This window comes from Brachycentrus maculatus, unplaced genomic scaffold (assembly GCF_059751285.1).
Source record: "Brachycentrus maculatus isolate JH-2025_06_01 unplaced genomic scaffold, ASM5975128v1 h1tg001381l, whole genome shotgun sequence".
Taxonomy (NCBI): domain Eukaryota; kingdom Metazoa; phylum Arthropoda; class Insecta; order Trichoptera; family Brachycentridae; genus Brachycentrus; species Brachycentrus maculatus.
In genome coordinates, this window is record NW_028282033.1 from 1,422 (window position 1) to 145,600 (window position 144,179).

General features: G+C 30.3%; 1 protein-coding gene across 1 annotated transcript; it reads right to left on the reverse strand.

The window, feature by feature from the left end:
- Positions 1 to 15,536: 15,536 nt before the first annotated feature.
- LOC148299052 (zwei Ig domain protein zig-8-like) lies at positions 15,537 to 81,504 on the reverse strand. The gene is made up of 7 exons (XM_088276417.1): positions 81,341 to 81,504; positions 58,293 to 58,688; positions 23,633 to 23,829; positions 22,248 to 22,458; positions 19,383 to 19,510; positions 16,560 to 16,728; positions 15,537 to 15,789 (listed from the first exon to the last, which is right to left on the reverse strand). Exons 2-7 carry the CDS (start codon positions 58,453 to 58,455, stop codon positions 15,671 to 15,673), a joined length of 987 nt encoding a protein of 328 aa, XP_088132543.1. The 5' UTR covers positions 58,456 to 58,688; positions 81,341 to 81,504; the 3' UTR covers positions 15,537 to 15,670.
- Between the last annotated feature and the right edge of the window lie 62,675 nt (positions 81,505 to 144,179).

Sequence of the window (144,179 nt, forward strand, 5' to 3'; positions counted from 1 at the left end):
ATAAGGGTATTAGATTTAAACTTAGAATTTTTCCACACATTCGAAGATTGAAAAAGGGTGTTTCAATAATTTTTATTTTATTATATCTAATTTGTGTACTATAAAAATGTCACTTTGTGAAAATTCGACACTTAATAACATGTAAAAAAAGTTTTAACGAATGTGCCGTGGTAGTTTTTTTCATCATCTTTGTAATAGCTTTTCGTGAATATCTTTTTACAGTTTTTTTCATCATCTACATGATGTTTTTTTTATGAATATATAAAAACAGTTTTTCTCCTCATCCACGTTTTAATTTTTGGTAAATTTATCATTTAAGTTTTTCTTCTCATCAATACTATGCATATTTTGTGAGGATATCTTTTTTTCATCTACATGATACTTTTAAGAATATCTAAGAAAAATATGTTTATTCAGTAAGCTATTTTTTTTTTTTATTAAATAACTGAATAAACATATTTATCTAAGATATATTTAAATATGTAACCTTTTATTTATTATCCTATTATTTAAGACGATCTTCTTTTTATATTTAAACTAAGTAAAAAAAATAACTATGAAAAGGGATTTACTACGCAAAAAAATATATTTTACGCCACCCATAACATATTTCTCCATGGTCTCTTAACTCTGTAATCTTTTTTCGTTTTTATGTTACATTTTTGTTTGCGAAGCGAAACAGTATCAAAACATATCGACGGATTCTAAGAATACTCAGCCATCTACAAGATGTTTTTTTCCAGGATAGCTAAGACGTTGAAAATACGAGTTGGTAATAGCACATGTAAAAACTTTTAGAATTTGATGTTTGGATATAATGTGAAGGATATCAAGAATCGATAAAAAAAATGATTTTAAATTTAGACTAACTGATCTGATGATGGAATATTTAATACCAAACCGGTTCATGAAGTAGGGTTTTTACGTGGTATTTCACAATTTTTATCTCACCAATAGATGTCTCTAGTGAAGTTATAGTGATTCAAGAACAAGGTTTCTAAATTGGTTCATGTACAAAGAATTTCCCAGAATTTGAGTAGAGTGGTTGTCAATAATGTTTGGAATTGGTGAATGTTACATTGTGTAAAGTGATCACTAAAACCAGCTTATGACGGTCGTCAGCCCAGCAAATGCCCAGAATTCCATATTTTTCTTTATCCTTGATGAAACGTTAAGTAATAATATTAAAAATAACTCCTATAATTGGAGATAATCCAGATATTGTGAACTAGTATTTGGATACACTCAAAATGTTGTATTACACAAAGTGAACGATGAATGAAAAAGAGAGTGCTATACCACCATACCACAAAGTTAATAATGCTTTTAACACACAAAAAAATGTGTAGATAGCCAAATATTTTCGTAACCCGTAGATATAATCTCATGGATAAATTTAATTAATCACGTAAGACTGCTTTTATTTCCACAGAAAAAACCCATTCATTTATTCGGCAGCTTGTCTTGTATAAATTCAAGAGAAATCCAATTTATATTTCTCATTGGGAGTCTAAGCTCACAATTTCTGAAACAAAGAAATAGAGGCATCACGCATTCGTCACCCTATATGATTCTCGAAAGAATTTTATGGACCATTTTCTATTTTTCTATTTTCAGTTTTTCGCTTGTTCGGGCATAATTCAAGCGTTTTGTCTTACGCCATAATTCAGCAATTTTTTTTAAACTATACGAAAGTATGTAGGTATAAATGTATGTCGAGACTGTTTTATATAACTGTCTATATAATAAATATCTTAACTAACTAATAAACTCTCTAACCATTACGCCGCTTACCCGTAGGGGTACGCAGAGAAAATAGAATCTGTCTTTGGAAACATTATTCGCCTCTTCCACTTTCATGGACTTCCTCATATTCATATACTTGACGATTATTTTAACTCTTGACATGATCGCTTTCAAGTATTTAAACTTTATAATTCCAAGTTTTCTACCGTCTTCTTTTGCTCCTATTTTCAACTACATTAGTGATTGTCCTGATGAAGAGTCGGGTATGTCTCAAAACCGGTAGACTGATTTTCGGTGAGTGGTTATACGAGTGTATAATACTTTCATTACTGTAATTTTTTGTTCAAAAATTTATTTATTCCTTAGGTTTGTAAAACACATTTATTTGAGGAGTAACATAATACTTTTTGGCATTCTCCCAAACATATGAAATTAAAAATACAATGCATGAAAATAATATTTAAAACGACACACAGCAACACCAATCATATACATGTGGGGCCGATAAACTCAACATAGTTTGAAGTGAGGTCCTTATAATATATTGCATATACACAAATTACCCAGCTGTATATATGTATGTAAAATATGTGTATAAAATGTAACCCAGTCAGAATTATTGAAATAAAAAAAACTTTATGATTGTGACAGTGATTAGTTATTTCATTTCTTTTTTTTTCCAAACCGAGGAACTAACGCGTCACTAACCACGGGATCACAACCCGACACGGGAATATTACTCATCGGGAAAACTATGTGATATATGACTTATGTATGTTATATGTTTAAATAAATATGTACTTTAAACCAGAACGCTTAGTTCGTGAGATGCACTGCACTAGAAAAGACATCGCTCGTACGCGTCAAATATCTCGTAAATATGAAACTAGTACACAAAGGTTTTCAGAGATACAATCGGAAGGAAATTACTGTCCCAAAGAACTCCAGAGGCGGTGGAAGACCTTAAATACTTTAACACAACCTGTGACGTCACTCCGCCAATGCGACAGAATAAAGAATGAAACAAGTGGTAGTTTTGAAACCATTGTTGTTGTATTTTGTATCGTACGTCCGTTCGAATGAGTCTTTTGTTTAAAAAATGTACACTGAATACGTTGGTTTTTATCGCCACTGTGACACGGTATTGTCTCACTGAGGTAACATGGGTAAATATTGATTCACACACTTGAGGGTATATATGATAAAATGTATGGATGTGAAGTTAACTAGGAGCGTATATCAGGATAAACGAGTGTGGCGTCCCTTCATCTCTGCTTACCCCTGCTGTAAGATGGCGTGATGGTAGTAGTTGCACCTAGTAGTAGTAGAAAAGCGACGATATAGCAAAGTAACACAAAGTAACTTCATATCGCTCACTCCTTTCAAGAACGTCATAAATAAAAAAAATGTAAATTTTCAGTTGTGCGTGTTTTCGGAATGCTCAGAAAATTTACTATATCCCAGCAAAAGCGGCATATTTCTTCCTTAATATTTACCCGCTATAGGGCAGAGGGTGTTGTTTTTGTATTTTAAAGAAAAGGTAATGTTTAATTTTTTTTTTTAAATATCCTAAATATTTTTCAAATGGAGAACAAACCTAAAGGTTTTACCTAAAAAGATCTGTTGTACAGTAAAAAAATCAATAACTGGCTTGATATTTATTTTTAATACATTGTATTATATTTTTAAACTTAAAAAACGTTCTCCTGAAAAATCAAGTTTTTTGATTTATGGCGTTCTTGAAAGGAGCGAGCGATATGTCAAATATTAATATAATTCTATGTCTGAAAAAAATAACACATGGCGAGAATGACAAACCATGTAATTTTTTGTTTAATTAAAAAAATATAAAAAGAGAATGACTAAGAAAATATATGTGGCAAATGTGAGTTGAAGAACAGAACGAGGACGACCGACAAAAACTTGGCATTAGATCAATCAGAACCTAAAATCTGGTGGTGTTAAAACTCTGCGTAATAGGAGGGCATGTATGACTAGATGTATGGATGTGAAGGAAGTGAGGAGTTTATGACAAGACATAACAGTGTAGCGTTTCATCCTTTCTGCCTACTCATGTGGGGAAACGGCATGACGGCAGTAGTAGTAGTAGTAGTAGTAATAGTAAAAAAATAAATTGTTTTTTGACATTTCAACAAGAAGAAAAATATGAAAATCTAACCTTGTTAATTTTTAAGGATAGTTTATATTTTCAACAACTCCTAAATAAATTTGATAAATTTTGATAGTATTAAAAAGATTTGTACCAAATTTCAAGTAAATCGGTATATTAGAACTTGAAATTCAACAAATGTCAACCGTATCGAAAAACGTGTTTTGTAACGTGGCACGTGGCTTAGTTAGCGCTTAGTTGGCGCGTCACAAAAATAACTATAACTCCAAAAACAATCTGAATTTTTTAAAATCCTCTTAGAGGCTTATTTTAAGGGTCAAAACATTGAAAATATGAAGAAAAACATAGGTTTTTTTCCAATTTCTAGACTGAATGTACGATGAAAAGAGTTTTTATCTCAATATTTTTAATTGCATATGGATCGTTTTACATTTATACACATTTCTGATTTTCACTCTTATATTATTAAATATCACCCTGGACAGGCACCTGAAGCGTAGCGTGAATACAATCAGTGGCGTGTACATATAATTAATTTGGATAGGCAGTAGAGATAGGTAGTGAGGTAACATGGTATTACTTACTAGGATAGGCAGTAGAGGTAGGTAGTAAGGTAACTTGGTACTACTTACTAGGGTAGGCAGTAGAGGTAGGTAGTTAGGTAAGCTGGATACCACTCAGTAAGGTAGGGTAGATACTGGTTACAATTTTTTATGTCACGTGGGTTAGTTAGGATAGGCACTGCTTTTCTGCCCATATGGAATGCACGCCCTACATACCATACAGTGTCGATGAAATGCTTTAACCTATGTAGATAGAAGAAGCAATTACATCATATGATTGTAGCACAAAATGAATTATTGTGTAAATACTCATTTAGGATATATTTTTTCGTGGCTTAGGTAGCTTTTTTAGATTTATAAACTAGAAATAAGTTTTGTTCCGATATTTCTCGGGACAAAACGGTGAAACTCCGTTTTATAAAAACAACAACTTTAAAATAAAGACTTTTGAAAACTGATTTTCACCAGTGATTGGTTTTCGTCGTTAAGAATTTTTATGCTCTACAAAGCATTAAAATGAGTTCAGTAAAGATGTATGTGCAACGATTAATGAAAATGATATTGAAATATGATAAAAACTTAACTTACTTTTTGAAACAATATTATTTATTTTAATCAAAATACAATTTATGATTTATGGCATGATATGCCACGTCGAGAAAGGCCATAAACTCTTAAAGATTGTAATAAACCTTTTTATTTCAGACTATATAAACCAGGGATAGCGCTCATATATTCCACAAAATAAGAGAATCCAACTTTATCGACTGCTTTAAACAAATTTTGTACTTAAATGCGAGTAAGCATTATTTAAGAGACATTGATTATGCTCTTCCAAGGAGATCCGAATGTCATGAAATAAATTCAAATAAAGCGCAAAAACCAATAATATATTGTCGAATTCAATAATCTGTTATCATTACCAATATAATTTTCGAATAAATTCCAGGATGTGGAAAATTGACGGATATGTATGAGGTGATGTTTGAATGTGTAATAGGCGAAGATTGCTTGCAAAGACAGATTATAGTGGCATTCTATTTTCTCTGCCTACCCCTGCGGAGAAGCGGAGTGATAATATTTTAGTATTTATTTTATTATATGAGTGTGTTGCAACACGTGTCAAACAGTTTAATATTTGGTGTTTCTTTTTTCAAAAAAAAAATCTTCAAGGGCTGGGTGCTGATTGGTTTGCTTCTTTGATTGTCAGTTTCCACCCATCTCTATCCTCTTCCCGTTTCTTTAACTCGGCGTACCCGCTAAAGTGTATGTCGGAGGTAATTTGGTCCATGTATGTACATAGTTTAAGCGGGGTCGTCCTCTGTAGTATGTGCCTTTGAACATGCCCTTCTCAATCTAAAATAAAACAGGCCTTGGTATCTTATATTATGGCCTATCTATTTGGCTTACTGTTGTGCTACTTTATTTAGTAAACATCTAGACCCCCAGCCCTGTTTAAAACCTCTTTGTTCCATATATATTCTGATCAATGAATCCCCAATATACGCCTGTAGTTGCTTCAAAATTGAAATCAAATTCATGTTGAATAAAATAAAAGATATACTTCAATGTGACCGATATATCTATTGATTTGATTTATTATTTTATTTGTACCTAGTTCAATGATATATGGTATTATGGATATAAATGTTTACAAATAAAAATTAATTAACGAGTCGTTATCTTAACTTTGTTCGAAAATAATAAATCATTAAAGGAGAGGAAGAAAAGCTTTCGTTTTTATCAATTGTATCAAATTGTTTACTTAGAATCTTCACAAGATATCCTATTTAGAAAGCTCATATAAACTACCTATTTAAATTTCTAAACAGCGTAATCCCAACCAATTTCAAGGAAATCTCGAAAACAAGTAGTTTTTCAATCGTGGCTTATTTTTTTATAACAACGTCTCCCTTATCCTATATAAATCTGTACATTATTCCTCAATAATTGAAACGCCTGCCTAAGTTAAGTCTGGGTATTTTTCTTCAAGACAATAAGGTGGGCGGCTCTATTCTTTGGATTTTTCTACTAAGATCTGTTTTCCTTCTTCTAAGCTAGTCCAACTTTATAAATTGGCTTTGAAGTACAAAAAATAACATTGTTTCTTGTTTACCGGTTTTGCCGGTTTTGAAAACTCTTAAGAGTTTGGCAAGAGAACACTATTCAATTGAGAGAGGGCTAATCAAGTACGTACGGTTCTGGGAGTACTCTCGCTAAGTTCAAAAGAAGAAATAAACAAGTGGATGAATGTGAATTCGATACAGAAAATAGGTAAAAGTTTAAAAATAGAAGCTTTAGTGCTTCGGTGGTTCGGTTTTCGTTTATTTCATGTCATGATTTCATAAACAAAATTTACTTGGAAATTGTTACCAAAGAGTTGGAAACGACACAAGCTTTTTACATTTGACTTCGTTGATCTTTTTGTACTTATTTGATATAATAGAATAATTGTGATGATATATTTAAAATGACTAGGGTGCCCATATTTTCTCGAAATTCAAAAAATGATGCACAAAAATGTCGTCGGCTAGCAATAAAATACTTACTTATATGTTTATTTTTTTCGGGGTGTTAACAAAAATAGAGATTTCTAGATATATATATAACTATATATATGTATATATATATATATATATATATATATATATATATATATATATATATATATATATATATATATATATTTATATATAAATATATATATATATATATATATATATATATATATATATATATATATATATATATATATATATATATATATATATATATATATATATATATATATATATATATATATATATATATATATATATATATATATATATATATATATATATATATATATATATATATATATATATATATATATATATATATATATATATATATATATATATATATATATATATATATATATATATATATATATATATATATATATATATATATATATATATATATATATATATATATATATATATATATATATATATATATATATATGTAAGTGCACTCTACTCTAGGCGTAGTTGCCCTTCGATGTTGAAACTTTGCTTCCCTTTCTAACAACACAGTGATATCTCAATTTTCTGCCTTTGCTCACGGTAGGACGATTGTACAAATATATACACTTTCTATCCAAATATATGGCGAAAACTATTTGAAACTATGACTAGTTTTCAAAAGGACTTTTGTTAACTCTTCACTGCTTCCATTATCAAATTATTTACATAGCCAAAAGTTAGTGTTAAAACATACTCGTATATCAATATCTCATAAGGATAACCATTGCATGTTGTTGCAAATTTGAAAAATAAGTAATTTCTTGATAGTTCCTTGTTAAAGAGATTTAATTATTCTTTTTTCCCTCTTTTTGTCCGCCTCCGTAGTGTAATGGTCAGCACGCTCGGCTACCGTTGTGGAGGTCCCAGGTTCGATTCCCAGGGGGGGGGTTAAATATATATGAGTGATTTTTTCACTGTAATATTTATTCAATATTACCCTTGACTGGTACCTGAAGCGGAGGGCTGAACACCTTTTCTTCATGTGTAAACGATCAAGATAACACTGCGTTTATATGAAGCAGTGCCCTATGCACCATTGGGGTGCGGATAAGGGTTTTATTATTAATATTATATTTTTTTCCTCTAATGGTAAGAGTTATTTTTAATACAATTATTTTATTATTTTATTTTTTTAACGTAATGCAATGAAGGGTTAAGACATCAATAAAAATCTTGATATTTAAAGGATTTCAGAGCTCAAATTTGCCGAATCTATCCAATTAGCGTTATTTCCACGGGTGTTATAAGGCCAACACAAAAATGCCAAATATTATCCCGAGCGTAATACCGTAGAGGCAAAGTATTACGTGTGACCAGAATAAAATATTTTTTTGGATACAACTAGAAAATTGTGAAAATAAAATTACTTCATTCTGGAACGAGAGTGAACGTTGCCATGGGATTTTACCAATTGGGCCTCACATTTTTTACAAAGCTTTATCATTGCAAGTAAAATGTAAAATTGGAAATTTGGATTTGTTTTGTGAATTTTTTAGGTAGAAAAAGGACAAAACTTAATGCTTTTTATAAAATTCTTTAAAAAAAATATTTTATGAATAAAATTAGATTTATATTTTCAAAATTAGAGCAGCCTGTATATTTATTTTCATTTAACATCTAATGATAGGATTATCTTATAAAATAAGCTGACGTTAATAAAGTACTGGTCTGTTCAATACATAAATTATTTTGTCTACTGTACTGATTAAATTAAAAATGAAGAAATTAATAAAGTAATTTTTTAACAATTTAACTGCAATCGTTTGAATCAATGATTGTAAATTTGGATAGTTAATTTAATGTTGTAGTTAAATAAACTTACTATGCAAACATTATTTTTTTTATTTAAAAGATACCTTAAAAATGTCAAATATACCTTGAAATATTTCATTGAGATATCTTCATACAGTAGTACATTACTGTTATTATGATTAATGTTTTTTATATACGTTAATATATATATAACAGTCTGGAACTTAAACTATTGGTTTTTTGAGTATCAAAGTGGAAAAATGAAATTTGAATGAGGTAATTCCTTGTAAATTAAAAAATTGGTTTTTACTGCTTGTGTTTTTGTTGATAATAAATGAAAAAACAAGTGTTTTCATTTTCAATTTCATCATGTTTTACCACAAAGTAAATGCCGAAACAATAACGGTTATTCCCTAGTACCTAAAAACATAAAAGCTACACATTTGTGCTTAAATTTGTAATATAAATTAATTTCAAGATACTTTATTACGAAAACTTAAACAACCAAACACTTAAAACATTGATTCTTAATAATTTCTTGATTCACTGTTTCTGATATAGCTTCTGCGCAATTCTTATAAATTATTACTGAGTTATAGAAAATGCATAAAACATCAAATGTGATATTATGCTTGGCAATGTTTCCAGCGAAGTCTCCGTGCTCAGCGTCCCAAGTTTTGTGTGTCAGGAATAATGCATGAAATTGACATGAATATAAATTGCAATCTACGTGCATGCTTCTCTTGGGATTAGACGATAGAGAGCACAGACCGAGTAATTCATTAAGAATCTGGATTTACATATTCATGGAGTTATGAATACATACATAGATACTACTCGGAATGTTTTAGTGACTTGTGAGTAAAACTAGACGACATCTCGCGGGAGGGTAAATTCTTAAAGGCACTAAACCAATCCATTCATTGTTTAGGAAGCTGTCATATTCTTAGAGACTGTTTTGATACTATAATATATTAATACTTGATATGAATATAGTTTGTCACCATTCACAAATTGTTATTTTTTGTATCCGCTAGTGTCTGACTTATCCAATCAGATCAACACTGATAATGGTATTTCTCGTTTCGGTCAAAGTTATTTTAATCGTTCGACTTCAATATTGCTGTTTCCATTTTTTTTAAATAAAAGACTTTGAAGAAATATTTATTTTCAGGTTAGATTTAACATTTTTAAAATAATTAAAATAAACGTTTTAAAATATTGGACTCAAAATACTCGTGTTGCTTTGTAAAACAACAAAAAGACACATTCAGTTTTTTTGTGTCATTCTTAAAAATTGTTTTTATCTTTTGCACTCTGTTTTATCGCTAATGCACTTTTTAAATAAAAAGAATAGTGGAAGTAGATTTTACAACTTTCTTTCATAATAATCAATGTTCTTTGGATCAAAAGAGGTATGTGTTAGGTGTGCTTCTGTATTTCGAATCTTACTGTTCTATGTATATTTCCATTAAGAATGTTAATTGCGATTTGTGTGCTCTGCTGGAATATGATTTCTTGCGATATCTGATAGTAACTCTTAAATGCATATTTATGGATTATTTAAGCGTATAGTTCGAATGTCACTTCGTTAAATATTTCCTCCATCGAGTCAATCTCAGATGATTTTAGAATATTATTTTCTTTCTTGATTTTTGGAAAATATAAATTTGAAAATGCTTTACTCCTACTACCCCAACCAATTATCCCATACTCTAGAAAAGACCGACATTTTTTACCTATTATTTTAAAAATATAATGAAATAACAACTATTTTGTTTTTTTCCACATAAATTTTATTTGACCAGGTGAAGATTGGTCTGTTCAGACCAGTCTGATGATGTCGGTTACAATGAAACCCGGTTGCTAGTCAAATAAAATTAATGTGGAAAAACCTATAAAGTTGTTATTTTATTTTAAAAATTCAGTTCCACCGAGATATATCAGTACAAAACGTAAATTTTAATGACATATAAGTATGTAGGCATAAATCATTGTTAATATAATTGAATTATTCGTATCGGTTGAATCCAAAAAAATGCGCATTAATAAACTCGTATAATCCTTTAACTAAAAAAAGTACACCATTTTATGTATTCCAGTTATAAAACAATGGCGTTATTAAATATTCTATCCATAGGTATTTTATTCCATGAAAACGGTAATGCGTACTTTATGGGTAGTAAAATTTTCTTCAATAAAACAGGCGTTGTAATATCTAAATGCACGGGCATAGTCATAACTGAAATCAATATTTGTTGATCCGTTTGGATCGGGTACCTCAATATAACTTGTTTACGGTCTCCTCATAGTTCCGAAGAAGTCGGATAACTCATAAATTTCGGAGAAATCAATTCCAGCAACATGACATCGAGTTCAGAGGCTTATATTGAACGTTTGCCCTCACATAAATAATAAATTGATCCAAAATGAGCCGCTGTATGAATTTGTATTGTTTTTTATACAAATAAATGATATCAAAGATAATTTAAATACATTTATTTTAAAATTGAGATTTCAATCATGGGTAGAAAGGTGAATATTACACTGTGTAAAATGATCACTTAAATCAGCCATGATTTAATAAAAATATTTTCAAATAACACACTTATATTGGTCGAAAAGACTTATTATTCAATAAAATAAACTAATTTCACCATCTATAACGTCATATATATTTTTTTAAACTAAGTAAAAAATAGCTATTTATATAGGAAGATGGAAGTAGGTAGATTTTAAATAAATCGCATGTTGCGTTTGATTGCACGTCACAAATAGATTTCTTTGATATATTTGACAAATTGTAAAATATGCCGTCGACACAAGAAAACTTAGTGTAAAAGCTCAAAACATTATTGCAATTTGTTCAATTGTATTTGATTTCAAATAAAATTGTTAAATATTTGAATTTAAAGTCTTTACGTAGTAAATATCAAAATAAATTTAGAAGGCATCTTGCGACAGGTACAACTTACCTCTTTACAGCCAAAACACTTACTTACTTAATCTCGGTGAATTCCGCAACAAAATTAAAAGTTCTTCTCAAAATGTATTTCTATTAACAATTCTCTTTTAATAAAACAACATTTTACAAGACTGATTAAAAGCAAACGGGTGAAATAATCTCCCGTGTTTTAAAACAATTTCGAAAACAATTTTCGTCTTCTCCAAAAGCTTAGTTCGCCGGCCAGAATAATAATCTAATGAAAAACTAAGTAAAATCACGGTGTTTTCTTTAATATTTCAAGGTTTTGTTGTTACATTTTTTCACTTAAAATTAAGTGCTGTTTGTTTTGTTTTTTAACATCACTCTGATGCCAAAGGGCTTAGCTTTGTTTTGTTGCCAATTATTGTGCTGGGAAATTATATGACGTGTTTTATAAAAAAAAGATTTTTCACTACGTACACCGTATCGTACGGTATTTAAAAATGATGCGTAATACTGCAGCTGTCTAGTTCATATATGTCAAATACGATTGACGTACAACGCCATTTGCAAAAATCATAACATCTTCCGATACGGTGATTAATTGTGCCACCCTACAATATACTTTGTGTATAATATACGAGTAAACTTAACAGCTTATTATTTCAGAAGAAAAAATAATTTAAAAAACGATATCATATGTTTGCAAAAACATATTGGTGTGGCGTTCTATTCTCTCTACCTACTTCTGCGGGGAAGCGGTTAGTTCAGAAGTTTCGGCTATTTTAGGATTGTTCTAGTAAATTAATATCACATTAAAAAGTAATTAATTTACAAAGAAATAAAACCGTTTTGCAATAAAATACGACATGACCGAATGATGCAATCTGCCTTATTCCAACTCCATTTATGAATAACACTTTCATGTACAGTTTCTATTTTATATGACTTTACGGATAATGGTTGTACTGCACTACTTTATTTCATAATAATTAAAGTTCTTTCGACCAAAAGAGGTTTGTGTTTGTTACAGAAATTTAATATTATACTGACTAATAAATAAGTTCTATGAATGCGAGAAGGATAAACCACATTCTGAATGACTTTTATCCCCCACTTACTTTGAATACATATGCGTCTGAATAAAAATGAAATGAACAAAATCTCCATATTTCTCTCAGTACCTACCTGTGAACGTGGTCCGTATTTTACTAGGGGTGTTATTCTATAGCAACCTAAGTGCAGCTTAAGACGTTGAAAGTCAGTACGAAGTTTATGCGGTGATTCATGAAAGTTTGCTATGACAAACAGTGAAGGATTACGTGATGTAAGCTCGGAACAGGGAAAATGGAAAGGTTACTACTGTAAGCACTGCTTATTCTTCTTGTAAATTCACTCCCGATTGTGTACCCTTAAGTGGAACAGGGGATTGCACTCTTCAAACTTAATATTATGCTTTGTACTAATCCAGGATTTTACGTAAACGTGTTTCTCATTTTTGTGAAGCCGCGCATGAGATGTTTTGCGTTGTATAATATATTTTTTTTAAGTAAAAAAAGTTTCTAAAAAATGTTAAATCATTTAAACATCTTTTCAGTTGTAAAATATATTTTTTTAATGGTATTTTTTGCGACTTTTGATGAGTTTACATCAACTTAATTTGGGAATACCTCGGATATTTGATAAAGAAAAAGCTAATTTAAGACAAAGAGTTAAAAGTGGCCAAAACTAGTCGAAAAAATATATCTTATAAAAATAATAATGTTATATATGAAAAATTGCTCGATAAAAAGCTTCTTTTCATCTCACCAATAGATGTCTCTAGTGAAGTTCTAGTGAATCAAGAATAATGTTTCAAAATTGGTTCATATGTACAGAGATTCCAAGAATTTGAGTGGTGTGGTTGTCAATAATGGGTAGAATTGGTGAATGTTAAACGCGTGTAAAGTGATCACTTAAACCAGCCTATGACGGTCGTCAGCCCCGTAAATGCCCAGACTTCCATATTCTTCTTCATCTTTGATGACATGTCTAAAAAAATATGAAAATATATTTTTGTTTTTTTATATTTTTTAAGATTTACTAGGTTCTATCAAGATAAAGTTTTAATTGTTGACAACTTTGTTAAAAATGTGTTTAAATTACAAAAATACACAATTATTTTGTTAATAAAACGAGGTTTGGATAAATGTCTGTCGGGTGACAAAAAAATAAAACACAATATATGAAACAAGTATTAATATCTACATATTTACAAGTTGTACATAAATTAAGTTAAAGGTATTTTTAATCCTGAGATAAATGAGAAATGATGAAAACATTAATGTTTGCTTTATTCTTAATATTATACTTGAGTACAATATCTGATTAGACGCAATATCTTATTGTTGACAGTGAAATAATTGTCCGTTTAGACCCTGGCATTTGGCTAGCTTAGGTGATCACTTTATACACTTATGTATCGTTCATCATTCTGCCAATTATTGAATATCTATAGTGCATGAATTTTTCAAAGATATATCATTTATAGGCAATAATATTGGATTATTTTAAAATGTTTCGCCTGTAAGTTTGACGGTGATTGAATTGAATTTAGGTGAGATTTATGACTCTCACTTTCGTTCTACATACTCCTTTAACAAAATGAATACATAAAATAAAAACAATTATTAATATTCATACGTTTTTATTTTATTCATAAAAATACTTAACATAAATACAATTTTATACAAATAATTTTTTTACATAAATTTTAATTTTTATATTTCAATAACATTCTGGTGTTGACAAGATTAAAATTTCCTATGTAATTATATAACCTAATAAATATCTGACTTGAACTCAGCATATGTATTTACATATTTCTCGTAATACACCTTCGTTATTTGTATACAATTAATAACATGTTGTGAGTGTGAATTTGGTATTCATGGAGATATTATTTAACTTTATAAATATAAACGAGTATGTATTGCACATACTCTATATTAAATTAATAAAAAAATCTTAGATAGCTTTTATATAAAACAACAACAGCAAAACAAAATAGATTAAGATAAATACTCACTTAATTAAGAAAAATATGGAATTTTTCTAGATGTCGCTTAATTTAAAATTGTAAATAATTAATTTCACATTCTTTTAGAAAAAATGATATGAATAACAAAGTTTGATGGTATTAGAACATCCATTTACAGTTGTTTTCAATGTGTTCAATATAACATTACTGTACATATGAAAGGTGTTTATATTATACAAGCTAATACCCTAGATATTACTGCTATTTTTCCATTTCTTACCTAGTATTTCCCCTATGTTTCCATTCCCACAAAGAAGCAATATTTTTTTATCTTGAGCTACTTCACTAACGTCATTTTTATCCCATAAAATAAATTTATGAAATCTATGAATCAGGAGCACAGGATCGATGGCTGATTAAGTCAACTCAGCTGATTGATTAAGTCAACTCTGCTTCAAACCGATGCAATGCCCTATACACCATCTAGTTGTTGATAGAGGACAATGATACAAAAAACTTGAAAATAAATTTTGTTGCGAACGAAGCAAAATACACAATTTACATTACATTTCATAAAGTTCATACAAGTAAGAATAATAAAAATGTACGATATTTACATTATATTTTCATACAAATCACTAGTCTTAAATAATGAACGAGTCCATTATTTTATTAAAATTGAACACTTGAATATACCACTTTAATGAGTTTAAATTTGTACCAGTAGATGAAAACATCTGTCGTTTTCGAAACTAGTCGTTAATATAAATAAAACTCATTAAAGTGTTATATTCAAGTGCTTAATTTTAATAAAATAATCATGTCATTCCACAAAGTTAATGCCGAATCAATAAATAACAAGTCCATTGTTATGTCATGATTATACTTAAGGTTAAGTTTAATGTTTATTTTAAAATACTCCACATTTTTATTTTATTTTGTTCAGAATGACCAGTCGTTGTGTCACCTTTCCAGATCCCTTAATTTTTGTTGAAGAAACGGAATAAAGAGAAGAGGGAGGATATGTTGAGCACTGCTTGAAAGTCCTGCGGATCCTGTCTGCATAGCTGCTGGTCTTTCTCCTGGTAAATAAAAAAGAAAATTAGAGCTGTGTCATATGGTAAAAAATACAAAAGTCTTAAATTGAATCATCTTTGCATTTTATCAATACTCTTTTATTTTATTGGAGGTCCTGAATTTGATTCCCAGGAGGGGGGGGGGTAATAAAATGGGTATTTGTTCATTCTTATATTTACTAATTATTTCCCTGGACTAGTACTTCAATCGTACGATTGACCACCTTGCTACTACTACCTGTAGGTACTATTACTTCTACCATCACGCCATTTCCCCGAAGGGGTAGGAAAAGAGGAAGGAATGCCTCACTCTTCTGTCCTGACACACACTCCTAGCTTCTTTCACATAAATACATCTAGTCGTACATGCCCTCCGATTACGCAGAATTTTGACACCACCAGATTTTAGGTTGTGATTGATTTGGTGCCAAGTATATTTCGGCTGTCCTTGTTCCGTTCAGATTCGCCACATATATTTTCTTAGTCATTCTCTCGTTATCCATTCGTTCCGCATGTCCATACTTGCTTTAAAATAATAAACGATGAAATTAACATCAATTTGATTTAGTGCCCTATTCACTATTGGGTGCAGATAAGGGTCAGTTGTGGCAGATTTAATGGTGTTATCAGTAATTTTATTCTACAAATTTATACTAAAAATTCTCCACAATATCCCAACTATTCAACTGTCAGTACCAGGACAGCAGATAGATACGGTAGTTTCCTTTGGGCGGGTGGATAATATTACACAATGCATAATATCGCTAATGCTTTACCATTGAGAACATGCACTCTCACGCTGGCCACATCTGCGTTGGATGGACTGCAGGAGTACTTGCCGGAGTCGGCGAGGTCAGCGTGCTGAACCAAGAGTCGGGAGGTTGTAACTTCGCCCTTTTCCGTTACGACGGAAACCCCGCCTCGGGTTGAATCGTAGCTTATGACCTGTGAAAAAAATATTACTTATTTTAACTCGTGTTTTCATTTTAATACAAAATTTCAGTTATAAAGATAACTTAATCATTAAAAAATTAAATATGCTTATTTAAATAAGCATAAATTTAATAATATTGAATTAAATGATCCATCCACATTTTATTGCATGTGCACTGGGATTTCAAAGGGAAGTTATTACGTTAATACTAAGAGTACAAGGAAAAAAACGGTAGTCTTGAGTGTGAAAAACCCACAAATTTATTTTCTTGATAATTAGTATATATCAAAAACCTAATTAAAAATTATTTAAAAAAATTACAGAAATAAAGTAATGGATATCTATGAAACGAATTTAAAATGTTGATTCCCGTTTGTTGACGATACCAGGAATTTTTTTTTTTTTTAATTATTTTTTTTACGTACTTTTATAAATCATTTAAATTTTCTTATTGCAATTGAAAATTGTATTACTCATAGGCGTGAAATGCTATGCTTGTATCAATAAATGCACCTTAAAAATACATTATTCATATTTTTTATTGCTTTATCACGGACATATTTACTGTAAAAGATAAGTAGAATCAGAGTAAAATATAAAAGAAAGTTCAAAATTATTTCATGAATTTTAATACGTTTTTCCATAATAAAAATCATTTAGGGGTGTAAAAAATCGCGTTAGAAAAACCTTTATCGGCTTAATGATGAGAAAGTTTGAGGGATCTTCTTTCGAGTAATCGCCTAAGGGATATTTAACATTATAATAGGCCCCCTTAAAGCAATTATAAACTTGGCTGGAGTTCTTGTCGTTTAGGGAAGTGAAAACCTTTTCACTAAATCTGGATTTGTTAGATAAATCATGTTTCTTAGAAATTAACGTTATGTAAGCAAACAAATACAACAACCCCGTCCATTTTATCAGCAGAAATACTGTTTTTTGTTCAATATCAAGGTTTTTTTGCACATTTTTCATCCACATTTATATTCATTAATATTCATTAATAATGTAACATATTTAAAATGTGATAAATACTAAAGGTATTTAAAAAAAAAAACATTTTAAAAATAAAAATAAAATTTATTTCAAAATCTAATTTTTACAGAACTCTAGGTACTAACCTGGTTAAGTTAATTGTTTTAAAATAAGGTTTTTTTAACAATCATAAATGTTTTTGTAATAAATGTGTAAATTATTGAATATTTAACTAAATTCACGTATTAATTGTTAAATGTTTTAGTTATTTAAGGAACAAATTTTTAAAGGTAATAGTTTTTAAATATATTTTTAAACAAGGAAATAAATGTTAAATATATTAGTAAATCAATAAGAAAAAAAAATGTTTTGATACTTATACAGTGGTAAGGCATGATGGTATTATTAAAGAAAAGACTTGTTTTTTCCCCCTTGAGTTTATTTTTGTGACGACTAGTTTCATGACTTAACATTTAGACTTGAAGATGGAAGCATAGCTTCCGAAATAAGTCGTCACAAAAATAAACTCAAGTGGTAAAAAACAACTGTTTTCTTTAATAATAGTTAATTATTTATTGTTTCAGTCATTCAATGTATCATTAAATGTATATTTCAATTTATTTATTAATTATATAATGTATCAGTTAATAAATGTGTTAATGTGTTAATATTTTACCTAATCATTAAATTATTTCATTGACATAGTAATTGATAAAGACATAATCTACAATGAAAAAAACATATCAACTTCAAAAACAACAAATCTAAGGCCTCGTTGTATAAATATGATTTTGCCTGATTGCGTTCAAATATAACTCTTGCTTACCACATGTTTGGCCACTAATTAAAAGTTCGTGAACGTTCTTACAACTCAATCAAAGTTTAAAGATGATTTATATTGTACCCATCTCAGACGGTATTTAGTACCACATTATAATTGTAATTACACATATGTAAATGTTGCGGCTTGAAGCGCGGAGGAATTAGTTTTTGTTAGTTTGCTGACACGTTGGTCCAAATTGAATTTATGTTTACACACAAACAAATTAATAACGTAAAGTTAAGCGACGTAATGTCAAGGTTAACCATGTTTCATGATTAATTGATGAATAGTGTTTTTTTATATAATTTGTTTATTGTATAAATGTATGTATATGTATAAGTATTTATGCTTACATATTTATGCTTGATTCATATCGACAGAAAAAACTCCAACGATAAGGCAATTTCACACGACCTCAACACATTCTTAAGAGTTAAACTTTCTGTTTTTTTTTCTCAAATTAATTTTTAAATAACTAAATGCTTCGAATTAAATTTTTAATACACATAAACTTACTAACTAACCATAACGCAGCTTATCCACAGGGTAGGCAGAGAGAATAGAACGACACACCAATCTGTTTTTGTAAACAATCGTCGCCTCTTCCACATTCATACATCTCATAAGAGGTATATGTTTATTGATACAAAAGTGAGTTAGCAACAAAATAATTTTTACTTCAGTAGTTTGATGTTTTTCACCAATACTAGAAAAAAATACCTAAATCGGTCATGATTTGAAACAAATATAGTCATAAATATACCAATTATACATTCTTGAACAAAATACTACTTTTGCATTAAAAAATCTTCACCAATAATAAAAAGATTATTTTTAGCAATAGAAAGGTTAAAATTTTGAAATGTTTACCTCGTCTTGATGGTACCAAAAAATGTACGCAGGTGGTTCCGGACTAAATCTGATGCTGCAAGTCAGGTTGATAGTACTACCAAGATCTACGTGAAGGTCTGGTGCGCCAAGAATGGTTGCCGTAGGAACTAAAAAATATATATCAAATTAATCTACACATCAAACAAAACATAACACATACCTCTTTTCATATTATTTTTTTGACATCTCATCAAAGATGAAGAAGAATATGGAAGTCTGGGCATTTACGAGGCTGACGACCGTCATAGGCTGGTTTAAGTGATCACTTTACACACGTGTAACATTCACCAATTTTACCCATTATTGACAACCACACTATTCAAATTCTTGGGAGTTCTATATACATGAACCAATTTAGAAACCTTGTTGAATCACTAGAACTTGACTGAAACATCTATTGGTGAGATATAAAGAACCTTTTTATTAAGCAAAAACTCTTATATTAGTATGTGAGGCCCGAATCCTGGATTATAATCACACACATGAGAAACACCAGAAAATACCATTTTCATTTTTATTATTTAAGCTTATAATTTGACCAGGTAATTTATTTACAACATTTTGAGTGTGTCCAAATACATTTTGAGTGTGTCCAGACTTCCATATTCTTCTTCATCTTCGATGAAATGTCAAAAAATAATATGGAAATAACTCCTGTAATTGGAGATAATCCAGATTTTGTGAACAAGTATTTGGACACACTGAAAATGTTGTACATACCTCTCTTGTTCAAAAGAGCTTTGATTATTATGTGATAAAGTTGCACTACCTGCTTCCATTATCCATAAAGTCATTGAAAAAGGAAGCTTAGTATAAAGAAGCTATTCATAAATGGATAATCAGATCGCATCATTCGGGCATGTCGTATTTGATTGCTTGTCATAAACAAATTTATTTCATATAGTTTTGTAATTAATTACTGTAAAATGTGCTGTCGACACGAAAAAACTTACTTAAGGAACAGGTTTGTTAATTATCATTTAAAATAATATGAAAAAAAAAACGAAAAAAATCATAACTATACAAGAAACATAAATAATGCATTAATACCAAGATTTTTTGGATTCTTGATTTCAGTCATAACGGGTCGTAAGTCCATCATGACGGGTCATAAGCCCTGTAAATAGCCCCACACATCCATTTTCTTATTCATCTATGTTGAGTTGTCAATATAAATAACTCCTTAAGCGGAGAAGTCCAGATTTGTGAACAAAGACTTAAACACACTCGAGCGTTATTACTTAAGTTCGTTCATCAACACTACGTCTAATAAACCAATTACATTTTCTGCTTCCGGAATAAGAAATCAAATATTTTTCATCAAAAAAATATTTCAATTTGATATTGATGTAATCAAACAGCCATTGAAAATAATTACTCTCTGTAATAACAGGGTTATCTTTTATTTGATTGAGGTTTTCAATCGAGTCTAATTGGTTTATTTTCATTCAAGGTTCAATGTTTTTTTTCATAATATTTCTTCGAAAAGGGTATAATTTTAAACGATTTTAAATTCATTTATACAATACAGTGAATTCTTAAAATACGTAAATTATGAATCTGAATTGTGTATTAGACTAAGCTTTAGTAACAAATAAAACTTTTGATTTGATAAAACTAAGGATAAAATTTAATTGATGAGTAATATATCCAAAATTAAACAAGGTTTATTTGGTTGAATTCAACATTTATTTATGTAAATGTTATTACGTGACGCGTTTCGTCTTCTTAGGACATTATCAAACACATGAAGACGAAAAAACTAAAAAGTATTAACATATACATAAATAAATGTAGAATTCAACCAAATAAACCTTTTTTAATTTTGGATATATAACCCAACAATTCAATATGGAATTTTACCAACTGTTGGCAGTTACAAAAAATAAGGTTAAAATTTATCAGTACTACAACTGCTACCATTATACCATTTCTCTGGTGGTAGGCAGAGGGAATGAAATACCCGTCTGTCCTAACATAGCACAGTTTAGCTCAGTGATAAATTAACGAGTATATAGATCCATATCAATAAAAAATAAAGTTGTAAATTATTATCAAAAAATTATGTGTATTTAGGTGGGGTGACAAACTTTAAGCACTTTTTGTGTCCCATATCAAGAAGCCACTTTTTTACTTGTGAGTGATAAAGAGAGTCTTTAATTTCATTGAATCACGTAATTGTAATATTTCATGGTTCATTACCCTTTCCCGTACTGATCATCCAAAATTTACGCGTGATCCGAAGCGGGATACCAAAAGATCACTGTTCATATTTGTATGGAAATCGTGATACGCGACTCATAATTCTCAGAGTCATAGAGTCACAATCCTTCCCGGCACGCAGCCAAGCGCCAACTAAACGAGAGGCCGGAAATCGGATCAAATGAAATATAAATAATCTTTCTATCTCGCTGTCTCCTTAAAAAAGGGAAAATTTTCTTTTAAATTGTTTTTAAAATTACAAAAAAAAAATAAGAGTAAGTAGCTCTTATAATCACCCTCACCCTCAAACACACACACACACACACACACACACACGCACGCACGCACGCACACACACGCAGACACACACACACCACACACATACACTCACACACACCCACCCTCTCTTCTCTTTTTTATATCTTAATGTTCAACAGTACCTATTCATAACACAAATGTAGAAAAATTTCATTGGCTTTTATCCATTGTTAATGTAACTATTTTTTAATATTTTTTAATGTAATAGCTGTATAACTCCCAAACAAATCAAATAAAAAAATACTAATATAATTTATTGAATTAAAATTCATATGCGTATGTGGCATTTCGATCCTCTGTTCGAGCCGGCCAGGTTAAACTCACCGACGACATTCAGATTGACGAAGTAGCTCTTGACGGGCTGCGTGGAGATCTGGCACTCGTACATGCCGGCGTCCCGCAGCTGCGCCCACTTGATCTGCAGGGTCCACTCGGCCGTCTCCTTGTGGTGCGTGGCCTGGAAGCGCTGGTCTGACGTGTACGTGTAGCTTCCCACGGTCAGGATATGTAGGTCCCTGTGACGTATCCAAGACACCTGGAAACGAACGACCAGCGGCTTGCAAACAAAATTCGTATTTTATTTTTTTAGTATAATTACAAAAAATATTACAGTTCCATTCGTTTTCTGGACGTTTCTAATTTATAATACTAGTAACGCCGTTCCTCTCCAAAATCTTTTATTGATTTGAGCTTTTATTTAGCAGATGGCTTTTTATTTGCATGAATAAATGATCATAATCGCTCACCGAGATTTTTATGTCTACCGATTTCGAGACGTACCCGTCTCTTCGTCAGGACAAACACTAACACAGCATGCAAACAATACCACCCTTCACCACCATAGCACCATTTACACACGTAAAACTACGCAAAATGTTTACACATGCGAGTTTTGGTCGACCCGAATACCAACATGCACTAAAAGTTTCAACAGAAACATGCGTTACGAGCCTAGATTAAAACGGGTAGTGCATTTATTTTACATACCGGGAATGCCTAAAAACATGATATTCATTTTTTTAAAGAAATAACCAGCAATGCGTTTATTTTAGATGCTTGTCTGCAGGTAGGATAGTAAGGATAGGGTAGGAAAATCTGAAAAATACATCACAAACACCCAGACCAATTGATTTTTTTTTCTTGAATTCATTTCGCAATTGGTGGGAATCGAACTCGTGACGCCAGTTTCGCATGTGAACATGTATTTGGACTCACCCAAAATGTTGTGAATCATATATTCGATTATATTCGGATAAAAAATCAACAAAACATACAGTACATATAGGTGTCTCAACTTCGTCTCTGAGACGACGGATCTATCGTTTTTGAACGAAAGATGATGGAAGTTAAATACTGAGGCTAGATACCCTCGATAAAATTTATAATTGAGATAGTTTGGGCATGTGAATCAAGAAAACTGAGTGAAGAAAAAACAGTTAAACAAATTTATGTGGGGAATGTAGCTGTAAATATAAGCAGAGTAAGACCAAGAAAACAAACTTAGAATGATCAAATATTTCAAATACTTGAAAGTAGTCAGGTCAGGAATTCGAAAAATCGCTGGGTATAAAAAGAAATGCATAAATCTGGAAATGGCGAATAATATGGCATTCTATTTTCTCTGCCAACCCCTGGGGTGAAGCGGAATGATGATTAGTTAGCAAGATGGAAGTCTGATCAAAATACTTTAAATAAAATTGAAATCTTACGCTTTTATTTCCCAGATTCTTGACTTTACACGTAAGGTAAGCCGATTTTCCAACAAGTGCTGTGACATTCCTTGGAACTACGTGAAAATGAGGCTGGTTCAGATTCAACGGGGATGCTGTAGCAGTTTTACCACCGGATAAGGAATTGAGGTTGCCTGATCCCTTGCTATGAACACCAGCTTGCACGAACAATCCACCTGAAGACAAAATTAAAATATTTCATTATTAACAAAATGTTATATTTATATATCTCCTAAGAATTTGAGTAGTGTGGTAGTCAATACATGTTTAACTCTGATGATGATAAGGTTAAAAACAAACCAGTTTTTTTAAAATAAAGATTAATAAATAATGTCCCAAATGAATGGTTAAATCAAAGTTTTCTATACAAAATAATCGATATAATAACAAAGAACAGCAATTAAAATAGTGTTTGCAGTATCGACTTGTTTGTCTTCAGTCGAGACAAACTTCCGCTAAACGGTTGCCTCAAGTTGCCACGAGCTTCTTGGTACTTTAAACTTAGTGTTGACTAAGGGTTTCCCTGTATACTAACGTAATTCGGCAGACAGAATCAACACAAGTCAAACTTGTGACTATATAATACCTGCAGCTTAAGAAAAGCTGCGTTAATATTCTTTGGAATGCGTATTAAAGCTTATTTAACTATTTTTAAGGGTTTCTTGATAAATCTTGATATTTACTTATTGTATATGGTATTATTAATATGGTATTAATATGGTATAAGCGCAATGTTTATGAATATATATTGGTGGCTTCAATGCTATGAAGCAATATACAACGTTCTAAAAACATTACAATGAAAGTGATCAATGCTTTAACTACTACTATTACTAAATAAAGAGGATAGAACGCCACACTCGTCCGTCCTGACATATTCTCTTAGCTATCTTCATATTCATACATCTAGTATATGCCCTCCGAGTACTTAGAGATTTTACACTACCAGATTTTCGGTTCGGATTGATCTTGTCGTGACAATTCTATTTTGGCTGTCTTTATCTCATCGTCTTTGTCTCCTGTTCACATTTACTAACAAAACATTCTTGGTTATTCTCTCCTTATCTATTGGATCCACGTGTCAATATTACCTCAGACAACTCATCTTAATCTTTTCAATTATCCCTCGTTCAGCCTTACATTACTTTTTGAGTAAGTTTTTTTTTTATATTATGCGTAAAATAACTAGTCACAATATTAGTTTGATGAAAATTGAAAATCATGTTTTCGAAGGATGTTACATACATTTTAAGAGTCATTGTAAAATAAAAAAAACCCTCAACTCAGCCATAGATGGTACCGAGTGCTCGCATGTGAAAGAACGTGTCAAGTTAAGGATAAATACAACTTCGGAAATTTGTGTAGTGTAATTTTCAATCATGTGTAGAATGGGAAATGTTGCGTGAAAATAAAGTAATCACTCAAACCTGTCTATGACAGGTCGCAGACCTTGTGAATACCTAGACTTCCATATTCTTTCTTTTTGGTCTATACAAGTCATGTTAGATCTGCATATCGATATCAATATTTCGTAAGACATGATAATGTCTAGTCTAAAGAAAGTTTTTAGTTTCATTAGGAGCTGTTGAAAATAATAATAAAATAACATTTCTATTATCGGGTTTTGAACAAGTTATTAAAATTGTTTTCAAGCAAAGCTTTTGTTTCCTATTACGAGAATCACGCAGGCTTCTCACGTATCTACCCCGTGAGTTGAAACTGGGTACCAAACATCCCTCGCGTTCGCAATTAATCATATTAACAAGTTTTCACTTATCAGGCTAGTCGCTAGGGTAGAATACTCGAGATGAGATACTATGTATTAGGTACATATATACCGAGAGAAATATTGACTGTCCAATTCTACATACACTTATGTACTCAACCTTCTGAATAGGACCTCCCTGCTGAATCGTTGATGTGTATATAGAGGTCCCCACAAAAAAGTTACATTTCTAATGTTGTACAAATAAACTTTAAATGCAAATCTGTTATGCTTGCTGTATTGTATTGAAAATTTTATTAAAGTTGCACAAAACGTGATAAATCCTGTGTTAAACTAATATAAAATCATTAAATCGTACCTAAACGAAAAAATTTTACAAGTTAGAATTCCTGAAACTCAAAATCATTTATAATGGAAATGTAACGTTTTGGTGAGGACCTCCACATATGGTCTTAATATTTACAAAAATAGTTTTATACGAGTATGAATTGGCACGATTTAATTTTTAAAGCCATTTTTTTTTGTATTTGTGTTTATTGTGCATATTTCGTTACACAAGAGAGAAGAGAGCTAAAACGTAAATAGAAAGAAAAAAGAAGAGCTATACATTCTGATGCTTCCGGAGTAGAGCAAAAGTGAGCGAGACACGATGAAACAAAGCTATAGAATAAGATGCAAGTGTCGTAAGTTCACGCATTATAGATATGTACATCATATGTATGTGTACGTCATACGCTATTTATGAACAAATGAGGTACCCACGCGTTGATTACTATTTATCATTATGTCATTATGTTTACAAACCCAACAAATCAAGAACGAAATCCGGAACATCAATAAAAAGTATCAAACCACGGTCATATATATATATATATTATTTAAGTCAACACTAACCATTTATGTCAGTATAACTAACTAAAAATCACGCCACTTTTCGCAGGGGAGGGTAGAAAGAAAACGCCACACCAATCTTTCTTTGCAAACAATCTTCGTTTTACCGCAAATTCATCCAGTATCATCATGCTTTCACCCTCCTTTTCCTCACTCCATGCATCGCTTCCATACACTAACTTCTTATATTCCAAAATAACGAAAGTAAAATAATATATTTAAAAAAATATATAACTTCTAAAATAATAAATAAACACTCTTAAAACATCATATCTGACTTTTCAAAAAAGCTTCTATTTAACAACCTTTCCATAAAGGATGTTGTGTATCTCGACAGTCTACTGTTTGTACAGAAAAGTTATATTAGGTTTAAGAAGGCTTCAGTGGCTGTATACTCGCCCGCGGCAGATCCAAAAATGTACATATTTCTAAATTCACGTCCACATTTTATTCCTCAGAGCATATTCGTAAAAAGGAACTCTACTAAGACAATAAGAATGTTCTATTTAATAAAATAAAAACAACTTTGTGAAATAGATTTTTCTTTCTTTTCCAATAAAGTATTTTTAAAAACCACTGGGACAATTCTTTGTGAATATATTTGTTGAATAATTATAGGCTAATAATATTTTGACGGATACTCGCTGCAAGCGAAATAACGACGTTACGTTACAACGAAATGCTTTAGTCAGCCCCCATCTTAAGGGCGTTTGTGCACTACACGGAATTTTACAGTCCGGCACTTCAGTTGATTGACAGCGATGATTGGCTTGGATTGGCTTATGCTTTTGTCCATCTTTCTTCGGATCAAAAAAAAGTTACGTAAGATCGTAAAACAATATATTTGACCGACAAAATTACTTTAAGAATTGTGTAACGTTCACAATTGTAACCATTAAAGCGCTTGTGCACTACACAAAATTTTACTGACCGGCAGTCCGGTTTTTTTTCTTAAATAAAAGCCTAGCTTAATTAAGTTCACGCGCACCGTGATCAGGCATCGATCCACAGATCCGAAGAAAAACGCACAAAAGATCTTGAAAGAAACACTTGACAAGAAAATTCTTGATCGGTGCATGAACACGTTGCGCGTAAATTCGATCACGCTAAACTGTCGTAGTCGCTTTTATTTTTCAAAACCGGTCTGCCGCATGCCGGACGGTAAACTTCCGTGTAGTGCACAAGCGGCTTAAGGGCGCTTGTGCATTTTATTTTATTGACCGGCAGTCCGGTTAGCACGATAAGATTGATGATTGGCTTGAATTGGCTTGTGCTTTTGTGCGTTTACTTCTGTGCGCTTGATCGATGCCTGATCACGGTGCGCGTGAACTCAATTACGCTAAGCTTTTATTTAAAAATAAAAAAAACCGGACTGCCGGTCAGTAAAATTTCCTGTAGTGCACAAGCGCTTTAGTGGTTAGAATTGTGAACGTTACACAATGTATAAAGTAATTTTGTTTGTCAAATATATTTTTTTACGATCGTACGTAAGTTTTTTTTATCAATTTATCATTCATTTTGACAAATTTTGATAAAAAAATTTAAAAAGGAAGAAACATTATTAATGTATGTTGGCTATATTAAGAAATTAACTAACGAGTCTATGTTACTTTTCAATTTAATCATGATTTTTCATCCTTAAAATTAACAAACATAATATTTTTTAAGGTAAAACCTTTTATGTTATTGGATATACCTCAAAATTTGTGTACATTCTGCTTGGTAAATATACGAAATTTCATGTCTTCAGTATGCTTTACGTCAACTGTAGCTTTGACGGGGAAAATAATTTAATCTTTATACTGAAAATATGGTTAACCAGAGTTTCTTTTATATGAAAGCAAATTTCGTTTGTGCTTCTCTCTGAAGTCAAACTTTTAACAAGTTATTTCATTATAAAAGATTTTTCTTGAAGTTATATTTTCAAGATAATTATAATTCTCCGTTGTATTACCAAACGTATTAAAAATTATATTGCATCTTTTTCATATAAAATGCAGTATTAATTTAATACTTAATAGTTGTTACGATTCTGGGTTAGTGTTATTATTTCACATCAGGAACATTTCCATACTTTTTAGTAACTAACTGACCAATAAACCATTTCTCCGCAGTGGTAAGCAAAGAGTGTTTGAAATTTTTGATCATGCCTAGTTTTCTTCGATCTTCCTCTTCTTCAATTTTCAACCACATGCGCTTTATAAATGTATCTTCTTCTCCTTTTTCTAGATCCTAAGGATCTGCTTGTGCCTCCGCTCGTAGCTCTTGGGATGTTGGATCCCAGCTGTCTTTCCACCTTTTTGGAGGTCTGCCAGGGGGTTTCCGTCCTTCAGGGATTCCTTGAAAGGCGATACGTGGAAGTCTGTCATCTGACATTCTATATATTTATCACATCCCCAAACCATCTCAGCACACCGTTTTAAATTTAATCGATATGGTATGGTTTATGATAATGTATGGTTTTTCCGAAAGTTGTTATTTCATTTTATAAAATGCAGTTCCACCAATAAATGTCTGTACGAAACCTATATTTGCTAAAACAGATTATTTTATTTGATGAAAACCGTTTTTTTTTTTAAATATTCGATTCATATTTTTGTATTTTCAGTTCCACCAAGAAATGTCAACAAAAAACTTAATTCTTATAAAATAGGTTATCTTATGAGTATTTCAATGTTTTAGAATTAGTACATAAACCCTGATAATAACAAGGTTCTTGTCGAAAGCGGTTGCAAAAAGTGTACCAATAAAAAGTGGTTAAAACAATGTTGTTTTATTTTATAAAGTCTATTTTATAAAAAAAAGTATTAATTTTTTTTGGCATCTCATCAAAGATGAAGAAGAATATGGAAGTCTGGGCAATTACGGGGCTGAAGACCGTCATGGGCTAGTTTAAGTGAGCAGAATGTTACACACGTGTAACATTCATCAATTCTACCCATTATTGACAACCACGTTCTATATATATATGAACCAATTTAGAAACTTTGTTCTTGAATCACCAGAACTTCACTAGAGACATCTATTGGTGAGATGAAAATAACTCCTGTAATTGGATACTATCCAGATTTTGTGAACAAGTATTTGGACACACTCAAAATGTTGTAAAAAAAGGTTTTATTTTTTTTAAAAATTTAAACTTTTTTTTCATATGCGATTCATATTTTTGCACAAACTGTATTCGGGAAGTGGTTTGAGTTGGATTAGGGATGAGAATGAGTTAGCGATACCGCATTACGCATGCGCCGCTAACTCCATCCTCAATGTCCCGCGAAATGGCGAGGAGTCCCGACTTTACAATTTAAATGAGCCGGGAGATCTGGTGTTACAAAAGATAATCCACAGCCACTCTTCAACGAGTCATAACGACACGGCAGCAACGGAAATAATAATGTCAACTTAAAACATTTCGAGTCGAGAGGCATTAAAGTTTTTGCCCGACCTTGTTCGATGAAGCAGTGCCATCTGTGCTCCGCTTGCCGGTACTAGGCCCGCATAATCGCAACTCGTTAGCAGAATGGAATTCATTTATAATTTTTGACACGTTTTGTCAAAAAACGTGAAGTTCGGAGTCCTCTTTCTTAGGATCAGAATAAATTTAATTATCTTCGGTCTTGTTTATGTTAATTTGTCGAAAATATTTTGACATTTGAATTCATTATGGCATATCATCAAACTTTACTGCTTTACAATATTATCGATAAAATGAGGAAAGGTGTGTTGAGATGGTTTGGATATGTGGAACGTATGAGCGAGGAAAGAACGGTAAAACAAATTTATTAATGTAGTTGGATAAAGAAGCAGAGGAAGACTGAGGAAAAATTGGCACAATTGGGTATGTAAAATATATGAAATTGGCCGGGTGGTCAGGAGTCGTTGTAATCGTCGGGTATGTATGAGGAGATGCATGAATGTGGAAGAGGCGAATAATGTTTGCAAAGACAGAGTGGTGTGGCGTTCGATTCTCTCTGCCTACCCCTGCGGTGAAGCGGCGTGATGGTTAGTTAATCTTTATTAAAAAATCTTTCTTTGCCCATTTAGGTATTATTTATTATAAATTGACATCTCAACATTCATGATCTATATTGATTCACGTGGAAAGAAAATAAAGACTTTTATGTATTGATATCTCAACAAGACGATTGTTTTCTATATTTCAGTTAAATTCAACCCACACACACATTAATGAAGTTTTATTTTACATGTTCATATTGTGTTCACGACATTAAAAAAAAATGCTTTGTAAGATTATGTGATTTTTATTATATTTCTCTTTTTAGACATAAATCGATTCTGTTTGTCAGTAGATATGAAAAAAACAGGCCATTTGTATTTATTTAAATACAGAATTGGTTTCCATTTTTTTTTAAATTAATAAATATTGAATATAATTTATTTCTACGTTGGGGGTAAAAAGTTTAATCGAGTTAGTTAAAATCCAATTATTGCGAGGGTGACATTTGCTGCGGTTTAAATGAATATCGAACGGTAGTCAAAATTTAATTTCTCACGAACTATTTAGTCAATTTGAAAATTCCCGAACAAAATAATAATTATCGTTATTAAATATCAACTCAATTATCAGAACGATCTCGAGGTTATGGAAATAATTAAAAAATATACCCGTATATCGGAACAAAAAAGGATATTAATAACTGTATAAAATTTGATGTATACTTAGACCTTTCTGGAAAATTTAAACCCGATATTTGTTATGCTTAGAAATTCAATAATGTTATAAACCAGGGGTTCCCAAAGTGTGCGCCGTAGAAAGTAAAGAGGGGCGCCGTGAGTCGATCGTCTATCATTATCCGAAACCACAGAAATTCTATTTTTTGTTGTTCTCTGTTTCAATTCGGAACTCTTATAAATATAATAAAACTTAATTTCACATAGTAGATGTTTTAATTTTTGTACCTATGCTTCCAACTACTATTATTGTAGGTAACTATTTCTTTCCACTATAATATATATACAGGGTCTTTCATTATGTGCTTTCAATCTTTAAATTTTAACAAAACAAGGTTTTTGTAAGAGATCATTTTATTTTTAATTTGAAAAGCCCATTAATGGCAATATGTATGAAATATAACATCGTTCAAGTGTCCGCCGCAGCTTCTATGTGTGGCGCGTATCCGATATGTCCAATTTTCCATGGCTCTGGCTGAATTTGATCGATGGTATGGATTTTGTTGGCTTTGAAGTTTACTGTGGGTTGTGGCTTATTCGCATAGACTTACAAATAATGGAAACCCCACAAGAAAAAGTCTAACGGAGTCAAATTGTAAGATCTCGGTGGCCAGTTCACAGCACCTCCACGTGAGTTAGCAGTGCTCTTGAATCGCTAGTGCAGAGTGTCCAATGTGGCATGAGCTGTGTGGCACGCAGAGTCATCCTGTTGAAACCACATGCCGTTGGTGATAATATGTATAAACGATTCGTTTTTATTCATTTTACCATTTCTCATATTCTCACGGTCGTTCAGATACTAATAGTATTTACCGGTATTATCGATGGTTGTATAATTTACAAAACTATTGGACTTGCCTTTTTTCATTTAGTTGTTAATATTTATACACACACACATATGTACCTACGATGTTTTTATACCTTTTATAATTGAATGACAGTTCCGCCAAAAAAAGGCATACAACTTAAATTTTAACAAATTAATATTTTTAGTCGTATACGATACTATAATGAGCAGTGTTTGAAGTTGAAATTTATCCAATTTGAATGCAACCCTTTTTACCGAAAATGAATTGACAATTTTTTCAATAATCGGTTATTGGTATATGAACAACAAAAAATTGTTTAAATATTTGTTAGTTCTAATGGGAATACTCTGATTGCCTTGATATAAGCAAAGTATAACCCATAGATAACCCTTTTCTACACATTACCAATCCATCCCTAACGACTCAACCCTTGTACAAACTAGTCCCCAAAGTCACATATAAAACAGCTAAACTGAATAAAATACCGATGTTTCGCTCAGCTAAAAATGTAACTTACCTGACGACGATCATTGGGGTATTATTTGATTAAGTAGGCATCTACATGAAATATTCTATCGAAAAAACGAAATAATGAATGCCATTTATATGACTGCTCCTGTAGTGTGGTGGTTAAAGCGTTTGTTTGCAGTATTGAGTATGTTGGGTGTGATTTCGTGGAAGGTAAAAATATATGTAAGAAAATTATTATTTGCCCATTTAATATCTACTTGGACTTATACCTAAATAACGTGATGAATTTTATTCACTTCTTTTCCGGGTGTGTCCAAATTCTCGTTTACAAATCTGTTATTCTCCACTATGGTTTTTTTTTTTTCGTTTTGATCATTTTAGATATTTAAAAAAATCATTCCATTAATTCATTCAGCAATCATTTCCTGGTAATATCCATTAATTTTTAATGAAAGTTTTACTTATAAATACCACTTTTTCTTAAAATCTATTCTGACACGTGTTTCCACGTATTCAGTATCATTTTCAAACACCTTTACCCTCTACAAAATATACGACAAATTTCTAAAATAAAGCTTTTAGGGATTTATTCCTTTATTTATAATAACTTGAACCATATGCTCTTTTTTTTCAATTGTTGGTCTCATGGAAACTTACTTAAGGGTAATTTATGGAAAGATATATATGTTTATGTTTTTTTTATATTTTCTCATTTGTTTATATAAAATATGTTTCTTACCTTGTGTTTTCTTTTTATTTATTTTGAATATGCTTCGTGTGCCTATTTATTATACCTATTTATTGTTTTATATTTTGCTATGTATCAGTATTAGTTTTGGTCATTTAAAAAAAATATTTTTTGTTACTTAATTATTTGTGTTCCAGCCTTGTTAACCTTAAACCCATGTCCCAAAATGAGAAATAGAAATTACTCATCGGGAATATTATATGTATATATGATTTAAGTATGTTATATGTTTTGCAATAAATTTTTAAAAAAAATTGTTTAGAAGATGAACTTATTATTTGTTGAGAATTAAATTTATCCGATAAATTACTTTATTTACACTTTTAAACTGAACTTCCAAACCAGATTTCTCAACTAAAACTTTCCTGCTCACTGACAACAAGCATGGGATGATGCGAGGGTGAGAATAAGTTGAGACGAAAATTAATTTATCTCATATTTCTCTAACACGTCACCCGAGAGCGGTAATAAAAAAACGATTTGCCTTTGTAAGAATTTCGTTAGTAGACGGATTCCCTAATTCACCGATCCAGCGCTTTTCGCATTAGGGATGCACGATCCGAATTCCAAATATTCCTGAAAGTTTTATAATATTACATGATTGCCAAGCGATATTTAAAATATATGACTATGAATATGAATACATTACATATATATATATATATATATATATATATATATATATATATATGTACATACATACATACCAATGTGTACAAGTTCTGTATAAAATGAATTCTTCTTCTTCTTCTTGGTTTAGGCTTTGTGGCCTGATTTAAAGAGGGCCGGTTTAAGATTAGCCTCCGGACTGATTTAAGGTTAGCCTCCTGCGATGTCGATTCCCAGCCGTCGATCCATGTCTTTAATAGTCTGCCCTGGAGTCGTCTACCTTGCGGTTGGCTGTATAGTACAAAGTGGGGGAGTCTGGATATTACCATTCTCCTCACATGCGCATATCATTGTCTCCTTCATTGCCTACCCCACCTAACGACATCTTCGATCTCGCATATTTCCCTAAAACGCGCTTAGAGTGACAGAAATGAAGACTCTAAGAAGCATGTCTTGCAAGAGTCTATGAGACAGAATACGAAGAGTTGAATAAAAGTTTTCGGCCATGATAAAATATACCCATTTCGTAATCGTAATATTTCTGCATATTATACGTATAATGCGAAAAAACTTTAGTTCGATAATTAGCTTAGCCCAACGCGAGTCTTCGGACTAAAGTAATTGAATGGGAGTAAAAGAAGCTTTAAATTAGATACTCGCCGCCTTGTTTTCGCCGTTTGTCTTTCTATCCGACAGAAAATATATTTCCTACTTGGAATCGCTGTTCAGACACATTTTTGGGATTTTCTCGCGTCAATTAGCCGACCTGACACGGGATCGGGGACAAAAATACCAGGAATTATTTTGGCTTTCTCGTTCTACGATTAAATAAATGGATTTTTTATTAAAGTACGTAACAATTTTGTTGTTTTTTTGACCAACGTGCCGTGCTTTCAACTTATGGATATATATTGTATTTTTATACTTCAATACCTTTACTTGAACATTGAAATCCTTTCGTTTCCTTCAAACTACCTGCATAAAATATATTTCATTTAAACATAAAAATAAATCACTTTTATTAGACCATTTTTAAGATTGTTAATATAAATACCACTATAGTTTCAAGGATAACAGATATTCTTTATTGTCAAAGTAGTCTTACAGAAGAGTTTTATTTCAGTATTTAAATCATCATATTATTCCATAAAGTAAATGGTTAAACAATAACATAAAATAAAATGTTGCATATATCATTTTCGTGGTAGCCAAATAGTTATTTAAAAGTGCGTTACTCGTACCACCTCATCCAAAAATACCATGCTGTATAGAAATTTATTCGATTCTTTTCAGTACAAAACAAATATTAAATAGTTATGTTAAATTTAATTTTTCTTAATTAAAATAATTTAATAAATTAATTTTATTAAGTTAAATCGGATGGTACGCAATGTAATTTCAAATCATCTTTTGTTTGTTTCTTTTTCATTTATCATAGGTACTTTAAACATACCCTTTAACTTTTTTTTCAAATGGCCAGATATTTTCTATGTACACTTCTCTGTGTTAATTATTTTTCAAAATATATTTTTACTCTTTAAGTAACATATTTAAGGTATCTCAACTTGAAATGAGGCATCTATTGTTAATTTTCGTTTTAAAGAAGATGGAAGCCTGAGAAAATAAAAAAAATGGTTTACTCTTGTTTTTTTTCTAAATTATTTATGGAAATGAACCACAACTTTTAGAGACGAAGTTAAGAATTTATTTTAGCAGTTTACATATGAACACGGTGGGTATCTACATACAATTTATATTGTAAAGTCTCTGGCGTATTAACCAAAGACCACGTTTAAATCATGCGCAAACTTTTCGCAACATGGCAACACATGCGTATCAACCGAAATGTTACCATATCCTGAGGGAGAAGTGTGCCCGCTCACATTTTCCTCTGGCATTTCTGGGCTGCTAAGTGCGATAGGAACTCTGCTTTTTTAAAGGTTTATCAAAAGTAGTATATGCGCGTGAGGGAGATAAAAGTGCGGTTTTATACAAACTGACGGGGGAATTTTCTCCGACCACTGATTCACAAAATATTCAAACATTTATTCGCCCCAAATTTTAGTATCGTTATTTATGATTCATCCAATTCATGAAACTTTTAAGTACTCCAGAGAACGTTTTTTGTGCACAGAATTATTAAATATTAACAATTGTATAATTTTGAATGTTTTTACATTAGTAGGCATATATCTGTTTGAAAAAAGCAAGACGGACTGAGACCGATTTAATACCTGCTTAATATATGACAACCAATGTCTCGATAAATTAATGATATTTTGTTTTTCTTTCATAGTAGATAATATTCGTATAATCTTTGCGGTGAAATCTCTGACATCTGCATTGTTAGATAATCATTAGTACTATCCAAAATTCCTTATTGCTGGCTTAAAAAAATTAAATCCAGCAATATTGAAGCAATTTATTTTATTGTAACAATTTTTTTATTATTTGGGGAAAAAAAACTGAATACCAATTCTCCAAAACCTTAAAACATATTCTAACCTCAAATGGATTTCTACATCAATGTCAAAAAGTGTTTAGTTCTTCACTAAATGAGTTTTAAATAAAATCAATCAATAATATTTTATTAATGGTTTATCGTTAAATCTTTTGAAAAAAACAGACGCCTGTCAAATTTTAGAAAATCCAAAATAGCAAACAGATTGAGTGAATTTTTTTATATTATATTTATTATAAAAACCAACTTTTATTTATTCATCATTTATTAATTGGACATTTGCTTTGTGAAATAACATGACGGTAAATTAAATTTATAAAAAACTTCTATAATACCACTTTTTAATAAAATGTTAACACTACTTACTAGTTTCTAGAAAAACATATTATTTCATCAAAAGTCGAAGATACAAACTGATTTTGTATTTAATTATTTTTGTATTTTTACTTGTTGGTGAGAACATACATATTTTAAACAGGTTGTAATTTCATTTATAAACTTTAACAGTGGTCTTCAAGTATTTATTTTTAAAACTAAATAATTTAATAAAAATCTGGTTGGTAAAGCTTAAATAAGGTGAACAAAATAAAAACAATTATTGTTTCATTTTGTGTACCTTATTTAGGCTAAGCCAACAAAATTTTCATTAAATTATCTCATTATTCCATTTCCACTCCCTTTGTATAGCATATAGAGTCTATGACCTGCCTCTCAGCTCTTCTGCCTCCAATCTCTTCGATCGTTTTCCTCTCCTGATCCCCACCTTGTCGCAGTGAGAGCCTTGTGCTTGCTCAAACGATTCACCAGGTTATGTTTGGAGGTAGTGTCACTGCCAAAAGGGCATCTCCCATGCCAAACAGGTTGATGATGAAAACCCAGACGGAGCGGGAAACAAGCTTAAACCAACGTAAGTAGGGATTTTCATACCTCAAGCCTCAGGAATTTTGGACCAATCACCCTACCTCCTTAAATTATTTGATTACACAAAGTCCACGAAAAGCATAAGACACCAACTTCTTTGATACCTCTTTCAGATTTTCAAGCATAAAAAATATTTGACCGACAAAAAATATAACATACTCAATTAATACTAGTTTATTATAAAATTCTAACGCAAACGGGCTATTTACAAAAATCCAAGCGGTATTTTCTTTATTTATTGTGCAGATTGTGACGCGATAAACTGTTCGAACATTATTTTAATGAGCGTGTTAATGATCGTATTTTTTATAATAAATCTTACTTTAAGAAGTTGGTCTTTGTTACAAATTTGATCATAAATTTTAAATGAAAAATATTTTTTTTGCGTGCAATTAGTAAAGGGAAGTAATTTGATTTTTAATTTATTATAAACACGTGTGTTAAAAATATTTGTATGAAAGGTAGTCATGAAACAGTCTTCTAACCTTCATATTTAATCATTTTAAGCATTAAAAAAAGTACTTTTAACTCCATAAAAGTGATGAGCTACCTATTTTTTTTAATAAATGGCTTATTACTTTGATAATGATGATACTGAATGCATAAAAACACGTGTCAAATTAGATTTCAATAAATAGTCATATTTTTTATTTTTTAATTAAACGTTGATAAATATTGTCATAAAGTGACTGCCGAATAAATAATTAAGTAAATTTGTGTAGTATGTTAACACTCATGATTTAGCGAACATTTGAGTAAAATTTTTAAAGTTTATGACATTTAGCGATACATTAAAAAAAATAAAAATAAAAATCTCAATACCAAAAATTGAAAAAATAGATAACAAGATTAAACATTAAAAATACATAGAACACAAATAAAAAAAAATAAACCAGACGATTATCGATTAGTGTTAGACTGTAAAAAAAATATGGTGATCCGAGGAATCCACATTTTCTATGCTAAAATGCCAACAAATACTAAAATTGTTTTAACTGTCCGTAATTTAAAATAAACTCTTTATTTGTCAATTTAAATTAATCTACCATATTTTTTGTCAGTTGAGCGAAATAAAGCAAATTAAAAAATGGAAAATGAAAATGTGATCTGCCCAAATATTGATTAAAGGACATTTTGTATTTATGTATATTATGGTACCATATCTGCTTATGCGAATAAACGTGGCGTTGATTTATGTAACGTAACAAATGATCGCTTTTTGGTTTCGTTTTTTAGTTGAGCGATTGAACGAACTATAATACGAGTAGAAGCCTTGATTTTACTTCCACACTTGATTATTTCAGCGCTCGACTCCTGATACGGCCCATGATGAATGGGTTTATTTAAAGCCTGAAAAGTCATGAAAGAGTTCTAGATTTTGTATTGATAAGGTACTAAAATTTCCGCATGGCTGTTGTATTTTCATGTTACGCATAAACATTGACTTAAATACCAACATAAATTTTACCTTGTTTCAATGAACTTTGTTTATGTTTAAGGTTTTAAATCGTGGTCAGCATTTTATGTACCTACATGTCAAATTCATACTTTTTTGTAGGTCTAAAAGGCCGTTATTGAAAATAGAGAAAGCAAGATTGAACCTAGTACTTTGACATAGGGTTGGCGACATAAATTATGAGACCAATGGTGTCACAGATTCCTGATTTAAAAGCAAATCATTTTATTTTAAAATTAATTGATGAAAAGTAATATAATAGTAAGAATTATTTTTTTATTTGATTTGAATTTTGCACTGATATTTCTTGGTGTAACTACATTTATAGAATGAAAAAACAACTTTGTAGTATTTTTCACATGAATTTTATTTCACCAGCAACCGGGTTTTGTCGAAACCGGCATAATGATATCATGATGTCACCAGTCTGATCGTGTCGGTTACGCCGAAACTCGGTTGCTGGTCAAATAAAATTCATGTGGATATACTATATAGTCGTTATTTTATTCCAATTATTGTTTTATTATAGCGACTACTTTATGTTTGGAAGTGAAGTATAAAGCTGGCAAAAAAAAAATAAAGATAGACGAAATGAAGTAAAAATGCAATCTCTATAACAAATATGAAGGATAATGTTCAAATGGTGATATAAGCAAATAATGCAATGTTACGATAAGCATTGATAAAATTAAGAAAGGTGTGTTGAAGATGATAAATTTAAACTCAGCAGGCAAATGTAATTGTACATAGATAAAATGGTCAGTTTAGAAGTCGGAATAATCGGTGGGTATGTATAAGGAAATGTAGAATAGGCGAATATTAATTTCAAAGACATATCGTTGTTGCGTTTTTATCTCTCTGCCTACTCCTGCTGTGAAACGATGTAATGGTTGAGCTAGTTAATGATATAGCTAGTTTGTTAGTTATGTAATAAGATTACACAATAACTTTTTGAACTTTTAAATATGAATCAAGTTGTATGGAGTAGGAAGTCGATTCTCATGTAACAGAAAAAAAAACACCATACAACTGCAAACCAAAAAAAAAAATTACATTAATCATATTTTATGAATATTATGCAATTTAATTCAGGAAACAGGATAATAATAAAATACTTTAACAAATAAAAGATAGAAAAATGAACCAGCAGTCACTTTATCAAGAAAATAAACATTTGCTACTTTGAGGAACATTGTTGTACAAAGAACATCTTTGGTCTTCTCGGTAAACTTTATCCGTCGTTTATCGATGGAAAGTTATGTCAGGAAATTCTACTTTGTTTAAAATATTTATTTTATGGCAAACTAGCTATGCAAGAAAGGTTAACGAACGGCGGCAACGGTATGCTTTTCATTTTTAACTCTTTATAAATAAATACATAAAAAGGGGCCTCGTAATAAACGAATACGATATTTGTACATAAATAAATTTTATAAGCGTGCTCATATTTATAAACATTCCCTCGTTTTAATGAAACAATATTTTAACAACATTTTGAGTGTGTCCAAATAGTCATTTCACAAATCTGGATTATCTCCAATTATAGGAGTTACTAATATTATTTTTTGACATGTCAATAAAGACGAAGAAGAATATGGAAGTCTGGGCATTTATGGGGCTTATGACCGTCATAGGCTGGTTACACGTGTATGAAGTGATACACTTCAACCGTCTAATGACAGGTATTAAGCTCTGTTAATACCCAGAATCCTTTATTTTTCTTCATTAACGGAATGTTAATTCATGGAGATATTACCTGCATTAATTGAAAAAATAAATCGTAAGTCAACATTTGAAATTATTTGTCATTTATTTAATCATCCAGAATATTTATTGTCCCTTAGTTTTAGAACCTCTGAGATGATTCGGCTTTTGAATATTCCCGTCACAAGGAAGAGAAATGCAAGAATTACTTTCTCCAACAGTGTGGAAGACTTTTTGTGAGACCAGTGGACATAAAACTTTTCCAGGTCGGTGGACCGAAGTCGAGAGAGACTTGGGAAATTCTCTTGCTCGAATCTTGCTCCAAAAACAAGAAGATGCAAATTGTTATTTTATTCAATTCTTTAAGATATATTGTCCTCCTGAAATAAATGATTCACGTTTAAAACTTGTTCAAACAAAATTTTATTATCTCGAATTCGATGGCAAGTCAATGTGTACCAATTATGTAAGACTTTCAAATTATTCATCCTCACATGAGTGACTTTATAAATAATATGTCTTTTACGTTGATATCATAAAGTTCTTTGTGAAAATTTGAGTAGATGAATCGGCAAATGTTTTATCATTTTTTAATTGAAATAAATTACAAAACAGTTTCCTTATTTAAAAAGATTTTTTTTCGGGTTTTAGTTCAAACGAAATAACATATTATTTGCTTAAAAACAAAAATAAAAAACGATAACAATTTTTGTCTCAATTACGAAAAAAAAGTATTTTTATTTGAACCAAAGTGAATTTATTATCTATCAATGTTAATTTAAATTAAAATAATAAACACGCAGAAAATTAACGAAATAGGCCTCAATTAAAAAAAAATTAAAATGAGGTTAAATTAAGGTGAAAGTTAGAAGAACTTTAGCAAAATTTATGACACAAAATAAAAAAAAATATGATAAATAAAGTTTTATCATTAATTTTAAAAATCACAGATTGTTAACAAATATTAAAATAATAAAGAATACAAAAGAATAAATAAAATAAGTCTCAATATACCTACACCAAGCTGTTCATAAAAATTGCATTCAAATCATTTGACCATTATCCGCAAAAAATGGTACATAGGGCACTACATCACATCAGTGCAGTGTAAAATTGATCGTTAACTATATGAATGTGATCAGTTATGCTCTAGAAATCAGTCCAGATTGATAGTTAATAAATATAAATAAGATAAAAAATGCATTATGTAATATTTTGAATCGTCTTAAAATATTATATTTATTGTTTCGGCATTAACTTTGTGGTAAGACATGTTACAATGATTAAAGAAAACACTTGTTTTTACCACCGGAGTTTTATTAAAGACTTCATGTTTCAGAAGTTAAACTTCCATCATTCAGGTCTGTATAGTAACTAAAATATAAAATATAAATTTGTTTTATAAATAAGGAGAGGAGAAAGTTAGGGGAAGGGGGTTAGTCAAGGGGCGGAGTTTGAAAACAAAGGAAAAATGGAAAGCAAAGGTGAAGAATTTTGAAACAATATATTATTTAATATAATTAAAATAATATAATTAAATTGTCTTTAAAAAAATTTAAATAAATATTTTTACAAATAAATAAAAGAGTAAGACTCTTATCTCTACAACAAGTTTCACAACTCTTAGTACAAAACCAAGTTTTCAGATCTTTGTTATACCACACTAAAAAAATCGTCTTAGTCATCTTTTTCCTCTCTTTAATTATCATATGCCCTCATTTAAATTATGTAAAATCAAAGTAAACCACAGTAAAATGTAATATAGTACAAAAATTTGAAAGATAAAACAAAAGAATTTCAATGTCATAAGGAAAAGGAGAAAAAAATGAGTATGAAAACGCGATACCATTATTTACGACATGTTCATCCGGCTCATTTCTATGTAAAGAGATTCGTAAAACCATTAATTCGTTTTCCTTGATGTCAGAATTCTTTACGTCTCCACAGCCATTTTTAGTGCCTTTCCATTTTCAGTTGACACATTTCCTTTGCATAATCTACTTCAAATAAAAGCATACCTTTTCCCGTCGCCGAGCTTTCCCTGAAAACCTGAAAAACCTCATTAACGGGCCTTCCGCCCCGTTTTGAGAAATGTAAATTTAAGGGTTTCTTCACATTGAAACATAATACAAATTGCATAACAGTCAAATTAACCTTAAATTTAGGAATTAAATTGAGAGAATTGAGTAACCTGTTCTTTAGTGCATATTTTGTCGTTTACACATCGTATAATTTAAATACAATATAATGTTAATTGACATGCAAATATAGATGAAGAAAATATTATTTACAACATTTTAAGTGCGTCCAAATACTTGTTCACAAAATCTGGATTATCTCCAATTACAGCAGTTATTTTCAAATTATTTTTTAGGCATAACTATCAATACTGCTCATATTGGTTACAGTACTAAAAAGAGACATTATGCCAACACTGATTTCCCGGGTCATGCTAGTTTTATTAGAAGCATGTTATCAGGAGCATCTCAAATGAAACCTATGACGGTCGTCAGCCCTGTAAATAACCAAACTTCCATATTCTTCTTCATCTTTGATGAGATGTCAAAAAATAATAAGAATATAATATACTCGCATGTATGTACATATTAGTATGTGAATATCCAGACTTCCATGCTTTTTCTCATGTACATATACTTATGTAGGTATATGTATGTTGAGATGTCAATATGAACTAACTTATAACCCTTATCCGCACCCAATGGTGCATAGGGCACTGCATAGAATTCATGCAGTGTTATAAACTAACTTATACGCAGTGTAAATATAAACTAACTTATAACCCTTATCCGCACCTAATGGTGCATATGGCACTACATACATTTGATGCAGTGTTAATAAAAATTAACTTATAAATTACCCTTACCCGCACCCAATGGTGCATAGGGCACTGCATAGAATTGACGCAGTGTTATCTTGATCGTTACTTACATGAAGGCAAGGTGGTCACTCTTGCGCTGCAGGAACCAGTCCAGGGTATAAATATTTCAGTGTAAAATTATTTTCAACCCCCTCTGGGAATCGAACCCGGGACCTCCAGCACGGTAGCTAAACACGCTGACCATTGCACAATATAAACAATATAAACAACAATATAAATAACTCCTAAGTGGAAGAACCTAGATTTGTGAACAAAGATTTGGACATATTTCCCTACAGGGGTAGGCAGAGATAATATAACGCCACACTAATCTGTCTTTGTATACAATTTTCGTGCCTTCCACATTCATATATGTACTCATACATACACGCCAATTATTTCAACTCCTTACCGGACCACTTTCAAGTATATAAAAAGCTTTATAAAAAGTTTTCCCCGGTATTCCTCTGCTTCTATTACCAACCAAATTCGCCTCATAAATTTGTTTAAATATCTTTTCTTCGCTCATTTGATTCAAATGCCCAAAGCATTTCAAAATACCTTTATTAATTTTATCGATAATGGTTATCTCAGCCTTGCATTCTTTCCTTATATCAACATTGTATCTTCTATCATAAAATGTTTTGTCGCACATTCGTCTGAAAGAACGCTTTTCGAATGCATTCAGTCTACTTTCATCTTTCTTTTCCCAACTCCATGCTTCACTGTATAAGGGTTGGAACCAGGAATTCATTATGTACTAGCAGAATAATTCTTCATCATGATTGCAATAAATTATTAAATTATTATACTCATGAACAAGCTTTGTCGATTTCTAATTTAAGACAGCTGTGTAAGATACAACGATTGAGCAGTGTCTCTAGAATTTTGATGGTTTGTTGGAAAATATTGCTACAAAGCAATAAAACCATCAATATAATTATAGTAGGAAAAGAAAGTTTTTTTTCTTCGAACCGTTATACTCATACGATGGTGTACATGGGACTGCATCTATTCTAGTCTGTTGTTGGTTAATTGGAAGATATTGGTACAAAACAATAAAACCACGAATGAACATTTAGTATGAAAAGAAAGTTTTTTTTTTTGAACCCATATCCTCATACAATGGTGCATATGGCACTGCATCTTATGTAATCAGTGTTATCTTGATTGTTAAATACATGAAGGTGATCACCCCTGTGATTTAGGTATCAGTCCAGGGTATTGATATTTTGGGATAGTGAATTATGTTATAAAGTAGCGAGAGAGGTTGTTGGTTAGGCGCTGATTAAAACGAAGCCGTTTTAGTTTAGTACAAGAAGGCTAACATGTTAAACTAGTCTACCCATATCATAAAACCACTAGCGAAAATCAAAACAAAATATATTTATTCACAACATTTTGAGTGTTTTAAATCCATATTCAAAATGTAAAATCATGTTTTCGGGCGTCTTCCAGTATGTACAATAACTTGCAAAGGATTTTGCATACATTTAAAAAATAAGGGTCACTCTAAATAAAAAGTTGTACTCAAATTATCCAAAAATTGATTCGAGTAGCTGTCACTTGGAATAGTAAATGCTCCACGTACATAAAACGATCACTTATATCATTCTATAACGGGTTATAAGCGTTTCAAATAACCTGACTTAGCCCTTTAAATATTATTCTTCATGTATGTTCAGATGTCAAAATGCAAAAAAAAAATATATAAATTTAAACGCATGCCTAATTTAGACTAAATTTAATTGAAAAATACTGTCCCACAGAGCACTTGTTGAAGCGCAAATTTCTGAATTGGATTTTTGGGATAATGAGAATGAATATTACAGATTATAAACTCAAATTTATACTTAATGTTTCCCTAGAATAGCACCTGAAGCTCGGGGCTCGTCGTCACTTTTTTCGTGCATTTAACAATAACGTAAAACTGTTTATAAACGATGCAGTGCTCTATACATCATTGGGTGAAAAGAAGAATTAAAGAAAGGAAGAAAAAAACACACTGTTTAATAATCAAAACATTTCATCCGTTTAGTTTTTATTCCGTTTTTTTATTGAATCGACCTACAGTAAGGAGTAAACATACATGTAGATTCAGTAACTACGTTTAATGAGTACGTTTTGAAATATTTACCTTTATAATTTCTTTAAAAAATATGACAGATAATCTTAGTATCCAAACTAAGTTTGAATATTTCATTCCAATAAACCTTCCTACAGAGCCTACTCTAAAATGGGACGTGATTGTATTAGCGTGCAACCCTTAGTGTGAGGCTTACTCAACGCGCCTAGACCAAGTCATATCTATTACGTCATATAAAGTAGGGCAAAAGGTCTCCGAAGCTTTTCTCTCTCCGGTTTAGTAGAGAAACGGTTTCATATTATTTTCGTGACTTTCCCTCAACGCCTATTTATTGAAAAGGATTCTTGAAATGACGCGAATTCGGAATAAGGGTGAAATATCAGATATGAGGAAATCTTGTTAAAGAGATTTTTCTTTTTTGTATGTATAAATATAATTCCAAATACTTTATAAAAACTTTCCTTCATGTAAACTTCAAAAAAATATTAAATGGTATTTTTTTAGGTTGAACCGTGTTTATTATTAACGTTTATATGTAAAAATACTTATTCTGTTTTGACCAAAAAAAGATACAGAATGGTCTAACGGAATTGTGTAACACGTCTTCCCAAAAGTTTTTTTTTGTTGTTTTTTTTAGTATAATTAAACTATTTTTATTTATATCTTGTTTTTTGTTTTATTTATATCTATCGGCTATCGCGTTATAATTGTGACAACTTAAATCTGACAAAAATTACTTAAATATGTAATTAAAAGGCTTGCTCTTAAAGTCATATACCTATTAAGTATACGTTTATTATCGGTATTCTGCATAAAAATAGATTCTTTTTAATTCTGGTATCCTAACCTCAAAATTTTAATTGTCATAATAAATTTAACAACTTGAACTTACTTTACTTAACTTGACTTTAAATGCAGTTATCATTAAATACAAATATTAAGTATATTTTTTCCATCAGAAAAGTATTTTACCGGTCTCTTTTTTAGTGTTAGGTGTACATTGTTTTCATTTTAAAATTAAAATAAAATATTCTGATTTGAAGAAAAAATAATACGAGTGAGTTAATTATAGAAAAAAAAATATTTAAAAAGCTTTGTAATATTTTAAAATGCTTTAAAAACCAAGCTTTTAAATGACTCGAATACAATTTATAAATTCAAACGAATGAAATTTACCAATTTTATTCTCAAACAAAAATAAAAGTTAATGATTGTGAGTCATCTGATCTTTAACCTAACGTATTTAATATTAGAATTGGGAATCAGAATTCACAAACCGAAATTATTCTTCAAATTTAAAATTTCATTAAACGTTGATACTAACAACATTTTGATACTAAAAAAAGTATACCAACAAAATTTTGAGTGTGTCCAAATACTCGTTAAATAAATTACTTGATAAATTATATTGATTGGTTTTGCTATTATTCATATTCGGTCTATTAATTTCTGAAAGCCACCTACATTGTATTTTTCATACAAAAATATAAAACAATAACAAAACTTTGCTTTCTTTCAATTCAGAGAAAAAATGTTCATGAGTAAGTCTGTCGGAGGATACCAATACTGCTCTGTCACTATAAGGACAAAAAAATGTTGGGTGAACGGGGAACGGTCGCTGATCAAGGCGAAAAATACATTATTTTGGTCATGATATTATTAATTATCTTATAAACCACTTTAATTTATTTTGAACCAATAAAAATCGAAAACCACTATGCTTTAATGACTGGCAAAAAATTGTAGAAAAAAAACTAATCAAAGATTCTTTATTTTTGGCTGAACGTTTCAAGCATTATGTATATATTTTTACAATAATTAAAGAAAACACTTCGTTTTTACCACTTGAGTTTAATTATAGACTACATGTTTCAGAAGCTAAACTTCCATCATTCAGGTCTGTATGATAACTAAAATATAAAATATAAAATTGTTCTATAAATAAGGATAGGGGAAAGTAACTTTCCCCTATCCTTATTTATAGAACAATTTTATATTTTATATTTTAGTTATTATACAGACCTGAATGATGGAAGTTTAGCTTCTGAAACATGTAGTCTATAATTAAACTCAAGTGGTAAAAAACGAAGTGTTTTCTTTAATTATTGTAACATGTCTTACCACAAAGTTAATGCCGAAACAATAAATAAAATATATATTTTTATATATATTTTAAATCTAGTCTATTTTATAATGCGCATAACATAGTTATCAAGCAGAGAAGTCTTGTGACATATGAAACATGTTATTGAGAACGTTTTGGTGGGCACTCATCAAAGGAAGTATGTTTCTGAGTCAAAATGGAGGAAAAAAACGAACGGAAACGATGTGGAAACTTGGTGGAAACGAAACGGAAACATGTTCTCTCTATGACAAACTTTCCAATTTTCTAACTTTAAGATGTATTGGATGACGAAAACGTTGAGAAAGTCAACGACTGAAGTGTGTAGTAAGTTGGGGTCGAAAACATGTTGGTACAGTTAACATTTATGCACTTTTTTATCATATTTTATAAATATAATTTATCATATTAATGACATTTTTATATATATTTTATGTATCGCTTTTTATGTACATTATCGCACTAAAAACGGATATTTCTTTCATAAAAACTCATAAGTAACCAGTTTTATATCGTAATTCAACAATTTTCTTCGTAAACCCTATGTTCAGAAATTAAGTCACACATTTATATCGAAGTTTTGATTTTATTGTCACGTTACAGGACAGGCGCCGTGGCATATTTGGGTACACGCTCAACTGCGAAACTGGAGTTCTGAGTTCGATTCCCGCCAATTGCAAAATAATTTTAAGAAAGATTTATTTTCGATTGGTTTGGGTATTTGTGATATTTTTTTTACATTGTTCTTACTATCCCATCAGCAGACAAGTCTCTAGAGGCTTTGCGGGGATAACAAAAAAACTTTGCTCTTGGAAAAAACACATGCAAGCGAAAAATAATAAGATGAAATAAAATAAAAAGTTTTAAATATTATTGTAGAAATCAGTATGTATTTTTTCCCAAGCGTTTTTTCGTTGGAAAAAAGTTACATTAGATCGAATTATGTCATGTTTTTCTCTCGAGAATTCTTTCGTCCTGTTTTTACAATATATTTGAACTACAACACTACACATGGCTCCCCAATGCGATATTATCGTTGGACTGTTCGATTTCGCCATGTTTACCCTCATAGTAATGTTTAGTTAAGCGTGCAAACAGTTCAAAGACACTTTTGTACATCGATAAATCGAAAAAATATCTGTGACGGACGTGTATTTATTGTTTATGAGTAGAACATTTGCTCTAGAGGCTGTAGGAAATTTATGATCGCGTCTCAACGCTTACTCCTGGACCTAAGGGCTTCCGTTTGCAGTTCAAGCAAAATCACTTTACTACGAGTAACATATAAAAAGGGTCGATTTATTCACACTCACTTCGCATTTTACTATGTAATTCATAAGACCCTTTTTTAAGACCCAAGGTTATCGGAATTACAACTTGTACTCATTTCTGAAATCCTAAACATAGATGAAGAAGAATATAGAATATATTTTGAAAATTAAAAGCATTTTTAACTTTGTAGTATGGTAATATAACAATGTTATTGTCATTCATCGTTCACTTTAAGTAATACTACTTCGTGATTACCGGTTTTGTAATTATCATTCCATCATCAGGTCAAATGCAGATTAAAATAAAATTGTTAAATTTTGACATTTATACAAACATAATATTTTGAAAGTGTCAGAATATAGCAGCCTGGGTATTTACAAGGCTTACGGTTTACATATCACAGGCTGATTTAAATGATCACTTGATACATGTGTAGCATTCACCATTGTACCTTATTAATATTTTGAAAGTTGTATTTATGTTTCAATCGATACCTTCTTTCACATGCCGTTTCTTGGCACGATCTATTGTTAGTTTTAAGAAGTTTTATTTTCATTTTTTAAACAGCGAACTTTATGAAATGAATGTAAGACTCTTCCTGATTTTTTTCATATACTAAGAGATGGTGGAAACAAAAATTTAAAAATTTCATCATACTTATATTTTAACCAGTTCACAATATTTTGAGTGTGTCCATATCTTTTTTCACAAATATGGATTGGTCCATTTAGGAGTTATTTATATAAATGCTTTTCAGTGGAATCTTAGAATTTGTTTACAAAGATTTAGACACACCCTTATTATTGTGAATCCGATAGCTAATCTGGTCGTATTTTTTGGATCAATATAGTTTTTAAGATAGTGATAGTGTAGTGGTTAAAAGGTTTCGTTGGAGGTCTCGGGTTTCAATTTCAAGGATTGGGGGATAAAAACATTGGTTTAAATAGGAATTATTCAATAAAATATTTTTTTACCGTCAACGTAGTGTTATAATAAATGCACTTGACTTTTGTACTGGGATTCCTTGGTTCGATTCCAACTATGTCGCAAATCTCATCTAAACGTTTGTTTTTTTTTTTTTAATCTAATATTAATTTATTTTGTTCGCCTCCGTAGTGTAATGGTCAGCACGCTCGGCTACCGTTCTGGAGGTCCCGGGTTCGATTCCCAAGGGGGGTAAAATAAATATTACTGATTATTTCACTGTAATATTTATTCAATATTACCATGGACTGGTACCTGAAGCGGAGGGCTGATCACCTTTCCTTCATGTGTAAAAACGATCAAGATAACACTACGTTTGTATGACACAGTGCCCTTTTCACCATTCGGGTGCGGATAAGGGTTTTATATATATTTTTATATATATATATTAATTTAATATCACCCGATACTGGTACCTGAGGCTGATCATCCAGCGTTCATGATTTTAACGATCAATTTAACACTGAGTCAATGCAATATAGTACCCTATACACCATTTCTGGTGGAAAATACTTAGAAGAAGAATGTAAATATGTAGTAGTTTCTTGCATGAATAATAACTTATTTTATAATAAGGTACTTCGTTTTGTCACACATTCTTCTGAGAGATCGCATTTCGACTGCATTCAGTCTACTTTCATCCTTATTTTGCCAATTCCATGCTTCACTTCCATACATTAGAGTTGGAACCAGGACTCCGTTGTGCACTGCCAGTTTAGCTTCCGCTGATAGGTTTTTATTTGCTTTAACTGATTTCATTGCACCATTCACTTTGTTCCCAGCATTCACTCTCCTTTCTATGTCTTTATCAATCTTTCCATCCCTCGAAAATATACGACAAAACGATGTATGATAGATGTGCGAATAGTGAAATAAGGAAGGAATGCAAAACTGAGATAAGCATTATCGATAAAATTAAGAAAGGTGTGTTGAGATGGTTTGGACATGTAGAACGAATGAGTCAGGAAAGAACGGTAAAACAAATTTATGAGGCGAATGTAAGTAGAAAAAAGAGCAGAGGAAGACCGAGAAAAACATGGCACGATCAGGTACGCCAAATACTTGAAAGTGGTCAGGTTAGTATGTATGAGGAGATGCATGAACGTGGAAGAGGCGAAGAATGTTTGCAAAGACAGAGTGGTGTGGCGTTCTATTCTCTCCGCCTACCCCTGCGGGGAAGCGGCGCGATGGTTAGTTAGTTAGTTAGTAAGTTTTAATTAGGTACATATTTGAATTTATGTATAATACGTGCCGTTACGATTATACTTACTAAATAACAATTAGATAATTAGCAATTTATATTAAATTAAAATCTAATCACTTTTTTAAGGAAATTTAAGTAATTTCCAATATAATTAAAAAAATAAATACTTTTTAATAAATTTTCATATTTTGTTAAAAATATAGAATTTGAATAAAAAGAACACATTTAAGTATGGAAAACCTTATTTTTTTCTGATTAGTTTACAGTTTCAAAAAGTGTTATTTGAGATAAAATGTTTTTATGTGCCTTTATGTGTAGATTCAATGAAAAAAAAACATAACATGACCACGTATGGTATTTAGATATTCAAAATAATATTTTTTATAACCATAATTTTTCTAAATAACTGCGTAAAGTCACGATACTGGTGTAAAACTAGCTGGCAGGGTGAGTGTTAAAATATTTTTTTGAAGTAGGGATATTAAACAGTTTTTTTTCTATTGTAATTTCAACATATATGTCAGCTAATACATATTTTTGTGAATTTTAATTTCACTTGATAAATACCACATTTATCAATAAAATCTATTGTGATACGTATTTCGATGCATTATGTATCGTATTTAAACATCGTACGGTATTAAAATTATGCGGGATAAATTAAAACATGTGTTACAATAGAATTCAACAAATAATAGTATTTTCCAAGTGAGATTTCGCAGTTCTCGTCCGAATTTTGGGACGCGGACCTGACTTAGAGGAATGCAAGGGAGCTGGCGGCCGACAAAAGAGCCAGGAGGTAGTTTGTGAACTCCATATGCTCTACATATGGAGGAGATGAGGGTAAAAAAATAATGAAATAAGGGAAATTTATTAAACATTTTGAGTGTGTCCAAAACTTGTTCACAAAATCTGGATTATCTCCAATTACAGGAGTTATTTTCATATTATTTTTTGACATCTTTTCAAAGATCAACGTATGACGGCCGTCAGCCCCGTAAATGCACAGACTTCCATATTCTTCTTCATCTTTGATGAGATGTCAAAAAATAATTTTTTGAATGTTTCAGGTTAAAACCAACACCAAATATCTGATCGTATTGCATGAGTCGTAGGTAACAAACTTATAATTTTCGCCATATCACAAGTCGTACGTTACAACAGGCGATTACGTTCGGCCGTGTTTTGTGAAAGCGAGGAAAAACAAGGAGATTTACTGAACTTTTGAGCAACCTCATATATTCCATCTTGGTAAAACGAAAAACTTACAACTTTGCAAACAAATCTAAAGCACTGAGTAAAACCATGTTTTCAAGCCTCAACATTATAACCAATTCTTGCGGTCTAAGTGGGAAATAAAATAACAAGAAATTTAATAAGGGTTTTACATCTTTTTTTAAAACAAATTACCGTTTTATTAAAAAACATTTATTTACCAGTTTTTTATGGAAATCTCATAGTTTATTTTGAAATAAATGTATATTCAATTGTAATTTAAATTGAGTACCTGTTTTAAGTCGATATCGATTCTGTTGAAAATAATTAATATTATAAATACGTTTGTTATATAACTTTTGTAAATGTTAATACTGAAATACTTTGTTTTTTTTTTATATCCTAACGAAAATTTTCAATTTTTTACATGATAGTGTAGTGATATAAGATTTGTGATTCTGGTACTTATGTAAAAAGCATTTATTCTATTAAGTTTTTTTTTATTTAGCCTATTTAGTTTTTTGCTATATTTTGCGAATATGTAAATAAATATTTATAAAAAATCTGAAAATTCGGTAATAATACAAATAATTTTATAAATCGAAGCATTTTATACATGCAATGAAAATTTAAAACGATACAAAATAAAACTGAATAAAAAAATATAAAACAAAAACACAATATGTTAATAAACATTCCTCACTAACAAATAACACGCACCATAGTGCGTAGGGTACTGCATCTGTTTGACATTATCTCATAAGAGAAAAATCTAATGTCAAATGTACAATTTTAAGGGTAAAATTTGGTAAAATAATGGAAAAAAATAAACGTAAGTATTTGAATTAGTAGTACATGGAAAATTATTTATTTAAAATGAGTCACAAAGTAAACGCATTTAATACAAAAAATAATGCCGTATTTCTTTATCCCAGTGAATTTTAAAATTCAACAAATAAATGCTAATGTCCATCTAGTTTAATTCATTTGCGTTTTATGCTTATTTGGAATATATATCCGCATGTACGTACCGGATGGTACGTAAACGGTTGCTTATTTATGAATGCTGGCTTAGCGCGCAATATCGGGGGAATTTAAAAAAAAAACTTTTTTCCCGGGATAAGGGAATTTTAGTAAAATTGCATTATTTACGCGCGTGAGTTACTATTATCGCAGTTGTAAATTCGAAATCTCAATCTAACCTAAACAAATGGAGCCGCGAGAGAAAAAAACAACCCCTCACGAACGGGCAAACTGCGGCTTGAAAGGTCGACGTGGAGTTCATCGATAAATTTTCATACAAAGCATAATGTAGTGGATACAGAAGCCAGGGATCGTATCTGAAAAGCAACAAATATAGGATTGCGGTGAAGTCATTGATTTTCTGGATATTGAACAAAATGAGGGTCCTAGGAAGGGGGGGAGAAATATTTCCACTTCTTCGTGTTTTATTCAACAATAAGTTGACCCGGGTTTTGTGTGATCTGAAAGAATGGGCGCGAGGCCTTAGAGGGAAAATGAGGGATTTTCCATGGAAAATAATTTTCTGAAATCTGCCTAAGCCATAACAAATAGGGTACTAGATGTACCTATTTGTTGTAGCTTAGGCAGATTACAGACTCACCTATTGCCATTTTTGAACTAAACTATTTATTTTCTGAGAAAAAATGCAATCTTAGATACGTAGGAAATCATCCGTATATAATAAACGTTCACAAATTTATTTTATGGTACAATAACAAATACATGTAATTTTTTAATTTTATTTTATTACTTTTTTCAATACATCAAGCTATTTTTTATGAACGCCTCACTAAGCAGAACTATAAAAATTAGAACAGTTGAGGACAGTAAAAAATTGACAAGTACATAGTATATATATATCAATGAAAGATACATTTCAACAATTATTAGCTGTCTTTATTTAGGTTGGATGACCAACTTTATTTACTTATATATAACTAACTAACTTTAACAACATTTTTTAATCGTGTTCAAATAATTGTTCACAGGATTCTCCCCATAGGAGTTTTTTTACAGTTGGAATCTTACATACATTCAAATAAAAGGGTCTCTGCTGAATCAAACCATTTTTAATCCAACCATTGATGGCTCTAGCGAACTCACATGTATAGTGTCATGAGATTAATAACATATGTAGGAGTTCGAAAAATCTGCAATCATGGGTAGAAGTAATGTAATCACTTAACCAGCCTACGACAAGTCATAAGTCCTGTAAATACCCAGACTTCCATATTCTTCTTCATCTATGTTGAGATGTCAAAAATATAAATCTAACCACCACGCCGCTTCCCCGCAGCGGTGGTCAGAGAAAAAAACGCCACACCAATCTGCCTTTGTAAAAAAATCTTCGCTTCTGCTACATTCATGGATTTTCTTTTACATCTTTACGATATACCATATGTATAAGTATATCGTTATTTGTAAAAGGGATCCGTAGTAGAGTGTCGATAAATAATGATTAAGTGAGAAATGCGATGACTGACCATTTTCTGTAAATGTCTTTGCACTGTTCTGTGTCTGTCTGCTGTGCTGGTCCGGGTCGTGGAGGCGTCTGTATACCGGCTAACGTCGGGTCGGAATCGGATATAGCTGACTAACTGAACTAACTAAATGCTAATCCCTTTCACTGCCTACACCGGGGTACTTCTAGAAAATTCGGTGGTGGATTTACAGAATTGTATTTATTTTGATTGGCAGTGACAGGGATATTGAAAGCTTTTAAATGTTAATTCACAGAAAAATCGGGATACAATTTTGGTTCACATTTTCAATAAATTTCACAACATAGTTTAAAAAAAATTGCTTTGCAAGTGACTGTCTGTCAAAAAGCTTAGAAGTTTCTGTATCAGATCAGGGAATGCGGTGGGATAGCTTTCAATTTCCTTTTACATACTCGCCATTCAATCTGATTCCTGACCTGACCGTTTTCAAGTATTTAAAATGTTGACAAGTTTTCCATTACTCCCGTTCGTTCAGTAATATAAAAAAATACACATCTTTAAAAATCTATCTATGTATTAAAACAATATATGTTAATATAATAGCCGAATTCCGATGTGTTTGTGTAGCTTCATTGCGAGTATAGCTGCTTAGCTGTTTTCATTAATGTGAAACCATTTTTAAATATAATAATCCATTCAAATTTTAATACCGCTTAACGATCAACCAAAAAAAAAACGCTTTAAAAAGATAATCCACCGTCATAATTCGTAGTACGTTATGCCATCGTGAATAAGGCCTGGGTTTAATTTCCGCCTGACTTAAACTGGTCATATGAAAAATAAATATGCTTCCATTATCCATAAAGTCAATAAATAACAAAACTAAGTATAAAAGAGGTATTCATAAATGGATAATGGAAGTGAGTGGATCAGAAATTGTAGATCACATTATTTGATAATGTCGTATTTTATTGGATGTCACAAACATTTTCATAAATCATAGTTTTATAAGTTTGTATTGTTAAATTATTAAATGTGCCCATGGCATGTGAAAATCCAGTGAGGGCACATGATTGTAAATTGAATACTTTTTAGAATTTTTCATCAAAATATATCAGAAGACTTACGGATAACTTAAAAAAATGACCGCAATCCTTTCATTTAATTTCACATCGAAAAAATTCTACACATATTAATAAATCTATTAAATTTTATTTATATTTCAATATTTTTGTTTATTTGTGTGGCCGAAAATAAATTACATCATCGTGAAGTTAATAAAAATTTATATTCTTTGAAGTGTAGCTTTCTGTGCTTGTATTTTAATTAATATTTTTTCATCCGCCTTCGTAATGCAGTGTTTAGCGTATTTGTTATAGTGCAAAAGGCCATGGGTTAATTTTATGGGTAGTAATAACAAATACGATTATTTCTCACATAAATATTAATTTGATATCGCTTTGGACCGGTACATCAAGCGCAAGACTGTTCACCTAATAATCATGTATTTAACGAACAAGATAACACTGCTTCGATGTTTGCAAAACCTTAAGTACTATTGGGTATAGATGAGGGTAAGAAAGAAATGAAAAAATGGCTACTTTGCATTTATTTTTTAATTTGTAAAGAGATATGTTATCTCAATATAATTGGGTTAAAAAAAATCATAATAAATAAAAAGATTTAAAAAAACTGAAATATAAATAAATAGCGATGTAAATATTTGTTTACTCAATATCTCAAATTTTCTAAAGTTACTCACCGATTGATTTAAAAAATTGTCAACGGATATTAATTTTTGTATACGGGTAAAATCATGTTTCCTTTAAGCAGATTTTTCAACCACAATTTCACCGCCATCTGTCGAACGTAACAGCAATCCACGCCATCCTATAGTATCAACTAACAAGCATCGTGAAATTAAATATGTTAAAAAAAAAAAATTCCATTTTATTTTGTTTATTTAACCGGACTGATCCACAATGGTCGCGATATAAAACTTGATAAAGGTAATGGCTTTTTAAAGACGTCACAAAAAATTTCTTTGCGTTTTAATCATCGCCTTTTTTTAGATTAATTTAAAAAACTTTATTCATTCAACGAAAATGTTTTATTTTTTAATCCATGTTTATATTTAACGAATCATTTTTAGTTAATAAACGCAAAACTGTTCTAAGGAAAATCCCGTTCGCAAAGAAAGCCAAAGTTATTGTACCTCAAACCACATAAAATACAAATCCCACAAGGTTTGTTGTAAAACCTTTTTAGTGAGAATGTTTTCGTAATTAACACTCTTGCCATGTTTACAAAATTTCCAATATTCCCAAAACTCGCCCAATTTCGCTAACGGCAAATTGAGCGTAAGTTATTCATTTGATCGTATAAATTATCGAACCTTACAGCGTCTTAGGTAAGTTGCCGATAAAAAAAGTAATTTATTTACAACAATGAAAACAGAATAATACAAGGTCCCTTAAAAAATAAGTTAAAAATGAGAAACTTTGAAAACGCATGAAAAACTTTGTATTAATATTGAGTTTATTTTTAACACTACTGGGATTGAGTTATAAAGTAGAATACAACCTCCCTTGTCCAGACATTTATGTGTCTTAAAAATTATATGTGATTTACCAGCTTCGAAAATTACAAGTTTTAAACAATTGCATATAATTTTAATTCATGAAAATAATCAGCGTACAGGTATATGAGAACAAATAAAAAATGTATTTTTTTCTTCTTGATCATACGAGTTTTTCGTTATTCGGACTATGTTTACTTCAAATAAGTTCAAACAATTATGAAATATAATTTTTATTTGTTTGAATATGAAAATTTTAATCATGGATCAAATTCAATATTTGTTTACTAGAAGAAGTATTTTTTTTTAATTATTTTAAAAAAATACTTCAGTTTCATAATATTTCTGTGAGTCTAAGCAGCTCATTAGAAATAAATACCAAATTGTGATAGAGTGGTTTCGTAGCAAGAAACTCTGACTCAAGAGTCCGCGACGCTAACCATGGGACCACAACCCGACATCAAAGTTATATTGTATCTTATTTTTTGAATACTACTCATATATGTTGCAGATAATATGATGTGTGTAAGATGTTGTATGTAAAATGATAAAATGTACAAAAAAATCGTTCGGACGCACCAAAAATGAGCGAATATTAAATTAAAACACTAATTGAAGAACGCTTTTGAATTCATCTATTTACAACAGGTGAAAATACAAAATTGACAGCATTTGAACATTACATTGAGAGTATTCATAATTGTTTCATAATAAATCGCCACCGCAGCAATATTGTTTTTTCTACCTTTCTTGTATGGAGTGAAATATTTAATGAAAATACCAACTGTGAAAATTTTCGTCCTTATAATTTCAAATAACTGATATTCTATACCGAGTTTATAGTTGAAGAGATTGTGACATAACGATACAAGGACCAGTTAATAAAATGGGTGACTATGCTTTCATGGAGGACTCCAATTTGATAAACACATTTTTCAATCCTTTTTTCCAAACATTCTGTGAAGAAATTCTTTTTTATAGACTTTTTAACTACGAATGGGTTACATAAAGAGATGGTAGAAAAATAACATATTTTTGATATTGAGTATATGATAGTTAATTATTTTCTCTTTTAAGTACAGGGTGCCTAAAAAAACCAATTTTATTTTTGAATAAATTTTTTACTTTAAAAGATTCCGAGTAATGAAAATATTACCATGAACTTAAATAAAAAAAATTAAGTGGCAAATATTGTATCCGGCATGTGGCTGCCGCCAGTGTTGATACACATTTATGTCCTTTTTTAATTTGTTTGTATACTGATAATAGAAAATCAATCACAAAAAACTCAAACAATACTTTATTCAAAGCAAAATTGTTTTCCAATAATTTAACAATATTTCTACTAACCTGTTTCGAAGCTTAACACGGTTGCAGCTAGTATCCATTTGATCCATTTTGTAACTGAAGTAACTTGAAGATTGCGTCCATTTAAAAATTCACCCCTGTGGCCAAACATCCCCGAGTCGGCTCTAGACAAGCGAATTTCAACCGATTTATCACTCACTATCATTGCACAGAGAAGTTTTTGTTAAACACACTTAATTCGTAAGGATTTTTCCACACTGAGTTTTTTAAATTATACATTTTAACTTATTACTTTATTTATTATTGAAGCATTACAATGAAAAAAAAATTATTATTTACTATATATTATTTTCAAAATTTATTTACGTATAATTATATTTCTATATTCAAATACTTCTGCTCCTTTTTTATGATATCCCATATGGATTATGCTGATATCTGTAAAAAAATATTTATTTAGTGTGATTTTTAAAACATTTGATAAAGGACTCGGATAATTTAAAAAAAAATACTAAAACTCAACTACAGATGGTGTCAAAAACTAGCATGCAAATGAAGTTGTCAAGTGAAGCATACATTTAAATTCAGATAATTGAGTAGTGTGGTTGTCAATCGTGGGTAGGATGTTGAATATAACTTAACATTAAACCAGCCTAAGACAAGTTGTAAGCCCTGTAAATACCTGATATCAATATCAATAAAAAAATTGTTTTCTATTTATATTATTTATTATTTATTAATATAAGAATTGAAACGTTTTAAAGATATCTCAAGATATGTTAATTTTACCGTTCTACTTATTTTTCATTGAAGTTTTAAAACATTTCATTACAAATTTCATAATAAAATGATGACTTTATTTTATTTTCATGTGTATATTTTAATATTTCAATCCAATGAAATTACATTTTGTGTATTTTAACTTGTATTTATTTTACAAATTTATGTTTAACCTTTATTAATTCCAAGAATCACAAGGATAATTAATTCTTGGCGCACGAGTTCCAAAGTCTTAGAACGGTAAAACTTTGGATTCCATGAACCCGACAGGAATAACCGTTATAAACAAATGTTACAACCGTTCAAGGGTGTTTATGTTACAGAGGAATAAATGTTACGGAAACACAAGGCAGATGGTACTACCGCCTACCCCTATTCTTACTAAACCCAGTATGGTGAAGCTATACACAAATACTCAGGTGAAAGGCAGCCAGTCCTGATACACCGAGCGTGGTGAATCCACACACGCTCTGTTGAACAAAAATAGAGAGAGTGGGTTTTCTGCGTTCAGGGTTCAATTACAAGACCTATATATCCTACCACTTGTGGTTGATCATGGCGTTAATTAATCAATGTAAGAATTAACAACGTATTTTTAAACACACAATATTATCAAGATTCAAAGATGATATCCTGAAGGAACTGATTGTGAATGTTAAGTGAAAAATTACTTTGATTTTTTTCATCCTTTCTCCCTGAAAATTGAATGAAGGTTCTTTAGCATGGTAGCCGAATGCACTGACACAATGAAGGAAGACAAAGATCAGAATACTGCAATAAGATAAAAACCAAAAAAATATTTCTCCAAAAGCGAAAAATTTATCACAAATTTACCTAGACTCATGAGCGTTCCTCGATTTCTTAATTTAAAAAAATCGAAACACATGTCAAAATAGATTTTAATGATAATGTAGTATTTACTAAGTAAAACTAAAATTATAAATGGATAAGTTTTACTACCAAGTGACCCCTGAATCAATTAATGAATTTTTTTTATTCAAATGATTTAGATTTTTTTATTTATTTGATACCTTTTTAAAACTTAAATTGCTTAATACTCCAATACAATAAGTTTATTTGAATTCACATCAGCCTCTTATTTCAGATTTTTTTTAAATGAACATATATAAAACTACGGATATAAAATTAACTTTTTAGCTGAAAAATAAACAAAAGATAATGACATCCTACAAACATGATGAGTGATGTTATCCGAAAACCGAAATATGTTAGATTTTTTTGAAAAAGTAAAGTAACTTCATTAAGTTTTTGGATTCACACTAGATCATACTAATTCAAAACGTTTTAAAACAAATAAGGACCATTGAGATACAATTTTTAAATAAAACATTAAAAAAGATAAACAATTATTATTTATTTGTTATTTTAATAACGAATTATGTTTAGGAACAAATAAATTAAAGATAAATGTAAATTTTTAACAGGATGCGCGATGATACATTAATTAAACCGTTAAGTACGCTTATCAATTCTGCACCCTTATTTGACCAGGAATCTATCTGTACACGCACACATTGTATTTCAACCCCCAAATTAAACATGTAGCCCTTAGCATCTTCCGGTATGAATGTATTATGTATTTAACCTGTCCGCTAGTATGGACGTAATGGTACGATGAAATGAAAATAATGCATTGAATTATATTTTCGAATCGAAATATCATTCGTTAACCCTTTTGCATAAATTTAAAAAAAAATCAGGTTTGAAATTATGTATGTAGATAATAAGACTTGCGTCTATATTTTTGCTCAGTATATTTTTTGTGAAATTTCATTTTTTAGGGGTTTCAGAAGGGTGTCAAATAAGGTTAATTGTATTTGAGGGATCATAATATGGGATTGTTGTTATTTTATGCTTATGTTAATAAATGCTGATAATTCACGTGTATATATAAAATAAAATGTGTTTCTTTATTGTCATATGATAAAACACTGCAAAAAATATGGTTTGTGCTACAATTATATGAAAAAATTATAAATAACTTTTAAATGCATGAATGGAATCAAAACACTCTTGCCACAATGGTTCTTCAATCATGTGAAATGTAATGAGTTTTTCTCATACACTTGTATTTTGAAGAACTACAATACAATAAGTAATCAAGCAAGTTTAAAATTATTCATTCATTCGTTCATTTGAACCCTTATCCGCACCCCAATGGTGCATAGGGCATTGCATCATATAAACGCAGTGTTAACAACATTTGTCTTGATCGTTAACACACGAAGGAAAGGTGATCAGCCCTACGCTTCAGGTACCAGTCCAGGGTAATATTGAATAAATATTAGAGTGAAAAAATCACTTATATTTATTAGACCCCCTCTGGGAATCGAACCCGGGACCTCCAGAATGGTAGCCGAGCGTGCTGACCATTACACTACGGTGGCGGACGAATTCAGTATTCAATTAATTAATTGTTAACAAATTTGACAAACAAGAACTTTTTTCAAACAATTTTTCGGCGTTTTCAGCTTATCTATTTTTAATAATTCAAACGAGAGCCTAGTGTAGGAGAGGGTAAAATGAATTTTTCATACAGGTTGAAAGTATGAATATTTTTACCTACCTAAAAACGCTTTTCGCGCGGAAATGACGCTAGCACAGTCGCGCGCTTTGTTTTCGGAAATGAATAATGACACACGACCGACGTGAAACTCAACTACTGTGACGTCATTTCATTGTATACCAACGGCTCGCCGCATCAAATCGTTTTGTATTTTCTGACTTTCAAAACGGAAACTTACTGACGTAAAAATTATTCTTATACATTAATAGAACATAAAATCATCTCGCTGAGTTGAGGAAAGCGCTTTTAAAATTCCATAAAAATTTAACTATTGTATAGAACCTCTATTGTAGGTATAAGTTTAACGAAAAATATTTAATGCCGGGGTTTTTTGGGGTTTGAAAAAGTAAATATCAACAAGAAGTACAATAAAAATCACCGATATTTTTTATGAAATCCTTTCGATAATTACTGTATCTTACAACTATAATGACAGAAAAAAGTGAGTTGTTATTTTATCTCTTCTAATGTCTCTTACTGCTATTTGAAAAGCATTCAATGCCATTTCTCCCGTAATAGCAAAGGCACCTTCGTCAAATTAAGTATGCTGGTTGCGAGCTGGTAAGATAATCACTTACCCATGAGAACTCTCGTACCCGATCAAAGCGCGAAACGTTAAACAGAAAATTGGTCTGAAATGCACAGCTCTTTTAGAAACTATGGAGATATTATGTTTTAATTTAAATGTAAGTAGTAAGAGTTTTTACTGTACCTGGGAATGCGTAAATAGTGCAGTTTGTGAAATACTGTAGTGATATCACTAAATTAAAAAAAATGATAAAAAATCAGTCCCAATTTCAGTTTTTTGTTGATCTACTACAACTTGTGAACTCTGATGGTAAGAAAAAGTATGAAAAGTAATATAAAAAACGTAAGAATAACATTATGGAGGCTGACGCATTAATAAATTACCCGGTTAAAATTGGTAAACTTTATAATTTAGTTTTTTCGTCTCTTTCTTAAGGTGCATCCCCCTTGCTTTTCTTTCACTTAATACTTTCCTTATCTCTAGCGCTTTGCACACCACCACTTAAAAACTCGGCACCAACTTTCACGAGGAAATGTATTTGGATAGGCGCCTAATGTGCTTTCAATATAACGGGTTTCTTGGCAGCGCTACCGCAATATACTAATTCGATAAAGTTCAAAAGGGCATTATGTGTCCGCATATCCAAATCATTAAATATCAGGAATTTACGTGGTTGAACCAAGAACAGAGCCAAATAAAGTATGTACGGTAATATAGCCTTACAACTAAGTTGCATTGGAAAAATATCGCGTAAATTCAATACTAGAATAGAATTATAGAACTTTCGAGATATCTTTATAATATATTTGTCTGTTAAAAGCATTTTTGACTTGGTGGTATGGTAATATAAAATGATTTGTTTGAAGTTGAAAAGGGTACTAAGTGTCCGCATATCCAAATCATTAATTATCAGTAATTTACGTGGTTGAACCAAGAACAGAGTAAAACACAATTTGTACTGAAATATAGCCCAACAAAAAAGTTGCATTGATAAAACATTGTGTTAATTCAATACCAGAATTCAAGAACATTTAAAATTTGTATATTAAAAGCATTGTTGAGTTAGTGGTATGGTAATATAAAATGATTTGTCCGCCTCCGTGGTGTAATAGTTAGCGTATTTAGCTACCGTGCTGGATGTCCCAGTTTCACCTCCACGGAGTGAGAATAAATATTAGTGATTTTATAAACTAATATTTATTTAATATTATCCTGGACTAGTCCCTGAAGCGTAAGAATAATCACCTTGCCTTCATGTAAGTATCGATCAAGATAACAATTCTATTCAGTGCTCTATGCACCAATGGGTGTAGATATGAGTTAGAAGAAGAAGAATGTAACACTTTTCTTGTCATTCATCGTTCGAATTGAGTAATACTTCTTAAAAACACTATATCATCACTACCGGTGTCGAAATAACCAGTAGTCATGAAGTATTACTTTTAGGTGGTTTTACATAAAGCGAACGATGAATATTAGTGACAGTGTTGTCTTAGTATAAATTATTTTTCTGAATTTGTCAAACAGCTTTTATCTGAAGACCATAGTTTTTTTTTAAATCAACGGGCATAGTAATCTTACTATATGCCAGGCCACCTTCTTTCATATAAAAAAAGATAAATTTTACATTTCAAGTTGAGATACCTATAATATTGAAACGGTTTAATAATACCTTTATTGTTATAACTCGTATAGAGAATTGTGGGTTAAGCCCTTCTTAGGCGTATGAAACGTACATTCAAGTATTTGGGTGGTATTATTAAGCCCGTATATTCAAAGGGTATTTTCAAAATACAAATATGTGCAAAGATACCAAATATTATAATATATAACTAATTTTGGGGTAAAAAAATATTTGAAAAAGTATCTTTCACTTTTAGGAAGGTTTTTTTTTATTTATATCTCACGTTTTTCCTTTCAAATCATAATTTAGTAATTTTTTGGTTAATCATATTTTTTTAATTTTAGAAAAATTAAACAACATGTGGTTAAAATGACACATGGTTAAAATTTAACGACCTATGGTGTTTAAAGTTTAGTTTAAAATAAAATATTCTTACGAAGAATTTATTTCGAACCAGATTAAGCGGTTTAAATTGATTTTTGTACAGAAAATATTTTTAATTGAAATTATTATTTTTAGCATAATTTTTTAAAACAATATTTAAAATTACTTGTTATTTATTTCTTGACGTCATTGTTTTAACGAAGAATAAAAATCAGACCTAATACATGTATTTTTCGATTGGTAACATATTGTTTAGGTATCGTCTTGTATATTACAATAGGGAAGGTGTATTACATTATTACTTGTATATTACAATTGTGAAGGGAAAGTTACAATCGTTTTTGAAAACAATCGAATATCACAATATATTAATACAATATTTGACGTATCTATTATTATCAATGCAAACAAATCTCATATATTTGAACATACTAACATCTAAACATTCATTGAAACAGACCAAGAAACTTATTTTATATTGTATTTTACGAAGCTTGTTATTAGTTTTCCAAGCGATCAAAATTCATAGAAATTATTCCATTTGCGTTCCATAATAATCCTTAAACTCGTAGTGAAATTTCCTGTTGAATTCGCAACGTGTTTCATTAACAAAGGGTACAAACACCCTTCAAATATAATGCCTCGTGCAAAGAACGAAAACATGTTTCCACAAACCTCTTCAATATATTAACAACTACTCATTTTATGAGTCTACTTAGATAGCAAAATATTATTATATTTAGAGCCTCATTTGAAAGCGTTCTGCAATTCAGTCAGTTTCTATTCAACCCTTACCCCCAGAGGCTTATATTGTTTCAAGTGTGTGCATATTTCTATGTATTATTTAATATTTTCAGTAAATAACGAATTATGAAACACTTTTTATTTATCCACGGACATTTTATTGCAAGGCATTATTTTTATACAAATTTATTTGATCATTAATGCTTACATTTATTACTTAAATATAAGTTTTATTAAGATTTTTGGTGGAACTGCATTTGAAACAATAAAGTAAAAAGTTATTGTCACCAGTCAAAAAGAAATTAACTAAAATATATACTTGTTTTTTTTTTTAACATTTAACATAATATGCAAAAATGTTACTGTGAGTCATGTTTTATTGACGTACTATATTATTTTATTTTTTATATTTGCGTACCTACTGATATATATTTTTTTTACTATATATTTTTTTCATTTTAAATATGTCGAGTATTGAAAGCAAAATATTTGAAATAGTTTAATTTAAGTAAGCATGTTTTTTTATTTAAATATATCGCTCACTCCTTTCAATAACGTCATATGATAAAATTGACAATTTTCAGTTGTGCATGTTTTCGGAATGCCCAGAAAATGTTCTATATCCCAACAAAAGTGGCATATTTTAAAATTAATATTTACTCGCTACAGGGCAAAAAATATTATTAAAATGATTAAAAAATTCAATCAAAATATTTTTCAAATGACTAAAAAACATTAGGGTTTTACTTAAAAAGATATGTTGCACAGCAAAAAATAAAAAAGTGGTTTGATATTTATTTTTAATACATTGTATTAGATTTTTAAACTTTAAAAACAATCTCCTAAAAAATCAAAAAACTTGATTTTTCAGGAGATTGTTGTTATATGACAATTCAAATATATATTTTTTTTTAAACAGTCACAGTGCCATCTGTTGAAAGTAATAATAATACACGCAATACTAAGCATTAAACATGGTAGCCAGCATGCGTCGTGATAGCTGCTGTCACTTTGACGTGTTTTTTTATTGCATTGTTACATATGTAAATTTTATTTTTTCCATTGCTTCAAGCATCGTGAAATTATACATATTCGGATTTGGGCTTTCTATTATCTTTATTTCCCACTAAATTGGACTGAGCCACAGCAAGGCGAGGCCGGGTACAGCTAGTAATAAACATCTTTTAAATGCACCAAAGCCAATTAAATTTGTTCAATGATAAGTATGATAAGCTTCAAATAGCCAAAAAATCTGTTTACGAACGACTTATTTTAAAATAATACGTTGTGAATTTGTTATTAAAATGTATCTTTGTTTAAAAATCACAATTAATATTTTATTTTAACTTAATTATAATGTCTAACGGTTTAAAGCTAACCGGTAGACAAAGTTACAATTTAATTATAAAATAGAAAATCACAACTTTAGTGCTTCGAATATAAATTATGTTATAAATTTGCTTTATTTTTTAACACGTTCACCTACGTCTATTCATAAACCTTATCTTGTGATAATATAGACCTCTGTTAATATGTAAAGTAAGACTGATCCGTTATGTCTGATCTCCATAGAAAATGAACCGAATAATATTAAAACGTAAATATTAAATACTTTTATTCAATTTGAAGTGTTTTTTTTTTAAATACTAATCCTAACTATACTTTTGTTCTTATTCCATAAAAATAATATTTTTAATCCAATCACTTCAATTACCAAGTAATTTACAAACAGCATTTTATCAGTGGTATAAATAATAACATTATTATGTTTACTACGGTACATTACTTGTTAATGTTAACTACCCTAGGAGGGGAGATAAGAGTGATGGAGAGGTTAATAAAAAAATAATCACGAATGTAACTTATCGTGCATTAAATGCATAGGGTAAGTCGGATCACGAATACCTTATATGATCACCAGTATTTCATGTATACAAAAAACAAAAAAAAAATGCATTATTCTTAGATTTTTTAAATGAATTCCTTATAACATTTTGGGTGTCATTCTTCGTCTATTTTGAGATTTAAACATATGGGTAAAAACTTTATAGCGAAGAACCCCCTATTAATGAACCAGAATTTTGAAACCCCAAAATACTGAAAATAAAATAAGTGGTCAAATTATAAGTGTGTTCAAAATTTTAAATTATGTTTCTCCCAGTGTGTAAAAACCAGCCTTCGACAAGCCGTAAGCTCTGTTGACTTGACCTTGACTTCCATAATTTTCTACATATATGTTGAGATATATAATATTCTTTCCTTTTTATAATGATTCAACCCGGTCACTAGTTAAATAAAATGACAGCGCACAATAAAAAAAAGTTTTTGTTATTTTTTTTTAAATTCGTTTAAAGGTTTTATCGAAAAAAATCTATGAGAGATATTGATTTTCAAGTTCCACATTTAATTTGTCTGCTTGTAGGTAGATACAATGTATCAATTGAGGTATTTCAAATGTGGAAAACTAGGAGTCGACGAACGTGAATATTGATTGTGGTTTAAAATTAAATTTCATATGAATTTTTAAGAAAATTTCCCAAGTTAAACTATTTACAAATTAATATTTTAATCCATTATTTAAAAAAAATGCTCCTTCATTCTCATTTGACCCAACGTCACATTTGAATATCCACGTGTTTTTATACTTCAACATTCTTCTTAGTCTTTGAGATATCGATATAATAGCTCCTAATTGGTGACAAACTCAGATTTTATAAGCAATTATGTAACAAGTACCGCACTTAGTCGAAATTATTGACGGGTAGTGTAAATAATAAAAGAGGAAATATAGTAAACGCAGAAATTGGGATTACCTTATATACTTTTAAGGAACTCGATGAAGTTTGTATTACCTTAATAATTCTCTACGTTTTATGACCACCCCACGCTGTCGTCAACCAATTTGATAAGCACGTTTCGTTTATAATACAAATAAAAAGTAAACCGCTTCCAAGCTAGTGGGGATACTACAAAATGTATTTGTTCCTAACTGCAATATAAAACAAGAACTCTAGTTTTTTCCACTTTTATTTTAATTGACAGTGACAGAGTTTTGTCGTTACCGACATCATCAAACTGGTGGGAGACAAAATAAGAATTAGATAGATTTCTATGACATGTAAACGACAAGGCAGAGGTTGAAAAACGTGTATTTTCATTATTTTCTGACAAAATAATTTTTATTGAATAAACTACAGTAGTACGAGTATATTGAATTTATAATTAGTTACAAGATATGGTAAGGCTTTGAATTAGGATTACGTAGAAATTAAAGTTTTGAATGGATTTTCGCAGCTAAATTTATATTATATTTTGGTTATTCCGGAACCGTTGGTTGACGACTCCTTCTGCCGCACAATTGTATGGAGAAGTCCGATCTTCTCCGGCGCTCCTTAAAATAATACTAATATTGTTTGTAAAATTGGCTATTTATAGACAAAATATGTATAATATATACAACATCTAGGTACTTTATAATGTTATGATGTCAGCATTAGACAATCAAATGTAAATTAAAACAAAACATTACCCATGGTTGTATCGCATTTTATATCGCAAAACTGATTTATTATGGAACGTGATAAAATACAAGCATTTTACTATATTTAATGTTCAGATACCTACAATTTCATTTTTGTATGAAGTGCATTATAAAATTATTTTGAATTAAAATTATTTAAATTAATTTCAAAATACCATATATTTATAAAATTAAAACTTCACTTGGTTAATTCCACTTTTCTTAAAAATCTATTGTGACAAGTATTTTTATGCATTCTGCAATATTTTTAAACATCGTACGTAAAGTTGAGTTTCTATAAACGTCTAAATTTCAGAGTTGTGTCATTGAGACGTTGAAGGATGACAAAAAATAAGAAAAAGTTTTTAATAATAGATTTTGAAAAATAGTGGTATTAACCATGTGAAAGGTAAATGCATTAATTTTATTTTATTTGTTCGCGAATGGTACAGCTTTACATTAAAAAAATATGTAGTAAAAAATAGTAACATTTACAATAATAAACATGACATTAGCAAAAATATTAATAAAAATAAAGCCAATTAAACAATTCCACATTTATTTTAAAATACATATTAAAACATTAAGAGATAAAAAAATAATCACAAAAAGAGTGGGAGTACGTGTGTGTGAAGAAGGGAGTAAAAGGGTGAAGGTATGGTATGAAAAATAGATTTTGCAGGAAGGAAAAGGAAAAATAATGGAAAGATAATACCACAAAGTGACTGCCGAATCAATTATAATGTTGATTTGAATTCTTTCGACCTCAATTTACACTCATTTTTTATGTGAAGTCCCTCATCAAATTAACTTGGCTTCAATTTAATTGTTTATTTTATATGTTATTAGACAAAGGTGAAAAATATTTAAAAAAAAAATAGATATCGTTGGAATCTTAAAAGAAATGATCTGTCATTTTTCATGGAAACCACATCATATTACAAAATTTGTTTAAAACCCTTATCAATTTAAGGAGAGATCACATTTATTTTAATGCTTATGATATTTGTATTTTTTATTATTCGCTTTTCCTTTATTCTTAGCGTACATTGTTTAAGGCAATGAATTTCTGAATCATGAGTATATAAACTTTTGTTATACGTTTTATACACACAAACAAACAAACTTGACAAGCTAAAACCTTTTTTGTTCTCTACCGTTGTTAGATAATTCCGCACTCAAAGGGTTAAACCCAAGGCTGCGATTAAAGAGCACACAACGAACCACGTCCTCGTATTTCACTACACTCAAATCCTTTACGATATTTAAGGATTCAGGATGGGTTTGTGCGTCAGCAAGGATTAGCTTTGTGCTTTTATCGTTACTGACGTCATTAATGTATGAGTGGTAGGTGTGGATCTCCTTGTTCGCAAATTCATCAAAAACTCGTCCTTAACTTAATAGCCGATAGTTAATGTTAAATTATAAATAAATATTGAAATATTTTTGATAAAGGTTGGAAAATGACGGTGAGAGTACAAATTCGTATTTTTAATATTTTTGGAATATTATTTTTTCCACTTCAAGAAAACCTTACACATTTGAAGTAGATTGTTCAATTAAACAACTTTATAAGAGAGAATATATAATTTTTTGAATGGGTTTTGGTAATATTGTATTTTGTGGCACATTTTATTACCTGTATAAGAAGCTCAGATAAAAATTTTAACTACTTTTTAATTTTTGGCATTTTAACTATAACCGGTTTGGACAAGTAACCTACCTTGTCATCTTTAAGGACAGATATGTACTAAACTTATAGCAGAGATATATTCATAGAATATGGGTGGAATAAATAAGTAAGTAAACTAGTGAGGTTTACATTACATAATTAAAAGATTTTGGAAATTAAAACATTTAATCAAAATTTCAATATTATAAATAGCCAAATAAACTAAGGCGATCAATAAAGTAAACAGTCAGTCATAAAGTACAGTTTTTACGTGATACTATGTCATCTTTAAACTCTCATACACATCCGATGGTGCATAGGACACTGCATCATATAAACGCACTGTTATCTTGATCTTTTACACGTGAAGGAAAGGTTAACAGTCTTCCGCATCAGGTACCAGTCCAAGGTAATATAAATAATATAATTTATTATTAGATTAAAACCAATATTTTTAGCTTTTCCACTTTTTTATTTGACCAGCGACCGGGTTTCGTCGTTACCGACATCATCAGACTGATGATGTCGGTAACGACGAAACCCGGTCGCTGGTCAAATAAAAAAGTGGAAAAGCTAAAAATATTGGTTTTAATCTAATAATAAATTAAAAATGCAATTCCATCACGAAGTGTCAGTGGATAATATAAATCTATAAATAATATAGTAAAAAAATCACTTATATTTATATGACCCTTGCGAACACGGGACCTCCAGTACGGTAGCCGAGCTTGCTGACCATTACACTACCTAGGCGGATAAAGGTGTTTCACTAAGTGAACCATAAATGATGAGGATAGAAGTACAATATGAATTCATTAAAACGTATATATGTTGGTTTTAATATATAAATATAAATACAAGAAAAAAAATCCCAAGACAAAAATAAGAATACATTGCCGTAATGACAAAATGAACGAACTAACTAGGAGTTAATCTCTAAGTTCCTGAATTTCACTTACATACCATTATACTACGGAATGGATTGTTCATTAGAGCTTGTTTATTATTCCGATGTCCGAACCAGCCAGTTGGACAATTTGTCCGCGCGGATAAAATACAGAGTATTAATATTCGGTCAATTATTGCATAACCACGTCACAATGGTCTATCTTTCTCATAATGGTCAGTGCGCCACAGAGCCAAGTGGAAGTAATAACCGCTATTAGCATCCCTCCACCCATATTAGTTCGCGCAGGACAAATGCACGGGTGTAATGCCACCGCTGTGAGTATTATCTCACCAGTGTATAACGCCACCAATACGAATATAATGGATAATGTCACCGAAATGAGGCGTCAGCGTTTCGGCGCTCCCCGTTAATTCGACCTACGTTAATTCGCAACTAGGGGTTTGACTGCTGCAAATAAGACGAGATTTTACTGACTTGGTCTCCAATCAAATTAAAATGAACTGAATTGCTCAATTGAAACTTTTTTCAGTTTTTTTTTTGTACCTTTTATTATCAAGATATTATTCTTCTAAACGATAAGATTCTTATAAACCGTATTTCATCTGTAGACGTGTACTTATAGTAACAGATATAACATTAAATGATGTATTAATATTAAACAGGTATTTATATAAAACATTGACAGGCACCGTGACGTCGTTGGGTAGACGCTCGACAACCCTCTTAATATAAAGGCTTTGCTTTTATATATAATATATATATATATATATATATATATATATATATATATATATATATATATATATATATATATATATATATATATATATATATATATATATATATATATATATATATATATATCAGGCATCATTAAAAGTACATTTTTATTGTTCTACTAACAGATAATTTTTTTTAAATAACACTTTCATCTTTTTTTAAATAAACAAAACGATATTCCGTTTCTTCGAAATATTGCGGATAAAAATGGGTATTGGGTGTATACGTCTGAATTTATTCATGCGAAATTTTAAATTTGTATCTCATTTTTATGATCAAGATAAATTTGTATTCGTCAACAATTTTTGTGTAAAATGTCTAAAACTCATTGTCAAATTACTGTGTTTTTATAAATAGAATCTCGCTTTATTCGACAGCGACGCAGAGTGGAGGAAAGTAACGAAGCAACAAACGCTCATTAAATTCCCGAAATCATTCGTCGGACGATATAATTAGGAGCGGGAGTCTCTTTGTGGATAAAGAGAATAAAATATTATTTTAAATTTTGAGAATGCAAAAAGGAGCATTTTTACGCGTCACGCTTTCATTCTCCATTTACATAAAGTATTGGATATTTTTTTTTATGAAAAGGTTCATTATCTGGTCTTTTGATCCGCGACCCCAGACAGCTAGCTGCCTGAACTGTGCTGAATCATCTTTGGGCACAAAACAAACAACAAAAAAAAACAAAACACAAAAAAAATATGAAGGGACATCTCGAAAATGTTCCATACGACAAAAAAATCATGATTATCCTTTTGCATTTTTGGCGGGTCTAAAAACGTAGTTTCTTATTTATTTTGAAAACTGCACATTAACTTATCACAACACTTATTATTAACATATTTAATCCAATTCTTTTGTTTTTCCTCTAGAAAAAACAAATTATATAATAATTATGTACACGTTACGTAAATTAGCACGAGTATGGGTATTTTACCCCAAGACGCAGCGTTGTCTCTATAGTTACTTGCATAAAGGTTAGGTGATTACTCTTGCACTTCAGAAACCAATCCAATACAATATTAAGGAAATATTAGTGAAAAATATGACATAAATATTAGTGTAATGTCACCAATATTTATTTTTCATTGAATCCGGGATCTCTAGCACGGTAGCTTAACACGCTAACCATTACACCACGGAGGCGGACAGTTATCAGTTACAGTAACCAGTTAAAACTTTCTTAAACAGCAAGGAATAAAACTTATATAACGTCCATCGTATAGGAGTTAAATAAATTGAAATTAATAAAAAAGTTAAATACATCAATGTTTAGATATAAAAAAACCCTTAACTTTAATAGCTTTGAAGTGAAATGAATCCAGAACTTATGGACTAAAATTAAGACACACTAAAAATATGTGAACATTCAAATTTTATCTGAATATTTAACAAAAAATACAAGAAAAATAAGTCCGTGGATAGAAGGTACAATTCATTATATTTACTCATACATATGTTAAAAGAATCGCAAAAATACATAGATTACAGATTCAATGAATGAAAAAACATCAGAAATATATTACGGATCCAACAAACACATAAATTTACATGTCTTAGTAATAATTCAAGCAATATCCAGATTTAATTTCATTGTTGACTGATATATCTGATGTTTTTTCTTTTCGCACGCTGGCTGGTAAGATGGCTCGAAAGGAAAGTCACCCGCAAAATGATCGTTACCGAAGTAATAAATCTTGTCACCGTTTTTTATGACCTCTAATATGTGTTACATATATAAAAACAAATATGGCGACCTTCGCAGTGTGTAGCTTTTAACGCGTTCCCGCCCTTTTCAGGTTCTAAAACTGCGCAGGCTGACTGAGATGAAACTGTCACTAGCACTGGCAGTCACGTGGTAATCTGACGTCACTGTCATAGTGTCAAATAATTTTATGCTAAGTGAAAAATGCGATCCGCTATGAACGGTATTACGAGAATTAACTATTTTTTTGTTTATAAAAAATGCTCACAAGGAATAAATGTATAAAATTAAATGGTTAAAAATAAGTTTAATTAAAAATATGATATTTACATGCGTTTCCTAGTACGTAAAAAACTCAAATAATAAAATAATAATTAACATACATTTTACGAAGATTTCTACGAATGAAAACTATGAATTTCTACCATAGATATCACTAAAGTAAGATCTTAAGACGTTATATAAGTCATAAAGTGTATTTAAATTTAAATTAACTAACCACCGTGCAGACTTTTGCAGAGTTAGGCAGAGAGAAAAAGACTCACCACTTTCGAATATTTGAAAAACTTGATTATGCCAAATTTTTCTCGGTTTTAATCTGTTACTATAAACAAATACATTTTCCTCATAAATATGTTTCGCTTTTCTTTCTTTACTGATTTGATTCACATACCAAGACCATCTCAACACACCCTAATTTAATCGATAATGCTTATCTCAGCCTTCCTTCCTTCCTTATATCGCTATTCGAATATCCATGAAACAATGTTTTGCAGCACATTCGTCTGAGCACAATCTTCTTTTGCTAAATCCATGCTTCATTTTCCCATACATTAACAACATTTGATAACATTAAAACGATAACAACAAAAAAACTTATGTATTTAAATGATTTGCCAAAAATTATGAGCAATCTTTGAACCTTCATCATCAATTTTTCAAGTAACAATGATTTCCAATTTTGTATTTGAGTTTTTTTTGTCTATTTTTGTTTGCATAGTACGAATACCATTTCATTCAGCATATATATACGTAAAATATATTTTAACTTATTACAGGTAAAACACCCGTCAAAAATATCTTTGAGATAAAATTTCAATGCAATCAGTAAATAACGTTTAGAGATATAAGATTTTTAACTACCGACCATTTACATTTTTATATGTATACTAAATAAAACTTTTTTACAAGACTTAAAGAAATATCTTTTTCGCTTTTTTTCTCTTCTCATTATGGCATATTAGTCTTCGTCAGCAAAACTCTAAGCACTCCTTAAAATCTAGAGTTAAAAGTTCGTCGAGGCTTCTAATTGAACTTTTTCACAATGTATTTTATTGCTTTAATTAAGGCCAAAGGCAGCGCTCTGGAGGCTACTCCTATCCGGAAGTTCAAAGTTCTCTTTATGGCGGAATACAACAATTATAACGTGAGCCAAGTATCACCAGAATTTTATTTTTTTACTACCAGTCATAAGAATAAAAAAACATCTTTTATTTTTAACATTTACAATAATCATAGACTTCTAACTTATAAGTTCGAAGTACTATGATTACAGCAATTTTTAAAGGAAGCACCTACAACCTGAGGACGAGAAAAGTTGATCCTGAAAGTCTACAAAGACGATTAGTTGGGATGGACCCAGGAAAAAGAAGAAAATACTTCTTACTTATCATACTTGTGTGCGAAAATTGGATTCAAGTTATGGCTGAGTCGTTGTGGAGCCTAGAGTCTACAGTTCACAGTCCACGATACTCACTATCCACGAAATTACAACTTGACTCAATGATATATTCACTATATACAGAAACAAATTCAAAGTATAGTGGTTAACATATTTGGCAACCATGCTGGAGATCACGGTTTAGATTTTTAAGGCAGTCAATATTGTGAATTGTATTTTTTTTGTCTGACATTTATTAAATTTTATTAGATTCTTGTTTATCCTTGTGCATTCTTAGTATAGTGGTTAACATATTTGGCAATCATGCTGGAGATTCCGGGTTCAATTTTCAAGACAGTCAATATTATTAATTGATTTTTTTCAGTCTGACATTTATTCAATTTTATTAGATTCATATTTATCCTTGTGCATTCATAGTATATTGGTTAAAATATTTGGCAATCATGCTGGAGATTCAGAATTTGATTTTTAAGATAGTCAATATTATGAATTGATTTTTTTAGTCTGACATTTATTCAATTTCCTAGATTTGTACCTTAAAAGCGAAACATTTGAAACGTTTCTTTCAAGAAAAATATCAAATCAACAGTATATCAATTTGATGCAATTCCTTATGGACAATTACTGTACTAATATTAAAAATACCAATAACATGACGAGTACTGTAAAGGGTAAGTAGCAGTACTGAAGGTGTCTCAAATGAGAAAAATAATCTATCGTTTACATAATAATGAAAATGGAAATCTGAGCATTGCAGTGCTTGCGACCTGGTATAAGACTGACTGAAGTGATCAATTTACATATTTGTGTTAAATTTGTCAATTAATATGTTTTGTTAATATTCAGAAAATAATTTTTACGTGTGATTTTTCTCAAAAAAATGTTTCATTTTTACGTTTTTGACTACCTGCAGAAAAACTTCAAGACTTTCAAATCACCATGAACTAGCTCAAAGAAACTAAATACCACACTGCTTTTAAAAAGCTTCTTTTTACTTGAAAATCTCTATTCGACATCACCTTTCTTACATACCTATTTTCAGTAAAAAAAACGCCATCGTTTACGGAGTAAAGGGTCCATTGAATATTTGAGGGTAGAAAATTGAAGGGTCGTCCTTTATAAACTGAATTAGGACTCAACCCTCGAATACTTTCTTTAATGCGTGCATTGATCAACAATGAAAAAAGTAGGAACCTTCTGAAAATTTGGAATAAATATGTTAGGTGCTTCAATAAAATTCCATAGCGAAAGGATTGACTGCCTTTGCAATATAATACGGTCAGTAGACGTGAAGAGAATATTTTGAGTCAACTAATAGTTTCTTGGGTGTTTGGGCATTTTTTTTTCACACTAAAGACGTTTTTTTTTCAAGATTTCACGGAATTTGATAGTAAAGAAAACATTTAAAAATAAATTAAATGGATTATTACGATCCGAGAATTTGAGTAGGGTGGTTGTCAATCATGGGTAGAATTGGTGAATGTTACACGTATGTAAAGTGATCACTTAAACTAGCCTATGAGGGTCATAAGCCCCGTAAATGTCCAGACTTCCATATTCTTCTTCATTTATGTTGAGATGTCAAAAAAATAATTGAAAAAATAATTTATATTTATTTGACCCCCCTGGCAATCGAAACCGGGACCTCCAGTACGGTAGCCGAGCGTGCTGACCATTACACTACGAAGGCGAACAAGACCACACAGTGTTGCTGTTGTCTCCCGTAAATTGTTACTGCACATGTTAAAACTATTACTTAAGTACCTGGAATTGTATAGGTATATAAGGATCGTCAGTCCATTTAATCTTCCCGTTCGTTTGAAAATGCCATAACTAGGCAAAACAGCTGTCACAAAATTGATTTTTATGTATTTTTTAACAATAAAATACTACTTTTTAAATAAAGTTTTACTTAGTTAATATCATTATTTCTTAAAATCTACTGTGACATGTGTTTCGATGCATTCCGCATCATTTAAAAAGTGGTTTTCACTACGTAAAACTTAATTTAAAAATGGAAAGATATTACCAAAAAAATACAACTTCGTAGACTCAAAAAATCAGTGTTGAATTTAACGTATAAAATATTTTACAAACAATGTTAAAAAGTTGTATCTCTGCGTGGGGATACTGTCAACTATGAAAAGGGCATTCACTTGAAGGGGGTTCACCTAATAACTTCACAAATATTTACACAGTACAACCCCAGTCATCAAATTTATGCCCCCAAATCCAGACGAAACTAAGATAAGCGGCGGGTATGTTTATGAAACGAGTCGAAAGGTTGTAACTAACATGTAAATATATCTTTGTTTATTCAAAACGCTTTATCTATCACCCGAAGTTGTAAACTGCCTCGGAACAAACACCCATGTCTGGAAAATAAAACCGGGAGACTAACGAAATAAAACTTCATTATTCATTTCATAAGCGAACTTTTAAAAAGATAATCCAGTAATAAGCGAATCAAAGACGATTAAAATATTAGTCTGCGCGGTGGTTATCGGCACTAAAAAAACAGAAAAGGCGATTGGAAGATGTTAAAAAATAATCTTTCTACATTTCAAATGGGGCTTTTATGAAAAAATAACGATATCATCGAATATTATCAACGTTATCATTTTGGAAGGTAGCAATTTTTTTTTCTTTATGGTAAATTCTAAGTTATCAGCTCCCAATTATGTAAAGGGTATTGCATCGCATAGAAGCAGTGTTATCTTGGTTGTTAATAGCATGAAGGCAACGTGATCAGCCCAGCGTTTTTTGAAACAGATCAGCATGATATTATAAAAACATGAGATTAAAAATCACATAATTTTATATTGACTTGCTGGGAATCGAATTTGAGACCCCTACCATAAAATTGTATAATTTGAGAAACACACATACATCCATATTATTTTTTGACATCTCATCAAAGATGAAGGAGAATGTGTAAGTCTTGGCATTTACGGGGCTGACGAGCGTCATAGGCTGGTTTAAGTGATTACTTTACACACGTGTAACATTCACCAATTCTATATAAATACGATTATTCATAAATTGATGTTTATATAATTTGATACAAGTGCTCATTTTTTTATATAATATTTTCCGATTTATGATTTGAATTGATATTTTTGTTTGCCTTCTCAGAAAAAATGTAAAATAAATTGAGAAAAAGTGATTATCCCTGTTCATTAGGTACTAGGTTTCTGTTACATAAATATAATTGTAAAAAAATAAACCCATTAAGCCAACTGTGCTGGCGCTGGCAACTACACTACGGAGACAGTTTTTTTAATGTTTACATTAAGAAAATAAAATTAAGGAAGAGTATCTACAATATCAACTTTTTTATATATATATATATATATATATATATATATATATATATATATATATATATATATATACACATATATATATATATATATATATATATATATATATATATATATATATATATATATATATATATATATATATATATATATATATATTTAATTCATTTGGTATTCTTTTCGTTCAATTATCTACAGTATTTACCCGAAATAAAATTTCTAATTTGATCAATCATATTTTTTTATAATTTTACAACTCAAAGGTTTTACTGCATGTTTTATATCATATTTCAGTATCAGCTGTTTTATTTATTGATTTGGCGTTTAATTTGTAGAACTCCATTTTAATTTATGTATTAATCCTAACCTAACCTAACCTAACATAACAAGGCGAAACAATAGTCACAATATAATTTTTTATGTGTTTTTGTTAATAAAATACAACTTAGTAGACTCAAAAAATCTGTGTTTGATTTAAAATTAATACATAAATCAGCTGTTTTGTTTGGTTAGCCAAAATGCTTTAAGGGTTTGGGTTTATTGGTTTAGTACATCGGGAAAATGAGCAACTCAATATGATTTATAGATTCGCCAATAATATCACATTTTATGAGATGGTATAATATCGCGTCAGATGTTCAAATATCCGTCTGCCTAAAAATATTGAAATGACACACGATAAAAACGACCATTTCTACAAATGTTTTTTAGTTATCTAGATAACTGCGTTTGAGCACGGTTACTAGGAATATTTGTTTTTTAATAAAAGAATAATTCAAAATGGACAAAGTCTATCAATTTTTATTGCTGCTAAGAAAATAAGCTCCAGAATAATTTTAATAATTAAAAGAACCTGTTACTGAATATACTAAAAATAACACTCTGCTTATCATTTGCCTAATTTTTTTTCGTTGTTTTCTTCACGCATTCGATTCACATACCCAAACCATCTAAACACGCCTTTTTTTTAAATTTTATCGATAATGCTTATCTCAGCCTTAAAATCTTTCTTTATATCACAATTCATACATCATATTTCGTTTTGTCTCGATTTTTTTCTTTATATCACCATTCATACTATGATACATCGTTTTGTCTGAGAGTTCACATAGCGACTGCATTCAGTCTCTCTCTTAAAGAAATAATGTAAAATATAAATAAATACTAGTTTTTTGATACTTTATAGTTTTCTTATTACGTACGCACTATTCGCAAAGCAATCATATTTGATTACGCTCGGGTCCTTTTCCTTTTAATGAAATTCCAATTTAATTTGCATACAGAACGACGCTACCCCAAGGATAAGCTAACCAATCTATAGTAAACCTTTTTGTCCTTCATTCAAAATCAAATCTTATTAGAATACTCTCCTATTAGATAGACTCTTAATGAAAATGCTAACACGGTTTTCGCCTTAACGATTTGCATCAAATCAATGAAAAATAATATTTTTTTTAAAAAAATCGAAAAGATGCTATTTTGCAAGTATGTAATATACATGAGCCACATAGTTACTACTATTAGCCACATAGTTGCTACTGCAAATGGTTGAGTTTTATCAATATTTTTTTAATAATATCTCAAAATTGATGGAGAAGAATACGGAAATGATAACTTCTTGATTTCTTAAATGTTTTTTTTAACTTGTTGCATATTTTACAAACTTTATAAAATCCAAACTTTGTTTTTAATATTAAATAAATGATTCGAAACAATTTTCGACTTTTGTTTTAGAAGACCACTTTAAGCACACAGTTTTTAAACAAAAATAAAATTTTATGAAATTTGAGTAGTGTTAGTACCATGGATAAATTAATAAATGGTTCAAAGTGTAAACCTGTTTTTTTTTAAAGTTATATTTATTAAAAAAATAAATAAATCGGATGATAGTAACCATACTAAGCATTTATATAGAATGCTATGGTGTTCACAAAATTCAGAACCAACGTTAGCCTAATTGAAACATCTGTCATATTGCAATATAAGAATTTTTGATTTCTGTTTCATTAATTTAAGGCCTTCTAACATCATAATTATTATCATTACTATTTGATTATGAAATGTCCTTAATTTTTATTTTGTAATTAATTTCAGTTATATATTATATAGCGAGGTATTTTTAAAAACGAACTTAACCTTTTACTATGGTAGTTATCTTGATCGGATATAAATCCTGAATTTAATTAAATTACGTTTTGCCTACCTATATTTAGATATATTTCTATAAAAAGGATTATTTTCAAATTTTGGTGTCTAAATTTGGTTATCTTTCATGGGATGTCTTAATAAACATAACGTATTTTGATGGCACGATGCTTCAATTAATCAATTTCATCCAGGTGTATAAATAATTCACAATACAACAAATGTAACGTACATTTCAAATTGTCAAGTTGTATTTATTAAACAACAATTTGATTAATAGAAAAAATAACTTTAGAAAAAAGGTATTGTTGATAAATTACATAAAATGGTATTAAATAACATGGAACAAAAAAAATCACAAAAATTCGAAATAATGTAAAATGTTTTTTTTTTCATAAATATATTTTCAACTTACGTATTTGCATTTTAAAAATAGTTTTAAAAAAACACATTATATTATACACATATATTACTCAAGCAAAAACAACGAAAAAATATTTTATCAATTTTTTTTTTTTAAATTACATTATTTTAAAATAATGTGATGTGCCCTCGGCACGAAAAACTTTGTATTATACAATTTTTATTGTAATTTGTAATTGTGTATGAGAAAAAATAAATAGAAACGAATGAAAATGACACACTTAACATACTTAAAAACAAAATAAACATAAAAATTATTTATAATCTCAAAACAACTTACCATTTTTTTTACTAAAACACAGAAAAACCGGGTCGATAATCAAATAAAAACAAAATTTTACGAGAGCTTTTTTTAAAGATTTCGTTCAGTTATATTCGAGTCGTAAATATATGAGATTTTACCGAAACATTTCCAACTGTCATACAGCGGTATCACACGACAGTAGTTCTCAACGCCGCCGTCGATGGGGGACTGGCGCTAGCATCGCGGCGCCCATGAAAGCCTTAACCCCCCTCCCCCTACCCTCTGCCAACCTTACTTCAGGTGCTTTCAAACACTGAAATGCTGAATTTATGTCCATTTTGAAAGAACGCGAGGTTATTGTATCCAGTTATGTTATCAAATAGGTCATGGATGAAAGTGAATTATTTATTATGAACTACAAAGATCCGTGTTTGAGAAAACTATTTTTAAACCGTTTACACTGATTTGTGGTTTGAGATAAGTTTTGAAAGATAAAACAAAAATGAAGAAATATAATCCTTTAATATGTCTTTTTTTTACACGATATCCAAAAAATGAAAATCACCCATTATAAAATCTCTCCTTTTTCGTTTTAATAACAAAAAAACGGGCTTTAGAATCATGTCATAACAAGCCTTAGGATTCAATATCAATTTTATAGAATGATGGTAAAACTTCTGAAAACTATCAAATTACTCAATAAAACTAAATAATGAAAACGAATCTCTTCCAAAATCTACACTGATAAGGTTAACCATTGAAAATAGAAAGTATTAGTTTCGAACGTTTCAAATTTTTATCACATTTGATGCGATTGTGATGGAGCTCCTGGAGGAATAAGAAGAGTAATAAATAATCACATTATTTTTCCTTCGTTTCCTCTTCCTTTATCCTTTCACTTCCTTACCTGATCGTCCTTAAACCAATCAACTTATAGTTTATTTAAGATTTTTTTTAAAAACAATTTGTTTTGCAATTCATTGTATGTTTTTTTTGTTAATACAAGCAAAATCTGCCCTCTCATTCCAATCGTCTGTATAAGGTGACATTTGACTAGTAGCAATAGTCTGTTTTATATTAAGTTTATTGATAATTACCCATTAGCAATAAGTCCGTCATTCTAATCAAGAATGACGGATTTATTGCGAAAAAGTAATTATCTATATTAATAATAATAAATAATAATGGTTATTCTTTTCAAGAAATGTTTTTATAAAAAAATATAAATCGATTTCACTGTTTGCAAACATGCTATGTAAAGCCGTGGCTATGCGAAAGTGGTGAATTTTAAGGTGATCCATTGGTCCTTAAAACACTTCGCTGAATAAAGTTGTAACATGTGAAATCTACGTCTACGTGACATGAGGTTGTTTAAAGGGTATTGTAAAGGAAACCTTTTGAAAATCTTTCAGCACCCTTAGTTCTAAAAAAAGAGAGTTATGAACTTTTTTAGCGAAATTCTGAATTTGTGACCTGGAATTTGGCCGATTTTTTTTTCACTTTTTACACTTGTGAAAAGTTCACCATTCTACAAATCCATATAACATTAATATTGAAAGTAGTTTATATGTATATGACCGTTGAAATATTTATTTCACATGTGAGCTGAAATTTTGAAATATGTGGTGTGACAGATGGTGCTGCCAGAATATGTTAAATATGTTAAATATGTATCTTTTTTTACTTGAATGAAGATAAGATTTATAAGGAATATTTCATAAATGGTTTAGATGGAGAGACTGAAATAATATTTCAATTAAAGATTCATTCTATTTTGAGTGTTTAAATTAATTAAATTTTTGTAATTATTTATTTAGACCCTGGATTTTTTACTCTATAGATGATATATCAAGATATATAATAAATCAAATGCTTCTTAACCGAACGAAGCATCTATTGTTTTTGTAATGTTGAACTTAAATACCAAATATAAGGAGTATTCTCTATTATTTAAAGTTTTCGGGTTGTTAGGTTTTCAAATACGATATTCATAGTAATATACTTAAAATACGTAGATCAGTTATAAAAAATACCCTTATTTACGAGACTCGGGAATTGATATAAAGTAGGTAAATTATTATATATTATGTAAGGGTGTTACCGAGAAAAGGGGTTAGTAAGAGGCTTAGAGGGCAGTTTATTAAGCCTTTTATGCTAACAGGAAGAGTTTCCTTTGGGTTTTGATTACAATTTTTCACTGAATCATCCAAAATAAATTAAGTGTGGAAGAGTTTGAGGGACAATGAAGGATCTATTTGTACTTTTAACGTTAAACATTTAACGGGTAATCCTTTTCGTAATCTCTTTGAGCGAAACGTAATTACTTATACGCTTTTAAATGTTTATTTCAAATTTATAAGTGATCCAATTAAATTTTAATTTTGGTATGATAAAGTACTTTATTTATTTATTTTTTTACAAAAATGTTAATAAAATTAGTATATAACCACTCACCGAGATTTTTACGTCAAAATCTACGTAAAAATCTCGGTGAGTGGTTATATACTAATTTTATTAACATTTTTGTAAAAAAATAAATAAGTAAAAATGACTAACCACAAAGTAAATGCTTTAAATATTAATAATATTGAGAATAAGTACTTTATTACTTATTATCTCTGTCTATTTTTTTAGCAAGCGTATTAAAAGTGCAGAAAATAATATACTTTAAAAATACTTTAATCTAAACTTACGCATTTTGTTCAAATCTTGTACATATCAGTTAACACTTTTTTAAGATATGTGTTATAAAAATCCAGTATTGGTGTATGAATCAAATCATACATTGTGGTTATGCGTATCGTTTTTATTTTTTTAAAATTACTTAACCATATACATAATTCCAAAATGCGATTCTCAAGAGCCAATATATTGTAGATAATATCCTCATCACATTGTGTTTAAATATTTTATTGGGTTCTAGGGTTTTAACAGTGCATAAAGTGTTTACTTAAACCACCCAATGACCCAAAGATAACTCTTCGTCGTTAACTCTGTAAACGGCTTGACATTTATTATACCTTTCTTAAAAAAATCAATCGTTTTATATGGGATATTTATTATGAAAATATTATTTTTATAGACGAATTCGTCATACATGTACAAAGTTGATGAAAGCTTGATTTTTTTTCAAATTTTTACTTGTTATTCGTATCTGGTCATAAGGAATGTAAAATGCATGGAGTTAATGCGTGATCACGACCTGAATACAGGAGTGTACAAACATATTTACAAACAACATTCATATGCGGGGAGTGTCTAAATGGAAAACCGTGACGATGCTTGCGAAATAAAACCCCATATGTGATTAGTGAAGGGTTAATGTTCTCGTGCAGCTATTTTTGCATGTTATGCATCAATTTAAATGAAAAAAGCTCTTATGATCGTATCTATTTTTATATGTTATAAAAAAAACTTGCCGAGTGTCCATAAAACTGAAATTCGAAACGACATTACCCATTCATACCCACGATGAAATAGACTCAAAAATAAAAATAAAAAATAATAATTCAGGTAGTTTCAAGAAATAACGATATTCAACAAAATAATTATATGTTTTTAGTTTTGCTGACTTACTTGGTTGAGAAGAGGAGTCTTGATTCCAGGATGAGCAAAGAAATGCATTTAAAAATATTTATAAAATAAATATCTTTTAAAGAGCTATCAATCTTTTGTCCCAAAGTGATTGCAATATTTATAGTTTTTCATAATTATCTTCACTTGACAAATGTCTCTTTATTAATTATTAAAAAAAAATTATATTATTTATAATTTGACTAAATTTGTAAACCACTGTTATATGGAGTTGGAAACGTATTTTTTTGTAATTGTATGATATGTACACATATAACTTGGAATTTAATGGAAGAGATTTCAGATTTCACAAGCAACAAAAAATATTGAAATGGTATATTCTTGAAAACAAAATAATAGTTTCTGAACATTCTGCGCGTTAGTATATTGAAAGCTTTATGAAAAATACACCCCAGAGCTTAGAACTAAAGGTGAACTTCTCAAAGGTAACAAAAGAATATTCTTGAAATAAATGAGATCAATATGAGAGATATTAATAAAACACAATTTTGACATAGAATATATCCGTTGTCTTTAGGAATTTTATGCTATTCTTTTCGATGGGAGCAATTTCAATATCCACGATTTGGCGCAACGCATCAGATCAAAATATGAACTTGTGCCTAATCTATAAAATGTTTACATGAATTATTTAGTGCGTTTTTTAAACATCTTTCATTTTGGATATCTCATAATTAAAGTATGTAATAGGAAGATTATGAAATTATTTTTAAATATTTTTTTCTGTGCAATATTTTGAGTGTGTCCAAATTTTTCGATTTTTTTGCTGTTGAAAAAATCAATTAAATACATACGCCATCATGGCGTTAAAATTTTCAGGTAAATCTAACCCGTTTTATATTTTGTGAACCTAGAAGCTACCTAACATATTATGAATTATATGCATATGGGATTGGAAAAAAGATATTAATCTTCTGTTATTTTTGCCACGCCAAATTTCATTTGATTTAGGTAATATTAGAAAAACCACGAATGCATTAAATTTTAATTATTTTTTACACTTTTCTGGCACTCACCTTGGAATCATTTTGCTATTCCACAAAGGTATTGTGATATTAATAAAGAATTGTTTTTCTGTATCAAATAATTATGATATTAATTATTTGAGTTCATATACGCTAAACTTTATAGCCACTTATTACACTATGACGGCGACGCTTATTTTTTAAGTAAGTAAATGTGTTTGAGATGTTTTGGGCATGTTGAAAAAATTGGTTGAGAAAGGATAGCTTTACAAATTTATGAGGCTAATGTAGTAATAAAAAATAAAAAATAGTAGAAAGTGGCCAGGTCAGGATATGCATGAATACGAAAGAGGAGAAAGACAGACTGATGTTGAGTTCTATTCTCATTGCCTACCCCTGCGGAAATTGGTGTGAAAATTAGTTATTTTATTAAATTATGACAGCATTAGAATATGTTCATGTCATATTTATAAATGATGATTTCCTATTTGTCAAATGAATCCAATGTCAGTGCTTATTGAAAATATATCGATTCCTTGGAATCAGGCCTTAGGTCCCAAGTAGACAGATTGATTTCCTACCCGTAGTGGGGCCGATCAGTGTGGCAATTTCGTGTTTCCGGTTCGCGACTTCCGGCCGGAAACGGAAGGCGCAGATGACCGCCACATTTGTGGACTGCAGGGCACAGGCTGCGACAGATGCTCTGAGGCGGAAATTTTCCGCTTCGAATCACAAAGAGGGTGATTTCTTTACACTATTGGTTAAACCATAATATTTCCATAGTATATAATATGTTACTTATACGCTATTTTGGTAAATTGGTTAAGGAGTTTTATTTATTTATCCACCGATATATATGTAACTATGAGACTTTGTAAATGTGAAACCATTTTTATACTATTTTACATTAAATAAAACATAGAATAAAATATTGTGTTCTGTATTTTGTGTCAAAGAAATTTGTTTTTTAAAGGGGTATAAAACAATCACTTTTGTAAAATACATATTTTTATATAATTTGTATTTGAAGCACTTTTTATTTGATTTTCCATTTTATAATTAAAATATAACTTTGTTTTAAAATCACTTTAAACATTTATAGTGATTTTAAAACGAAGTTACATTTTAATTATACATATGTATTTATTTTTTAAGATGAGAAAGAATTTGGAAATCTGGGTATTTTACGGGGCTAACAACCTGTCATAGACTGGTTCAAGAATATAAAGTGATCACTTTAACCAATTTATGACTAATTTTTAAAAAATTAAACACTTGTATTATCTCACATATTGAGTTTTATTTTATAAGAAGGACCAAAAACTACAGATGTTTTCATCTAAAACTGTAAGTTTTACTTATGTATTTTTTTTGTAAATGTCTCAATTTGAAACGAAAGATCTATAATATTTTGATTTTTATCAGAAAAAGATGGAAATCCAAGCATCCCAGAGTTTATGACTTGGCATTGGCTGGCTTAAGTGATTACTTTATCCACTTGTGCGGTATATTATCAATTGATGGCAGCACCGTATGTCAAGCCTCAGAATGCAGTATCCCTTCGTATAAATATTTGTCTTTGCACTTATTGTATTTATACTAAGTTTAAAACTTTTTTGACATACCAATTATAAATAGGTTTGTTATCTTTGAAACCTTCCAATGAAACTTTAATTTGAATTTGAAATTTATTTATTATTATGATCGACAAAACCTTTTTTGTCATAAAAATGTGTTTAAAAATAATCCCTAAAGGCATTTAAATATATAAAAACCTAACGTTAATTTGTTTTCTAACCTGCCTAAACATTTATGTTCCTAACGCTACGTGATTTGAATCAGGGGGTTGATAAACAAAACAACCAAAATCCACCCCTGGCCAAAATACAGGGCAGGCTGAACACGATGACGGCCTTAGTATATACTAAATGACGTCACATCCAACTGTCGTGTCATGTGACCATGTGCTACCCGATTCGCAAAAAAACATGCTATGGCGTCATCTCCAACAGGGGTCGTCGTTTGACGCCCGCTCGTCTGTGAAAGCGATGGGGTAATTAGTGAAAATACATGTTTTTTAAAGTATTTTATTTTACAACCTTCGAGCGCCGAAAGTTTGTTGGCCTAAAATGATAACATATTTTCTCAGGGAAATTAAAAAAACCATAAATTTCAATTTGAATTAAAAACAGCCAAACATTCAAATGACTCATATGGCTGTAGATTCCATGGGGAAATTAACGCATTAAATGGTTAACATGGATGGCGCTGAGAACTAGAATGTGAAAAGAGTCAAATGAAGCCTAAATATAACAAATTAACTAATCATCACGCCGCTTCCCCGCAGGTGTAGGCAAAGAGAATAGAACTCCATACAACACTGTATTTGCAAATATTATTCGCCTCTTCCACATGCATGCATCTCCTCATACATATCCGACGATTATAACGACTCCTGACCCGGCTGCTTTCAATTATTTGACTTAAACATATTCGTAAATATAATTTATAACTATATTTGTAAATGTTGGTAAATATAAATCATAAAATATACCCTGAAGAGGGCAACAGGTTGCTGCCGAAACTAGTTGGATTTTAATATAAATGTGAGTGGATCAAAAAACAAAGTCTTTTTATTTCTCAAAATAATATATCACTATGATCCACAAGGTTGATGCTTCCAAAATTCAAAATGTAACTATATTCGTCTCATTTTTTTACCGTTCTTTTCTCACTCATTCGTTCAACATGTCCAAACCATCTAGACACATCTATCTTAATTTTTATCTATAATGCTTTTAATTTTATCGATTTGCATAAATAAAACTTCTGGAATTCGACTTCTGTGGTAGTTAATCATGGGTAGCATGATGAATGGTACACGTGTATAAAGTTATAACTTCAACAAGCTTATTATAGGTCGTAAGCTCTGTGAATACCCAGAAAATCATTTCCTTCTTTTGTACATCTTTGTCAAGATATCATTAAATTTTATTGAATAAAATTGAATTTAAAAACATCTAAAGTACGTACATATTTGATTCAATATATAACTGTTTTCCCAACTCTGAGATTTTACTATCGACACATTCATTTCATGTTATTTTTTTCACTACTGTAAAATTTACTATGTTTATTTTCATATCGTTATTGATACTGCAAAAACATCCATCACATGAGCAGCCAATTTAACAGCATTCCAAATAAATCTGGATACTTATTTTATTCCTCTTTTTCAGTTGTAAATCGAATATTTTTTGATGATATAATGTTTTGACGAAATTGAGTAAACAACTCAAAAAGATAGCAATTCAGTACTTTGAATATATTGAAGCACTAAATGACGTCTCTACAGTATGTGTGCATGTGTATGTGTGTATGTGCATGTGGGTGTGAGTATTTATATGTATATATATATATATATATATATATATATATATATATATATATATATATATATATATATATATATATATATATATATATATATATATATATATATATATATATATATATATATATATATATATATATATATATATATATATATATATGTGTTTGAAGGTTTGAAACACATTTTTTTTGGTTTAACGGTTTATTACTACTGTCTACTTTTCCAAAAAAATAGTATTGGGCAAAAATAAGAGCTTGGAATTAGTAAATATTTTATAAGTTAATCGGAAGTTACAAATTATGGATTATGGACTTTTAATAATTACAAGATAATGGACTTTTGATAATTGAAAACCTACACATATCTCGAACATTTGATCAAATATTTCTTTCAAGTTATTTTAATAGTAAATTATCTTTTTTTTTCATACTCTTTCTGAATATTTTTTTAAATTTACACTTTTTTTTAAATATTTAGGTAATAAGTACTTGTGTTATTTGATGATATTTTTTACAAAATTGTAACAACGGTAAAAAAGGTATACTCCAAGAATATGTTTCAATATCAAAGGAAGATTCTTTTAAATAAATTAAAATATTCGCGGTATTTCATCATCATCGCTGTATCTCATCACAAATATTTCAATTTCTTATTATTTCTGTAGGCTTAAGGGCCACGTTATGAAACGTAGGTATCTAGTTATTGTAATGTGGGTTCGAACCCATCAACTTAAACTCAGAATCCGCGACACCGACCGCGGGACTACCAATTGACTATTCATTCTGTTATTATTGAATCCCTTAACATGTTACGTGTCTCAGAAAATAGAGCAATTCGGAAAATTTATTTAGATTTCTGTTTACCCTTTGTTTTATTTGACAACTTTAACTACCAAAGTTATTTTTCGTTTTTCGCGGCACGCTATTTCGGAATAGCGTGCTTCAATTTAAAACAAAAACATTTTCAATCGTGATTTTTACGTACGTCTTTATGCATATCTAGACGAAAATAATAATATCACCTAAAGCCTTTGTCAAAACAATAACAGAAAATGAATCATTCTTTAGTTTCTAGGATCCGCATCAGTTGATCCAGATCACTGGAATGAGTCTAAGGTCATTAAGACCGGATCGATTTTACGATGAATCTTTTCGGTTTTTCATCTTTGAATAAAACGCGTTAGTGAGAGGGAGTTTTATCAAAAACTAGTTGAACCAGACTCTTAATGTGCGTTTAATTATGTGTGTAATATTATTTTTATATTTTTAATTTTTACAAAAATCGATGTACCTAACCGAAAACATTGCAAATTCTATGTGACAACAAGAAGCACGCTGTTTACCATGAACAATTATTAATATTTCGAGTGTTGCTATTTTATTTAACAGATGGCGCTGCCATTGGGGTGAAAAACCTGATAAAAATTTGTTTTTTACCTATCACAGATAAAATCAACATTGCATTCGAATGAGTTTTTTTTTATATATATAAACAAAGACACATGGATATATAAAAACAAACACGTCGCAATGTTGTGTAAAATTTTGTTATCTTACAAAGCAATAGATGAGAAACTGAAGTTTATTCAAAATTTTGGACAAACGAGTATTTACATTAATATAATTAAATATTTTTTAATAGATTTATATTATCCACTGACACTTCGTGATGGAATTGCATTTTTAATATATTATTGGATTAAAACCAATATTTTTAGCTTTTCCACTTTTTTTATTTGACCAGCGACCGGGTTTCATCGTTACCGACATCATCAGACTGGTGGGAGGCTATACAAATTGTTATGTTATATATAAAACAAGGCAGGAGTTGATAACCATGATTTGATATAATTTTATTGAGAAATTAATTTAATTTGAGTGAATTTAAGTATTGTATGATATAAAAAATATTTTTTACCATACCTTTATAAAAAATATTTTTAATATCATACAATACTTAAATTCACTCAAATTAAGTTAATTTCTCAATAAAACTATATCAAATCATGGTTATCAACTCCTGCCTTGTTTTATATATAACGTAACAATTTGTATAGCCTCCCACCAGTCTGATGATGTCGGTAACGACAAAACCCGGTCGCTGGTCAAATAAAAAAAGTGAAAAAGCTTAAAATATTGGTTTTAATCTAATAATATATTATAATTAAATATTTTACTGAAGACGAAAGCTTAGCATTTTAAATAAAAATTACCCATAATATTGATATATTATCCGTAGGGTGAATAATCCACTGTCCGATGCAAGAAATAAAAGTAATTGTAAATATATTTCGTTTCAAATATAATTTTGCAATCAAGTTTATATTTACCTGATATTCTAGATATTTTCTAAGACCAGTTAATTATAAAAAACGATTAGTGTTCTTGTTTGAACTTTGATATTGAATATTATTTGTGTCGTTTATTTTCTGTGTAATCCTAATTCGTTTTTAAAATGAAGATTTACAACGCCCACTTAAGGGATGAAAGTAATTTAATGTTATCTCAAAGCGCTTTTATCTTTAGTTTATGGGGGTTAAATTAAAGCGTTCCCTAAATTGGACAATTTAAAATTGCGAAACTGTGCTGAAAGGTCAAGAAAATTAAACATATAACCTGGAACTAGTAGAAAACCTTAGTTTATTTAAAAAAATCAAACAGGAGTAGGCAGGAATACTTTTTAAATACTTTTTTATTTGTCACTTCCATATTTTTACCATTCTAAAGTTCTATTTATTCTACAGAATAACAATTTAAAAAATCAATTTTATTATGATATTATTATAATTATCTACATTCGACAGTTCAAATAAACAATCGATGATTAGATTTATATTATCCACTGACACTTCGTGATGGAATTGCATTTTAATATATTATTAGATTAAAACCAATATTTTTAGCTTTTCCACTTTATTTTTATTTGACCAGCGACCGGGTTTCATCGATACCGACACCATCAGACCAGTCTGATGATGTCGGTAACGATGAAACCCGGTCGCTGGTCAAATAAAAATAAAGTGGAAAAGCTAAAAATATTGGTTTTAATCTAATAATATATTAATCGATGATTATTTATCATTCGTAAAAGTTCACAAATATATTTTTTCTACTTATTCACTATCCATAACTTATTAATTGAACTGCCGATCAACAAAAAAAATGTCACATGAGATTTAAACCTAAATCTTCCAACCAATTATGTTAAAAAATGTTGATTGCCAAATGAAAATAAAAGTTAAAAAAATTAAACTATTCAATGTAATTTTACAATTAATGTTGATTTCAAATTAAATGCTAATGAAATCTGTGAAGTTCATAAAAGTTGCGCTTACGCTATTTTCGCTTTTCGCTTTCCATGAGCATAAGTATGAAGCATTTTTCAAGTGCTATAATTAATAAAATTAAGTATAAGTGTAGACTATGTTTTTTTAATAATAGTTCAGAAAAAAGTCTATTGTTAATGGAATTAATAGTTCAGAAAAAGCCTGTAGTTAACGTCCAGTCAAAAGTTCATAAACGGCATTCATAAGATCTTGATTAGTTCGTTATTTCAATGTGGCAAATTCACTTTACGCATTATGCACACTCAGGTCAATATGTCAGACGTTTTAAGGAAACGAAATATTTAAATTTTTCGTTAAGTTCATGTGTTTACGCAGGGGTCTGTATTTTGGAGCTGTTAGTCTTCAATTTAAAACCATAACAATTAATCAACCCGGGGTTTTTGTTTGATAATCAGTGTATTTTTCACGTCATCGTGGCATGCAAGGGGTGAGGCTCGGTGGGCTCAGTTAGCCTGTGAAGGTAGGGTTGATTTCAGTAGACAAATTTCCATTTTCACGTGGTGATTTAAAGAACAGCTTGCATGTTTTGTTTAAAAGATGCAAAGCCGATACTGTCTAATGTAAATGGGCCTAAACTATATTGCCTTGAGGAAATTTATATAAAGCTCAACAAATAACAATTAACTCTCAATACATAAATTAACCAAATTATATTCTCATATTTGATATGATTTTTCAAGTTAAAGTATAATTGTTTTATTAAAAAGTGTATATATTATTGAATATTTGTGTTTTGTATTATCAAAGACTATGTATTTTTTTTAGCTACCAACATTTTTCGCTGTATTTTTTTTCAAATAAGTTTCATTTTTGTTATGAGTTGTATTTGGTTTTGGTAATATATATCGCTCAGTCCTTTCAAGAACGTCATAAATCAAAAAACGTGATTTTTCAGGAGAACGTTTTTAAAGCTTAAAAATATAATACAATTTATTAAAAATAAATATCAAGCCACTTATTGAATTTTTCACTGTGCAACAGATATTTTTAGGTTAAACCTAAAGGTTTTTTCTCCATTTGAAAAATAACAAGTTTATTAAAAAAAAAAATTAAACACTACCTTTTCTTCAAAATGCAAAAAGAACACTTTCTGCCCTGTAGCGGGTAAATATTAAGTTAAAAACATGCCTCTTTTGCTGGAATATAGTACATTTTCTGGGCATTACGAAAACATGCATAACTGAAAATTGACAGTTTTTGATTTATGACGTTCTTGAAAGGAGTGAGCGATATGAAAAATATGTTTTTCATGATTTTTTAAAAAAAGATTCAGATCTATTAGTAAAAAAAATCAAATCGTACATAAACTAATATTCTTCTGTGAACTTTGAAAGTTATCGAATTATTTGTCTTTATAAAACAGCATTCATTTTATTTATACGAAAATATTTTTTAATAATGAGAATGTACCTTTGTTTTAAAATAGAAAATTTTGTTCAACTTAATTATAATGTCTACCGGCTAACCGCTTCTTAATTAAGACTTATTAATACTAATAAACGGTTAGCTTCGAAACCAATAGATGTAATTAAATAATAAAATAATAAAATGTTTAAAGTGATTTTAAAACAAAAATACGCTTAAATTATAAAATGGAGAATTACAAAGTTAGTGTTTCATATATAAAAAAATATTTTTATTTTAATAAAAATTATTGACAAATTTATTCCCAATCTTTTCGTATAAAATACGAAATGTACTTATTAAAAAAAACTAACTTCTTAAAAAGCTACTTTAACTTTTTCAAATAGTGTTTTTTCTTTTTCAAATGTACGTACTCAAAAAAGTTTTACTGACATTATTCAAAACCAGTCATTTTTACTGGCTTAAGATATTTTTATCACTAAAATATCTTATCACAAAACATTAACAAGCATTTTCTCACAAACACTACATTTAAAAAAAATTAAATGTATTAATTTCAAAAAAGTCCTGCTAAAGTTTTTGAAATATCGGTACTCCTATTGAAAGAGAAAAGCTAAGTTAAGGAGCTTTTCTTTAGACCTACTTAAAAATATTGATATAATAATCTTCTTTAGTTATTTAAATTTTAGTCTACGAGGTTTAAAAGTACATTAAACAACATGCTTAGATCCATTCATTTTTCAGAAAAATCAAAAAGAAAAAGTTTAATATTTTTATAACTTTGTAGTTATTTGAAAAAAAATCTTTTCTTTAATATGATAGTAATGTGAAAAAGATTAAAAGTAAATTTGAAATAAAACAAAGAAATATAACGCTAATACAATCATTGATAATTGCTTTTACAATTGTATAAACCATAGTCAACGACGAACAATTTTTAGAATAAATTAAATACAATAAATATACAATTTCATGTAAAATAAATGTTAAAACTGACCCTCTTTATTTGCGACCAATGGTTCATAAGGCTTTGTGTCGCATAGACATTGTGTTCTCTTGGTCGTTAGTGACATGAATACAAGGCGATCAGTCCTGCGCTTTAGGTACAAATTCTAGTTCATAATTCATTAATAAATATTAGAGTAAAAAAACCCACATATTTATTTTGACCCCCCCCCCATTAGATAATCGAACCCGGGATCTCCACTGCACTAAGAAGGCGGAAATTTTTCCATAATAATATTTACTTTAAATCAAATAGATAGATTTATCGAATGGTGAACTAAATAAAGAATGCAAGGCTGCATTAAGTGTAAAATTAAGAAACGAGTAATTGATTATTAATTATGATAGTTTAAAAATGGCCAGTAGATGAGTCGGAATAATCGCCGAGTGTGCATTAGGAACTAATGAATCCATAAAAAGCGGATCATGTTTATCAAGAGAGTTGTGTGGCGTTTTATTATTTCTGCCTGCCCCTGCGGGAAAGCTGCATAACGGTTTGGTATGTTGTAAGCAATACTAATATTTATTATTTATTTTTCTTTTAACCCTTATCCATCAAATGGTGCCTGGGTTAATGCATCGTATTGACGCAGTTTAATCTTGATCGTTAACAGATGAAGGCAAGGTGATCACTATTGCGCTTAGTTAAATGTTAGAAAGTATTATTTTTTTACAAATACTACCATACTTGTAAGACGGCTATAGTATATGCAACACGAACAATGTGTTACGATGGATTTTAAGAAAAAGTGATTTTTACAAGTCAATTTTTTTTTAAATAAAAAGATATCACCACAGAGTGACTGACAAATGAATAATAGAATTAAAATTCGTAGTGTTTTTTTTTTTTCAAATACGTATCTTCCAGGACAGGATGAAGATAGAGGAGTGAATTTTTACGTTTACGGCGTTTCCTTTGTAAGCTATGACCCTTTCACCAAAAGTGTAACACGGCATTAATTGCGATATAAAATTTGGTTGAAGCAGCACTTTTATCGCGGTTGGTTAGCTAAACTTTTCATTTGGGAGTAATTGTTCTCAGGGGGCACTTTATCGCAAGGACCAGCTCAACAAGAGGGAACATTACTTCCACTGCGGAAACCATTTATTTTATCGATGTGATTCACTGCTCCGATTGCTTTTAAAAACTTTATAAAGCCCTTAGAAATGTTAAAGGCCAATAGGAGGTTTCCAAATTATTTGCACCTTTTTTCTTAAGTTGAATATATTAAATTAACCATCATATCGCATCTTTGCAAAAAAAAATAGAACGCCACATGTTTTTTTTCAATTTTAACCACATCCACATTCATTTATGCCCTAATACACCTTCTTTAATCCTTACCCAATGGTGCATGGGGCACTGCATCGTATTGACGCAGTGTTATTTTGATTGTTACTAACATGAAAGAAAAGTTATCAGCCCTCCGCTACAGGTACCAGTCTAGGATAATATTGAATAAATATAAGAGTGAAAAACCACTTATATTTATTTGACCCGGGACCTACAATACGGTAGCTGAGCGTGCTGACCATTACACTATGGATGCGGACCTCATACATACTCGACGATTATACCGATTCTTGACCTGTCCCCTTTTGAATATTGAAAACACTTGATCATGTCAAGTTTCCCTTGGTCTTCCTTTGCTTATATATCTTATAACATTTGCCTCATAAATTTGTTTTACTGTTTTTTTTTCACTTATTGATTCGTACTAAACCATCTCAACATACAACATATAATTTTATCGAGAATAGTGTTTCAATTTCACTATTTCCTTATTTCACTATTCAAACATCCATCAATCATTGTTTTGCCTCTCGACTCCTGAACTAACCACCTTGGAGTATTTAAAAAGTTGATAATGCCAAGTTTTTTCCTGTTTTTCTTCTGCTTCTATTTTCAACAACATTTGACGCATTTTTTTCTCCACTCATTCGTCCCACATACCCAAACCATTTTAATTTTATCCGATAAAACCTTTCTGAACCTTGCATTTTTTCCTAATTTCACCATTCAAACATGTATCATTTATCGCACATTAGTCTGAGAGATCGCATTTCAGCACCATTCAGTCATACTTACTTACATTCTTTCTAATTTTGCCAACTTAATTGTTCATTTCCATTCCATATGTTTGGAACTATACATCTTGATGTAGGTATTTCATAACTTCTCTTCAAGGTACTTTAATCCATTACTAAGTTTGTAAACCTATAATAATATTCGCAAGCCTTTACAATATCGGCTAAACATAAAAGAAAAGCTCCTTTGGGCAGGTTTTATAGCACTATTTACATTTGTGTAACATATGCGTGTGGGCATCGTCAAGGTGACCGGTTTAGTCCGCAGGGCTGATATTATAGTACAAATAAAGTAAACAACATAAAAACGAAAAAAAAACATACTCAATATTAAACATTGCTCATGGCAATCATCGTGCTTCTTAACGGAATTTTAATTTTTTCGATTGTATTCAAGTTTCAAAGATTTTTGAACATTTTTAATGCCTTACAGGCAAAGAAAAATTGTGTTTTTTATCTTAGAAATGTGTGGTTTATGTTTGATTTATTTTCTCTATGGTTTCGGCACTCATATTGTGGTAAGACATGATGAAATTGTAAATCAGAATACTTGTTTTTTACCACTTGAGTTATATTTATTTTGACGACTTGTTTAGAAGCCTCAAATTAAAAATGGTAAAAAAAAAGTATTTTCATTGACAATTTTACATTATTTTCCACTTAATCAGACTAATCCATACAAACGACTGGCAGAGTACAGCTAAAATACATATAAAATCTTTTTTTTTTCTTATTTAAATTATTACTACGATTTTTAGTTGTAACAAACAAAATACATAGTAAAAATAAAATAAAATAATACATGAGAGGAGACAGAGAAAGGATAAAACCATAATAATGATTTAACCGAACATAAAGAAAATATCGAATAAAATATTCGACGAACAGAATACGAATCATATTAAAGTGTTACCATAATTGTTAATTATTTAATGTTATAAGTATATTTATGAAATATGTACATGACAGCATTAGACCCACAGAAAGACCACCTAAACGATGGAGGGATAGCTGGTCTTCCACCTCTCAGGAGCGGACCGGATAATGACAGGACATAGTCCTATAAAAGAAGAAGAAAAAGAGAAGAAGTACATTTACTAACAATAAAAATTTAATCATCAACAAAAACATGTGTACAACAATAATAATATTGATATCGATATATCTCTCCTTGATACTTTTTTCGATATCATTTATTTATACAAAACTACGATGAATGGTTTCATACGTCAAAAAGTCAAAAGGCAAAAACTAGTCGAGGAAATAACATACTGTGCTCGTATACCTACACTACGCCATATATCATGCTCATATACAGACGGCAAAAGGAACAAATATATTTTTCAGGTCGTGGAAAACCTTGTCAAACACATCCGTCGGTAGAGCAGAATCAACATTGTTCCATTTATTTCAAACAGAAAATCTCTTTGTGCCAAAATAACGTTGTCAGCTTGGGTGAACAAAAACAAACACATTTTGTTATAATATAATATTAGGGCTCATTGTGTAATACATCTATGTAAAATGACGTCAAACTGCTAGAAATGGAAAAAAAAACATATGAAGTTACTTTGTGTTACTTTGCTATATCGTCGCTTTTTTACTATTACTAGGTGCTACTACTACCATCACGCCGTCTTACAGCAGGGGTAGGCAGAGAGGAAGGGACGCCACACTCCTGATATATGCTTCTAGTTGGCTTCACATCGATACATTTTATCAAATATACGTACGTAGACACGACCATATTCTGATTGATCTGAAAATTCTACTACTACCTCTACTATAACGCCGTCTATGTATAGGGGTAGGCAGAGAGGATGGGATGCCACACTCGTTTATACCATACACTTTTAGCTGCCTTCACATCCATACATCTTATCATATATACCATGTGAAGATTTTTGACACTACCATATTTAAGGTTATGATTGGTCTAGTCGTTTTTGGGCGTCCTCGTTCTATTCTTTGGTTCACATTTGCCAAATAGTCTTTTTAGTCATTCTCTCGTTATTTTTTTGTTTAACATACCATCCTAAAGAATTCTTCAAAACCTTTTTATTAATTTCAGTTCATCCTTACGTTATTTTCTAATATATTTGCTCTTAATTCAGTCATACAGGCAAAGGAAATGCGTTTCAGCGGCATTGACTTGCTGAAATTAAACTCGATGCATAAATAACATTGAAAAAAGAAGACGTAGATTCAAGCCTCAAGGAGGTCATATTATTCATAATAATTATTTTTGGAGTAAATGATCGCATTTCGTCTCCGTATCAGATTTCAGAATAAGTCCTAATGATGGATTGTGTAATGAGATCTGAAACGTCAGATAAAATAACGCACATAATCCCAACATTGGATTGTCTGTGTACGGAACGAATTGTGGTTATGGGAGATAAGACCACATTTAATAAAATTCTATCCTGAAATTACTATATTGTGTTTGAAAACAACACAATAGAATATTTAGAAGTATACAATTTTGTTTGTTATTTTATTTAAACTATCTCAGAACTCTGTTATTCTAGGACAATGAACTGAATGCATACTACATTTTAATTATGTCCTTATACTTGTTTACAAAATCTGAATTATCTCCAACAAGTATTTAGACACACTAAAAATGTTTTAAATAAATTAACTGGTCAAATTATAAGCGTCAAATTATAAGCTGACATAATACAAATTAGAACGATATTTTCTGGCGTTTCTCATGTATGTGATTATAACCCAGGATTCGGATAACACATACTAAAAAAAGAGTTTCTGCTAAATAAAAAAGCTTCTTTTCATTTCACCAATAGATGTCTTTAGTGAAGCTCTAATTATTCAAGAACAACGTTTCGGAATTGGTTCATATATATAGAACTTCCAAGAATTTGAGTAGTGTGGTTGTCAATAATGGGTAGAATTGGTGAATGTTACACGTGTGTAAAGTGATCACTTTAACCAGCCTTTGACGGTCGTCAGCCCTTCCATTTTCTTCTTCATCTTTGATGAGATGTCAAAAAATAACTAAAAAACATGTAACTTTTCCATCAGCAAGTCAGCAGACTTTTGGAGAGCAAACGCTGTCCAAGTACAAATTTTGGTGAAAAGGCTTTCACCATTGCAGGTCGTGTGGCATATAATAAATATCCCCGAATCTGAGATCTATTCAGATTTCTGGTGAGTTTCGATCGAAACCAACCTTTTCAGGATCTTTTATTCATAGTTACCTGATTAAATATTTATTTTCACTTTCGCTTATACCTGTTGATTGCATCGTGTCTATATCGCTCACTCATCTCAACATCATGTATCGAAAATCGTCAGTTATCAGTTGTGCATGTTTTTGAAATGCCCAGAAAATGTTCTATATCCTAGCAAAAGTGACATATTTTTAACTTAAGATTTACCCGCTACAGGACAGAAAGTGTTGTTTTTGCGTTATGAAGAAAAGGTATTGTTTATTTTTTTTTTTAAATATACTTAATATTTTTCAAATGGAGAAAAAACATTCAGGTTTTACCTAAAAAGATCTGTTGCACAGTAAAAAGTTCAATAAGTGGCTTGATATTTATTTTCAATACATATTATTATATTTTTAATCTTTAAAAATGATCTACTGAAAAATCAAGTTTTTTGATTTATGACCTTGTTGAAAGGAGTGAGCGATATGTTAATATGTTATTGTACAAAAGTAAAAGTAAAACGTAAAATACTCGAATTTTAAATTGTTAAGCCCTTGAGGTGATTTTTCATGAAAACGGTGCTGCGTAAACTGTCTATATTTTTTATTAAATACTTGTATTATCCAAGGTTAACATAATGTTTATAACGAAAACCGGAAAAAAACTTGGTTTTCGAAGCGTTCTCGTACGATAGAGAACTAGGGAAGAAAAATTATGCTTTTGAAATATATGGCAATAGCAAAACACGTGAGTCGTTCGTGAATTACCGGATTTGAATGATTCGTTCATTTACATTTATTGAGTGACCGGATCTCAATTTCTAATGACTTCCATTCACTGACGCTTACTAGTTTTCTAAGTCACAAATTCATCGATTCACTGGTTCATGAATTCATTTAAAAATTTTGGCCCGTGTACCAAATAAAATAAAATAAATCGCCGTGATTTTTTTTTGTGTTCAAATGTAAGGTTTCTTTATGAGAGATGACTGACGCAGAAGAAGAACCGAAAAATAATAACATTCTTTAATATTATAGAAACGCCATTTTTTAAGTTATATTATTACTTGTATTTTTGACCAATATTTTGAGTGTGCAATTATTATTTGCAAATTATGAATTTGCTCCACCTAGAAGTTTTGTAATTATATTTTAATTGATACCTCGACATAGATCAGATGAATTTGTTATTCTGAGAATTGATAAGGCCAACGACCTATCATTGATTGGTTAAAGTGATCACATTAAATTAAGTTGCCGACCAAGTGGCATATAGAAGATCTTTTGAAATGAAGCATCAATATAACTTGCTAATTTGGGTAGTGTGGTTATCAATCATGAGTAGAGTTGTAAAGAAGAACAAAAAACATGTTGTGTTATGGGAAAACGTGTTTCACATAGCGAACTTGCTCCTGGAACGAATACAGTACGTCATACGAGGCATCACTGTAATAATGCTTCGAAAGGGAGGAAAAAGATAAATTACCCCGAAGAATGTCCTTTCTCGGATGCATGTAATCAATTTATTACTCCTATGAACTAATTAATCATGCTGAGCGCTCAAGTTGGTGGGTTGTATTATAACTATTATTAATTATGTTATTCATTTCTATGAAGGAAAGGGAGCACTGCTACACAAATACCTTATATGCAAGATGACGACGTGGCAGACAGTACTTTGTACCTTCATACATATTTATCACTCACTAAAATAAACTATAATATTTGAAGAAAAAAAAATGTATGTAAATACATATATACAGTGGGTGGCCATATTATTAGGGACACTTCGAATTTCCTGTAATTTTCATTATTAAATTAATTTAATGAGCAAATAATTTGGGTTTTTTAATATTTTTTTATTGATTGGGGTGCTTTATTTAGAATTAAGAAACTATGTTATCATTGATTTAATAATACCAATTTATTTTTATCATAAAAAGTGATTATTCAACAATTTCGGAAAAATCTTAATTTTTAGTAATAACACCCTTTGCTGCGATTACAACCTCCAAACGTCAGGGCATACTTTTTAATGCAGATTTTTGCATTGTGCCAGAGATCAGGGTTATTATGCTATACTCTGATAAGAGTTTCTATCATTTACCGCTTGGTGGTGATGACTTCTTTAGCAATCTCACGTTTCGTTAGTTCCCAAAGGTTTTCAATGGGGTTCATATCCAGCTAATTCCCCGGGTAAGGCAAAACACAGATGTTTTTTTCAGCCAAGAATGTGATAACACTCCTGGCTTTATGACACAATACCGAGTCATGCATTAACACACACTCTTCATCGCCAGGGAACCATTCTTGAGCCTCGGCTGGAGTCGACTTTTCAGTACTCGCTGGTACTGGTCTTGCCTCATGGTCCCTTCCATGATAAAGAGGCATCCCATACCCTTAAATGAGATAACGTACCACAACATTATGCTAACAGGGTGTTTTTAACTATCTCCACAAGGCAGTCTGGGTTGAATTTTTCTCCTGGGCCACGTTGGAAAAATGAAGTTTTTCCCACCAAAATTTTAAATGTTGACTTGTCCAAGAAGCAGACCTGTAATGTATTACCATAATTGCAAAAATACATATATTTTTTATCTTCTTAATTTATTATACTAATACAAGCCATAAATATTCAAATCCAGTCCGAAACAGTTACATTCTGGTGTTCTTTGGCCCATAGGAGTCGTTTTTTCTTCATGCCTCAGTCAGGCGTGGTTTTTTAGTTGGACGTCGACCCATTAGATTTATTTCAACTAACCGTCTCTGAACTGTCCTTAAGGATACGTTGATTCCTTCATCGTTTATCAACAGAAATCAACAACAATTAGACAATCAACAGACTTTTTACGATTTTGGAAATAGATGTCCCTGATTTTATGGGCACCACGCGGAGTTGTGATGCTTTTTCTGCCTTTTTTTCCGACGCGGGCTGATTCTAGACGCAGGTTTTTATCAATTTTTCTTTATATCCGATGAACTCCTGACTTCGAAACATCTGTAAGTTCTGCTTTTTATCTCTGGAAATATGTGGAACGAAGTAGTAAGGTTATAACTTCCCTACATTTTCTCGGAGATATGTTTGAAGACTTGCCCATACTTAAATTGAGAATATTATGGTTCAGTTCAATCTAAATTGAATTTTATTTAAAAATTAGTTGAAATTAACTTATTGAATTAGCAAAACTAATAAATTATTAAACAACACTTACGTTTTTATGGTTTTGAACTCAAAAAACTTACAAAAAAATGTTTTAAAAAATATTAACTGAGCTCACACCAATATCATTTTTCACTAATCAACATCCAAATGAAAAAAAACTTACTTTTTTTGATATTTCACAGTATTGATACATCTTCAAAACAATAATTATGATACCAGCAACAAAAATACATAAGAAAAAATAATTATAACTAATTAATTTGACCAAAAAATTCATTTAAACTTGAAAATTACAAAAAAGTACAAGTGTCCCTAATAATTTGGCCACCCACTGTATATATATATATATATATATATATATATATATATATATATAATATATATATATATATATTATTATATATATATATATATATATATATATATATATATATATATATATATATATATATATATATATATATATATATATATATATGTATATGTAGATATATAAAGCAGGGGTAGTAAACCATGATTTTGTGTTATTTTTACAATCAATAAATGAAAATAACAAAATTATTTTCATTTATTGATTCGGCAGCCACTTTGTAGTGTATATCACTACATTACATTTTATTTTATTTTTAAACATTTTGATTCAAACTTTACTTAGTAAATATTTGTATTTTTTCAATTCTATTGTGACGAGTGTTCGGATGCATTTCATATCATCTTTAAAACGTAAAATATCGAAACACGTGTTAAAAAATAATTGGTATTTATCAAATGAAATCTCAATTATGAAAATTATTTTATGCATGAAGTTTTGTCTCATTAAAGCACTTTTTTCATCGATTTACATGTCAACTTAAAGCAATACAATTGCCAACATAAATGAAAACATGCTTTTGTCATTTCATTAAATGAAAAACACACTAAGCTCAAATATAGAGCATGTTTAAATTTTTAAATAAATTAATCATTATTAAAAATGATACTTCAATTATTAAATTCCCTGTGTACAGATAATACGCTGCTGGATAATTAAAACATTTAATGGTTAACATGGCGTGGTTGTGTTTATTTGATAATACGAGTATCAAATATTCCATTCGCCTACGTAAAACTTTCATATCGAAAGCATGCAAATTAATACAGCGATCCATGAACGGAAATTTGAGGTTATTTATTTATTTATTTATTATGTTTAGGAAATCCAGGGACAAAAAACATATATTTTCTTTGAAGCGAAATATTTTAGGCTGTGATTCGATAATCAATAAGTGTGCAAAAATTCATAGTTAAATTTCAAGGACGCGTCACGTTTACTAGGCACATTTTATTAAACGTAAAGAGAAGTAGAAAGAGAGCTATACAGTAAAGTAAAAGAGAAAAAAGTAAACACATCAAAACAATGCTAAAGAATAAGTAGACGTACACGTCAGACTCTATTTATGAACAGATGAAGAACCATCCGTTTAGTAAGTAATATTTATCATTGTGCTTTAATAAACCCAACGAATAAACAACAAAATCAGGAAATAAACAGATGCATTTTGTTCTCGTTATATCGAAAATGTCGAATGACGGACAAACTTACCATAAATCTCATATTTGTGTTGTCACAAATATCAGTATTACCTTTTAAAACATCAATAAATGACTATCTCAACTAATCAACTTTAATTTTTATTGAAGTTTATAAAATAAAACAACTTTTTTTAACCACTTTTTTATTATTAGTACTCTTTAACTTACCGGTTTCAACAAAAACCCTGTCATCATCAGGGTTTATTAAATTCTAAGACATTAAAAACATTAAAATACCCATAATTAATTACATTCCTTTACCAAAAAACTAAATCCTAAATTTTATTGTGCATTACGTAGTAACTCCAAATATTAACTAATGGAATCACCCTAAAAAATTGGTTAAAGTGTACTAATAATAAAAAAAGTGGTTAAAACAAAGTTGTTTAATTTTATAATGTTCATAAAATGTGCCACAAAGTATCTGCGAAAAACATTCAAGAAAAATCTTATTGTAGTTTTTCTTTTAATACTCTCTTCAACTAAATCTCTCTCATTCTTTATTTTTTTAGAATTTTTCACTTGTATTAAGTGTATGGTGCTACACGTTTATTTTTTAAAGAAAATGTTGTTTTTATTCTAAACTATCACAGTTATTTTTTATTTTTTTTTTATTAAATCTGACATTGAATTTTTAAATGACGATTTATCAAAATATATAGTATGGGTGACTTAACTGAGATAAAACATCTTTAATTTTTTTTTTACGAAACAAGATGGAAGACAAGGCATTCCAGGCTAACAACCTAGTATTCATCTAACTTTACAGGTCAAGATTTCCGCAGATACTTTGTGGCACATTTTATAAACTTTATAACATTCAATAACTTTGTTTCAACCCCTTTTTTATCAACACAATTTAACCTACGGCTTTCGATAAGAACCTTGTCATCATCAGGGTTTATTTTAATTCTAAAACATTAAAATATTCTCAATAAAAACTTCCACACACTCCGTAAAAATCCTAAATGTTATTTCCATTTTTTTTTCTAAGCCGGTAGGTTAAATTGTGTTAAGTAAAAAAAGTGGTCAAAACAAAGCAATTAAATTTTATAAACCTTTATGTTTTGTTTAAATGGGTATATTTACATGACATTTATTTTACTCTGAAGGCTCAAACGTGCAAGAAATTAAAACGAAAACTCCGTTCATTTTCACTGACCGCGAGCTTTAAACTATCCTCGATGAGAGGTGTTTTTCATGTTTATTAGAAAAAAAAGTATTTTACAAATTTATGTATTTTCCCCCTTGAAGCACGCCCATGTTGCAGCGGGTTTCATCCCCTCTCTCTTGCTCCCGCTTTCATTCCCCACCACACCCCCCGTGTTCCAAACCACTGGAACAACCCGACAAATTCAATTATACCCAACGGCCACCACGACCAACTTCAAAAAGCTCTTAATATTCAGCCACGGGATAGAAAAGCACGGACTCATTTTCTCCATTATAAATCGATGCGTGATAAATACGAAAGCATTCTGATTGAACACCAAATAGCTCCGTGAATATTTTGGATGTGTCTGAATGGAATGATGTCGAGTAGAAGGTTTTATATTTCCAGGCTGTAGTGTCGTCTTTCAAAACGCAAATTTGGCTGCTATAACAATTAAAATGTTTTAAAATTATTTTACTGGAGTCAATTGAATTATATTATTTTTTGACATCTCATCAAAGATGAAGAAAAATATGGAAGTCTGAGCATTTACGAGGCTGAAGAACGTCAAAGGCTGGTTTAAGTGATCACTTTACACACGTGTAACATTTACCAATTCTAGGTACCCATTATTGACAACCACACTATTCAAATTCTTGGAAGTTCTATATATATGAACCAATTTCGAAACATTGTTCTTGAATCACTAGAACTTCACTAGAGACATCTATTGATGTGAAGAAAAAAAACCTTTTTATTGAGCAAAAACTCTTTTATTAGTATATGAGGTTTAAATCCTGTATTATTATCACATACATGGGAAACGCCAGAAAATATAATTTCCTTTTTTATTATTTAAGCTTATTATTTTAATTACATACTCTGGTTCATACATGTAAGTTATACGAAAATACAACATATACTATTTATAATTTAAACCCCATTTTTTTTAAATATTGGTCATAACAAAACTAACCCTAGTTTAGGGGAGAATTACACATTTTAAGTCATTTCTGTACCATTGTACCAGTGTATGAAAACATGCGCATATTCTAATGCAACGTTGTTTTAAAGCGATTTATGAATGACTTTTGAGATTTTTAATAAACAAGCATTTTTAAGGATCTTATAAAAAGATAAATGAATGTATAAAACCTTTCTCTCTATATTTTTTCATAAATCACCTAACATGACTAAAGTAACAGAACGATTTTTTAAATTGCATCACGTCTCAGTATACGACCTAGGATTTTATTCAGGTTATATCACTTTAATTTCTCTTTACTATTTTACATTTATAATGGAATTGGAATTGGTTTGTGGGTTATGTAGGAAATAATATAATTCGTCACTACCCAAGTGTAACCAAACGCCTTCAGAGCTGGAAAATGTAGCATCGTTATATCAGTATACCTTACGTAATAGTTCAGTGACGCTTCCCCTGTTGATGAAAAAGTTTTTTTTAAACACTTTTTATTATATTGCACTTATTTATTTTAAATTCAACTTATATTATTGTTTTCTTCTTCTTCTAACTCTTCGCGTCTCAAGGACCAGTCCAGGGTAATATTAAATAAATATTGGAGAGTAAAATCACTAGTATTTATTTTCACTCACCCGGGGATATACATATATATATATATATATATATATATATATATATATATATATATATATATATATATATATATATATATATATATATATATATATATATATATATATATATATATATATATATATATATATATATATATATATATATATATATATATATATATATATATATATATATATATATATATATATATATATATATATATATATATATATATATATATATATATATATATATATATATATATATATATATATATATATATATATATATATATATATATATATATATATATATATATATATATATACATATATATATATATATATATATATATATATGATATATATATATATATATATATATATATATATATATATATATATATATATATATATATATATATATTTAAATAAATATAAAATATATATTTTATATATATTTGGGAGGGTCCGATACCTTGCGGGAAACCCGCCTGGCACAGCGCGGGTGTAAACTGTGCACCTTCGAGTTAAGCTTAGACTATGATGTTCTCTGCGTTAATCTATATTTATATATATATATATATACATATATATATAAATATATATATATATATATATATATATATATATATATATATATATATATATATATATATATATATTATATATATATATATATATATATATATATATATATATATATATATATATATATATACATATATGAAAAAAAAAATCTTACTTGTCAGGAAAAAAGACACTTTATCGTTTGACAAAAATGTGTCTCAATATTTTTTACAAACCTGGTTTTAAGAGTTATTTACAGCGCCATCTCAACAAAGATAGAAAAGAATTTCGAAGTCCATGTACTTTCAAGGGTAACGAACTATCGTAAGCTGGTTTGAGTGATCACTTTTTACATATGTAAATTATTCATATAGTTGTTGTTGGTGGTTGAAGGTAAAACATATGGTGTCGAAAAGTCGCATATGAAAGAAGTGAAGAGTCAAATAAAGGATATTCATGGACAATTTTCGAAAGTTGAGAACTGTCGTTATCAATCATGGGTAGATTGGTGAGTGTTTCACAAGTATAAAGTGATAATTTACACCAGTCTATGATAAGTCATAAGCCTTGTAAAGACTTCCATATTCTTATTTAATTTAAGTTTTAAATAATATTCTGCTTTGTACAAATTGAGCTATCAATTATCATTTTGATCATTGTATATTTAACTTCAAATTATAATACGAGATACGTGGTGTTTTATATACTGTCTGGATTTTTTTTACAAAATAATTTTAGACTCTCTGAAATTTTTCTTTCAAAACAAAAAACTTATTTGTTTAGTGAAGTTCAAATTGTTCACGATTGGTACTTTACGTACTTTTAAAAAGACTTTGTTTATACAATATTTTAATATGGAGTGCAAAACTTTTCAAAAGATTTTTTTTATAAAAAAGCTTCGTGACTTTGAGAACTATTATCAAATATATTTTAGTGTTTTTACCCACTCCCATTTACATTTGAAATAATACAAAAAACAAAAAAAAACTATGTGCGCAGTTTAAATGAAAAAACTTTCCTTTTGATAGTTAAATCATATGAATAAAAAATCTTTTATATTAAGTATCTTGATAACCATCTTTTTTAAAGGTGTCAACAGTGCGTTCAATGGCTATGCCACCCTAATGGACCTAAGCCAGATGCAACAAATTGGACAGCGCTGTTTGCCGCTATGCCCTAAGAAAATCTTCATTTTTAATTTATTATTTCACTTGGTAAAATACTTATAATTTTTAAGTTTATTATGACATGTGTATCAATGCATCGTTTATAACACGTAACCTCAACATAACCTTTACTATCATTTTACCAAATAATAAACTTGGTAAATACCTATTTTCACTTGGTAAATATCAGTATTTCTTGAAATGTATTGTGACACGTGTTTCTATGCATCAGTTTAATATATTACCTACGAAATAACTTTAATACCATATTCGTTTTATCAATCAATAAACAATGTTTCGTATTATATCATAGGGAAGCGGTAGTAATCAACAAAAACAGAGTTTCGTATAAACGATCCAAAATATATATAACTTTTATTTTTAATTGAATGTGCTAGTGTTGAATAAAAATGTTGCTATTTGTAATAGGAAAAATATGAAGAATGGTATTATTTAAATTTTTTATTGATTTAGGAGAGGAATATAAGAGTACCAACAATATACTTGGGGTTGCATTCCCGTAATTTTTTTAATATTTGCGAATAATTTCTTATTTATGAATTCATTTCTAATATATACCAGCTTTTTACAGACAAGTTAACAGGATTTTATTGAAAAAGGTACTGTTACAACGACCACTCCTAAAATTTGTGTATAAAAAAAAAACAGATTTAAGGCAGCTATTTTTTTTTCGAAAAAGATCTAAATATTTGCATTTATATCTATATTTTGTAGTAAATTTCTGTCAAAAAAAATATGTAATTAATTCTGTCCGCCTCTTGTAAGCGTGTTTGCTACCATGCTCGAGATCCCGGATTCGATTCTTAGGGGGGGGGGGGTGAAAATAAATATTATTGATTTTACACTCATATTAATTATCGATTCGACATTAGTGTGTAATGAAATAAAACTCATTAAGAGGTATCATACAAGTGTTTATTTTTTTCTCAAATAAATTACACTTTTATGTTTATTTAATATTACCTTGGACTGGTCCCTGAAACGAAGAGTGATAATTTTGCCGTCATATAAGTAACGACCAAGATAAGTAAATAGAATATTAATCTTATCTATAACATTTTGAGTGTGTCCAAATACTTGTTCACAAAATCGGAAATATCTCCAATTACAGGAGTTATTTTTACATTATTTTTTTGACAATACTTGTTCACAAAATCTGGATTTTCTCCAATTACAGGAGTTATTTTCATTTCAAAAATAAAATGTCAGCCCCGTAAATGCCCAGACTTCCATATTCTTTTTCATCTATGATGAGATGTCAAAAAATAATAAGAGTATAAATCGTTAAATTTTTTTCAAATTACGTTTATCCCCCTTCCCGCAACGTAGTAATTTTAATTATAATTACATTACAAAGACGATTAAGCGATCTTAATCTCTATTATCTATGGTAGCATAATTCGATACAAGTTTCGAGAGTTTGGTGACTTTCACACCTTTATTACTAAACAAAGCTTATCGGAACTTTAAGTTAGCCTCCCTCTGAGGCTTAAATTTCAAACATTCAGCTTGGATTTAAGGGTGAGGATAAAGTTTCATTATACGTATACTGATAATAAGCTATCGTATCGATTACAATGAAACGCTAGCGTAGGATTCCTATTACATAGGCAATATTAAACATTAATTGAAATAGAAACATTGTCTGGGTAATTGGAAATGATTCTGTTATTACATTGTTTTCAGTTTATTTTTAAATAATAGGTCATAACTTAAATGACACAAAGAATAAATATTATGTAGGAATTTGACATTTTATGTGTAAACCTTTTAATTTATTATTATTTTTATATTTTAAAATACACATAATTACAAATTACAATAATGTGCCCTCGATGAGTTTTTCTGTACCGAAGGTACATTTAACAATATTTATTTACGAAGTTATATGAAAGGAAAGTATTTTTGATATTCAATCAATAAGGATATGAACACATAATGCGTTATATTTCAGATCTACCTACTATTACTATGCATTTATAAAAAACCCTTTTGTGTTTTGTTTATTTTTTAAATACTTTACGGATTAGGTTGTACTATTTCATTGCAAAATAATCAAAGTATTTTTTTCTCAATAGATGCATCTGTGAGTTTTGTTTAAAGTGTTTTTATATTTTGAATATTTTAGTTCTATTTACTTTACTATAGAGTATGTTAATGGTGATTTGAGTGCTTTGCTGAGAGGTGTTTTATCGTGTTGCTTCACTTCAAACCCTTATCCGCACGCCAATGTACATATAGAACTGCATCTTATAAACGCAGTATTATCTTGATCGTTTACATATGAAGGAAAGGTGATCAGCCTTGCGCTTCAGATCCGGAGTTATATTGAACAAATATGAGAGTGGAAAATCACATATATTCATTTGACCCCCCTCCTTGGAAATCAAACCTAGACAGTCCAGTATGGCAGTTGAGTGTTCTGACCATTACACTTAGGAGGAGGACATTTTATTGTTGTGTTAAAACATGTAATGAAATTTTATTGTTTTGAGAAAAAGTATAAATGCATGTAATTGGATTATTTTCATTTTGATTACTTTTAGGACTTTCAGACTTCCTTTGTAGAGTTTTACGGATCACCGTGATATTGATTTTTTATGTTGAATAAATCTTACAAATGTAAAAACCTTTTGTAGGGATATTCTTTCTAAATATAAAATACAAACATTTGGGATTCCTTGCGTACTATGTGAATATTTGCTCAGTAAAAGGTAAAATTATATGTTTTAAAAGAAAGTTTTCTTTTCATACAAATGTGTACAAAAATCTAAAAGTTTGACTGAATAAGAAATCCCCGCTATATAAATTGAATACTTTCATGAAAACCGTGAAAATATCTTTCAGGGACTATTTTCAGAAAATCCCACAACGCATTTTTTCAACAACGTAAACTTTCTTCAAAGAGTTTGTAAAAGGCGTCAAGTTGGAAAAAACACGGAATAAAAAATACAATGCTTTTAGGTACCCGAGAAGACGTCCGCGATTTCAGTGCAAATTGTCCAGAAGCGTTGCAATTATTTTACTTGAAGAACGAAACAGTGAAGTATTGTATTAAGTTTTTCATGAATTTGAAATGGAAACATTTCTTGCATGATGACATTTCTTGATGACAGATGAATTTAATTTGAGGTTTCGAGTACGGGACGGTTCTTATTTTGACGTTTTAAAGGATGTTTGATTAATGATATTGTTATATCTCGATTTATGCAAATACATTCTTCTTCATATAATATACATTCAATATATGTACATTATTTTTAACATGCATTTTTTATGACATATGTTATAATTTTTATGACAAACATATGCAAATACATTTTTATGTTTATACTTATATTTGTATTATTTATATTTTAACACATAAGACATTACACGTGTATTATTTGAAGGCCTCTAATTTTAAAAATGCTTAATTTTTTTAATCGTTCAAAAGTTTGATACAATAAACAATAATAGCAATAATTAAATCGGCAATTTAGTGTAGGTAATATTTAAAAAACGTTAGTTTCAAATAAAATTTAACAATTTAAAATCAATTTTTTTCTCTTATGGTATGTATGTACAATGGTACAAAGCTCAGTGTATTCGACAATGCCATGTTATTTTGATATCTCAGCAAAGATGAAAAAAAAATGAGATCCTGCGTGTTTACAGGGCTTACAACCTGTCATGGGTAAGTTTAAAAGGTAACTTAATGTACGTGTAATATTCTCCATTCTATGCATTTTTGAAAATCACACTACTCGAATTTCGAAACTTGTACTAATACTTCAATTGACGTATTACGGTTATACTTTTAATTGATTGATATGCTTTTATTTGCTTTTGCTCTTTTAAGTGCACCATTCACTTTGTCCTCAGCATTTAATCTCTTTTCGAAATTCTTATAAATATTTCCATCCCTCGAAAACGTTCTTTCCAAATATATAAAACTATCTACATGCTCCATAATTTCCTTGTCTACTACTCTTAATCTTAAATTGATTACAGAAAATGATAATGTCAAACAAAATTAAGACTTTGATTGATAAAATTAAATATTTTTTTAATAATTTATTTTGCTTTTAAAAAAAATCCACTCAGTCCAAATTTCATCTAACTGGAATATTCAAAATCTTCTTACTTTCTAGAAAAAAATAAAATAACATTTCTAGAAAAGTATTATGAAATAGCTTCATGAAGTATTTAAAAGAATTGTTCAATTAAAATCGTTTTAAGCTTAAATTAGTGCTTTCCAAATATATACAAAAACTGTGAAGCGAATAAACCCTGACAGTTTATCGAGTACTGGCAAATCCAACTCACGCAGGCTGGGTTTAAAGTTGACATCTCAAAAACACTAAGGCTTAAACCTGACACCCCTAAACTAGGATGGTATTGGGGATTTTCAAACATTTATCGCCTGCACCAAAACAATTTGAAATAACGCGAGGATTAAAAGGATTCTTAAACGATTTTTATTATTCGAGATTCTTATGGAGGTACGATTTTTTTCAAATTCTTATATTTGCTTTAAATTTCGCAGTATCTTGGAAATGTATTAAGGTCTGTACACGTGTAAAAATGTGAAATAATGTAATTGTCTCAAAATAAGTAATATAATTTAGTCCTGAAATTATTTAAGGCATGTTTATGTGCTTAAATATGTTGATTTAAAAACAGCATCCAAATTAAAACAAAAATAAAGTACTTTTTTCCATGAAAGACTTGTGCAGATAGCTTTGAGGGGCTTGTACCAGTATATATACCCAACCCCGAGGAGCCAGCTGTTGCTATTTTTTTCCTTTTATTTATAGAAGATAGAGAAAAAAAAGTATCTTTAACTAGAGCACTCATATCTGCATTTACATACTTACTGGTATGAGCAGCATTTTTTTATTTTTTTATTTGTTGTGTTGTAAAAATCTACAAAAATATAAAGAATCACTAAGTTTATTCCGTTTATCATTTTTTAATTAAACACTTATATAATACAGCTTAGTGACATTTATTTCACTTTTTCCCCGTAGATGTAAACATGTAGTTTTCGAAACTTGTCGTGTGTAATGAAATAAAACTCATTAAGTGGTATTACATAAGTGTTATTTTTTTTAAATAATCAACTTGTCATTGTACGAAGTTAATGCCGAATCAATAAATAATATTTATTCCGTTTAATCAGACATCAATCGATTAACACATTAATGGCAGGGATGTGATTTGTCACACGATAATGTAACGCACCGTAATGTCAGTGATTTATTGTCTGCGATAATTGATAGACCATCGTCATTTACGCTATTATTATCATAAATGTATTCAGTCCTATAGCTGTTTGTAATTTAGCCAATTGAATGGTAATGCGTACCGAAGATAAAGAGATATTAACTATGTATATTCAGATTGATTAATTTTGCATAAGATGTGGTCTGTAACGATCATGAATACGCGTTAACAAAGCATTCATGATAGCGACACACGTATATATGCACGCTAATGAACATACACGTGTATAACGTTAGATTCACGCATTATTGTGTGTAATACACATACAAAATCTCTTAGACCGTAAGCCAAATCGAATTAATGCCTATCGAGATAGTACATAATATTAAAAAAATAGGACGTCTTAGGATTATGTTAATAATATATTCATGAAATATTCACTGAAAATGAACCAAAAATAAAATTATTGACTTATATTTTATCATACATACAATTGCAAATTAAGGTAATATACCCTCACTGAGTATTTTCATGCCGAGGGCACATTTTACAAATATTTATTTATGAAACTATGTATATCAACGAAAATTGTTTTTGGCATCCAGTCAAATACGACATGGCCGAATGATGCGATCTATTTCAGGTCTACCTGCCTTCATTATCTATTTATAAATAGCTCTATGATATTAAGTTTCTTTTTTGATGACTTCGTGGATAATCGAAGCAGTTTGTTAAACTTTATTGCACAATAACCAAAGTTTTTTACGATGTTGTTGTGTCTAGGATTTTGTAGTTCTTTAAACGTTTTGTATTAAGTAAAACAATCTAGTCAAATTATAAGCTGCAAAAAAATTGAAAATCACGTTTTCAGGAATCTCTCAGTACGTAAAATAATCCAGTTAGGATCTTGCATAGCATTCTTAATCCAATCATAGACAGCGGTTGTGAACTCAATCATGGAACGTCATGAACATACTCGTATAGGTACGTATAACTTCAAAAATTTTACTGTGGTTGTCAATCATGGTTAGAATGGTGAATGTTGGACTTCTGTAAAGTGATCACTTGACCAACCTAATACAAGTTATTAAGCCCATTTAATACTTAAACTTCCAAATTCTTCATCATCTATTATGCGTGTTATAAGATTAATGATATATGAAGGAGTTCGAATTTCGTTTACCAATCATGGGTAGAATGCTGAATGTTACACTTGTGTAAAATGATCACTTCACTAAGTCCTGTAAATACCGAGACTTCTATTTTCTTCTTCATCCATGTTGAGGTGTAAAAAATTCTAGTTACCTATTAGTCACATCTTTTTTCTGAAACATATTTTCCTCGCTATATAAATCTTAGGAAATTTCTTTTTGGAAAGCACCTTTCGAAAACATGTTTATTGAAATTTTACAAGTCGTTAAAAGTTTCAAAATTTCGTGGACGGTGAGACAAAGTTTCCCGAAATTAGGTAATGATTTATGGCTCTGTTTATGAACAAGATGAACTCTTAGATAAGGCGGTCACCGTATTTCCAGTTTGGGGACCAAGCAACGAATAAGAAACGACGGTTATTGTAATATTGTAATCTTAATGGCCCACAGACGGACCCTGGCTCCAACTGATTAAACATTATCTTAATTTTAATTAAATTACCAGCCATTTTGTACATCTCAATAGTGAGATCGGGAATTTAATCATTGGGTGTTATTTATAAACTATAAAGTTGGGTTCAAGTTTAGAAACCGAGCCCATACAAGGTACTGGCCACTGCTGGAAGTCTGATTGCAGAATAATTATTTATTAGAAATAAATAATGAAACCGGAAAGGTTAATTCAATTTTTTATTTTCATCAATATAAAAAAATCAACCAGCGATATATTTTCTAAAGAAAAAATATTTCTGTACGTGCATATGTAAGTAAACTCCTAAATACAGGACCAATTTTGATAATAATAATAATAAAAATAATAATGTATGTGTTTGAGTGGGTTTTTGGATAGTTTAAACACAATTAAACCCTGCAGGTGACGGTGCGGTCGAGAAATGCATTTTTTACGCAAATGTTTTGGGTATGTATATAAAAGCAAACATATAATGAATTTTAAACAACAGGTTCCTTAGTTGCTAGGTGCGACATACGTTAGATATTTGCTTATTTTAATACGATGTGTTAGTTTTTTTTAATATTTCAATTGAGTACTACGAATTTTATTTCTTTATTTTGTATAAAACTCATATAACATTCTCTCTTTCCATTTGTCTTGAAATATCGTCCTTTTGAAGTCTTTATACAGTATTTTTATCATTTTAATATAGCATCACATTCTAAATGCCTCTGTTTCTAAGACGTCATAGAGAAGCACTAAAAAAGGTTAATTTTTGAATGTCTAAAACAAATGCCAATCCTTTCCAAAAATTGTAAGTATGATAACATAATAATACATTTTTTAAAAAAAAAAAGGGCAATATACGTATTATTATTATTTACAAAAAAAAATTCACCTTCGTACTATTTGAAAGTAAGTGGCTTATTATTAGAAAAAGGTATCATATTGTAGTAGAGTGAGGTCGAGCGAGAAAGAGTTCGCGACACGACGAGACCACAACCTGACGAAACAGGGTATTTTTTTTCTTAACGTTACAAATAATCATTAACTGGTCCAATAAAATAGAACTTTGATATCGGTAATCAAGAATTTCATAAGTAAGAAAAACTAAGCAAGAATCACATAAACAGTAAACTAGTTGGTAAACACGTTTTTATAAAACGCGATATTATTCACTAAATTTAGAACTAAGGAGTAAATGAAATGTAAATTAAAAATAGCCAAATAAAGAACTCCTAGTTAAGCTTTGTAGGCTCGAGTGTAACGATCTCAATGTTAATTTTTTATATTTTTTTTTGAAATTCACACATAATTTTTACACTGTTTCAAAAAATAACTTTATTTCAGCTATAATATAAATAGCTCGAATATTACATATATGGACGACGGAATCAAGGGTTGTTTAATGTTAATTATTTTAAATCGTTTTCAATGATTTCTGAATACCCTGAATTAATATCTGTACTAAATATCTGATTTTTTTTTGTAAATTAATAAAATCAACAAATCTTTTTATCTAACTACGTTATTGAAAATTTATGAACTTCACTCTTTCGTCCGCAAACAATGGTCACTATTTAAAGAAACATATATAATTATATAGTATTATTCGCAACATTTTGTTTCATTTTTTTGTTTTACAAATTCTTGATTTATTCCTATCATGAGTTATTTATATTGAGATTTTTTGTTGATATTTGCACATAGATAACAAAAAAAATAAAGTCTGGACACCTACAACACTTACTAACTGTCAAAATATAGTTAAAGTAATAACTTATACACGTGTGACAACGTTACTTATTTTCACACTTCCATATTATTCTTCACCTTCGTTGAAAAATCAACAACAACAACAACAACAACATATTAATTTGTGTTATACTCATTTTAATATCGGTACTTCAAATAAATTAATTTAAGTTTATTTTCTGCCCCACAATTAACCTAAGTTTTGCGTAATCTTTCTAAGATAAATTATTTATAATTTATATTTGCAGCACTAACTTTGTGATTTTCCATTTTAAAATTAAAATGTTACCTTGTTTTAAAATCACTAAGTACACATATTTTATTATAACTTAATTATAATATCTACCGGTTTCGAAGCTTACCGCTTCTTTATCAAGACTGATTAATACTTATAATTATAATATACTTATATAAAATAATTACTTATATAAATACATTATGCAAACATAAAAATTATCATTTTTTTGGAGATTGATGGTGTCTTTTTCATAAACATAAGTTATTTAGTACACAAGCTTCGTTTGGGAATCATACAATTACTTTGCATTCGCGTGGGTGAATAATTAATTCAGCCCTATGGTATTTCAACAAATCGATTCGGTTAAAGTGGAAAAGTTAATTGCATAGCGTGTAAGTTTAAGTAACTACAATATTTACTGATACTAATTCGGAGTTTTCTGGAAGCGACACGAAACTTTTGCAAGTACCAATTTATGATCAGTCGAATAATATTCCAACTATAAATATCGCTAACTAACTGACCATCACGCCATGCTTACGTAGGCAAAAAGGATGACACCCTAAACCATATTTACCTTAGAGTACTTACCGCTTTTAAAATAAGCTAAGAAATGCAATTATGATGCTAGGGAAGGAAAGATTGATAAAGACATAGAAAGGAGAGTGAATGCTGGGAACAGGGTGAATGGTGTACTAAAATCAGTTTTAGCAAATAAAATCATATATCTATCAGCAAAAGCTAAACTGGCAGTATACAACTGAGTTCTGGTTCCAATCCTTACGTATGGAAGCGAAGCACGGAATTGGCAAAAGAAGGATGAAAGCAGACTGAATGCAGTCGAAATGCGATCCCTCAGATGAATGTGCGGCAAACCGATTTATGAAAGAAGTTCTAGTGGTATAATAAGGAAAGAATGCAAGTCTGAGAAAAGGATTATCGATAAAATTAAGAAAGGTGTGTTGAGATGGTTAGGACATGTGGAACGTATGAGTGAGTGTATAAACCGGTGGGACAAATTAATGAGGCGAATGTAGTTGAAAAAAAAGGCAGAGGAAGACTGCAGAAAACTTGGCAAGATTAGGTATGTCAAATACTTGAAAGCGGTCGAGTCAGGAGGCGAAATAATCGGCGGGTATGTATGAGGAGATGCATGAATGTGGAAGAGGCGAATAATGTTTGCGAATATAGGGTGGTGTGGAGTTTTATTATCACTGCCTACCCCTGCGGGGAAGCAGCGTGATGGTTAGTTGGTTAGTAATAATAGGCAGAATGGTGAACGTAAGCCAATGAGTTTGTCAATTTAAATTAATATTATTGATATATTTTGACATTCTAACATACATAGAAGATAAAGAAAATGGAAATCTGGGTATTTACAGGGCTAACGACTGGTCACAAGATGGTATAAGTGATTACCTTATACACGGTTTACATTCATGATTCTACACAACCGCACCACTCAAATTCGTCGAATTTTTTTATGTATGTATTTAATAGAGTGCTTTTATACATGTGAAAATAAAATTATAATTATTCGTGAATATGCTACATTACATTTAATGGGTGAAAAATTTTATTTTTATTTGAAAGTAGATTACTATTGTACACAATAATAATATATCATTGGTTTATATTAACATTAATGATATATTGTTTTTAAACATGGATTCATTGATATCATCAAATAATGTAAAAATTTATTACACACGTCGTTTCATATTTGAAACCGCGGCAATAACTATAGTTGATTTGAGTTATGTAACAAATGAGCAGCGTGGTAATCAACCTTGGTAAATGTTACACGGGTATAAAGTGATCACTTAAACCACCCTATGACAGGTCTTAAGCCCAGTGAATACCCAGATTTTCATTTTCTTCTTAATCCATGCTGAAATGACAAAATGTAAAAATAACCTCAAAGAGGAGAAACCCAGACTTCTGAACAAGGAGTTGGACTGACCCAAAGTCTTAAGAATAATATTAACATTATTTTAACACTCTTCTTATCATTCATCATTGACTTTGTACAAATTTTAAGCGGTTTTATATAAAGTGAACAATGAATAATAAAGATTGTAATAATTTCTTGGTGTTTTTCGCAGATACTTTGTGGCACATTTTATAAACTTTATAAAATTATACAACTTTGTTTTAACCACTTTAAAAAATATATACAATTAGAACACTTTAACCAACCGGTTTTGACAAGAACCTTGTCAACATCAGTGTTTGTTAAATTCTAAAACATTAAAATACTACAAAACATTAAAATACTCATAGTTTATTACATTCCCTTCCCAAAAACTTCCACACACTCCGTACACCATATGAAAATATGATTTTAAAAAATTTATTGATTTTTTTTAAAAATCAAATTTTCATATGATGTACGGGGTATGTGGAAGTTTTTGGTAAGGGAATGTAATAAACTATGAGTATTTTAATGTTTTAGAATTTAATAAACCCTGATGATGACAAGGTTTTTGTCAAAACCGGTTGGTTAAAGTGTACTAATAATAAAAAATAAAAATTAAAGTGGTTAAAACAAAGTTGTTTAATTTTATAAAGATTGTTATAGTACCATAGCACATAGTTAACAGTGATTTTAATAAACAAAATATCTATTTGATTTTCCATTTACATGTTGTTTTTAGCGAATCAATAATGCAAGTGTTTATTTTTATTTGAATAAGTCTCATAAATTATTCTTACTCTCTGAAAGCGATTTGAAATTGAAAAAGCGATAAACTTGAATTTATATTTCAAATTCCCCTTAATTGAGGGTTTAATTTATTATTTGTTTACTCCGTTTTCCTTTCAGGTAATTCCAGATTACAAAAATGTTGCTTCCATGTAACCGGATATCCTTTCTCTATCTTGCCTGCTTTAAAACTAGCAATCGTCTGTAATTTATAGCCTTTCTTTTAAAGTTCAATGAGTGTTTTTGCATTTTTGTTTAGGAAATATTATAAACACTTGTATTTGACACATAATGCCAAATACCAAATGATTCAATCATAGCATTTATATCGATACTTTGGAACTATACCCGTGTAGGCTTCAAAAAATTGGAAATATTATTACTAATAACAAATACAATAATACCTTTTCTTCTTCTTGGTGTGTTAAATTCTGTGTGATGATTGGTTTCATTCTTTTAGGGTCAGCTTCTCTATCCTCCACCCGTCTCTTCAACTCGGCGTACCCGCTACAGCGCATCTCGGAGATAATTTGGTCCAACTCGGTTAAACAGGTCGTCTTCTGCAGTTAGTGAAGTTTCTGAATTGGTTGAATTTATTAACCTTCCCTTATTTCGTCATGTGTAATTGCTGATCATTAATGACTTTAAATAAAGTTTTATTTCATGATATTTCATAAATGCTTGAAAACCGTAATTAGAATTTTATGAAAAAAAATGAAGGATAGAACTGTAATACTCCTGGGTAAATCATAATTTTAAAGGGGATTTTATGTTGTTTTAAACAAGTAAAACAAAGAAATAAAACATATGCATATATAAAAGAGATTTGCATTATTAATACACCCTACTTAAAACAAAATCCTTTTAGCATCAAAATGTACTGAATTTAATCTCGCGCTTCCAACGATCGATTCCAATTACAACCGAAAAAAACAATATGATTCGTAACACATTAAAAAATTGATATTAAATTGTAATCCTCGGTAAAGCGACTTTGTGTACGTACGAGCAGAGGATAAAAGTTCGGCTTTCGCTACCTGAATAAATCATTTTTATTACTTTTCCGGAAAAAAAAAACGGAAAATAAAATCCTCATAGAACGAATATTTACTCTTAGGTTGGGAGATAAAAAAATTCTGACTCAGTGAAATGCCTTTTTAATTAAATCATTCAAACAAAGGATTCACATTCTATTTGAAAACAGGATACGGCATAAAAAGGCACTATATTTTTTCAGCTTTACTTTTTGGGCAATTAAGGATGTTAAGGCTAGCTTTTTGTTGAATTTAAAAAGAGCTTAATCTTTAATTACGATATTTTAGAAAGATTATTACATTTTGAAGTTTTACTTGATTGGATTTCTGATGTTTTTAAAATTTCCCGTAATTGATATTTCTTTATTCAAAAAATAAATCAAATGTTGGAGATACCAATTTGAAAATTGAGACATGGTCACAGACATGCTAATCTTCCCTTAGTACACAATTTTTAGCGGTTTTTAACGGTTAGCTAACAACGTTTTCATGGGAATTTTGTTGATGCATTCGATTGTATTTTGAGAATTTTGTTGATGCATTCGATTGTATTTTGAGAATTTTGTTGATGCATTCGATTGTATTTTGAGAATATTGTTGATGCATTCGATTGTATTTTGAGAAATTTGTTGATGCATTCGATTGTATTTTGAGAATTTTGTTGATGCATTCGATTGTATTTTGAGAATGCCAGTCCTTTCTTCTTTGGATTCTGAATTTATAAAATGGTGAGATTATTGATTACTTCATCAGTTATCTTATTGATTCCTTCATCAGTTATCTTATTGATTTTCCACTTCATGCTTTATAGGAGATTAAAACCAACCACACGAGTAGTCCCGTGTATAAATAAATTTCATCAAGAAATTCTTATTAGATAAATATTATTATTTTTTCATCAGACACTACCTAAATATTATTAACCCTACGAGAGAAATTTATATTAATATTATTGTTGTCTTTATTTGAGAGTAAAACGCTTCATAGTATTTAATTATATAAAAGAAGAAGTCTGAGCATTCTAGGCTTACAACCTGGCTGACTAAAGTGATCATTTTATACACTTGTGTAATGTTTACTATTCTGCCCATTATATGCAACATGTGAATTTAAAAGGAAAAATAAGTGGACTAAACTTATATTTGTGAAAAAGATTTCAACACACTAAAATACCGTGAAATGATACCGCTGTGCAGACTAAACCTTAGTTGAAAAAGTGAGTGTATTTTTTAAAATATGTATATTACATACATTATCATAATAAATACATTTGTGAATGTAAATAAAAAAAGTATCAATAGTGTAATGGTCAGCTCGCTTGGCTACAGTTCTGAAGGTACCAGGTTCGATTCACAGGGGGGTTGACCCACCTGTGTATCGAACCCGTTTATTTGAATAAATATTAGTCATTTTCTCACTCTTATATTTATTCAACATTACCATGGACTGGTACCTGAAGCGGAGGGCTGATCACCTTTCCATCATGTGTTAACAATCAATATAACACTGCGTTTATATGATGCAGTGCCCTGTGCACCATTGGGGTGTGGATAAGGGTTTGAAGAATTGAAAAAATATATTTGTATTCTCAATATTATTATATTTAAAGCATTTACTTTGTGGTTAGTCGTTTTTACTTATTTTTTTTACAAAAATGTTTATAATATTCGTTCGGTGAGTGGTTATATACTAATATTATTAACATTTTTGTAAAAAAAATAAGGAAAAACTAAATGATTTTATTCTATTGTACTGCATATCTTATTTAATAATTTATATAAAGTAGAGAGATACTGACGCATTTGCGTCCGGTCGAAGCGTAACTTTCTACAAAAGTAGGTCATATTTTTCTAAGAGTCTGGGTACGTGTAACTCTCGGTCACATTTTGCCTGGAGAAACTGTATGGGACTCCATTTCCCGCACACCTTCATGCATCGGCTTCTTCATTCCGATTTTAAAAGGACAAACCGCCTACGGGTACGTTTCATGCCCTTTCTTTTTCCGACCGCTGCATATAAATGAATATAGTTCTACCCGCGGTTCGCAAATGGAATTTTCCACTGGCGTTTTTCACACACGGCATATAGGCAGTTTAGGAAAACGAATAAAAGAACAAAACTTAGGTGTTTTTCGAGGAAATACAGATATTTTGAGGGTAATATTTTATTTTCATTTTGTACCTCTTTCTGTTTTACGAAATCAAGAAACCAAATCACCATTTTGGGACAAACGTATTTGTTTCCGTATTTTATATTTCTGAATAAAAATTCTACAGAATAAAATACGACAACAACTTGTTCCACACGAATTCCTTCCAAACATAGATGGCTCTAGTGAACTCACATGTACAGTGTCATGAGATTAGATATGTATGTATGAGTTCCTGAAAAATGAGTTGTTTGTTTGTTTTATATCATGGGTTGATTGGTGAATATTACACTATGTAATGTGATCATTTAAGCTGTTTATGACAGGACGCAAGCCCTGCTAATACCCCTACTTCTATATTATTCTTCACCTATACTAATGTGCAAAGGCATAGCAATAGCCGCAAGTTAAAAACAGTAGTTTTGAGATAAACGAGTTTAAAATGGTGCTTTTTGCCAACACATGTATCAAATTAATACAATTTTGCGGTTATTTAGATAAAGAATATCTCGGTAAAGGAAAGAAAAAAGCATTATCTATGATTGTGTATGATAGAGGCCAGTTATAAGAATGCTTTGAGCCGTGTTAAGCCAAACAGCCGCAACTTACCGAGTTACGGCTAGTTGCCTTTACACATTTGTATATTGAGATGTCTAAATGTATTGTAAAATTACCTATTCTTTATTCATTTCGTACACCATTTACTACGATGAATTTAATGTGTAAGTTTATTTGAAAATCATCAGTGGATACGACTATATTTTACTACTATGTTTTATTTGCCATATACAAATGAACGAATTTTCCAAAGTAAATGGCCAAGTCGCCAGTTACTGTGTTTCAAATACTAGAGAATTCGCTTTGCTGATGACAAGGGTTGGACATGTGAACGTTTCCCACATTCAGAAATCAAGAGGTTTAATATAACACAATTAAAAACTGAATGTTTCCTTTTCACAAACCCGTTCAAACGGAAACGGGTGGACGTATTATTATAAGAAATAACAAAATGTCACGCCCATCATTTTGTTTTAATCGGAATCAAAATTATTTACACCCAACCTATAAACGTAATAATGCTCCTTAAACCCTCATTTCCCGGTGTTATGTACCTTGTACACATTGCTTCTAATAACCATAATATCTCTTTAAACATAATAAAAACAAGGTTAAAATTAAAGCTATTACCCTATTTTTTTTTAAATAGTTATTTATGCTCAATTGTTTTTTTCATTTACTTAAAGGCATCAGGTTCGCGCCGCCCAGGACGACCACTGCTGACAATTCTTCGGCAGTTCTCGTCAGAACTTCGCGACGCGGATCTGACTTGGGAGGATGCAAGGGAGCTGGCAGCCGACAGAAAAGCCTGGAGACAGTTTGTGGACGTCATATGCTCCACCTAGGGAGCGGATATGGTTATTATTATTTACTTAAAGCACTCAGAATTGATTTGCACGCTAGTTTTTTCTAGTACGGGTATGCAACCCCGAATTCCCTTACTATTTGTGCTTTTTCTTTTATCATATTAATGATTCTATTAATCCAATATAATATCGTAATTATTGTCTTTGCAAAACCAGTTGAGGCCACGGCACTCGGGGTTGCACATACGGATGTATACTAGCTTATGTAACGCCGAATGTTTAAAAGTTGCTTGAGTTCAAAATGTCTACTTGATAATTTTTCATTGAAAATTTAGATTTACTGTTGTAAATTTCTAATTACAAAATAATCTATATGGTTACATCGAAGGTTGCAAATTAAACTCAATTAATTCGTATCAACAATTTCTGATTTGAAGGAGGAGATTTTCATCTCTATATTTGATCTTTCCCTTACTCTAGACCTGCTCGCTTCTGCACTCCCCTATCCTCACAACTCTCTTCTCTGCTCTATTCAGATGCTGTGAGTAGAGTAGGAGAGGGTATCAATAATGCATCGGCGAGTATCGAAGATTTCCATCACTAATGAAGTGTATTCAGAGATTTAGTGCTTGAATTTGAAGCGAGTTCCATAATTATTACGTATTATAGTAGTGCGCGCTGAAGTTGTTCGAATCAAATGATTTAATTTAATTTAAACCATAATGATAGAAATCTCTGCGCTTGTTATTTTGAGAGAGGAGATAAAATCAGATAAAATTTAAAATTTAAGTTACCTATGAAATGACTTACTTTTTATGATTAACAGGGTTTGAAAAGCTACAATATTAGCAAAAAAAAATTGTCAACAACTTATATAAATACAGTAAAATAGCAACTTCTTCCTCCTAGCTACATCCCAGTTAATTGTCCTTGTAGACTGTTGGGGTCAGCTCTCCTTTTCCTCAGGTTATAGGTCCTTTTATCCTGGACAAATAAAATAAGAATAAAAAAACAACTACATGTGTAGTTTTTTTTACATAAATATCATCAGACTGATGATGTCGGTTACGACGAAACCCAGTTGCTGGTCAAATAAAATTCTAGTGGAAAAAAACTACACAGTTATTTTTTAATTCCATAAAATGCAGTTCCAACAAAAAATATCAGTAAAAAACTTTTGTAAAAATCAAATAACAAATAAGTAAAGCTCAAATGCTTGAATCATTGATTTACATTTTTTAAGGTAATTTTTCTTTTTTATAAAATAATTTGATCATAAATAATAAAAAAAAATTAAAGCGATAAATACAAATTTTAGGAGGCAGACAAATATTTGATATGTAATTTGAAAATATATATTTGTTTAAATAAAGTGTTATATACATCTAGCTACGTTAAATGACCCTTATTTGTACCTTTAGATGTAAAGAGTTCTGCAAAAAGTTCAATGTTTATTTGATCTATCTTTTGTATGAAGACTAGATTAACATAAATAATTCACATTGACTCATACCATTGGACCATTGAATTGATAGATTTGAACAAAGATAGCGGGAATATTTTTCAAAATAAAGATGACATGTTTTGAATCTCTCAAAATAAAAATTATCGCAGTATTTATAAGAATTATTTTAAAGTTACCATTTTTATATTAAATTGCTTGAATGATTTTCAAAGTATCTAGTGAAACGTTGTTTCAGGGGTAATTTCCCTCTCAGGTTAGGGTAGATTGCATAAACATTAGAGGAAAAAAATCCCCTTTGAAATGAACCCAGGACCTACAGCATGTAAGCCAAATGTGCGAACCATAGCAATATAGAGGCGAACAACAGACAGGTATCTTAAATTATTTAAATTTATTTAAATACGTATTCCTTCTACATCTGGTACAATAATGAATAAATACAATTTCCTCCTGTTTCAACATTATTTCAAGGTTTCTCGTATAAGTTTTCAGGAAAATGTATTCAAAAAGTAATGAAACGTCGAATGAAACGTTCTGACGTATGTAAATGAAGCCGCCAAAAATCACAAAAAAAAATTCATTGGATATGACTATATATTGTCATTGACGTAAGGATAAAAAAAAACGATGTTGGTAATTCAGCACTATCTCTGATTTTATGATTCGTATCAGCAACTAAATCTGTTTAAAAATTCGGTTAGCGTGATCCTGACAATAAAATGAACATTAGCGAAATGGCGGCCAATAGCATGCGTACGTGATCGTAAATTACAATCATAAAACATTGGAATTTTGTTCATAGCCATAAAATTTACAATTTCGTGCCCTTACGAAAAAATGTGAAAGTTTTGAAAACGCTTTTTATTCACCCTGTTGTGTAGCCTGTCAACTGTAAAAAGTATTTATAAAACAAATAAAGTTAGTGTTGAAACTTGACATAATTTAAGTTATTTTCGGCTGAGAAGGTTTTTTTGAAACCATAATAAAATTCACATCATTTTGCGTGTGTCCAAAACCTTGTTCGGATATCTGGGTTTTTACACTTCGGAGTTATATTAACTTTTTGATATCTCAACAAAGATGAAGAAGAATGAAGAAGTCTGGGTATTTACAGACTGGGTATTTCCTCTACATCTGCGTTAAGATGTAAAGATGTACAAATTACTCTTAAGGCCTCAGAAATAGTATTTTGTAAATGGTGTTTTATTTTTAGAGGTAAACAAATTCAAATTTCCCGAAATAAATTGATGGTGGCACCCGTCGTGTGGCATATTGCGCCATCTTATTGAAACCACAGCTTTGTCACATCAGTGTCATTCAACTGAGGTACGAAGAAGTCAGTAATCATGGTTCTGTAGCGCTCTTTATTGGCAGTAACATTTTTGCCGGCATCATCTTTAAAAAAAAAAAAAAAATTCCACCTGCCCATGAACCACGCTAAACAGTGACTTTTAATGGATGTAATGGCGTCTCGAAAAAGGTTTCTGGGTTTTCCCCACTCCGAATTCGGGAATTTTGCTTTTGACTTGGCCATTTAACCAAAAATGTGCCTCATCAGTGAACAAAATTTTGCATTAAAAAAGAGGATGCTGAATATTATGTTAGCCCATTTACCGAACCTACGACGTGCATAATAGACATTCAATCTATTCATGGTAAAATGGGAAAAAGTACTGACTACAAATCAACTGTCAACTGTCAAATTGACAGTCTGTAGAAATACAGTTGATTTGATTCGATTTAACAGAAATACACAAATTTGTATACACAATTATAAAGCAGTATAATCAGGGATTTCGGACCCGTTTATGGATTGTGTTAAATTATGTGTAGATTTTACATAAAATAAATAAGGTACCCACAAAATATTCTAATACATATTCATCTAAGGCTTAGAGTGTGTGTTTGAGAATGAGCATCGAATTGTGACAATGCGGGTTTACTGTAGACCTACAAATGGATCAGCAGTCCTTAGTGTTTCCAATTGAGTTTGAATCCCAAATCCGGATGTTCCTAGATTACGTTTAATACGGAAACATATGAATGTTTCCGCTTATATGTCCAAAAATAAATCAGTTTCATTTTCCAGTAGGGTCGTGAGCCCATGTGACTACTTATCAATAATCCAATTTTGAATTTATATTAAATATCACAATATAATATAAATATTTACATCATTACAAGGAGAGGGTAGATTACTGCAAAAATGTATATACATATATTTAAGCCCTTATCCGCAACCCAATGGTGCATAGAGCACTGCATCAAATAAACGCAGTGTTATATTGATCGTTAACACATTGAATTAAAGGTGATCAGCCTTCCGCTTCAGGTTCCAGCCCAGGGTAATATTGAATAAATATCCGCCTTCGTAGTGTAATCGTCAGCACGCTCCGCTACCGTTCTGGATAACCCAGGTTCGATTCCCAGGGCTGGGGTCAAATAATTATAAGTGATTTTTTCACTCCTTTATTAATAAAAAAAATTATAAATTATTTTAAAACACTTTTGTTAAAACAATTAAAAATATGTTTATACAGATGACTTGCCTGTAGGTAAGACAGAGAGTACTAGTAGAGAAGATGCAAAATAAATCAAAATTATAATTTATTGAATTTATATGTAACAGCGACGCAAATTGCACAGTCAAGTACTTTTCCGAAAACAGTACGGGATTACACCTCCCTAGTAACGACATTCTTACAATGTTCCTTGAAAGCTGAAACGAGAAAATAATTATTTTATCTAAATGTTCACTTTCCTCAAAACTTGTCTCAATAAAAACATCGTTTGTTTTTACCCTTTATCATTATAAATTTATGCTTTAGTAACAAATAAATACGTTTTAAAATCGTAAAACCCTACGAAATAAATCCTTACGTTACACAAATTACAGCATTTTAATCGATTTCTTAATTGAAATTACGGTGCTAAGCTGAAAATTGCCGGATCTACGAAATGTCCAACAATAATTATCGAAGATCCGACGGAATTCTTAATACTTTATACCGCACTGTCGCCGCGCTGAAAAGTGTGAATCGGGCCTTATTTTGTCGAAGGTATGGCATTAATTATTCGCTTGTAAAATAAGTTACGCTGTGACAGCCGGCGCCGGAACGGCGCTGAAATTGAAATTCGTCGTTGGCCAGATCAATACCAACTAGAGAAGCAGCGTACATTCCTCCGAAACTACAGAATCATTCTTACTTTATCCGAGAGCGGAACAATGCTGTTTTTCCTTTGTGGGGGATTCTTACGTGACTCCGAACGAAACGAAAAACATTCCTCTAATAAAATGGAAATAAACGAATACACACATCCAGCCACGCCGATATTCGATATACGTACGAGAACGTACAAGGTGGCGCAAAATTACTCACTCTATCAAAAGATGCTATAATTTTTGCAAATGGCGTTGTACGACAATAATATTAGACATTTTGCTCAAGTTATACATCAAAAAACTTGATTTTTCAGGAGATCGTTTTTAAAGTTTAAGAATATAATGAAAGGTATTAAAAATAAATATCAAGCCACTTATTGAACTTTTTACATTGCAACAGATCTTTTTAGGTAAGACCTGAAGGTGTTTCACCATTTGAAAAATATTTAGTTTATTTAAAAAAATAATGAAAGAATACCTTTTCTTCAATACTTTCTGCCCTGTAGCGAGTAAATATTAAGTTTAAAATATTCCGACACCTAAAAATTTACGATTTTTGATATTTGAAGTTGTTGAAAGGAGTGAGCGATTTGTGAACTGCACAGCTGCAGAATACAGATTCAGAGTGGCGTTAAATTAATCTTATTTTTTGACATCTCATCAAAGATGAAGAAGAATATGGAAGTCTGGGCATTTACGGGGCTTACGACCGTCATAGGCTGGTTTAAGTGATCACTTTACACACGTGTAACATTCACCAATTCTACCCATTATTGACAACCACACTACTCAAATTCTTGGAAGTTCTATATATATGAACCAATTTAGAAACCTTGTTCATGAATCACTAGAACTTCACTAGAGACATCTATTGGTGAGATGTAAAGAAGCTTTTTATTAAGCAGAAACTCTTATATTAGTATGTGAGATCCGAATAATTTGGACACACTCAAAATGTTGTAATTAAATTAATCATTTAATTTTGTTTTTGAATAACTTCTATATAAAATAAAATAAAAATGAGTAATGCAATTCCTTATTTGGATTATGACATTTTTGTTGGGAAAAAAGATGATATCCCTCATATGGCTGCTGACAGTGTTGATATACATTTGTGCCCGTTTTGTCAATTTGACTGTATACTGCAGCTATCTAGTTCACAAATGTGAAATATGATTGATGTACGAGGCCATTTGCAAAAATTATAACATCATCCAATAGGGTGATTAATTTTGCGCCACCCTGTATATTACATGCATCCGAATAATAATGTATTCCACCCCACCATTCTTACTTATAGAAATGCTTCAGCGCGATAAATATCCTCGTGTATTTCATAAAATCCCTTTCCGCGATTGAAAAATTGTTACAAGGAAATAATTCAAACTATTCCCAAATAAAAATAAGTAATGCGATAAATGGATCGGGAAAAACGGCGGGAGAAAACATTTCGGTTATTATGTAGTTACTTTCGAATATGATCGATAAAATTTTATTGTTGTCGTTTTATCTTTTGACTCAAAATATTTATAATATTTTCGGTTATTCAAATCAACATTGTTATTGATATTTCTACAAACATGAAGATGTTTATTGAGATGGTAGTTTGGGGAAGTCTGGGGATTAGAACATATTGAAAATAATGTGAATAAACTTGTAAAAATAATTCAAACCCTTATCCGCATCTTAATGGTGCATAGAGCATTGCAAAATATAAACGCAATATTATCCCAAACGTTATCTTGATCGTTAACACATGAAAGAAAGGTGATCAGCCTTCCGCTCCAGGTACCATTACAGGGTTATACTGAATAAATATTAGAGTGAAAAAATCACTCATATTTATTTGACCCATCTGGGAATCGAACCCGGGACCTCCAGAACGGTAGCCGAGCGTGCTGACCATTACACTACGGAGACGGACAAAAATAAAAATAATAAAATTTAAAATAATATTTTCAGGCGTCTCTAAAAGCGTGGAATAATTCTTATAATTTTTGGCTTTAATAGGCCTGTTAATAAATGATTGTGTAAACAGCTTTTAATACGTCATAAGCCCTGAATATACTGCCACTTTCATATTCTTCTTCGTCAATGTTGAGATGTCTAATACTTTTACTTTTACCATCACGCCGTTTCCCAGCAGGGGTAAGCAGAGAGTAAAATAAAAAGAGTAAGATAAAAAGTCACTCTTCTGTCCTAATATATACTGATTGATCTGATCAAGCCAAGTCTTTTTGACCATCCTCTTTCTGTTATTTGCCAAATACAATTTCTTACTCATTCTCTCATATATCCATACAACCTTAAAGAACTCTTCTTAATCGTTTAAATTATTCCTAGCTTAGCCTTACATTATTTTCCAATACCTTCGATTTTAATTATGGATATCGTCAATAAACTTGCATTATAAGGATAATAAAATTCAAAATTATATTTTCAGGCGTCTCTAAGTGTAGGTATAGAATAATTTAAAAATTATTTTGTCTTTTATAGGCTGGTTCAGTGATTAAAGTGCAAACGTGACTTAAGTAATCACGTAACCACCCTATGACAGACTATAAGCCCTGTAAATGCACAGAAATTCTTATTCTTCTTCATACGAGTTGAGATGTCAAAATGTTACTCGAATAAGTGGAGAAACACAGATTTGTTAACAATATTTTACACACTCAAATGTCAAAAATAAATCAGTCTTTGATTGGGAAGTATTATCTTTTCTTACGTTATTTTTTCATTGTTTCAGTAATCAGATACTCAAAAACGATATGAAATGATTTTTTTGTTCAAACTAGACGTTATGCAATTTATAAAGATCTGCTACGTGTTAATTTTATATTAAGTATATGTGGAGCAATTTGTTCCTAAAGTGCATAGTTAGGTAATCATGTATGTAATATGTAATCAAATATACGTTTCTCCATCGCTAGCTTATCTGAGAGCTATAAATTTGATGAGTTTCCAAGTCTCGTAAAACTTGTTCCTTATCATAATATAGGTACTAATGCATATGTTGTACATGTTTATATGAGTATACGAGTATTATACGTGAACTTAATTTATCAGATCTAAAGCTCAACTTGCGGTTAGAAGATTTTTTTCCATATAAATATAAATTAATTTATGTTGATTACAGTAGATAATTATATTATCACTGAAAATTGGCTGTTGTGAACTGCTAAACTAGCAACGGGGTCCTGGGTTTATCCTATAATGTTTGGAAATATAGCATGGAGTTGGCAAAAGGAGGACCCGGTAAAAATACATCGTTTCAGATAAATGTACGGTTAAACGATGTGTAATAGAAGTTCGAATGGTGATATAAAGAAATATTGCAAGTGTAACTTTGTTTTAAAATCACATAATTATTTTATTATTATTTATTAGTGTTAATCAGTCTCGATAAAAAAGCGGTTAACTTCGAACCCGGTAGACATTATAAATAAGTTAAAATAAAGAATATATATATGAAACGATTTTTAAACAAAGTTACATTTGAATTATAAAATGGAAAATTACAAATTATAAATTCTAAAAAAAAGTATTGCAAGGTTGAGATAAGCCTTAAAAAATTGAGAAAGGTGTGTCGAGATGGTTAGGGCACGTGAATCGAGTGAGTGAATGAATAATTGTAGAAACAAGTTTATGATATGAATGTAGTTGGAAAAAGGTGACGAAGACCAAGAAAACTTGGCATGATTGGGTGTGATCAGGAGACGGAATAATCGGCGGGTATATACATATGAGGAAGTGCGTAAAGCAGCGAAGACAATTGGTGGTGCGTTCTATTCTCTCTGCCTTACCATACAGGGAAGCGGTGTGATTGGTAATTAGTTTGAGTTGGTTAAAATTTAAATAAAAATAATCTAATAACCAATCAAATTTATTATTCTGAAGGAAAAAATTAACTCACATTACATAACTTACTTTTACAAAATAACGACAACACAAAATATTTGTTTCACATAAAGTTAGTTTTACACTTTTGACATCTCAATACAGATGAAGAAGAAAATGGATGTCTCGGTTTTTACTGGACTTATTACCTGTCATAGGCTGGTTAATTGATGTAATAATAATATCGTAATAAAAGATGAAAAAAATCACAAAATTTATGCTTCAAATATAGATTTTCGTGTAATTAAAAATTGTTTCAATGGTTTAATTGTAATATCAAGAGGTTATTGTAGAATAATGCAAATGATGTAAATGCCTCTTCAATGACTATCAAATTTTGACAAAGTGTAATCTAGGTTAATCAGTTTAAATAACGTCATTTCTGGGGCAGTCTGATTGCAATATCCTAGCTTAAAATTATAAATTGAATGGTTAGCAGTGGTCGCCTTGTTCGAGAAGTTATTGTCTCAGGATAGCAGATTCCTCGGCTTTGCTAGTATCCATAGCTATGAGCATCGTTCCATCCGAAATGGTGGGTATTACCTTGATAGGTTTACCAGGCTGTGTATTCAGGCTTAGTTTGAACACGTATTGCGAGATGGCTTTGTTCAGCACAAATTGTTGACATGCACCACTCTATCTACTTTATTAGTTGCCTGAAATAATATCCAGCGAGATTCATTTGTCTTGTGTCAAATTGCTGAATTATCAATGCATTCGTAAATAGAATATAAACTATTCCCAATCAACTTAATAACAAATTTTGTTTCAATAAGAGTATATTTATGTTTTCATTGTGTTTGTATGTAATTTTGTGTAAAGGATATTTTACAAACTCCTGCCTCATTCCCTGATAGAGAAAAGAAACTCTATTCAGACTCACATCATGAAGTACTTAGTTTTATTCAATACAACTATTTTTTTTTTTAAATAATTAAAGCATTTTTTTGCGGTTAGTAATTTTTACTTTTTTTTACAAAAGTAAAATTTTTGTTACTTTATGGTCACTTACTGAAATTTCTATCTACCGGTTTTGAGACGTACCTGTCTTCCAAAAATTACAAGTCTATTTTGTAAGACTGGTGATCATAAGCACGTAGGTTTTAAATAAATCTTATTTAATGAAAATACCTACTAGCACAAAAAACATTTAACTAGTTGAATAAATAACATGACCTTAAAGAATTCATCGTTTCATCATATTCTGTCCTTTGGTTATAAAAAAAACATGATTTCATTTACTTTCTTATATCAAGAAAAAGCACATTGAAGGTAATCTAAAGCATTTGATAGCTACAAAAATGTGAGTTACATCTACAAAAAAACATGGAAAGTCTTTTCTTTCAGAGTATAAAGTAACATATGATCTGAACGAATGGAATACCGAAAAAGGAAGAAAGAGGTTTTGGAGATATATTATATAATGTATGGTATTGGAGATATCACAAAAAGAAACGTTACTCGACAAGATTTGACTGAACCTTTCAAATCCCATCTCATCCCTTACCATCCCTTAATAATACGTCGAGTCTGCCCATATATCTTGTATTTAGATAAAGTATCCAATAACTAGAGAAGCGATGTATCTGTAATCTCCATTAGACATTAAAATATCAGATCGTGGCTTAGTCGGTAATGTAGAAAACTTCGAATTTATGGCCCCGAATCGATCACTTTCTCTGAAATAACAGAGATGGTACATTATCAAAATACGATGCGGACAATTGCATCCATGGTGGAGTTATCCAGAAAATGTTAATAAAACCATCTTTGAAAATGTTAGGTATGCCATTAATTTCATTATAATGTCAATACGCACTTTTTGTATGCGTATAAAATATAAAATTTATTTTTTTGACAAAAGATATATATTTTTTTCATTTAATGATTCGGCAGTCAATATACCAAATGTTATTTCTATGCATTTTTAATTGTAATTTGATATTGTAAATACCACTATTTCTTAAAATCTATTGTCACTATTGTGTTTTGATGCGTTCCGCGTCATTTCAAATACCATAGGTATTAGAAAATTTATTCACAATAAACTTGAAGAAAAAATGGTTTTTACCAAGAAAAACTGACACAAAAAAATAAATAAAATTAGTTTTACGTAAAAACCCATAATAATTAAAAATCAAAAGAACATCCTATCTTGAAATGACTTAAGACTTTATGAGTTTTTATAACAAATAAAGGAAATATCCTCAACGTATTTGAGTAGTATTTATTATTTTTAATATTTACAAAGATTAAAAAATAATTTTGCAATAAATTCTGAAGAATAATCTAAAAGATTTCAGAATATCTAATAATTAATTTCTTATTCTTTCAGATTCCTGTCGCATTATTGTAAGGTAGCCCAGTTATATAACGAAGTCATTCTTGGCCGACCATAAATTCACCCCGAAGGCCGGACATCCCGTTTGGGTCTCACCTACTTTCAGTAATAATTTTCTTTCGTTTGGGCCGTTTTTCACTGTTATAACAGGAATGAAATAGGTGTTTCCTGTTCGCAAAATATCCGATAAACCTGAAATTATTTCGCAACGAAAAATCAATACATATTTGTCATAGACTCCACAGTTGCTCAATTTTATATTTTAATTAAAAATAAGGAGAAATATTTTTTTAAGCCCATGTCAATCGGCTTCCAATCATTTAGTAAACTGACTAAATCAAATTACAGAAGGCAGATCTGGCTCCGGAATATACGAGATCGGATGGGGATCAGGACCGTCGAGGCACTGTTTAGAGTTGCCCAAGACAAGGAGAATTACTATCAATAATAGTCGATGTCACGGGGACCTGACATGACACGCACGGAAGAAGATCATTTTGAACACTTATGGAACTTTGTTGAATATATGTTGTAAACAACATTTTGAGTGTATCCAAATACTTGTTCACAAAATCTGGATTATCTCCAATACAGGAGTTATTTTCATATTATTTTTTGACATCTCATCAAAAATGAAGAAGAATTTGGAAGTCTGGGCACTTAAATTTTTATTTTTATTTAAATAATAAAAATGAAACTGATATTTTCTTGCGTTTCTCATGTGTGTGATTATAATCCAGGATTCGGACCTCACATACTAATAAAAGAGTTTTTGCTCAATAAAAAGCTTATTTTCATCTCACCAATAGATGTCTCTAGTGAAGTTCTAGTGATTCAAGAACAATGTTCTAAAATTGGTTCATATATATAGAACTTCCAGAATTTGAGTAGTGTGGTTGTCAAAAATGGGTAGAATTGGTGAATGTTACACGTGTGTAAAGTGATCACTTAAACTAGCCTATGACGGTCGTCAGCCCCATAAATGCCCAGACTTCCGTTTTTTCTTCATCTTTGATGACATGTCAAAAAATAATATATGTTATAAAGACTTTCATATCTCATTACCTTCACATTTCTTCCTATCAAAAGTGTCAGTAATAAATCACATAACTAAATTACCTTTCGTAAGTTGCAAAGCTTAAATTAAATTTCATGAAATAATGCGGCGCAATTATTTAAGATATGCGGTGCACTACTGCAGGGGTGGTGAGGACGAAGTCGTGCAAATTGTTTGGCCTGAACCACACCAGAGATTTATCTTATGCAACTTTGCGGAGTCGTCGAACTCGGAGATACTAACTACCTGAGCGGTTTACCAACTTTTCCTAGGAATTTCGGCTCTTCCTGACTTGCAATAAGGATATCAATTAGGGTGTGAAAGTTGAACGTTCAACGTTAAAAGTTTAATTGAGTTTGTTGAAGTGCTTGTCAATTAAAATGAATAGAGTATTTCGTAACAATATTGTGTGTGTTAAATAAAATCTTTGGTTTACAATCACAGGATCTAACGCTACATATAAATTGTTATAAAAAATTAATATATATCGTAACAAAGAGGAAAAAGTCATTGAAACGAGAATAAAAGCACAGAGTCAAGGATAATTCTATAAATTGAGAAAAGTTTGTAGATCAATGATAAATTTTTGAATGGTGAAATAAAGCTGAGGTAAGAATTATCGAGAAAATAAAGAAAAGTGTGTTGAGATGGTTCGGGTTTGTGGAAAAGCGGTCAGGTAAGGAGTCGAGATAAAAGGTGGGTATGTATGAGGAGATACGTGAATGTGGAGGAGGCGAAGAGTGTTTGCAAAGACAGGGTGGTGCGGCGTTTTATCCTACCCCTGCGGGGGAGTAGCGTGATGGTTAGTTAGTAAGATAGTTAGAGAAAGGTTATGTGAGGGGGTTTTCACATGTGTAGTGAACGGATGACGAGAGAATAGGTAAAGCGTTATATGTGGGAAAAGTGAATTGGAGAACATAATTGCGAATTGGAGGAGAAAAAAAGATAAAACATGGAGTTATCCATATAAAACCATATTAAAATTGTGACATTGTATTAAGTAGAAATGTATGGAAATTGTATATAAAAACTAATATAATTTATATTTGAAGCACTAACTTTGTGATTATCCATTTTATAATAACTTAATTATACTGTCTACCGGTTTCGAAGCTGAGCGCTATCAAGACTCAAGACTGACTAATCTTAATCAGACTTGATAATGAAGCGGTTAGCTTCGAAACCGGTAGACATTATAATTAAGTTATAATAAAATATTTACAGTTATTTTAAAACAAATTAACATTTTAATTATAAAATAAAACACTTTATTCTATTTTTATTTAAATTGAAACATAAGTTAAAAGTGGATAGATTTTAGAACAAAGTGACTAGGTACCGAATTAGTTAACGGAAAAAAAAATTGCGTGCGGCCCATTTGCGTTTAGAGAACGACAAAATCTGATATTCTACAAATTCTGTTCGACGCTATACAATACACAATCTAAGGGAGGTATAAGCTCTAGGTCAAGCCATTGTCTACGCAATCCATTGACAACAAAGGCTAATTCTGCAATCACTACAATCAGTTAACGCCATTATGTGAACTCATTTCCCTAAGTAACTCTATAGAAAGGGCCGAAATATGCACAGAAATATCAGGTTTAGGTATTCCCGAAGACTTTAGAAGCTTATGCTAACTTTTGTCATTGTATTTTCAGTAAACAAAGCCTATTGTATACGGAGTTTGAAGTTACTCAAATTACGTATCCCAGATATAAAGGGTAGTCGGATTCCTGATCAGAAATAGTTGAAGTTCCTTACCCAGCACTTTGGGCTTTAAGGATACAATGTTTAATGTTAGTGTCAATTACCATTATGCGTATTTACTACGTAGAAACGCTAACAAGGGGTAGAGGAATCGATTGAGAAATGATAAACAATGCTATAATCATAATAATAATTCAATTTATACAGGCGTATTAAATCTAACCGTTGTTGGTATTAAAGGATTTTCAATGAAATTTATTAATTATTAAAGAAAACACTTGTTTTTTACCACTTGCGTTTATTTATGACAACTAGTTTCAGAAGCTAAGCTTCCATCTTCAGGTCCAAATGTAAACTGAGTTTACATTTAGACCTGAAGATAGAAGCTTAGCTTCTGAAACTAGTTGTCATAAATAAACTCAAGTGGTTAAAAAAACAGGTGGTTTCTTTAATTATATCATCATGTTTTACCACAAAGTAAATCCCGAAACAATAAATACAAGAAATATATTTAAGTACAATGTACCAAATGAACATTTGATATTATAGTATCACTGAGTATTTTACCTTAAAATTATAGCAGTCTAAACTAATTTTAACCACCGAATCTCATCTAAAATGTAGGTAAATAATCTTAGAATTTTCTATCAAACGATTGTAAATATATTTGTCCAAAATTGGTCATTAGCATTCAAATATTTGGAAGTTCACATGTGGAGGAATAATGCGCACGTACGATCGAAGGAAAGGAGTTCAACTTGAAGTAAAAACTGGCCAGGTAAGCACTTTACACGAAAGAGTAAGTTTGTAAGGTGAATTGAAATTCATAGCACCGCACATGAACTCAATTATTTTTATCTTTATTGTTTTAGTTCAAACCCACTTCCAGTAAAATGACATAAAAGTAATTTCAGATAAAATGATAGCTTACGTTAAATTTGAGTAAAATATAACTTTATGAGTAGTATTACTGCAATACAATCATAAAACAACTCATATAATTTTTTGACGTCTCATCAAAGATGAAGAAGAATATGGAAGTCTGGGCATTTACGGGGCTGACGACCGTCATAGGCTGGTTTAAGTGATCACTTTACACACATGTAACATTCACCAATTCAACCCATTATTGACAACCACACCACTCAAATTCTTGGAAGTTCTGGATACATGAACCAATTTAGAAACCTTGTTCTTGAATCACTAGAACTTCACTAGAGACATCTATCGGTGAGATGTAAAGAAGCTTTTTATTAAGCAGAAACTCTTATATTACTATGTGAGGTCCGAATCCATAGTGATTATAGTGATTCAAGAACAAGGTTTCTAAATTGGTTCATATATACAGAACTTCCAAGAATTTGAGTATTGTGGTTGTCAATAATGGGTAAAATTGGTGAATGTTACACGTGTGTAAAGTGATCACTTAAACCAGCCTATGACGGTCGTCAGCCCCGTAAATGCCCAGACTTCCATATTCTTCTTCATCTTTGATGAGATGTCAAAAAATAATATGAAAATATCTCCTGTAATTGGAGATAATCCAGATTTTGTGAACAAGTATTTGGACACACTCAAAATGTTGTGAATAAAATAACTCGTTAGTTTCTTTATAACTTTTGTAACCATACATGTAAATTATTGCGTCATTTTTGCGGCTATTAGCAATAAATTTTCTTAAGGGTATTTAGCTTATTCTTAGAGTTCGCCTCCATAGTGTAGTAGTAAGCACATTAACCCGGTACCTGCAGGTCTCGGGTTCGATTTCTAGGGTGGTTAAATAAATATAAGTGTTTTATTTATTATTTCAGCATTCCCCTTGTGGTAAGACATGATGAATTATGAATGAGAACACCTTATTTTTATCACTTGAAATATATTTATTTTAACGACTAGTCTTGGAGGCTACAAATCTTCGGGTCTAAATATAAACTAATGTTATTTTTAACTGCTTTTAATTCCTTAATTTCACTGAAAAATAAAAAAAAAATTAAGCATTCTTATTTTAATGAATATGATAGTCTAGACATTTACAGGACAACAGATCTGTCGTTGATTGAAATAAGAGATAAATTTACATACTTCGTAACACCCACATTCACATCCATTATCTATAGTGCGTAAACACTACATTGTTAAATTAAAATTTAATCTTCCTAATAATAAAGTTAAAGATCAAATTGCCATTTCATCGATATGATGCACTGCCCTATGCATCATTGTATGCGAATAAGGGTCAAGAGAAGAAATTTTTATTCAATGAATATTTGTTTTTTTATTAAATATTCATATTACATACTATATGTGTGGCCACATTTGTAAATACAAGACTTTATGTCTCCATTTCTCTTCACTGGAATGCGCTACCTGGATTCTATATCTGTGTCGCCTACTTTCAAAATCCGCCACATCCAATTTGATGAAACTTTAAAATAAATACTTTATCGGAATGCCAATTGTGGGTTTTATTGTTTAAAATATTTATATGCTTGAAAACCCTGCTAAAAATATTTTTTAAAAGTGTTGTATTTCAAATTCCGCTATATTCATGAAACTTGCCTTCTGACCCATATCGGCCAATCAGAGAGCGGATATAGGTCAAAAATTAAGATGACGTCATTATCGGTTTGTGCCTCGTGTTTTTTTTTATGGGAAAATTTCTTATTTCATAATATTTTATTTAAAGATAGACAAATCCTTGAAACATAAATGTCACCCGGAGATTTTGCATTTTTTGTAAAATCGACTTACATGGATCTTGTGGATTTTAAAGGAAGGCAACACATCTCTTCTTTCTATTCTATCTTCTCTTTCGAATAAATCTTAAAACTGAACTTTTATTTTTGTCATCTTATCACCACTATCATTATATACTAATTGATGTTGTGGTAGATTCCGGTAACATGAATGAGTAACACATCATCTTAAACCCACCTTTTAAATTAAACAAACCTACAAACAGGTTATGTTCGTTTTGAAGCTGCAAATTCTTCCCCAATAATGCTTTGTATCAATTTTACAGCAAAACTTTTTCAATCTAAAATTTTGATCTAGTTTGTAATGAAATAAAACACCTACATCCATAAACTATTTCCGTTTATTGGGCGAAACAAGTTCCGAAGGTTATCTTCGCGAAAGTTTTTACCATAAAAAGGGTCTTTATACATATGTACATTAAAGTGTTTTCGACATTTTATTTTATGTTCGCACAAACACAATCGCAAGTAATAGTATGCTTATGCCCGCTTTTAAATGACAGATATCGCTTGTTCCCTAAAAGGATTGCTCTGTCAAACCAAATTGTTTTTCCATTGTCGAATTGAAAATAAACAGATCTTTTGAAGTGGAATTCTAATCCTTTTACTCCTAGCGAAACAACAAAAATACTCATGTACATTTTGTCAAGCTCGCGATCAAATATTTACTTCTTCTCTTGACTTTTGTTTTTAAAATATGCTAATTTAATTCAAGAATTTCATTAAATATAATAAAAAAAAATATATCTCATCTTATTATGTATTATTATGATCAATGTTATAATTTTATAAACTAGAATTCGGATGCCTTATCGTGTACACGTTGAGTAAGTCGAATGAAGCATTTAAGTTTTTTTTTATATATATTTTTTTCTGTATGAGTTTCAAATAACGGATTTGACCATAATTTAACGGCAAAAAATTAGAACGATTTATTAAATTTTCTAATTATCGTATGTGTACCTATTACTTTACACACGTGCAATATTCACCAATTCTACCCATGATTGAGAACCATACTCCAATTTTCGGAACTTCTAGATATTTTGGTTAATCTCGTGACATGGTGCGCTTGTCCACTACCCGAAATTTTACCGTCCAGCAGTCCGGTTTTGAAAAATAAAAGCGACTACGACAGTTTAGCGTGATCAAATTTACGTACAACGTGTTCACGCACCGATCAAGAGCTCCGATTCGAAGAAAGATGTACAAAAGCACAAGCCAATCCAAGGCAATCATCGTTTTAAAACACTAACTGACGTGCCGGACGGTAAATTGCCGTGTAATTCCGTGTAGTGGATAAACGCCCATAGAGTGTACATAGTACCTACAGCTCCCATCCATGATGGGTTGAGAAAGGACTTTTAATTGTATGCAAGATCAATATTTCATTTGGTCTTTAATACTCGTAAATAATGTTGAATAATTTTAATTGATAAGTTTTAAATAAAAATATATATTTAACTTAATTTTGTGACTGTCGGTAAGGCAGATATCGCAATGCTGTCACTAGATGTCGCCTACGGCATTGCCGACAGAGCAAGACGTCAGATGAAAAAACAATATGGAGTTCGGAGAAGAAAATTGTATGGAAGATTAATTTAAACAATATAATAATGTATGTGTTATAGAAAAAAAACCTTAATTGTCGTTACTTTGATTACAGAACAACACATTTTAGTTTATTATTTCATACATGAAAGCATGAAGGGATGCTTTCAAGTATGAAATAATAAACATAAATGTGTTGCTCTGTAATTTGTATATACTTATATAAACACACTTTTTTTAAGAATACAGAACTATTTCATATGTACGTCGGATGATTTATTTTACATTTTTACTAAATATCAATACCAAAAAGCCAAAGCCATTATTTTGGAAGTCTCCACGCATTCCCAGACAAGAGCTTACTAAATTCGATTTTCATCGGAGTATATTCGTAATGGATTTCCAAGGGAAAACGTTGACATTTCGTATATAAGTTAATGTATGAGATGTTTTTTGCTCTCCTTTATTCTAACCAGGTTACAAAAGTACATACATACATACACGAGTGATGATGGGATGGATACTTCAAAATTTGTAGTCATGATTAAGTGTTTTAAGTGGTATTACACAAAGTGAATGACGAATGATAAAATCAACACTACATTTATAAAATAAAACTCAATCATTGTTTTTGACAAAATTTTTTTTGGTGCTTTATCTAACTGGTTTCGACAAGCACAATGTCATACTTAGTGATGCAAA

Bases quoted from the DNA above. Each gene is read 5' to 3' on its own strand.
- LOC148299052 (XM_088276417.1), bottom strand. From the start codon at position 58,455: ATGATAGTGAGTGATAAATCGGTTGAAATTCGCTTGTCTAGAGCCGAC. The intron at 23,830-58,292 runs GTTAGTAGAAAT...TTTTGTCTTCAG, and splicing joins CGTGTTAAGCTTCGAAACAG to GTGGATTGTTCGTGCAAGCT. The intron at 15,790-16,559 runs GTAAAGCATTAG...TTTATTTACCAG, and splicing joins GAGAGTGCATGTTCTCAATG to GAGAAAGACCAGCAGCTATG.